Genomic DNA, 144,179 nt, shown 5'->3' on the forward strand with positions numbered 1-144,179 from the left:
ATGGAAATGCTAGTCTACGCTTGCAGAAAGGAAATGCTAATCTATGAAAGCAGGAAATGCTAATCTATGAAAGCAGGAAATGCTATGCTACTTTTGCAGAATGGAAATGAAGTAAACTACTTAGCAGAAGGTAAGAGTAAGAAAGTAGAAGAAAAGCAACAATTGCTAATACTCTGACGCTTCCCCGGCAACGGCGCCAAAAAGATGGTGAGCTCCAGTATTGTAGCAATAATGCTACAACTCCTGGGGCTTCCTGTCTCTTAATTTTATCAACCCGGTAGTTCGTACAAACTTGGAAGCGACGGTGCTGTATGCACAAGTACTAGCTCTTGTCGCAGCTGTCACTTGGTCAGCTGGCACAAGTCCGCTAGGGCTCAAGCCAACTTCTATAGGCTCTCAGAAGAAGCTTGTTAAATGATGGACGAAAGCTAGCTCAAAGAAGACTAATCTACTTGGCAAAAATGAACTGAAAGCAAATCAAAACATGGAAACCCTAGGAAACCCTAATTTAACTAGTCTAACCTCTATGATGCAAAGAATGTGAAGGAAAATTCTATCAATGATGCCATTACTTCTGATAAGTGAAAATGCATGAATCTAATCTACTTGCATCTTAAAAGACATGTTTTTATATTTTTTCTTTAAGTGGATGGAGTGATTGTGATTTTGTGCTTATTAGGGTTTGGTTGTGCAGATGTGATGCGGAAGGAAGGAAAGCTTGGGAAAGGTTGGGGAGGCTAGGAGAGGTCCCCAGAGATCCTTAGCATCAGTCCACAGAGGTTCCTCACGTTCAGAGGCTCAGCAACCGAGTGAGTGGCCTCCTACAGGATGTCTGCAGGGGATTCTACAGGAAACGCAGGGGTTTCTACAGGAAGTCTACAAATTGCTACAGGATGACCTACCGTGGGTGTTTGAAGTGATGGTGGAGTGATGGAATGGTAGGGGGAGATGTGCAAGGTAGGAATAAAGCTGGTGATGGCTCAAGAGTGGAGAAGTAGGATGGAGAACGAGTGTATGAAGTGGGTTGATGGATGGAAGGTTACAACAACGAAATGTCTAAAGAATGAAGTTACGTGAGGAGTGGAGGAGTTTGGGAGATAACAGAGCAGAGCAGAGGTCAAGGATGTGGTTGTATGCGTGATCAAGACGAAGAAGAAGGTAATAGAACGATGAAGAGCAGTGTAAATAAAACAAATGGCTTATGACTGTCACCAAGATGAAAATTCATTAACCTATGCTACCTGTGCTATGAACTCAATGAACAGCAATATAAAGTGTGTAGAGGAATGTGCATGAAGCGGTGATGAAGGTGTATGGTGCAAGAGTGAAGTGCATGGAAAGATCTATCATAAACGAGACTATGTTGCAGCATGTATAAAGTGAAGAACTGCGTATTTTTGTGGTTGGTATAGGCTGCACTCCAATCTCCAAACAGAGATGGCAGTGAGCCTTTACAACCTTTTTGCTGGAGCTCCAAGAGATTATATCTATCCTCCTATCAAACTTAAGCAACTGAAAGCAAATCACCATAAACTAGTCCTATCTATGCTCATGAAAACGACTAAATTACCAAACTGTGAATTCGAGTTGCATGTGAAAATAAACAAACTCAAAGTGCTGGAACGAAATGCAAACACATTACAACACTGAGGAGATCTATTGCTCTCAGGTTGGGCCCTAACCTGAGAGCTATAGCTCCTTGAGAAAACTCAGAACTAGATCAAAATCTGCCTTCTTTATTCATAATCTGATGTCATGCCAAATTGGCTTACAAAAAGGAACAAAGACTGAGCTCTAGCTCGTACTTTCCAATTACAAGAGTAATGCCAAGGTTCAAAAAGCTTCTCTGCAAGGCTACGGCCTCAATATTTATGCAAAAACGATCATCCAACAGATGTCCTTGATTTTAGGAGCTCGGCTGTCCAACTAAAGTTTAACTGCTGATCCTGTAGGACAGTCATAACTACTGTTCCTGTAGAACAGTTATAACTGCTGTTCCTGTAGAACAGCTGGCTGCTTCTAAGCTCGGTGGGGAGATGGATTGGAGCTCGGAGTTCTTGGTGGGAATCACGAGGAAGGTCCCCAAGACCGTGGACATCCTCTCCTAAAAACCAGCAGTGCCACCTCATTGTCTCCTTGTCTCCTTTTTCGTTGTCTTTTTCTCCCTTTTAATGCCAAAAACCTGAAAGCATCATGCATTAGTCACGTAGATAAAATGTCTACCCTTCTTCCTACAAACAACATGAATAAACTAAGAAATGCATGCACAAGCAGTAAAAAGTGAATGGTTTGAGCAAAGCAAGTAGGCCAAATGAGCCCAAATTATACCAAAAATTGGGGCTCATCACCATGTCAATTTCATACCCTTCTCAATGAACAACTAAGTGTCTGCATAAACTAGCAATTTAACTGACACCTGCTCAACTGCTTCCCCAGTACTACTCTCGATAGTTTCCTTTGATACATCTCTCTTAGAGGCCATGTTAATTTTAACTGCTAGAGAGTTGCTCAACAACTGTTGTACCTGGAGACAAAGAGGACACTCCTGTCATGAAAATGTCATCTTAAAATCAAAAGCACTTCAAGACAAGACCAAAGCAACAAACGACTAATACTGGGAGAGATTGTGCAATCCTAGTTCACAAAGGTGACTGATTACCTACTGGAACTACGCATTGCACAGTCCCAGAAGTCAGTGGAGGAGGCTTGCTTACTAGAAATGCGTAATGTGCAGTTCAGTCTAGGCATAGGGCAGGAGGGACTACGCAATGCGCAGCCTCAGTGGCCATGGTTGGGAGCATGGCCCCTGGAACTACACAGTGCCCAGTTGGGGCCAAGCCAAGGTAGCCTCTGTGCAATTCCAAAAGCCAAGGCTAAGGCCTTGAACTCTTAGAATGCGCAATGCATGCGAGGGAAAGCGAGATTCGAGCAAGGGAAGCCAATATCTGCCCAAGAGGAATGTGAAAATGAGAAAATCTGAAGGATGGTGAGACGTTGGGTGTAGATCTAACTAAGTGATGATGCATGCAAGTAAAATAAGTGTAGCAATCAATCAAACTAAAGGAAAATGAAGCATGTGGAGAGAGTCGCCACAACAGCGACCATTAGTGCAAAAACTGGGTAATGCATGCAACGCTCGGGAAAGGCAATGAAAAAATTAAAACAACACTTCTACAATCTAAAACAAGCTAAAACGCCAACTTTTGTTCAACAAAACAAGTGAAACAACACTCTCACAAGCTAAACAAACAAAAGTGACAGAAAAAGCGGCAAAAGACTAGAAAAGGAAGACTTACCTGGAAAAGTGATGATGATCATATCGAAGGTTCCTTGATCTCCTCGGGAATGCCAGAGCTCGAAGATCAAATGTGAAAATGAGCTCTAGCTATGTCGATTAAATAGATTTGGCCAATTTAGGGTTTATGATGCGAAGGCCAAAAATCAAGGAAAAAGTGACACTTGGCGGTAGTTTCCAAAATAACTCAAGTGTCTCCTCCGGGCTACTAAAAATAGATCCCTATTTTCTAGGGATGCTTTTTCACTTTTTTCTTTTTCGGGAAAAGATGCCATGCATTGCCTGGAGAGATTGTGCAATTCTATGAAGGAATGGGCAACTCACTAGGTCATGCACTGAGCAACTTCTAAGCAAGAAGCTTCTGTGCAATTTCTGGGTTGAGCGGCTTTGGGATTCCTCTCAGGCTCTACAATTTCCCATCTAAAGGTTGGTTTTCCACTGGCTCTATGAAATTTTGGAGTCGAAGGCTCACTATCACCTTGAACTGCGCAATTCCCGGGAGAAAGGTTGGTTTCCCTTAAGGACTGTGCAGTTCTCTAAGGCAAGCCTAGAACTGAGTGCAAACCAAGTCAAGAGATCGGCTTGTGGGTTAGACAGCAAATGCAGTAAGCAAACACAAGCCATGATACAAAATACGAGCCTCAATCAAAGCACAAGTACCTAGGTCAGTGTGGGATGAGCTGTTGTAATTTAGAAGGGAGGCTCCAAAACGAAACATGGGCAAAATTTTGGAGGGTGGTTGTAGCTGCTACAACATGACCATATTATTTATGTATTACATCTCAATGGCGATACCTTAATTGTTGTTGTCTATGTAGATGACTTACTTCTCATTGGTACTAATACAAATGTAGATCTTATATTGATGAAACGACTTGTTGATACATTTGAAATGACTAACCTTGGTATTTTGCATTTCTTTCTTGGTCTTCAAGTCTTATCTTTGTATGATTGTATCATCATCTCTTAATCTAAATATGTATTAGACATGTTTAAAGTATTCAACATCCTCAACTATAATCCATGTGATACACCCTTTCAATTTGTGGTTAATATGACTAAAGAATGTCCTTCTCCAATAGTTGATGTTGCCCTTTATAAACCTTCGGTTGGTAGCCTCATATTTTTGACTCACAGTCAACCTAGTATTTCCTTTGTTGTTAGTGTGATTCCTTGGTTTATGCAAGATCCGTGAGAAAGTCATTGGAAATTTGCAAAGAGATTTTTTTGTTATCTTAAGGTTTCCTCTCACTTTGGTATCAAATATTGTTGAAGCTTAGATTCCTTGGTTGGCTTCACTTACTCCAACTGGGAAAGAAATAATGATGGTAGAAAATCCACTTTTGGTTGTGTTTCATTTCAATGGTGGACCATTGATTTGGTCATGCAAGAAACAATGTGTAGTATTGCTCTCCACTATGAAAGAAAAATAGAGTGGAGTTTCCAATGCAGGGATGGAGGATGTTTTGGTTTTGTAGCTGTTGGGTGAGCTTGGATTTCTTGTTCATACCTCAACTACTCTCTATTGCGACAATCAGAGTGCAATCCAGGTCACTAATAACCATTTTGCAGACAGTAAGATGAAGCATGTTGAAATCCATGCCCATTATCTCCAACAATTAGTTCAAGATAAAATTGTCACTCTTAACTATTGCAACATTGATGATCATCTTGCTGATATTTTTACAAAGCCATTAGTTGAATCTAATTTTTTCAAGCTTCATGATTTTCTCACGCTTTAGGAAGCTACAATTATGGGAGGGATGTGTCCTACATATGTATTTTCATGTCCTGGACATCTAGAACATTGTGTTGATGTGGGGGTGTTGAAACCTAAGATTATGCTAGTTCGTCACATCCCTAGAGATTTTGGAGATGATTAATAAAAGGGCCGCCTAACACTATATATTCAGTCAAATGATCACCTTGTAGAATAGTTGACTAAGTGGTCGTTGGGTTGGTTGAGTAACTGACTAAAAGATAGTGGTTGACTAGCTAGACTTCCAACTTATTGGTTAAAATAATTGTCTGGATCGTTGGATTAACTTAAACAATCAATCAACTGACATGAAGATAGCCAACGAGATAGTGTTGATTAACTAAAAACAATTGTAACCACTGAGCCTTGTCATTGGACCAAATCCTCCATAATTCAAGGATATTAGTTAAATTTGGTACCTGTAAATAAAGGACCTTATGGATCAACATGTAAGAAATAGAGAGTTATATGACAATGAGAATCATACACTTTTTTATTATGCATTATGATGTTCTGATCATAATGTGTTGTGCCTTAATGATATAATGGTGTTGGCTAGACACCATTTGTCATCTTGGAGCCTTATTTTCTCTTATGTTTTATCTATGATTTTTTTTCTCCATTTTTTATTTCTAGTATTATATCATAGTCTAATAATTGTTTGTAGGCATATTAATATTTCTACCTTTGTGTTTTCTATACTGAAGGAAATTTACAAGAAGTCATGCAATCACAAGAAAGTATCCTTGACATTGTTCACTATTTATGATGGCATGGGGATTTATCCCCATATTCATTCTAAACATCTATTGTTATCATTTCCAATCCATGCAACTACAGCTCGCTTAGGGATATTTTCAAACACCTTGAACCCTTTCGCCATCCTACAAAATTTCCCATACCTAGCAACAAAACCATTTCACACAAAGACATCACATCCATTCCCAGTTTTCATAACCCAAGCATGAACAAACTTACCCTTTCAAAGATCCATTCAAATATTTCTTACCCTAAAAATATAAAGTATATGGAAATAGAATTGGTTCATTTATTTTGTCAAACAATTTATAGGTATACTTTGTGAGTTTAGATTTTACACTCTATCTATGGCCCATGCAGGCATAAGTGTTACAACCTAGGCTCTAATACCACTTTTAATCCCCCCCGACCACCCAGCTAGGGCAATGTCACCCACTCTAATGTCAATATCATAATAACACAACACAGACACACAAATACATATAGATTACCAGAATAACACTATAATTTGCATGAAATTCATAAATCATAAATAATAAATATGCCACAAAACAATTTTTGAACAACTATCTAATAAAATCCATCAACTGGTTGCAAACCTCAGATGTTCCACCCAACCATAAACTACACTACTCATAATCCCTTAACAATGGTTCACCCCGAAGTTAGGATTATGACTCCACAAGCACAATGACCTACCTAAAGTTAGTTATGGCACATAACCAATGTCGAACATGAACAGGGCCATGGTACTAAACCCCAACAACCTCCAACCAACAAACTCACATTTCGCATTAGCCCACACAACCCAAGGTAGTGCACCCACTATTTACACTTATAATCCATCAAGTTGTGCCATTACTCATCCATGGGTTTCCAACTTGGTTAGGTAGGGATGTCTCAAAACCCTGTGGCTTCCAGGAGTTCAACTTCCATTAGTGGGTCTCCGAGAAATCTACAAGCTCGTACCGAAACATCTGTCCCTACACTTCTCCCTCCAGGGCTTCAACATTTCCCAAAGCAGCCCAAGGAGAAGTGCACTCATACCCATACCCACCTAAGGTCCTTAGAGTATAGTAGCCAAGTACCCTCTAGTTCTCCCAGATATCAGCACCACAATCATCCACTGGTAGTCTCTTATGGAAAAGAAGGTTGAATAATAATTAAACTCCCTTTATCTTTTCTTTATAACTTGGCATAAATACTATTATATCAAAATATATTTCTAATATTCTAATATACTTTATTATCATCCCATAAAGTTTCTTTAGAAATTTTATATCAATAAAATTTATTTGGCCTAGGAATCATGCCTTGGTTTTGCCTCCTCACTTTTCCTTTTTATGGAGTCTGAGCTCCCCATACTCTTTCCATCCCCTAGTTTGCAATAGTGATGTATTGATTAACATTTATGTGCTCACATGTTACCCATGCTACGCTCATTGTCCTTTTAGCACATAGGCTCTCTAGCCTAAACCACATAGACACTTTAGCCTCTAAACATAATTGTAGATTGTCTCGCAAGCGCAACACACTTATATAGATAGGAATGTAGGCCTCCACACAACCTGGCTCACCAACTTATTGATCATGTGTCAAATATCTATCCCAAGTGCCACGTGTACATATATATTATAGTTCAGGGATTAAGTTGAGGGTATATAGTGACAAATGATTAAATTGATTAAAGGACATACAAAATAAGAGGGTAAGCTAAAGAAGGAATTGGTTGAAAATGAACCGAAACTTAAATCTCTAATTGATCAAGGGATTTCAACTACAATTAGTAATTGGAATCAAGAGGATAAATTGTTGGAAATCATTTTTTACTTTGAAGGCCAAGTATCACAATTAACCAATAAGATTCATAAAATCGAGATTGCCAACCAAGAACAAGTAGCTTGCCTTGAAGTAGAATGCAAAGAGAAAAATGTTAATATTAAAAGCTTGCAAGAAATTATTAAGAAGAAGGAGATCGGGTTAAAATATCTTGAAGATGTGATGGAAGATGATTAAGTAGGTAAGAAAAGTTCGATAGATACAAAGCAAAGGATTTTGAATAGAATCATTGAAAAAAAAGGAAGATTTTAAGGTCCATATGTGGTTAGTTTAGTAATGTGAAATTTTTATTATTGTTAATGCACAAATATAAATAAAGAAAATATTGTCAAATGTCATGGATAAAATTGAAGACATGGATCATATTGTTCAGTTGCTAAATTCTACATGAACAAGCTTAATCAAAGCTCTTGGAATTCAAAATATATCTAAACCTATCATAAATGCATTAACTATCAAAGAAAATAATGAACTAATTGATTTGATGTGAATAAAAATGGCATAGGTGAAAAAATAAGTAGATGAATTTAAAGGTCAGTTTTAGTATTTTTCAAATATTTGGTTTGCCTTATCCCTGAGTAAAAGATATTTGGTTAGTTCCTAAGTACTCCCTAAGAAACACTATGAAATCATGCCACAATGACATTAGATCAATTATGACAACTGATGAAGATTATACCTTTTGGAAAAAAAAAATTGATTCTCTTAAGTGATATTTTGCTATTTTAGTCTTAATAACCAAATTATCATATGATGTTGCACCAATTCTTTATCAATTGAAAACGGAGTTGGAAATATCATTTATTAATTTGCACAACAACAACTTGTTATGGGTTCAAAGTAGAGTCAACTTCAATGTTTTAAATGAAGAATGTTACAAACTACTACAATTACATTGGCAAACAACCCAAATGAAAGTACTCCAACATAGAGTAAACCAAGAGAGAAAGAAGCATAAGAAGATAACAAATCATCATCAAAGATAAGTGTTGGGAAAGAACAAAGGGGCATTTCCTACAAGGGAGATAAGTTTAATAAAAGAACCAAAGACAAATACACCTAAGACAACTAAAAATGCAATAGTCAACTCAAAGACTAAGATAAAAGTTTTAAAAATTATGGTGACACATGTATCTTGGCCTATATAGAAAAATTGTTATAGAGCGATTAGAACTAAACATTAGTTGAATGGTATAGAGCAGTTAGAATTGAACATTAGTCAAATATTATATAAATTCAATATGTTTGTAACAAAGAAGGTCGAAATTTTTCATAGAGTAAGTATACATTACTTTGATGAGAATCACTTGACAAGAATGTGTTATTTTAAACATATTTGATATGACTATATATCTATTTACTCTTTCTTATTCATCATCATTTTTTAATAGGGTCTTCATTTAATGAACTTGTGCATAGCACGTGCATTTATGGGATATTTAAAAATACCTCTAATTTCACTAAATATTGATAAATCTCTCAAAATAACTTCTTCCAAATACATATTTCCAATAAAAAAGACCCCTATTTTCATTAGATACCCTTTTTAATACCCCCAATACCTACAAACTCTCAATACTCTCAATTTCTCCTCCCCACCAATACTTACAATATATTGGCTTTATTTTTAATAATTTAAAAATCCCTTTATAAGTGAACTTGGTAAGATATCAATCAATAAAATGAAGCCCTAATACTTTTTTTTAAAAGTAATTTGTTCAGGTTTTCTTTTAGTTATTTTTGTTATGGTTCATATTTATTCTTTATATTAATGTGAATATGATATATGGTGATTAAATATATAGAGACATGATCTTTAGGTTTATTTAGTCACTTGCCTAAGAATTTATTACTATATGTTTATTCAATGTTGAGTGTAATATGCGTATGAATTGTTATTAAACTTTTGACATGAAGTTAAGCATTTAGTATTGTGCTTTGGGGTATTTAGTTGATTCTAGTTATTAACATATTCAATTTGTTATTATGTTGTAGCTATTCAATTTGTTATTATGTTGTAGCGTGTTTAATCTTATAGTAATATTTATTATATGGAAAAAATTTAAACTTAAATATAAGTAAATTAGTCTTAATAATATTTATTATAACGAAACTATTTTAAATTAAATATAAGTAAATTAGTCTTCATATACCACCAAGGTTGAGATTAATTCATCTTGTTTCATTTGTTAATTTTATTTGTACTTAAATATGATAATGTTACTTAGTAGTGGATGGTTGTAATAATGCTATATCAGATAAATTTATTTTATGAAAAATCATTTCCCATATATTCAATCTTGAAAGTTATCCCTCATATTACTAAATTATTTTAATTAATTTAAAGTAAGGAATTTTTTGCCAAAACTTCATTTGTTATTCACATGTATTCACATGTTTCATATTATAAATGGCACAATTATGATTACAATAAAATAACGACCAATTATTTTTAAGAATAAACAAATTGAAAGGATGAATGAGTACACGTGTCCTTCTTAACATAGACTTAAGTTGAATTTGGATTAATATTAATGATGGTGTTTGTTGATGATTGTGTTGGTTGGAGATCACCGGCATGAAAAAATACATTAATTTTTATTTTTCATTTATAAAAATTAAAAAACTTTAGGTTGAATTTGGATTAATGTGGAAGGAACTTGATTTTAGTGGTATGGTATACATTTCAATATGTATAAAGTTACCATTCACTAAGTTCACTGTACTCATTTACGTTTGAAATAAAAAAATTGAAAAAAAATTATTTAACTGTATTTAATAACCATAATTTTTAAATTAATCTTTATTTAATTAAAAAAATCAATTTTTTCTTAAATAATTATCATAAATTTATTTTAAGCCATATATCTTAAATAGAAAAGCATTATTCATAATTTATTAATCTCATAACCAAAAATCTTTTTCCATTTATGTGTATTGGAAATCATCCTCATGGAGATTATCTTAATTATTTGAAAATGATTTTTAAATATATAAATATAAAACATTTATTAAATCATATTTACAAATTATTTTAAAATTATAACCGAATTTTTAAATTAAAATTTAATAATAAGTTTTAAAATTAATTGATTTTATATATATATATATATATATATATATAGAGGATTTACACTTAATTTCATAAACAACTTATTTGGAAAGAGACCAGGGAGCTTGGTCTCCTTGGGGATGAGGCAGATTTATGGGACAACTTCATATAACAGTTGCAGCTGGTTGGTTTAGTGATGAGGTCTCATAGGGATGTTTTTATATGGGGTGGCCTCCTGAGGGAGGGATATGTGGTTGTTTCTAATATATATCGTCCCATCACTAATAAGTTCGATCCTTGTCCTAGGTGTTGTTGGTTTACTTCTATTTGGCATCGGGACTTCCCTCTTAAAATCATCACTTTTATGTTGGCTTATCTAGCATAATCATATCTTGACGTGGAACAATTTAATTAAATGTGGTTATATTGGTCCAGGCTAGTGCCCATTTTGCAAAAGATCATTTGAAAGTGTTTTTCATATGTTCTTAAGGTGCCCCTTTTCATTGGCGGTTTGGGAGTGTGTTCTGGCATATTTTCAACTCCCAACTTTTCAACCTTTTTCATCACTTATAACTTGTTTTAATTGGTGGGCTGGTGGGAATGAAAAATTTAAGTTAGTCTCGTTCTTCATTTTTTGGGAACTTTTGAGGGCCAAAAATGCTCTGATTTTTAAGATGTCACAAGTTTTTGCATGGATGGAGATAGATCAGGGTTTCACTTACACACTTAGATCTCCCCAGACGTATCAATGATACTTTTCAGTTATCATTTCCAGCTAGTTTATTTGATGGGGCCACCCAATCTGGCATATATGGATGCAGAGCAGAGATAACAATCAATCCACAGTCTCAATATTTACTCTACTGGTATGGTGGTTTGGGCTTAAACATCGAGGCTAAACTCTTGGTGCTTTGGGGTTTGTTATATTTTGCAATCAGATTCACATTCAGAAAATTGCTATATATGGGGACTCAAATTCCATTATCCAAATTGCTTATGGGAAAGCTACTCTCTCAAGCCCCAATTTATCCAACTGGATTGACGAGAGTATGATGCTCAAAGAATATTTTGCAAATATCTCTTTTTCTCATGTCTGCAAACATTGGAACAATGTTGCAGACTCTTTGTTGAAGAAAGGCTTGAGGGTTTCCCCTGGCTCCATTCACTACATGAGGAGGGGGGTATGCGAGCCTGGAGAAAGAGGAAATTATCGTTTGTTGAGGTTTCAATTGCATTCTTTGATTTCTCTAAACCATTTAATTTAAAGTCCTTCATTTTAATAATACATTTCGTGAATATAGATGTTGGTCTGGATATATTTTTTTACAAATTTTTATACCTATTATCTTAATTGAAGAAATACATCAAAGTACGCATAGACTATATATGTACGCATAATTAAACATTTTTACTATCTCTCAATTTTTTTAAACTTTGAAGACATAGGTACTAAATTCTAATCTTTAATAAAAATCTAACATTTTATCCTCTTGAAAAAATAATAATATTATACATACTCACTTCATGTTTTCCGACCATAAAAGAGAATGTGCATACTTTTTTAAACCCAAAAAGGAAATCTAGAGATGTCTCCATAATTTGGTAGATGAGGTCACTTTATGTTTTGTTTTCCCCAATGAAAAGACACATGAGCGTAGGAAACATATAATATACTTAATATATTTTTTAACAAAAAGCCAATAGGGAAAAAGATACCTGTCCCAATGAGTGCATGCATGAAGACTCACGTTTCAAGTTATCCCACCATTAAAAAATCAATATATCATAAATCAATTTACGTTGCTAGAAACATGTAACCCATCCGTGATTGATGAGTCATCAATTAATATATGTTGACCATGACTTGAACATACTTGTGGACCAAGAAAACACCCCACTTAATCGGCATGCGTGCCCGTCAATTTCAACCACGTGAGCTTGAGCTTGATAAACTTGACGAACAAGAAATCAACATCGTGTTGACAAAGAAATCAAAATATAAAAAAAAAAAAAAATTATTATATTGATACTGAATAAATATTAAAAAAATATGTTTTTTTTTTTAATATTTTATATATATATATTTAGAAATATAAAAATACACATTTAAACTATTGAAAAATATTTTTAAATTTTATAAAATATTATAAGAAATATCAAAATCTTAAATTTGAATTTTTATGGTGACAAGGGAAAATATCACCCTTTAAAACTTTTTAAATAAAATTTTCATATGAATGTCACTAAATCACATTAGCATTGGTGAATTTGAGATATTTACTAATAAAAACAAAACAAAACAAAACAAAAATTATAGATAGAATATTTACTTAAAATGTTTAAAATATAACAAAATTAAAATATAAATGATTTAAATCTTAGATCTTAGACTTTTGTCATCTATATCGATAATATGTTTGTCTTATTGATTAACCACAGAACCAAATAATGTGGTTCATCGTCAGTACAAATGGTGAAAAGTTAGAGTTAACAAAAGTTTAAATAGCAAAGAAGCATCTATGTCTTGAATTAGCCGTTAGGAACTAGTCCTTATAAACTAGTTGTTAGGCATCCATGTCTTGAATTAGCCGTTATAAACTAGCTGTTAGGAAAAGGTTGTTAAGAATTAGTTAAGAAACCAATAATATTTAAAAAGATTGTTAAGAATTAGTCAAGGAAAAATAATATTAAGCTATATATTAATTATTTAAATATAATCTCAATTTTCTTATATATCAAATTAGTGTTTATAATAATATAATATATTCTAAAACTAAAATAAAGGGATAGAAAATTATACATTACTAATTTATTTTAATATCGATGAAAAGAGAAGGGGATATTATTAGATGTAAGTAAAAAAGAGAAGGACTTATTACTAGATATTAAAGTGACAAATAGATCAAAGAGAACAAAAGGAAAGTGAGAAGAATTTTATTAAAAAGCTATATTAAAACAAGGAAGTTATAGTATAATAATTCAATTTTTTTTAGTAATAATAATAATAATAATTAAAAGAAAAAAGGAACTATCAAGAGGAGAGGGCACAAATCCAGCTCTTACTTAATTTCCAACCATCATCTCGATTGAGGTTGATAGAATGCTTATGAATCTCAATGGCTTCTCTTAACTTCCTATGATGGAAATGATCAACCTTAGCGATGACCTGTGAATTCTCAATGCAAACATGGTGCTTCGAATTTGCAACATGTTTAGCTAAGGTAGAGGAATGAGAGCGATTATGCCTAATGCTTGCAGCATGCTCTTAGATTCTTTGGTTTATGGAGCAACCCGTCTCACCTATCTAAGGAATCCCACATGAGCATGGAATAGAGTAAACCCCCTTCATTTCTTTAGGGTTAATTAGGTCTTTGATAGATCTAAGAGAATTTCTAATACTATTAAGGGGTTTAAAAGAACCAGAAATTTTATTCCTTTTAAGAATATGAGCAATCTTATCATAGGTCCCTTGGATGAAGGGAAGTGACATATTGGAAATATGATCATCACAAGATGGCTTAACACGAGCTTCTTTACAGGCTCTTTGGAATGCTCTGAGGCCTTGATGTCTGTTGTAGCCATTATTTTCAAAAACTTTTAGAAGATGAGATTTTTCTTCTTCTAAGTGATTCTCATCAAAAACCCTAAGAGCGCGAGTGTCAAGAGTGTTAAGAACCCCTACCTCGTGGGTTGGAAAATGATGACCGTTTCGTTCCGAAGAGCCTGTAAAGAAGCTCGTGTTAAGCCATCTCGTGATGATCATATTTCCAATGTGTCGTTTCCCTTCATCCAAGGGATCTCTATTAAGATTGCTCATATTCATAAAAGGAATAAAATTTCTGCTTCTTTTAAACCCCTTAATACCATTAGAAATTATCTTAGATCTGTCAAAGACCCAATTAACCCTAAAGAAATGAAGGGGGTTTACTCTATTCCGTGTTCATGTGGGATTCCTTACATAGGTGAGACAGATCGCTCCATAAACCAAAGAATCCAAGAGCATGCGGCAGACATTAGGCACAATCACTCTCGTTCCTCTGCCTTAGCTGAACATGCTGCAAATTCAAAGCACCATGTTTGCATTGAGAATTCTCAAGTCATCGCTAGGGTTGATCATTTCCATCATAGGAAGCTAAGAGAAGTCATTGGGATTGAGAAGCATTCTATCAACCTCAATCGAGATGATGGTTGGAAATTAAGCAGGAGTTGGATTCCTACCCTCTCCTTTTGATAGTTCCTTTTTTTCTTTTAATTATTATTATTATAAATCTTTTTTTGTTTTTGTTTTGAATTATTATACTATAACTTCCTCTTTTTAATATAACTTTTTAATAAAATTCTTCTCACTTTCCTTTTGTTCTGTTTGATCTATTTGTCACTTTAATATCTAGTAATAAACCCTTCTCTTTTTTACTTACATCTAATAATATCCCCTTCTCTTTTTAACTTTAACACTGATATTAAAATAAATTAGTAGTATATAATTTTCTATCCCTTTATTTTAGTTTTAGAATATATTATATTATTATAAACACTAATTTGATACATAAGAAATTGAGATTATATTTAAATAATTAATATATAATTTAATATTATTTTCCTTAACCAATTCATAACAACATTTTTAAATATTATTTTTTCTCTAATTAATTCTTAACAACCTTTTTAAATATTTTTTTTTCTTTAACTAATTCTTAACAACCTTTTCCTAACAACTAGTTCCTAATAGCTAATTCAAGACACGAATGCTTCTCTGCTATTTAAACTTTTGTTAAGTCTGATTTTTTTCACCATTTGTCTTGAGGATAAACCACATTAACTAATTCTAAATCCCAATTCTATACCATGTAATTTAAATCTTATAATATATATATATATATATATATATAATTTAAAAAAATTCGAAAACATATTTACAAATAATAATAATAATAATTTTATATTTACAAATAATAATAATAATAATTTTATATAGATATTATATTTATAATATTTTAAATCATATTTCTTTTCAATTTTCCTATTATAATAATCTATAAATAAAAAAAAAAAAAAAAAAAAAAAAAATAACACAAACATGACTCTCTGACTGCCCCTCACTCATGTCTACATCAACCTCATGAATAAAGATCTATAAAACAATCTACCAATGTCTTATCTGAATTACAAAAATTTAGATATTAAATAATATTCCAAGGCAACATCACAACCATATTTTATGTTTACATTTAATTTATTTATACATTTTTATTTCATTTATTTATATATTTTAAATTTTAAATAATTTTAAGGATTTTATATATATAATTAGTTTTATAATATAATAAAAAATTAGATTATTATGAAATTAGACATAGGTCAATTTTCAAAATATTATAAAATGAAAAAATTTATCACTAATTTGTTTTCCATCTTATATTCATATTTGATCTATTTTTCAAAAAAAATATCACACTACCAATTTTCCTGACTTTATAAACCAACAAAACAATAATGATCTGGCATTTCTTTTCTTACTTATTTTTAAACATAAAAAAAAATTGTTAAAAAATTCTGATTAATAGTACCTTCTAAAATTTAATGCATTACCTGATTACATTTTATAAATCTTATTTAACCTAAATAATAATTATTATTATTACTTAACATTCATCCAACTAAACTGTAAATTAAATTATTTTTCATTTTATTTCACATATTCAGAAATTATTTCCCATTGTTGGTGTCCCACTTAGTTGGTGGGAACATGCGCTCCAAATCATCTAACTAATCTATTCTTTAAAAGAACTCAAATTACTCGGGAAAATCCAATCTGAAACCTAAATCTCCGCGCTGGCGAAGCTCGAGTAAACTTTATTATAGTCAATTATATAAATTAAACAAGTATATTCCTGTTACGGAGAAAGTGCAGAACACTTTCTGAGAGAAGCCTTTAGAAATTAATTGGTCATTATAATTTTTTACAATTCGCATATTCTGGATCTTGTGCACTGCCGGTGGAGCAATCCAATAGAAATTCAATAACAATAGTTTTCCGTTTTTAATCTCTGTCGTTTCTCCTAGATCTATTTTTAGTCTTATGGGCACGGCGAATCCCATCACAGTTTTGTGTCTTGTTCGGCACACATGACCCCCCTGTTTTTTTTTACTGGTACTTTAGTTCTTCAAATCCGCCTACGGATCGTGTTTCGGCCATTAATCTCTGAGAGCCTGCCAGTTTTATCAAACATCATCGTTGCTTTACAGAGGCCAGGCCTCGGTACTCGAGGATAACTTTTTATAAAAGTTCTTGTCTCCAGGTGTGTTTACAAGGTTAAATTCATATTCGAAGCTCTCTTTATATATCAGGCTCTGCAACATAATCTGATGAACAGTTAGGAGGATCAAACAACAAGGGTTAAGGATCAAACAACCAGGGATAATCATCAGGAACAAAGCTAAAGTTGAGCTAAGTAGGAAATAATTTTCCATTGTTTCCTGCAGCCTCATACAGTAAATTTTGATACTGACAATTGATCCTAGTTTCTTATACGGCCTAAGTTTAGATTCCTAGGTTGATAATACATATTTCATTGAAAGAGGCATGGAGAGACCTGGTTCAACTCCAGTTCATGGCAATGAGAGAGATTTGTTGAAGGAACCGCTTTTAAGTCAAAATGGTGAGGAAACTCAGCTGCTTTCCATGTTTGGGGACGAACAGAGGTCTGGGACTTGTGAACTGGAGCCTTTGGGTGATGTGAAGTGCAGTGTAAGGGCTGTATGGGAGGAAGTCAAAAAGCTGTACTGGATAGCAGGACCTATGATTGGAGTTAATCTGTTGCAGTATTTCTTGCAGGTGATATCTGTTATGTTGGTGGGGCATTTGGGAGAGCTTCCGCTGTCCAGTGCTGCTATTGCTACTTCTTTTGCAGGCGTTACCGGGTTTAGTCTGTTGGTATGCTTACAAAACTTCCTTCCGTTGTTTGCTATCATGTGGTGTTTTACAGTATCATTTATGAGTTTTTTTTTAATAGAACAAAAGGGGCAGGGGTAAAACAAACAATTGCGTAGTTTTATTGTTTTTGCTATTTATTGATTGTGTGCTTATCAAGATATATGTGACCTTGTAGATGTGTTTATTATATATATATATATATTTTGAGTGTAAATTTATTAGGTTATTAGGATCGTTGTGGTCATGTAGAATTTTTGATATTTATTGATTGGGCGCTTATCAAGATATATGTGACCTTGTAGATGTGTTTATTAGGTTTATTGGTAATATATATATATATATATATTTTGAGTGTAAATTTATTAGGTTATTAGGATCGTTGTGGTCATGTAGAATTGTTCAAATTTATCAAAATTATTGTGATCATGTAGAATTGTGCAAATTCACCAAAATTGTTGTTGTAAGGCCCTCGAGTCATTATCGCACGTTGGCGAGTTGGGTGTTTCGGGTGGGCGCGTTTAATCGACGAGTTGGGCACAAGTCGTCATGGGCGCGCGGTGAACGAGACGAGTCGGTCGCACAAAACTGATGAGTTGGGGGGTGCACCCGACCGACGAGCAGGCCAACCAAGCGAGCCAAGGGCACTCCTATGAGTTGAGGTGAAAAATTGACTAAGTATGGATGGGCGATGTTGGTGAGTTTATATGGGCGGGCGACCATATGGGTGGGCACCCTACACTTGGGCCGACACATGAAAAAATGGCTAAGTATCAAATGGAGGGGTCGGCTTGGTTACAAGCAAGCCCCCACCCATGGGCGAGCTAGCATATAAAGGCATGGTAAATTGGTGTTGGAAGGAGGCAAGTCATTTCCATACATCCAAGCAAGGGCATCCTTAGTCAAGGGGCGAACATCCCAAGCGAGGTGCAAGGAATGCACCCGCAGGTCGGGCGGAACAGTGCAATAGTGTGAACGAGTTAGGCAACCGCACCGCAAGTCGGCGGGTAGGCGGACGAGTCGCACGCAAGCGGGCGGGTGGAAGGCAAGCAGGTGGACGAACCGCAGATAGCTTGGCAGGCAGGCGGGGTGGTCGGCACAACAAAGCTATGTAGCGGGTGCACAGTGCAACGGCGAGTCGAGTAGGGCGGTTCAGGTGGGTGGTGCGCCCGCGGCGAACGTGCACGAGCCAAGTAGGCAACTCGGGTGGGCAGTGCGCCCACGACATTGTTGAACGGTGTTCGGTGAACAGAACGGGCAACGACGAGTTTTGACATACGATGGTGTGTGTTGGGTCGGGCAAGCGTGCATGGTGCAGCGGCCGAGTCAGGTCGACTAGCTGAGCTATACGACAACTGTCCATTGTAAAAATTCATAAACTTGGTTGAGTGTTGACTCTCGAGAATTTTTATAAAAACAACAAATATAAATATTTATATGCATACTTGTGTAATCTTGTCTCTTGCATGGTTTAAGTATATTAATGTTATTTCGCACATTAATAAAGTAAAATGGTGAATTATGTGAATGTTAGGCGTAGTCCAAAAAATAACTTAGAAAAGAAAATGTTTAAGTGTTTAGCCGGTGCCGCACGTAGCTTAACTCGCGAAAAAAGAGTTGAGGGCGTGACAGATGGTATCAAAGGAATTTGCAGAGACTAGGTATGTATGCAGTCTGAAGTTTTGGAGAGGAAATCTTGGATTCACAGTTTGGGGTTCCTAGACTTGGTGGTTCATGGCAAGACCATCCAAGCGTTGGTGGACACAAGTGTCACACATAACTTCATGACTACACGGTTAGCAAAAGAAGTTGCGCTGCATATTATACTGTCAGATGTGGAGGTCAAGGCAGTGAACTCAAGGGCTAAAGTGGCTGGATTGGCACACGAAGTGCCAGTTCGAATTGAAGACTGGTAGGGTCAGTTGGACTTCACGGTGATGGAGATGAACGACTTTGACATGATATTGGGGCAAGATTTCTTGAAGGGCAATAGGGTGGTTATTGTTCCCTTTTGCGATGAGATTATGTTGATTGGAGGCTCACGAACTTGGACTTTGCCTACTCATAAGCAAAGGAAGGAAGTCAAGGTGCAGCATGTTTCTGCACTAAGTTTGGAGAAAGCTATGCGGGAGTCAGATGTAGAGACATATGCGACAGTCATCAGAGAAGTTGATAGTGATGATGGAGTGGGGACGCCTGTTCCAGTTGAAATTTTCGAGGTGCTGGTCAAATATTCATATTTGATACCCGATGAGCTACCAAAGAAGCTTCCACTAAGGCGTGCGGTGGACCATAGCATTGAGCTAGAGCCAGGGAAGCAACCTCTGGCAAAAGCTCCTTATCAGTTGTCAGGACCGGAGTTGGAGGAATTGAAACGATAGTTGAAGGAGTTGACTGATGCAGGTTTCATAAGACCTTTAAGGTCCCCATATGGAGCTCCAGTATTATTCTAGCGGAAGAAAGACACAAATGAGCTACGGATGTGTTGTGATTATCGTGCTCTCAAAAAACAAACAATAAAAAACAGGCATCATTTTCCATCAACTGCAGATTGCTTTGATAAGCTTGCGAAAGCTCGAGTGTTTTCCAAGCTGGATTTGAGGCATGGGTACTATGAGGTGCGGATAGCAAAAGGAGATGAGAGGAAGACTGCGATTGTGACAAGGTATGGAAGTTTTGAATTCCTTGTTATGCCATTTGGGTTGTGCAATGCTCCTACCACATTTTGCACTTTGATGAATGATGTACTACGTCCATACTTGGATTCGTTCGTAGTAGTATACTTGGACGACATCGTGGTGTACAATGATAACATGGAGGATCATAAGAAACACTTGGCTTTGGTGTTTGAGGCACTAAAGAAGAGTTAGTTGTACTTGAAGAAGTCGAAGTGTATGTTTGCCGAGACCGAGATTCCGTTCCTTGGGCACATTGTGGGCTAAGGGCACATACGGATGGAGGCGAACAAGTGAAGGCGATAGAGGATTAGGCGGAACCGAAGAATGTCCATGATATGAGGGTGTTTTTGGGAATGACCAACTACCAGCGAAAGTTTGTAGAGGGGTACTCCAAAGTGACTTCGTCACTGACAGACCTTTTGAAGAAGGATAAGCAATGGAGTTGGACGGAGAAATGTCGTATGGCATTTGAAGACTTGAAGAAGAGGATGATTTCAACACCGATATTGAAGTTGGTTGACTTCAAGAGACCGTTTGAGGTACACACAGATGCTTCGGATTTTGCGATAGGAGGGGTTCTTATGTTGGATGGGCATCCGGTGGCATATGAGAGTCAGAAATTGCAGGATAGCGAACGAAGGTATCCGGTTCATGAGAAGGAGATGACTGCAATCATCCACTATTTGTCGGTATGGAGGCATTACTTGATTGGGAAGCCTTTTGTTGTCAAGAGTGACAACGTTGCAGCGAGTTATTTTGCATCACAACCAAAGCTGTTAGTGAAGCAAGCTCGTTGGCAAGACTTCTTGGCAGAGTTCGACATGACTATTGAGTATAGGCCGGGTAGACTCAATGCAGTAGTAGATGCCCTTAGCAGGAAGAGACAATTAGCAGCATCAGAGGAGGAAGAAGACTGCGCAGCACGAAGTAGGAGTCGAGTACAGATGACTGAGGAGATGCAAAATAAGCTTAAGGAGAGTATTGAGATCGATACTCAGGCATAGAGTATTGTGAAGCAGATAAAGGAGGGGAAGACACGGAAGTTTTTTCTCCGAGATGGACTCTTATTCTTTGGGAACCGACTCTATGTTCTGAAGACATCTGGACTTAGGAGACACCTTTTGAAGGAGTGCCACGATTCTCCATGGGCTGGCCACCTAGGGCAACGTCGTTCTTTGGCATTATTGGAGAGAGGATTCTTTTGGGAGAAGATGAGGGAGGATGTAGAGGAGTATGTGCACACATGTATTATTTGTCAGTAGGACAAATCGGACACCCAGAGGCAGGGAGGATTGTTACAGCCTTTACCGATTCCAGAGAGACCTTGGATGAGTGTCTCAATGGACTTCATTACTCAGTTACTGCAGGTGCAAGGGTATAATGAGATTATGGTCGTGGTTGATCGTTTTTCCAAGTATGTCATCTTCATTCCAACGAAGATACCTTGTGGAGCCGAGAAGACTACAGAATTGTTCTTCAAGAACATAGTGAAGTATTGGGGAATGCCATTGAGCATTGTGTTAGACAGAGATCCGCGATTTACAAGTAGATTTTGGACCACATTGTTCGAGCTAGTTGGGACAGAATTGTTGATGAGTTCGAGTTACCATCCGCAGACAGATGGGCAAACTAAACGAATCAATGCATCACTGGAGGACTACTTGAGACATTATGTGATGGTTGATCAGAAGAATTGGCCTAAACTCTTGAATGTAGCTCAGTTCAGCTACAACATGTAGAAGGGTTCCGCAATAGGGTATAGTCCATTTGAGCTGGTGAATGGACATTTACTAGTGGCTCCTCTTACCGTATTGACGAAAGGTTTCATGAGGAGTCCTCATGCGAAGAGATTCATGACAACATGGGAGGAGACCTTGGAGTTGGCACAGTTGCGCTTGCACGAGGCTGCAAGGAGGATGAAGAAATGGGCAGATAAGGATAGGCGAGATGCACACTTTAGTGTGGGAGATATGGTTTTTCTCAAGATTACCAGAGATCAGTTTTAGCCACCGAAGGGGACTGCGAGATCTTTGACAAGGAAGTATGAGGGGCCATTTCGGGTGAAGAAGCGAGTGGCAGAAGTTGAATATGAGTTGGAGCTTCCAAACCACATGCATTCGAAACATCTTGTTTTTCATATCAGTCAGTTGAAGAAGTGTCGACTTGATGCAGACCATCCAGATATGATGAAGCCACCGAGAGGACCGGCCATGATTATTGACAAACTGAACCTAGTTTTGGAGAAGATCCTAGATCTTTGAATGACGGGTCTTGGGAGTAACATGCGACGAGAATTCCTCACAGATGGAAGGGTGCACCGAAGGAGGATAACTGGGAGACGGAGGACTCACTATGGAGGTGGAAGAAGAATATTGCGAAGTACGATAGGAAGCTACAGAGAATAGCCAGATTACCGAGGACGACAATGACTTTAGGTAGGGAAGGATGTAAGGCCCTCGGGTCATCATCGCACGTTGGCGAGTCGGGCGCGCCGAGCATGCGTGTTTAACCGACGAGTTGGGCACGAGCCGTCGTGGGCGCGCGGTGAACGAGACGAGTTGGTCGTACAAAACGATGAGTTGGGCACGAGTCGTCGTGGGTGCGCGGTCAACAAGACGAGTCAGTCGCACAAAACCAACGAGTTGGAGGGTGTGCCTGATCGACGAGCTGGGCCAACTAAGCAAGCTAAGGGCACTCCTATGAGTTGAGTTGAAAAACCGACTAAGTATGGATGAGCATTGTTGTTGAGTTTATATTGGCGGACGACCATATAGGTGGGCGCCCTACACTTGGGCTGACGCATGAAAATGGCTAAGTGTCAAATGGAGGGGTCGGCTTGGTTACAAGCAAGCCCCCACCCATGGGCAAGCTAGCATATAAAGGCATGGCAGATTGGTGTTGGAAGGAGGCAAGTCATTCTCCATACATCCAAGCGAGGGAGTCCTTAGTCAAGGGGCAGACATCCCAAGCAAGGTGCAGGGAATGCGCCCGCAGGTCGGGCGGAATAGTGCAGTAGCATGAATGAGTCGGGCAATTGCACCACAAGTTGGCGGGTAGGTGGATGAGTCACAGGCAAGAAGGCAAGTGAACGAGCCGCAGGCGGAAGGCAAGTGGGCGGACGAACCACGGGTAGCTTGGCAGGCGGGCGAACGAGCTAAGGCAGGCAGGTGAGGTGGTCGGCGCGACAAAGCTATGTAGCGGGTGGACAGTGCAGCGGCGAGCCGAGTAGGGCGACTCGGGTGGGCGGTGCATCCACGGCGAATGTGCATGATCAAGGTAGGCGACCCGGGTGGGCAGTGCGCTCGCGACACTGCTGAACAGTGTTTGGTGAACAGAATGGGCACCGACGAGTTTTGACATAGGGTGGTGTGTGTTGGGTTGGGCAAGCATGCACAGTGCAGCGGCCGAGTCGGGTCAACCGACCAAGCTGCGCAATAGCTATCCATTGTAAAAATTCATAAACTCGGTTGAGTGTTGACTCCCGAGAATTTTTATAAAAACAAGTACAAATATTTATATGCATACTTGTGTAATCTTATCTCTTTGCATGGTTTAAGTGTATTAATGTCCGAACATTAATAAAGTAAAATGGTGAATTATGTGAATGTTAGACGTAGTCTGGAAAATAACTTAGAAAAGAAAATGTTTAAGTGTTTAGCCGGTGCCGCGCGTAGCTTAACTCACGAAAAAAAATTGAGGGCATGCCAATTGTGATCTTTAGAATTGTGCAAATTACATAGCTCATCATATAGAATTGTGCAAATAACATAGTTCAAACTTATGATTCCAATAAATCCCTATTAAATTTAGGGCAAAATTTATTGGAAAATATGCTTGGAAAAGAGATAAAACATCTAATAATTAAATTCCCTTAATAAAAAATAAAATTTATAATAGATAATTAATTTGCTATTATTTTAATTTTTAATAAAATGTAAAATTTTAAGATAATATTTGATGTTATATATGAAATTAAGTTCAAAGGTTATGCAATTGCTTAGTTTCATTGTTTTTTTTTTTTAATTTTCTTATTGTGCACTTACTAAGATATGTGTGACCTTGTACATGTGACCTTGTACTAATATATGATGTATTTATTTTAACTTATTGGTAAACCACTTTTTTCTTTTTTTTTTTGTACATTGGCCAAGATTGTTGTGATCTTGTAGTATTGTGCAAATTATATAACTCAAACTTAAGATTTCAACAAATCCCTACTAAAGTCAGGGCAAAATTACTAGAAAATATGCTTGGAAAAGGGCTAAAACATCTAATAATTAATCTCCCTTAATAAAAAAATAAAATTCATAACAGATAATTAATTTGTTATTATTTGAATTTTTAATAAAATGTTAAATTTTAAGATAATATTTGATGTTATATATGAAATGAAATTCAAATGTTATTAAAGATATATATTATTATGTTAAAGGTAGCTTTACCCATGATTAAAACAAAGATTTTCTTTCTTGTCTAATTAAGACCAAACCATCTTTTTATTTTTGAATAAAACCTAAAGCTATTTTTAATTGGCTAAAGCCTTATATGCCCACATCAAATCACTAATAAACTATGTTGCATGGGTTTGCAAACCCATGGGTGGGGTTCTCGAACCTGTCACAGGTTCTCATCCCCAAGTACCGGATTCGGATACGGGTTCTTCTAAGAAGAATCTATAAGAACCAGGTTCCCCATTAAAAAAAAATAGGTTATGTTGTCTTGTTGGGTACAGAGAACGCTGATGATGGTTACTTGGAACCCCAAAATCGAGTTCTTTAGGGTTCTTTGAGGTTCATTTTAGTTTTTATTTTTAAAAGTTTAATTAATTTAATGGGCTTCCCCTAATATTCTAGGTAGCTAGTTCTTCTTCTGGCGAGAGAAATTGGAGTACTTATGCCTTTATCCATTCAGTAAAGAGAAATAGGTTAGGCTCAAAGAAGACAAAGAACATAGTCTACATTCATAACACACTTCCTCTCATATCTTGAAAAGACCATGGGTACAAGGAGGGTCCTTTCAAGAGATGGGACCAATACATAGATAATGTTATGTGTGTGGACGAGGAGATACAACCAGATGACCTTATTGAGCTACCTCCAGTTGCTATGGATGAGCAGGAGCCTCAAGATGAGAGTGATTCCTACCTAGAGAGCATGTTAATTGAAGTGATTCCTACATGGAGAGCTTGCTAATTGAAGAGCCTAGTGATGCAAATTTTGAATGTAGTATGACAATGGACATATATCATGATTCTTATTAATATGTAAACTCCAATTTACACTTGATATCGAACTAGAAATTTTGAAATTTTATTGTGAATGTTGAATGTTCAATGATATGCATGTTTCAATATATAAAATTTAAATCATAAATATTTTAGTTCTCTTGTTTAAAGTTGAAAAATATACAAGTTCATATATATTATAATTTATAAAATATGAACCCCATAGCTAATAAAACATTTTAAATAACACTATTTTTTATATAAAAAATAATAAGAAAAAATACATTCATAAACAATAACCAATAATAACAATTTTTATTACCAATAAAATATAATAAAATTTACCACTCTTTTATATCTACATATGTTTTAAAAATTAATATTTTAAATAACTTTATTTTTTAAATAACAATGATGAAAAAAAAATATCACAAGGAGGTAAGGACAATCGGCGAACATGGCTCCCAGCGCTAGGGTTTACAATACAGGTTTTCTTGCAGGGGCTGGATCTCCCCAGAATCGACAGGAAACGAAAGAGCCACACAGCTTTCATGTCTATGCGCAGATCTCGTCACAGCAAGGCAAAGCCTGGAAGGTACCCGCTGCGGAATGTGCACAAGACCCCAAGACGGATCGCCTGGACAAGGCAGCCGCACTCGGCCCACCGAACCAGCTGAATAAGAACCAATGGAGCCCCCCAATGGACATCATTCATCCTAACTCTGCCGAATGCGAACAACGACAGAAAGCTGAGGATAATTATCAAATTTTGTTTCAGCGGAGCTGCAGGACAAATGGGCAACAACAGGGGCAATGGACAGTTTGGGCAGATCCGGCCCTTTTCACAACAGATCGGGCTAAATCCGACAAGGTTCACAGAGACCCGGAAGCGGAAAAAAAAGAAAGAGGCCAGCATGCAGCAAATCTACATTCTCCCACAATAGAACGGGCCAAAGAGGGCAGATCTGGAATGGATCTATTTCTTCTGTCCAGATCCAAGCAGAGGACATGTGGGAACTCGCCAGATCTAAAAACCAAACATACAAAATCGGACCTGGTTAACGCAGATACAGCGGATCTGAAGGTAATCTCATCAGATCTATGGTTTCAAATATTTATAAAGCCCCCCTCTTGGAAATCAACCCCAATTTGGGTCCAAACCACAGACAAGGTCTCAAAACTGAAGGAAATCATTGCCGGTCACATTGGCCTTCCGGAAGGATTCCAACATCTGCTCTCTGAAGGCAGAACGTTACAAGATCACTGGACAATAGGCCACTACAACATTAAGACAGGATCTAACATAATAGTCAACATGAGACTACGAGGAGGAGCAGCAGCCAGCGGATCACAGCTCCCTAGTTCTTTTTGTGATGCAGTCAATAGGCCCAGATCAAAGAATACAGGCTCCTTCAAGGACGCGATAAATGGTAAAGGTGAAAACTATCAACACAAACCAGCACCAGCACCAGAGCTACCAGGTCCCTATATTGTGGAACAAACAATCGAATCTCCAACGATCCAAGTAACTGCATCGGAGGTAAATCAAATACACATTGATCTAGCCACTCATGCTGTTATATGTAGATTTAATGGTTTCTGGCCAAAATCAGACGCCCTGCATCACTGGATCCTTACAACATGGTCACCTGACTGTGAAATCCATCTATGCTCCAAAGGTTTCTTTATAGTTCGCTTTAAAACAGAACAAGAACGTGACAACATTATCAATCAGGGACCATGGTTCTGGGGAAAGGCTGGCCTCTTCACCATCCCCTGGTTTCCTGAATTTGACGCAAATACTATGAAAGTAACAACAGTGCCTGTTTGGGTGAGATTGCATAATCTACCGATACATTTCTGGCACCACACAGTTTTACTAGCCATTGGAAATTCCTTGGGGAAATACCTTAAAACAGATGGAGAACGAATTAACCAAGGAATCTTCACCTATGCTAGAATATGTGTAGAAGTGGATCTGAGCCTGGGGCTACCGGATCATATCACATTGAACTATAATAATACGCAGAGGATACAACCGCTTGATTATGAAAATACAGCATTTAGGTGCCTTAGATGTATGCAAACAGGACATCTTCAAAATACCTGCCCTCTGGGTAAGAGGGACCCCAAAGTGAACAAGAAACAGCAAAAAAAACCGAATGGATGGCAGCACACCGATTGGAGGGAAAAAGAGGATATGCAGACGCAAGAACACACAATGAACCAAGAGGAACCTGATGCAAATATGGAACAGAACGGCACACAGGAAGAAAAATCAACAGACCCACAAATGGAGGACCATATTCAGCAGCAGGAAACTCCACAGCTGGAATTCAGTGGCAATAAAAGAGCACATGGGTCTGAAGGATCAGAATCCGACAAAGAACCTCCAGTGAACATACAAGAGCACCCGCAGGCCATCATTGTCCCCTCTCCTGACCCACAGGGTTGGCGTAGGGTGGAAAAGAAGAAGGGCAGAAAAGTATAGGCTTGATGTTTTTGTAAATTTTTTATTTTTTATAGTTTTTTGTCCAACCATGGACAGCTATCTGCATATGCGCTAAGCATCTACAAAATGTAATTTAATTCAACATGAATATAAATTACGACTTTTTCTACGGGAAAAAAAAAACAATGATGAAAAAACACTCATTCATAAATAATAATAATAACAATTTTCATTACTAATAAAATTTAGCACTCTTTTATATCTATGTGTTCCTTACAAATTATTCATATCAGATACTTTCAAGTAAAAAACTGGATTGACAGTAAGCTATTTAAGTGACTTATTGTAATAAATTCTATCTTTGTTACATTCTTTCCAGTGACTTTCTTTCACACATATATTTAAGAAACACAACTAAAATGTGGATGAACTATGAAAAAAAAGATGCTCATCTTCCAAACAGGATCCTTAAGAGTATGAGAGTATGAACTCATTGATGATCGAGAGAGAGGGAAGTAATGAAATTCTGTTCCTAATTTTTTTAATATTAATTTGGTCACTTTTGATATTGTATAATGAAGAAAGAGTATATTAGTTTTATGTGATAACTAAGTTTTAATGCTTTTTTAAATAAAGCATTTTTGGAAAAAACTTGATAGTAGTAGAGTCTAAGTTTATAGTATCTTTTCCTCCGTTTAGAAAAGAGGAAAGATGAGGATTTTTTTGGAAGTTTTTTAATTCATTTTTTTTTTTAAAACTGGATTATTATATATATATTTTTTATATTAGTATTATTTTAAATATTCAATTCTAGATGAGATTTATTGTTCATAGGATAAAAGATTCGCTACATAATAATTTGATTAAATAGACATTAAATACTCACTTATTTTCTTTTTATAAGCAAAAAAATCAATAACCAGTAACGAGATGGAAATAACCTCTAAATAAAACCACAAGCACCTCAAGATATCACTCACAGACTAAATCTAGGGAATCTGAACCTACTCCATAACCCAACATTGCAAAGTTCACTGTCAGTAAGAGCCAACTAATCACCCATTAACAATTCGTTAACCAATATTATAAAAAAATAAAATCGTTTAAATAATAAATGATAAAATATGTATACTTTATACGACTAAATAATCAAACCATTGCAGTGAGAAAAAAAACAAAAATCCAATAAATTCATTTAAAATTAAATTACTTTTATTCTATTATTAGATCGAATGTTTGCTGCCCGTGCTCTGCATTTGCTATCATGCTATGAACGATTTCAGATTAATCTGTCGATGGTAACATGAACCCGACGAGTGTGTTCTTTAAAAAATCCAAATTACCTTGGAAACCGTCGATCTTAAACCCAGAACCCCTCTCGTCTCATTGGCATCAATTCTAGTCCAGCGTCCAGAAATCTTCTTTATATAATCCACAAAAATATAATGCTGTTCGTAGAACAACCGTAGAAAAACTGTCAATCATAACTCCACCCAAGCGCAGATTTTCTCTGAATCCGTGTCATGCATGCACGAGCCGGTGGAGCAATAGACGACAAACACTTTGCCCTTTTTAATCTCTCTTGTTTGATTTTAGATCGGCACAGACTTCGCTTCTTCAAATCTGGCTGTGGATCGTGTTTTGTTGGTATTTTCAGCTTTTGTATTGTTTGGACCACTAATCTCTCAGCACGTGCCAGTTTTATTGGGTTTCGTTGCTTCGAAGTCGCCAGACTTCTGTACATGTGGACAAGTTTTTGTTGCAGGTACTTGTCTCCAGCTGTGTTGATGGGGTTGGAATGCATCTGCAAAACCTATCTTTCTTTGTGATCTCTTAGTAGGATCAATCAACCAGGAACACAACTATTGCTATGAGATAAGCAGGAAGGAAACAATTTTCCATTGTTGCCTGCACGCAAGAAACTTTTGGCCCTGAGACATTGAATCCAGTTTCTTATATTTCAAGTTTAGATTACAAAGTTGGTAGAACATATTTCATTGAAAGAGGCATGGAGAGACCTGGCTCACCTCTGGTTCATGGCAATGAGAGAGATTTGTTGAAAGAACCGCTTATAGGAAGAAATGGTGAGGAAACTCAGCTGCTTTTCACGTTCGGAGACGAACACAAGCCTGGAATTTATGACTTAGAGCCTTCTGATGATGTAAAGTGCACTCCAAGTGTTGTATGGGAGGAAGTCAAGAAACTGTACTGGATAGCAGGGCCTATGATTGGAGTGAACCTGTTGCAATATTGCCTGCAGGTGATATCTGTTATGTTGGTGGGGCATTGGGAGAGCTTGCACTTTCTAGTGCTTCTATTGCTACTTCTTTTGCAGGTGTTACCGGGTTTAGTCTGTTGGTATGATGACAAAACTTTGCTATCATTCTGTGTTTTACAGTCTAAACTGATTTATGAGGTTTATCTTGATTAAAACCACATAACAAGGGAGGATTATAAAACAAACAATTGGCTAGATTTATTGTTTTTGCTCTTCCCTGATTGTAAACCCACCAACATACCGATGACCTTGCACTGTCAAAGATATCAATGACCTTGCACCCACACAGGATGTATTTATTTGGGCCATCCTATTTCTCTTTTGAAATTTATGTGAAGTCTACCCAATATGGATCAAATGCTGCAGATTCTGCATATTATTTCTGAAAGTCTCTAAAGACCTATTTGGGGAGCTGTATTTGCCTAATTAGCAGGTTAAATTTTCATTTCAATTAGGTGTTCTTGGCAGAGATTGATATTCCACTAAAATTAAATTGCTTCTTCTATGTAATAAGTTTTGCAAATGAGCATGTGGTGTGATGGAAAGCAAGATGACTTTTTCCTAGCTCATCGGATAAAAGTGTGCATAATCCATCTCAATTCACTTGCCAGTTTAAAGTGGCCCTTGATGAAGGTTTAATGTTATAGTTGCTTCAAATATGAGCTAATCAGGCTCATTTTGTTTGTAGAATGATATGTAGGTGAATGCACTTCAGTTTAGTTAGAAGTGAGAAATGGATCTTTTAGGCCTTGAAAGTCCTGAACAGTAGACTGATCAACTTTCCTTTCATTACTCATGCTTCTCTGAACAGATGGGAATGGGATGTGCATTAGAGACACTTTGTGGACAAGCCTATGGAGCAAAGCAATATCATTTACTCGGGATTCAGATGCAGAGAGCAATTTTTGCTCTTTTTTGTGTGAGCATACCACTTGCAGTGATATGGGCATATATGGGACACATTCTTGCAGCCCTTGGGCAAGACCCTTTAATATCTTTTGAAGCAGGGAAATTTGCAAGATGGATGATTCCCAGTTTGTTTGCTTACGCAGTTCTTCAGCCCCTTGTTAAATTTCTTCAATCACAGGGGATCGTCTTTCCAATGATGTTAAGCTCTGCAATAACTCTCTTTTTGCATGTCCCCATCTGCTGGGTAGTGGTGTTCAAAGTTGGATTAGGTAATAAAGGGGCTGCATTGGCAAACAGCATTTCCAATTGGCTGAATGTAGCACTTCTGTCACTTTATGTTATATTTTCCCCTGCATGTCAGAAGACACGGACATCCTTCTCAAGGCAAGCTTTATCTGATATCAATAGCTTTCTCAAGCTTGCTATTCCGTCTGCAGTGATGGTCTGGTATACAAGTTCTTTCCCTTTGGCTCTAGAGAATAGCTGAATTTGAAAAATTTATGTTTTGCTTCAATCTCGTTTTCTATTTTTGCCTATTCTACTACTCTTTGCCAGCTTCAAGGTGTTCAAACTTAAAAAAAAAAATTCCGGTAGGAATCAATTTAAGTACGAAACTACACATGACATTCTTAATCATGCTATTATGTTCTGTTCTATGCTAATACTTCTATGTTTGTCAACAGCTTGGAGTACTGGTCTTTTGAAATGCTTATTCTCCTCTCTGGTTTGTTGCCTAAACCACAGCTTGAGATGTCAGTTCTCTCCATCTGGTAAGTATCTCATAGCTGACAAATTTATTATACATAAAGCTTCATAATGACATTTGCTTTTCCACTGCTAATAAACATTTTATTTTGTTCTGAGCTCATTTTTTCTTATTTGCAGCCTCAACACTGCTTCACTTGCATATATGATTCCCTTTGGTCTGGGTGCTGCTGTGAGGTTGGTACAACTGATTCAAAAATCTCACTAAGAGCAAATTTTCTAAGGATATTCAGTTGCCAGCCTTAAATTTTGTTCATAATTTCAATTCTAGCTTTTAACATTGCAGTACACGAGTTTCCAATGAACTAGGAGCTGGACACTCACGTGCTGCACAGTTCTCAGTGCATGTTGCGCTTTATATGTCAGCCATGGAGGCCCTCGTGATAGGAACTACTTTATTCTCTATTCGAGATGTCTGGGGCTATGCTTATAGCAACGAAGGAGAGGTAGTTGACTATGTTTCAAGCATGATGCCGCTACTTGCATGCTCAACCATTTTGGATGGCATCCAAGGTGTTCTATCAGGTTGAAAACCTTTCCCATAGAGTTCATCAGATCTGGAACAGTCTTGAATCAGTCTCACCCACACAAACCTACCTCAGAGGTCATGTTTTCTAAAATTTCAACACCTTTGCAGGTATTGCTAGAGGATGTGGATGGAAAAAGTTAGGTGCCTATGCAAATCTTGGGGCATACTATGTGGTTGGAATTCCAATGGCAGTAACTTTGGCCTTTCTACTCCATCTTGGTGGCAGGGTCAGTCATCCTTCTCTGCTTGATTCAATTTCTCCTTCCAATGTTAATAAGTGGAGTACAGATGCAAACGTTACTCAAATTTAAACTCTTTATTGATAGATGAGTAAAATCATACTTTCTAATATCTAGGAATGAGAGAATAAATGAAACACTAATTTTACACTGAGAGTCTCGCGGTTTTGATCAAATTTCCATTTTCCATAGCTTATAGATATAATATATTATCTACTTGATGGGATTTCAACTCTCCCCATGCTGCTGAAAATAGTTGGTCCACCTCTGAAATGGATGCCTTATATCACCTAATATTAAGAGCTACTATGGTTGGATGCTCTGTTGTTTTTTTTTCCAATTTTCTGGTGTGGATATATATGTAAATTGTTTGAAACTAGAAAGAAATTGAAAAAGTGTAACATGAAATGGCTATACATCATCTTGTGATCTTCTAGTAACAGTCAAGAAGATTAAAATCTGACTCCAGTAATACGTTTTCCAGAGCTATAACCTTTAACAGTACTAAAATAAGGCCAGAACTACGAGCTCCTAATACATAAATCCATCATCATCAGGGATCGTAAAACAGATGATAGATAGCTATTTGAAGCTATAGTAGCAGACTCAGCCAAGTGATCAACGTTCTAAGGCCCATGGAATTGACTTTAGAAAGTTCATATCGCTGTCATACAACAAAAGCCATTCCATCTAAGAGTCTTAAGTTGAAATATAAAAAGTCTGAGGGAGAAATTCCAAGTTTAAACATTCTGTTTTGTTTCCTTGATCACAAATATGAATTACATTTCCAACCTTCATGTTCTGTGGTAAATATATCCTCCAACGTGTTTTAACTTCTTTGCCACTTCCCACTGACAAGGAGGTAAGGGTTGATACAGTGGCACAGCTTAATCCATCTACAGGTGCTGTGCATCCCAACAGCCCATGACGATTTTCCATTGAACCATTGGCTTTTCCTCGTCCATGCTGGAAGAGCTGGCAGAATGTCCCGAGGTAGAGATAGCAGCGGCCAGCCATGATCAATGGTATACTCACTTGGGAGCAGTGTTGGAATTTGATTTCAGCTTTCCCTGCAGGACCATATTTATTCACGTTTTGAGTTTTTATACTCACCTGTCCAAGAAAGTTTTGTTACTTGTCTAAATTTGTATCACTCAACAATGAAGTTTTAAAAATGCATCTTTTAATAATAAAATTTTGTTAAAAAATTTACCAGTTTCAGTGAGATTATGTTAAAATTTAACTTTTCAATTCCTATTTATTTATTTTATTGAATTAATTCTCAAGAGTTTCATATTGAAACTCAGCATTGATCGATTCTCAAAACATTATGGGGTGAAAGAGTTTGTCATCAATGTGATTCTAAGAGGGTTGAAAATCAAAAAACACTTTCTCTTAGATTGTTATGCTCACACTGGATCTAATTTTCAAATTATTTGTCACACTACCAATCTTCTTGACTTTTTAAGTCAAGTAAAAGTAATGCTTTTCTCACTTCTTTTTTAGCATAGAAATAAAATGTTAAAGAATTCCAATTAATCTCTTACCTTCTTAATGTACAATAGACCATATAGGTCTTAGTTAATCATCATCATCATAAATTAATTCATCTTTTATTAACATACAAATTTGTTAAAAAAACAACTTTATAAAAAAACTGCTCTACAAAACATTGTTTCAAAGAATATAAAGAAATAACATAAGGAATAAAGATTATCATTATTTTTATATTACAAATGTTAATTTTTACACTGTTCTGTGTTGTTTCAATTACTTTAGCCCCGTTCAATTATTCAATTAGCAATCTTTCAATAACAATTAATGTTTTTTGTTGAAAATTAGTGAGAAAAGTGATTCCTCAATTTGTGCCTTAATTCAAGGAGTCAAAGTCAAGTTTCTTTTTGTGCATGGTTGAGTTCCTAAAATTTAGGAGTTTCACTAAAAATTAGGCGTGCATGAGGGTCTTAACTGATGTGTTGGAATTGAAAGTCGAGTTCTTGATTTTCTAGTGTGAGTTAAATTGGGAACTGAAAGCTGAAGTGGAATTAGCCTCCTAAATTTTAGAAGGATCCAGTAACTAGTTCTATTGACTTTTGTTAACTAGAAAAGCTTCAGTTCAATTCCTTAATTAGAAAACCCACTAATTTTAACCATTTGAATTGCCTTTAAAAGGAGGAACGAAGGCACAAGTTTGATCATTGTTTTGGTGAGCACGAGTTGGTGAGACCAAACAACAGGAAGCACAAGCTTGTGCGTGGAGCTTGTGAGAGAAGGTGAACAAGCCTAGGAAAGGCTTGTTGGAATTGGAGAACGACGAATTCCTTGGGTAAGGAAGCAGAGATCAGAAATATTGCATAGGTTTCAAGCTTAGATTAAGCAAGAAAGACAATTGTGTCTTTCAGATTGGAACAATTGTATTGTAAGAGATCTAATGCTCAATTTTCTTCAATAAATTCTCAATAATCAAGCAGAAGTTTTTCTCAGTTGGGTTCCTTGTAAAAATTGTGTTTAATTGTGTGATTGTGCTTTTATTTCTATTCCTAATTCCGTTGCAAATTGAGTAGATAAATTTCATGTTTATGTGAGAAGAAAATTTATTTCAGATTGCTCATATTAGCAGATCAGAATTTAGTGGATTTTCGACATGGTATCTAAGCATGGATCAAAATAAAGATAGCACATCCGTGTGCAACAATTCATAAGGAAAGCATCTGAATTAGGCTGCAGACCAGGAGCAGCTCAAGCTAAGGGGAGGAGGACCTGTTTTAGTGCTTCTTGTGATTGTCTTGAGGGCTTAGTAGATCAGCAGCAAGGCTGAATTGGAAAGGACTATTTCTGGGTTGTTTTTTGTGTTGAACAAGTGTGGTATTGACCTCAAATTCAGGCTGCATTATCTGTGGTTGTTTTGAGAGAAGGCGAGCCCTATACCTCAGGATTAGAGAAGGCCGTAAGGTCTAAAACAATGTTAGAAGGAGCCTAGTAACCAGCGAAGGCAGGGAACTTGGAGAGGAAAGAAGGTTGCAGTTGTAGCAGGGACTTTTGGAGCAGTAATAAGCAGCCCTAACCAGGCCGTGGGCCCTATAGCAGTATGCCCCAGTCTAGGAGTGAGAAAAGGTATGTTGTTGATGTTTTCATGTTGATTTGTGGCTAGAGGATAGAGTCCATGTTGGACAAAGATTTGTTTGCATCTTAAGAGCAGTGAGGAGGGCTGCTAATAGGTGTCAAAGGGAGGCCTAAGTGCAGATCAGAGTAGAACGTTTGGTCTGCTAGGAGAGGCAGTTTTAAAGGCCCTAAGTACAGTTCTTGTGAAGGACTACAAGACTGTTAGTGGGCAAGTTTTTAGAGAGCTCTCAAGGGAAGCGGTATGGCTTACCAAGGGTTGAGAGTAGATCATTGTCTAGAGGGAGCATCGAACTTCATAGCTTGGAAAGGGAGGATCACAATAGTGTTGGAAGATAATGGGGTGGGAGAGTACATCAAGCAGGCGATAGCACCACCTCAAGACCCCCAACAATTGGCCCAACATAATAAGAATGATATCAAGGCAAAGAGGATCATTCTAGAAGGGGTCAAAGATCATATAGTGCCTCACATCCATGAGAAGAAGACAATGTATGAGATGTACGATACAATCCTGAAGTTGTATCAGAGTACCAGTGATACCAGGAAGCTTGCTCTTAAGGAGAAGTTGAGGAGTATCCAAATGAGCAAGGATGAGCCCATCGTCCCATATTTGACAAGGTTCACTCAGGTACGAGATGAACTAGGTGGGGTGGGCATGGTTGTATCTGATCATGATCTTGTGAGTTTTGCCTTACTTGGACTTCACAAGTCGTGGAAAGGGTTCCAGGATGTTGTTAGTGGGAGAGAGAACTTTCCAAATTGGGAAAGGTTTTGGATTGATTGCATACAAGAAGAGATCTGAAGAGGAACCATAGAAGGGAGATTAATTATGACAGAGGACGAGGAGAACTGTGCCCTGGCAGGCAAGGGTAGCAAGGCTAAGGGCAAGAAGGACCAAGGGGAGGCTGGGTCCAATGAGAAGGGAAAGAAGAAGGATCTAAGTAAGATCAAGTGCTTTCACTGCCATGAGTTTGGACACTATGCTTCTAAGTGTCTTGGTAAGAAGAAGGGGGCAAGAAGGATCATGTTGTTGCATCAACGGAGGTAGATGACTTTTCAACGTAGTTCGAGAAGGATTTCTCATTGATAGCTTGCATGGCAAGCTCAACAGATAGCAGTATGTGGTATATTGATTCAGGAGCTTCCTTCCACATGTTCGAGAATCGGAAGAGTTTTAGCCACTTGAAGGAGAAGGACATGCAAGTTCAGATTGAGCTAGGAGATGATGGTCAGTATGTAGCTAGAGAAGTTGGTGTTGTCCTCTTTAAGAGGGAGTCAAGTAATTCCCTTCATCTCAGAGATTTTCTTTATGTTCCAGGATTGAGGCAGAATCTTGTTTTGGTAGCCACCCTTGAGGACAAGGGATATGATATCATCTTCAGCAGAGGTAAGGCTTACCTCTAGCACTTAGCTTCTAGATGTAAGAAGCAGATAGGTGTGAGGGTGAAGAATCTCTACAAGTTGCAAGTAGAGACAGGTGTAACCTTGAGCAGCAGGGTAGGTAGTGCACAAAGTAGAGAAGTGATGGTTGAGTGAGAGTAGGATAGAGCTCTCAAGATGGAGCCTCAACCAGTATCTTAGTTTCAGGTTAAGCTAGTTGGCAGTTGGGTTGACCAGCAGGATGATGATGAGGAACAAAGCTCGCAGAGTATGGTGGGAAAGAACAGGTCTTCAAAGCAAGTTCTACAGAAGAAAGAAGGGAATCCTTCTAGTTCCCAGGGAGCACTTGCAATTGCGGATAACTTGGTAGAGTTGAAGACATGTCCAACTGGACAAGGTTCTTTAAGGAACACCTTCCTCGCTAAGAGGGAGTGTTGAAAATTAGCAAGAAAAGTGATTCCTCGATTTGTGCCTTAATTCAAGGAGTCAAAGTCGAGTTCCTTTTTGTGCATGATTGAGTTCCTAAAATTTAGGAGTTTCACTAAAAATTGGGTGTGCATGAGGTAGTTAATTGATGTGTTGAAATTGAAAGTCGAGTTCTTGATTTTCTAGTGTGAATTAAATTGGGAACTGAAAGCTTAAGTGGAGTTAGCCTCCTAAATTTTAGGAGGATCTAGTTAACTAGTTCTATTGACTTTTCTTAAACAGAAAAGCTCCAGTTCAATTCCTTAATTAGAAAACTCACTAATTTTAACCATTTGAATTGCCTTTAAAAAGAGGAACGAAGACACAAGTTTGATCATTGTTTTGGTGAGCACGAGTTGGTGAGACCAAACAATAGGAAGCACAAGGTTATGCGTCGAGGTTGTGAGAGAAGGTGAACAAGCCTAGGAAAGGCTTGTTGGAATTGGAGAAGGACAAATTCCGTGGGTAAGTAAGCAGAGATTAGAATTCTTACATAGGTGTCAAACTTAGATTAATTAGGAAAGACAAGTTTGTCTTTCAAATTGAAACATTTGTATTGTAAGAGATATAATGCTCAATTTTCTTCAATAAATTCTCAATAATCAAGCAAAGGGTTTTCTTAGTTGGGTTCCCTGTAAAAATTGTGTTGTTCAATTGTGTGTTTGTGCTTTTATTTCTATTCCTAATTTTGCTGCAAATTGAGTAGAGAAATTTTGTGTTTATGTGAGAAGAAATTTTATTTCAGATTGCTCATATTAGCAGTTCAGAATTTAGTGGATTTTCTACACTTTTCATCAATCAATAGTAACTGAAGATAGAACAATAATGCAATGACAATAGGAGACAATCAACACATCAACAAGAGACACCAGATTTGGTCAACAACCAGGGAAAAAAACCCACTATAGGGAAACCCTTTGAAATTCTTCTATTAGATTGTCATAAAATGTTCAGCAGAGAGTACTATGAGCCTATACAAAAATAACTAATAATATCAACCGAACAATATAAAAAATATAATCCCAAAAACAATACTAATCAGATTTAGCTTTCCCAATTTGTGGTCAACTACGGTCAACTGTCAAATTGAAACTCTAGATCCCAACCACATGGAGGAAGAGTTATGCGTGCGGTTGAGCTGCTCCAAACACATGCATGAGCTTGTGTGCTTGCGGCTATAAATGAAAAATGCTTGTGTCAACCTTGCGGCTGGAAACAAAAACCCTAATCACACGTGTGAGCTTCGGACCCTGCAATCTTGGACCTATACAAACCAAATTCCACAAACTCACTTTAGATCTGTGTGAACCAATCCAAAGAAGAGAGAAGAAGATACTCGACGGTGGTCTCCAAATGAGGGTCACTTGACTTGTATTTATAGGCTTCCAAGGGTGACCAATTTGCTTTAGGGCCGACCTGATCAAATGTGACATTGTGGGCTTCAATTCAAAAATACACTTTCCCTTGTCCAAATTGAGTGCTTCAAAAGTAAAAATTATTCCTCTCGAAATGAGGAGTCTAGTCCAATAGTTGGAATTTATCATTGAGCTGCAAAAAATTAACACTCCCTCTCAGCTAGGGAGAAACTCCAACTACATCATGTAATAAAAAATTAACACTCCCTCTCAGCTAGGGAGAAACTCCAAGTACATCATGTAATCATCACAAGTATCCTGTCATCATATCATATCCCATCCATGCTCGACTCTATCAGTTGAAACATTCTTGAACCTAGAGAAGAAGAATCATAGGGGACTTTCAACTACCACCCTTTATCCATCAGGGAGCCACTTCTACCACCTGGAATCATTGCCAGCGAGAAGCCAATATTGCTCCTTGGGAATGTCTTCCAATGAGGAGTCAATGCTATGAATTGGGAAAACTATACCAGCAGGGAGCCATTGCTACAACTTGGGAAACTTTGCCAGTGGGGAACCAATGCTATGCCCCAGAAAACTATGCCAGCAGGGAGCCAATGCTACGACCCGAGAAACTCTGCCAGCAAGGAGCCAATGCGACGACCTGAGAAAATCTCCCAGCGGGGAGCCAATGCTACGACCCAGGAAACTCTCCCAACAGGGAGCCAATGCTACGACGCAAGAATCTCTGCCTATGGGGAGCCAATGCTACTACTTGGGGAACTACAGATAAGAGGAGGGATGCCACTTACCTTATGAGGTAAGGATCACACCTATCCTATTATATGTTGGTCTTCCCAACATGACCCTAGAGAGTCAGTGTAGAACCCTTGCATCTTGCTTGAGCAGGATACAACTCACCATAAATAGTAAGGATCATGCCTTACTCAAGCAGTCAACACCCATTGGCCAGATGGGTGGGAAAGACAAATGCCAACTGGGGTATACTCTGCATAGACCAAGATAGGGGAGCTACATCTTCCACCCTATGGGTAACAGATAAGGGCGATACCCTATTATCTAGAGATCCCTCAACCCATGAGCTCTATGCTCAATTCCTTACTGTAGGAGCTCAGACAGAGGGGAAGAGCTAGCTTAGTGTCCTCGATCAGCCCAGACCCTTACTCCGCAAGGTCACATCCATCAATCTGTGTTGCTCTTTGTAGATTAGAAACATATCAACGTGTTCATATCCAATACTAGCTTAACCAGCTCACTGAATACAACGAGTTTTAAAACTTCGACTCGGACTCGAAACCGACCGAGGGTCAACTCCAACTCCGACTCTGACTTGGTATCGACTCGAACTAGTTGATTCCAATGACTCGGTCTTTGTAAAAAGTACATTAAATATTTAATTTTAATGAAAAATCATATTTTTAAAGATTTTCATTCATGTTTCCAAACTCAAAGCATTAGAATAATAGAGAGAAGACAACACTTGATCAAAGCATGCTCATGAATATATCTATTATATCAAAATGGCATCAAGTGCACTGTCCAATACATGTAATATATAGAGATCAGAACAAAAACACATAACCAATGCTGCTCCAAAAACCAACTCCTCAATGTTGCTCCAAAGATCGCCCAAGAACCTCCTCAATGCTACTCCAAAAACCAACTCCAACTGCTCACAAACTCCTCACAAATGCTCACATAAATGCAATGAGATAGTTGTGAGGAAATATGAGGGGGTTGGGTCACCTTTATAGGCGTGGGAGAAGGGTAGAGGGGCTAGGAAATAGTTTAAACCAAAAAAAGATTGATTTCAAGTCTGCTCAGCCTGCCTTTTTTCCTGCCTCCGAGACTGACCGGTTTAAGTCGGGTTCAATTGGTCTAGCTGGTCCATTATCGAACTGGCCGAATCGGTGACCAACTCGGCCAATTTGGTAATGTACTGGCCACCGAACCGATTAATTGACCTAGTTGGTTCGGGCAGGGGTATGGCTCAGTCAACCAAGCCAATTCCGAGTCATACCAACCTAGTTTTAAAACTATAAGAGTTCAATCACACTGCCTCATACATTACCAAGAGAAACAATCCTTTGTTTTCCTGTTCATGCAAGACATCAATTCAAATATTATGTTAGAATAAATACATGTCACAAAAAGATACCTTATTCATCCTCCCTCTCATGGAGGCAACAACCATAAGCCTAAGCTTGTCTCATACAACAACATTGTCTCAACACAAGGAGATATCTTAGTCCCAGCAATATACGAGATTTTTGCCCAATCAAATCCCACCTTTTATTGTCGCAATAAATCATTGTCACAAGTTACAACTAGAACATGCTCAAACAACTCTCCAAAGAGCTTCCTCAACCAAACTTCCCCATAGTTAGCCATGCTAGCAATAATGTACTCAACCTTGGTTGTGCTTAAGGCTACATAATTCTATTCCCTGCTCACCCATGATATCATTGTAGATCCCAAGCTAAAACAACACCCATATGTGCTCTTTCCGTTTCCAACCCAATCATCAGTGTATCCATGCAAACTCATATCTTTGGAAGATCTTTCATCTCAAACTCAGTGGCCAGCGCCCTCTTATGCTCAATCATCAGAGGCTCACTACCTGTCAAGTATAGATCGTCAGCATATAAAACCAAAATCAAAGGCATACCTTGAACCATTTTTGAAGTAGAGGTTTGAATCAACACATCTTCCAGGCTTCACCAGGGAATTGTCAATGTGGACATGCCAAGCTCGGGAAGCTTGCTTCAAGCCATATAATTCTTTCTGCTAACATAATAACATTCTCTGCAACAAGTCAAACATTATGTAGCTCATTGTTCCTTAACTTCCCTGCTCATAGAACTCTCTATCATCTGCTTTTATGTCTGTAGGTCTGTCATACTCCTGGTACGCTCCTGGTCTCATGCATAAGATTTTAGTTTTTGTATCCTATATAGCCTCAACTGTGCCCATAGGCCTTCTTATGTGCGACTGGGAAGCTTATAACCGCACCCTTAAGCCTTTCTCCTAGCAGTTGAGGCTTGGAATAGGAGAAACCTTCTCCGCACAAATCAAAATTTGCCAAAACTTCTTCAAAAAATCATATGATTATTCATGTCCAAAATCCTTCCTTCAACAGTCAAGTGTCTTCTTTTCAAATAATACTATGCTAAAATCTCATAAAGAGTTTCTCCCTTTGAATGAGAAGCCTCTTCAATCATCATCATTCACGACATCAACTTGTCTATCATAATATTGTCATGCTACAAAATAATTATTAGATCACAAACTATATCAGGTTCTCAGACATATATCATAACATTCATCAAGGGTTAGAGTCATATAAATGTTTCTTCATACTTCAAGGATCATAATAACAACATCAAGTTAGGGCATCCAATTTTACCACTTGTCAGATTTACTAAGCTTAGCAAAACCTTACCAAGATCAACAAGAGTATCAATCTTATTGTCACACCTTCATCATGCTTATCATAAGCATTAACAATAGTATCAAGTTTCCATATATCGAAATCAATGTATCTAGCTCCAACTCTTCTCTACCTGCACTAGCTCTCTTTTCATGCACAGTAGATGATCCTCAAGAAGGATCTGCTTCTCACATCTCATCTTGAGGTTAGAAGTACACATATACTCAAATATTTTGTAAGGCCCTAATTTCGGAAAAACAAAATTGATACTTAGAATCCAGATAGTGAAATTTTTAAAGCATAATTTATCAATTTAATAACACAACTACCTACTTGGCTTCTGCTTTTGAAGTCGATCTCGAGCTATCGTAGCTCCAAATTTACTCCAGTTACCAAAGTGACCAAAACCTCCTTGCCAAACTGGGCACAATCTCGGTACCCAACTCCAAAATACTTCAAAATTGAAGCACTCTGGCCCCCGTGCCCAAAAGCTTCAAGAAAAATTACTCAAATTTTCGATTCTGATTGAATTCTCCTCCAACCGCACTTCACCCCTCTAGTAGCGCATTATTTTTTCCTCCCTGGTATTCATCCTTTGCCTTTCTATATGGAATTTCCCCACCTGCCTCCAAATAGTGTTGCACGAAATGCCCCCCTCCGCCCTTCCCTTGTCGATCAAAAGTTGGATTCGTGGCCCGTACAAATCCATGGGTGATCCAGCCTCGGAACCGCGATTTGGAAATCCAGAACCATGAATCAGGCTGGAAAAAACGATTCCTGGTCTATGGGAACTCCGGCCCGATCTGCGGTTTCATACGTCCAAGTCGCGGTTCCGGGGCCGGATCACTTATGGATCCGCCGTGGATCGGGGCCGACTCCAGGCGGATCCCGAGCAGTTCCGAGGGCCGCCAACCGGTTTTGCAGGTTAGACCCACTAAATTCAATTTTTTTTTTGCTTAATTGTGGTTGGGGGTGGTTTTAGCTTGGGTAAGGGAAAAGAATGAAGAGAATAAAACTCCTTTTCTCCTCTCACTTCCTCACTCTTGTATCTTTGGAGAGCTTGGAGAAAGAAGAGGAGGAGAGGAGAAGAGAGACTTGAGGAAAGCTTGGGAGAGTGGAGGAGGAGGAGCTTGGAGGAGTAAAGAAGGGCTTTCATCTACAAGAGCTAAAGAGGTAAGTGCAAACCCCAAACTCCCTCATTTTTTTGTCATTGTTTTTTGTATTTTTTCTCCACCCTCTCCTACTCTTTCCCATTCTTTCTTCTTGCTCATTTAATCGCAGGTTGTCCAACACCTATATTCATATTCCAAGATGGTGTTATTTCGGCTTCTATGTATCATTCCACTTTTGGTTTTCATGATGGCAAGGGACAGTAGGAATAGAAGGGACGGAGAACAAAAGGATAGTGGTCCCCATATGAGTGACCCAATGTATGATGAGGAGGAAGGGTTTGAAGAGGAAGGGGATGAACTTGAAGAGAACATTGAAACACTAGAGGGAAAGTTGCATTGACACCCTTGTGGAACTATGTGACCAAACTTGAAGGGGGAAAAGGTGGTGGAAACTACAATTTTTTGTGCCCTCATGGTTGTCATGGAGGAAAACCATATAGTGGTTCATATACTCGTGTGAGGAGGCATCTTTGTGGGGTGGTGGACAGTGATGACAAAAAGGGTGCCGCGGGGATACAAATTTGCCCAAACGTTTCAACTGAACAAAGAAGAACATACATCCAAATAGAGGAGGTTGCACAACAAAAAAACAAGAAACAAATTAGTCTGAATCAAGTGCAACCTCTAGATTTGGTAGCTCATCTCCTCATGTTACTTCTGCATCCTCTAGAAGTAGAAGAACAATAGGGGATTTCCTGAATGTTGCTGGGAGGGATGATGTGGATGGAAAGATAGTCCAATTTCCTTGTGCTTGCAGTGTACCATTCAATGTGCTTCGTTCTTCCTATTGGCATGATATGGTTAAGGCCATCAATGAAGCCCCAAAATGATACAAGAGCCCCAACTATAAGAAATATAAAACAAAGTTATTAGAAAGAAGAAAAAGCAAATGTTCAAAGAACTTTGACACGTTTTACAAATGAGTGGGTGGATTGTGGGGTATCCATTCTATCAGATGGGTGGACAAATATTAGAAACCAACATTTGATAAATGTTCTTGGTGTTTCTACTAGTGGTGTAGTATTTATTACATGTCATGACTCCTCCTCCGTCAATGCAACTTCCCAAAACATTGTAGATCTCATATTGCAATCAATCAAAGATGTTGGTCCTAATAATGTGGTTCAAGTGATTATTGATAATGCAGCAAATTGTAAGGCAACATGAAAAATTATTGAGTGTACTCATCCACACAACTTTTGGTCTGGGTGATTGGTGCACACATTAAACCTTTTGATGCATGATATTTTGAAGCATAAAGAATGTGGATGGATTAATGAGCTTTACAAGAGAGGGAAACAACTCATTAAATTTATCACAACGCGTACAAGGATAAACTACTTTTATGGCACTCACTCCAAGTTGCAGTTGCTTAAACTTGCAAAAACAAGATTTGCAAGTTACTACCTCACCTTTAAGCAGCTAGTGAAGGTGAGACAAGCTTTAACTAATATGGTGACGTCTGAATCATGGGAGGAAATTAACACTGATAGAGATGGTGCTAATGTAGCCAAGGACACTATTTTTGACATGTTCTTTTGGTCACAGATTAAATATGTTTTGCAATTCACAAAACTAATTTATTACATGATCAAGTTTGCAGATTCAAACCGGCCAATAATTGGGGACATGTGTGAGCAAATGGATAGCATGTTGGGGCAAATTAAAGACATTGTTGAGCCTAGAGATATCACCTTGTACAATTATATTTGTGCAGGGGTGGAAAAACAATGGGATATGCTAAATGTTCCATTGCATGCCTTAACATATGTTATGACACCTAAATACTATCATCCTTCATGGCTTTCAACACCAACACCTGGGGGGAGCAGGAGAAAACCACACCTAGATCCAAAGATTCTATCTACTTACACGAGAGCATTGGATAAATTAGTCCCTAATGAGGAGGAAGTTGCCATGGTACAGAAACAGTTGAGCAACTATACGCTTAGCATTGGTCTATTTGGGAGCATGCATGCAATTAGAGATTGAGAGAATTTTTCTTCTCTTGAGTGGTGGAACATGCATGGAGGCGCTACTACACTTCTACAGACTTTGGCACTGTGGGTGCTATCAAGGTGGTAAACACTTCTTCTGCAGAGAGGTGTTGGAGCTCTTATTCTTTCATCCACAATGTTAAAAGTGTTGGCATTATGACACAGGTGTTGTCCTTGAAGGCAACTCACTCAGATGACAGATCACAGTACAGCAGGTTAACAACACAGAGTTATAGATCAGACTTCACAGAATGAAGAAAGAAATGTATACGCAGGTTCACCATTGGCCAAGCCACGTATACACGCGGGTTCACTGTATACAAGTCGCATATACGTACACATGCACTTTCACAGAAGGAAAGGCACATATACCTTGAAAAACTAAATTTTTGGTCCAAAGTATTTGGTCCATGGTATTTTGATCCATGGTATTGGTCCAAGGTATCTGGTCCGAGGTATTGACCCTAGGTATTTGGTCCGAGGTATTGGTCCTAAATTGTTTTGGTCTGTGGTATTGAGAAAGGCCTAGACTATAAAAGGAGGAGAAGATCATTAGGCCAAGTGTGCAAGTATCGAATATCTGATGAAGTGTGAGATCTAGTATGCAGGTTATTGGGTTATGGTGCACAGCTAGATCTGAACCAAGGATGAACCTTAGCTAATCAGATCTAATGATGAATCGGGATCTTAAGGTGTAAAATGTACTATCTTTTGTGTTGACTCTCATGTATATTCTAGATCTGAACACTGATGCATATATTATTCTGTAAATGATATGATCTAGGTATAACTAAAATCTGGAATAGCTGCAGAACTCTAAATTTATATTTGCAGATGTATACGTTGGTTAGCTTTGAGTAAAGCGCGTGTACACGCAGGTTCGACACATGGAAGTAGCGTATACCTTATAGAATATGTTTTAGTTGCCTCTGTTTTGCTGTTGCAATGTTCTAGGTTCTGGCTTGGGTTCTGGTTATTGTATTCTGGTTACAGCATTTTGAAAGATCAGATTGAAGGGTTGTCAAAGTGATTGATTGATTCGGTTGTGGTTGGTTCAAAGGAGATTGGTTGATGGATGATGGATCCAGTCTGACAATTTATGAAACGTGGTCCCTGGAAGAAAAGAGAAGGTTGTAGCCTTCTGTAGGTCGGCACCTACGTACTAGTAAATATATCAGCTAAGTACAAGAGCTAGGGGGTTGTAGCTCCCTTCCAGTAGAAGCTAGAGAACGAGAGAAGGTTGTAGCCTTCTGCAAGTAGAAGCCTGCGTACTGGTATAAGACTACACCAGTACAAAATTGTAAATTGAAGTTTCTTATTATTAAAAGAAGACAGAGGCGACAATAGCAGGTGGTTTTCACCCACATTGGGTTTCCACCTTATATCTTGATGTTCTTGTGTGTTGCTTATGTGTGATGCTTTATTTTGCTTTTACTGCACTGTTTAATGAATTCCTGATATACTGGTTAAAGTTCAAGGCATGATAATTTGGGTAAATCAAAATATCTCTGCATATACGCTGGTTGCATTAAGTATAGTTTCGTATACACGCTAGTTCACTAAGCTGAAGTAACGTATACAAATCAATTTTGAAAATTAAATTATTGATCTAATAATACTGATTCACCCCCCCTCTAAGTATTATTTCCAACAAAAAGGAACAGGTTAAGTTTACACTGGGTAGAGAGCTTGGTTTATGTTCTCTACAACTTGTGATTGTTGTCCCATTACTGTGATGAGGCAAAGACTAATAAAAACCTTAAGGTTTGGGACAGAAATCTAGAGGAGCCCAAATTTGGAGGATGGAGTGTTGCGATTAGAGCAATTAGAGGATGCTCTTATCTAAGATGATGATGATTGAGTTGAAATGCCACCCCCATCTGGTCCCTTGCTTTCTAGGTTCCATGCTTCAACACCAACAACATGGGCTTCATCTTCATCAGTTCCACAGTTACTGCCACAACTTCCAAAGCCACCATCTTTTTCATTGCCACCACATGGAGGCTCACGTCTTGTTCGTGGTGGAAGGAAGATAGATTAGTAGATATATTCACAATTTACTACTTTTGTCATAGATTAGACTTCTAGACCCCTGTTGTGAATTTGAATTTTTTTGTCTTACTCCTTCTAGTTTAGTTTGTACGCCTATTTTGTAAACATTATTATTTGAATTTTGGACATGACTCATGTTGACAATTGCTCACTTGCTAGATAAGTTACTTGAACATTTGATGATTTTATCTTCTAAATGTTTTATGTTTTATGATATGCTTAAAAATTTGATGTATGTTTGTAATTGCTAGAATCTAGATGGTTGATGCTCGAATAATTAATCATTGATGTACAATGGAATAATGGATGCTATATCTATCTTGATTTATGTAAAAATATGCATGTTTTCATGTCTTCTACAACTAATTTGGTGTTTGGGATGTTTTTAGTATAAATTCATATATATATATATATATATATATAGTAGACGCTTCCTAGATTTTTGGGAAATGACACTTCTGCATCCCCGCTTTGTGCGACGTTGAGTAGAATCTCTGGAAGGAAAGTTCTAACTTGGTAATCAAGTTCGATCCTTGGGCACTCTAATGCATCAAGGAAGATTCGAGTGGAGATGGACCATGAGGATGTTGATGGTTGGACAAGAAAGTCATCATGATGAGGTAAGTCTAAGTTTAATTATTGTTGGTTATCTGGTTAACATATTATTTTGCTACTTGGAAGGATATTACAAGAATATATGAAGAATGTAGAGGCAAGCTCAACATAGGATACCTGGCAATTAGAAAGTCAAGATATATTCTTGAGATTGAAAGGTGGCAGTGCGAGAAGATTACCTGAAGGTCAACAAGGGAGATCACTTTCATGCAGAAGCTATGATCAACTTAATGTTTTGGAAAGGATCAATATAATGCCTTCATGATAAGATGAAAGAAATGAGCAAGAGAAATGACCTGGACCATATCACAAGATTGAAGAGTGAAGATGGCTCCATGATACCTCGAAAAGAAGCAAGCTTGAGATGTGAAGAAGAGAGGGAGCCATATAGATATGAAGAACAAGTAGCTAATACTCTCATGAAGACAAGCTATAAGGCTTGTGGTGTTGACTTCCCAATTTGAAAGGAAGTCAGGAATCTCCTTTGGTTTTGAGAGGGAGCAAAGGAAGTCTCCTTAAAAAGGAACAAGGATCTGTTCTCTAATCAAAAAGAGAATAGGGATATCCTCTATGGTTGAGAGGGAGTGATGTTAGACATCACATATGCATTCTCGTCTTCATGTGTCAGGCACTTGACCAAGACTAACAACTTTAAGTCTAAGTGAAGGCCTTGGAGAGAGAATGGTGGAGGATTGGATAAGCATCTGTGGTTTCCTTTAGGATATAGCATCTAAGAAAAGAAAGGGGCCAACACTCTTTGAGGATACGACAGGTGTCCAAGATAAAAGTGATCAAAGAGGTGAAGATTCAGGTTTGGAAATCCAAGATAAGAATAGTCCTAAAAGGACATACCTTGTGAACATCCGGATGGGGTATGTGCCTTGTAGAGGTAGTGCGGTATCACACATAAAGCCTCCCAGCATAATGCTCTTGAATGAAGTAGAGCTTGTCTAGTTAGGCCTTAGAGACAGTGTTGGTCATAATGATGATGCTTACAGTTGTCTTATCAATCTGACTCTTCTTATGAAAACTCTTCAATTTGAGAATGTTGTACTGGTTGTACAATTATGAATACCTCCCTAGTTAAGAGGGAGTGCTGGAAATGTAATTAGTTTCGGTCTTCATAATTATTGTTGTACTCATTTCAATATGTATCCTATGTAATAAACAAAAGAAGAAAAGAAAAATTTATTATTATTAAAACATGGGCTTCATGCCCATTATTGATGGTCTTCTAGGTAAAAGCATGTTCTTCATGCTTCTAGGGTTTGTTAGGTCTTAGGATTTATTGTCACGAGTCAAAGAAACCAACATCGTGCTTATAAGACCCTTCCGGGCAAAATGTAATTGGAAAAGAATTATTTTTGAGTCTAGAAAGTCCTGAAAACTCCAAACAAGTCGACCCTGACAACTTCAAGTCAATCTAAAGGAAGGAATTCAACCCCTTGGAAAGGCTATATAAAGGAGCAGTTCGACCTCATCTTGCACTTACTTACTAAGAAGTTTGATCTATAGCTTGGAAGCAAGAAGAAAAAAAGAGCAAAGTTTTAGAAGAAGAAAAAGACTTCTTTTTGGGCTATCTCTCTCTCACGTGCGAAAATCTCGAGTTTCTACAACTTTAGAGGAGGCCAAAATTGCAGATCCAAATTGTAGTAGGACGAAAGGCAGTATCTTGTCGTTGGAAGGAGGAATATTCTATCTTGACCTCGTTGACCTTGGGAGGAGCTATCTTGCTCAAGGAAGGTCTCAAGAAGAAAGCTGGATTAGGGTTTTTGTAGCAACTACAGGGCTGAAGTTGCAGGTCGAAGTAGCAGTATTGAAGCTGACAAGTCAAAGTTGTATTTTGAAGCTGGTTGGTGATATATAAAGGAAGGACTTGTTGAAAGGGCTAACTTGGTACTTGGAGGATGACTTGGTCTAGGGTTTGGGTCTTTGTTGTCTCATTTGAAGCAGATTCTATAAGAAGAGAAGAGTTTTCCGGGTTTTCCCCTTGAAGGGGTTTCTCCCTGGCTAAGAGCCTAATTTCTGTGTCCTCCGTTGTTACTATTTCTTTTCTTGATATTCGTTTAATGAAAAGATCTAAATAAAGAACATAAGAAGACTAACTAAGTTCACAAGCAAATATTAAGGTTAAAGGAAAATTAGAATTAATAGCTACCACATTGCATTTTCCAACATGGTATCAGAGCTAAGGTGAACAAGAATGCAGCTGGAAGCCTGGAAGAATCATCTTGTGGACACAAAGAAAGGTTTGCTTGTCAAGGGGAAGGAAAGAGGAAGAAGGGCCACTTCATCAAACCTTCGTTGAGAAAAGAATCTAGCTCTCATCAAAGGAAGGCCCAAAGAGGAAGACTGCAAGAAGGTTGTTGATCTCACTTAGAAGGAGATATATTTAAAGGTATCTTTGGAAGAAGAATCAAAGGAACTTGGTATCATTCATCACTCTTGGAAGCTGTTGTTGGAGGAATCCAACGAAACATCTTTCAAGGACATTATTGAAGTCTCTTCAAAGATATTAGAAAGTTAAAGACATCATCAAGGGTGAGAAGAATCTTGTTTATCAAGTAAGTATCATATTATTACTCTATGTTTGAATCTGCAGGTCATATGATTTCTTTCGGCAAGGAAAGCAATAAGCTCGTTGGAGCATCAAATTTCCTTGCTTGGAAGAAAAGGATTGACCTAACACTTACAAAACATGAAGTAATGGAATATGTTACTGGTGAAATCAATAAACCTAGCAAAGACATGTCTCAAGAAATAGTGAAGTACAAGAAAGGAGAAGTAAGGGCACAAAGGATCATAATCAAATCCATTAAGGATCCTCTTGTTCTATTTGTTGCAAATTTGAAAACTTCCAAGGCTATGTATGACAAGCTAGTGAATTTGCACTCTGTAAGTACATTAGCAATAAAGATGTCTTTGCGGAATAAGCTATATAAAATGAAGAAGTCAAAGGATCAGGACATGGAATCATTTGTGATGAAGACCTGTCAATTAAGAGATCACTTGCAAGGGCTTGGGGAGACAATTGTTTTTTCGGAAATGACCATTTGTGTATTAAATGCATTACCACCAGAATGGAGCGGCTTTGCAACAAGCATCTACTCTAAGAAAGATACAACTCCTTGGGATGAGTAGTGGGCTCAATGCATTTTAGAAGAATCTAGGATCAAGGTAAAGGATGACATTGGATCAGATAAACAGTCTCAAGCCTTTCTAACTAGAGTCAAGAAGTTGAAGGGGGGAAAGTTCGAGAAGTCCAAGAAGAAAGATATGTACAAGGTTCAATGTTTTAAGTGCAATGAATATGGACACTTTAAGAGGGACTATCCAAGCAAACGGAACAACAAAAGAAAGAAAAGGAGCGAGGCTCACGTAGCTGAGGAGATGGGAGAACCTGAGAAGAAGATGAAGAAAGAAGATGGGAAATATCTTTACTATTAAAGAAGGCACTTTGGTTATCAAGTTCTCTAGGAAGATTAATCTTTCCTTTAGATAGTATGCATTGTTGTTTATATAAGAGTCTTGATTTTGCATAACATCATAGAGAAAAGCATGTGATAGTAACATGTGTAGAATCTACTTGGTTAAGTTGTTTTGTACAAATCATCTAGTCTTTAAAATAGACAATAGACCATTTTGCATATTGTTCATCCAGGCATTATTTAACAATATGTTAGAGTTAGTCATATTTCTAAGGTGGATCATCATGATCCTATAAGATCCATCATTTTGGAGGTTCTAGGAGTAGCATTATGACAAGGATAGTATACATTCCATGTAATGTGGAAACAATATTGTTAAAGGGATGAAGGAATGCAATGGGTCAGGTTGCGGGCTCATTATGAGATACATAGTTAGATGATGGAATAAGAAGCATAGGAATGCATGTTGAAAGTAACTCTTGGTTAAGATTCATGTGTGTAGAATCTTGTAACATGCTTAGTACGATTATATGATGTTTAAAGTTTAAACTAACGAAGCTGACTTGCTTAAGGACAAATAAAGGATTAAGACTTTCTCTAGAATATGTAAAATAATGATTAACATCCAGTGTAATCTCCAAAAGGAAAGTTCTAACTTGGTAATCAAGTTCGATCCTTGGGCACTCTGATGCATGAAGGAAGACTCGAGTGGAGATGGACCATGAGGATGTTGATGCTTGGACGAGAAGGTGATCATGATGAGGTAAGTCTAAGTTTAATTATCGTTGGTTATCTAGTTAACATATTATTTTGCTACCTAGTAGGATATCACAGGAATATATGAAGAATGTTAAGGGAAGCTCAACATAGGATAACTAGCAATTAGAAAGTCAAGATATATTCTTGAGATTGAAAGCTAGCAGTACGAGAAGATAACCTGAAGGTCAACAAGGGAGATCACTTTCATGCAGAAGCTATGATCAACTTGATGTTTTGGAAAGGCTCAATATAATGCCTTCATAATAAGATGAAAGTGATGAGCAAGAGAAATGACCTGGATCATGTCATAAGATTGAAAAGTAAAGATGGCTCCATGATACCTTAGAAAGGAAGCAAGATTGATATGCGAGGAAAAGAGGGTGCCATGTAGCTATGAAGAACAAGTAGTTGATACTCTCATGAAGACAAGCTATAAGGCTTGTGGTGTTGACTTCCCAGTTTGAAAGGAAGTCAGGAATCTCCTTTGGTTTTGAGAGGGAGTAAAGGAAGTCTCCTTAAAAAGGATCAAGGATCTGTTCTCTAATAAAAAAGAGAGTCGGGATATCTTCTATGGTTGAGAGGGAGTGATATTAGACATCACATATGCATTCTCGTCTACATGTGTCAAGCACTTGATCGAGACTAACAACCGTAAGTCTAAGTGAAGGCCTTGGAGAAAGAATGGTGGAGGATTGGATAAGCATCTGTGGTTTCCTTGAGGATATAGCATCCAAGAAAGGAAAGGGATCGACACTCTTTGAGGATAGGATAGGTGTCCAAGATAAGAGCAGTCCAAGATAAGAATAGTCCTAAAAGGGCATACCTTGTGAACATTCAAATGGGGTATGTGCCTTGTAGAGGTAGTGCGATATCACACATAAATCCTCCCAACATAATGCTCTTGAATGATGTAGAGCTTGTCTAGTTAGGCCTCAGAGGCAGTGTTGGTCATAATGATGATGCTTACAGTTATCTTATCAATTCGACTCTTCTTATTAGAACTCTTCAGTTTGAGAATGGTGTTGTACTGGTTGTATAATTATGAATACATCCCTAGTTAAGAGGGAGTGTTGGAAATGTAACTAGTTTCAATCTTCATAATTGTTGTTGTACTCATTTTGATATGTATCCTATGTAATAAACAAAAGAAGAAAAGAAAAAGTTATTATTATTAAAGCATAGGTTTCATGCTCATTATTAATGTCTTCTAGATAAAAACATGTTTTTCATGCTTCTAGGGTTTGTTAGGTCTTAGGATTTATTGTCATGAGTCAAAGAAGTCAACATCATGTTTATAAGACCCTTCCGGGCAAAATTAATTGGAAAAAGAATTATTTTTGAGTCTAGAAAGTCTTGGAAACTCCAAAAGTACAAGTTGGCCCTGACAGCTTCAAGTCGGCCTAACCAGGGAAAATTTTAAGAACCCCCCCTAAATTTATAAATATAATAAATGGGCGAATCTCCATGGTATATAGGAAAAATGGAAGGCGATTTTATCAATAATATAATATGTATATATAATTTTTTGGCGAATCTCTCACCAGGCATGGCGAATATTTTACTCAATTATAAAATCTTGTAAGATCTTGGCGAGTCTTCCACTAAATAATAAAACTTTGTAAAGTCCTAGTGAATCTTAGCATAGGCTGCATGCTGGTTTAATTCCCCCATTTAAATAGGCTACATTCCAGGTGAATACCATGGGTCAATACCATGTGCCATTTTGGTGAATACCATGGGTCAATACCATGTGCCATTTTTATTTTTATTAATTCTAATATTAGGGTTAATAATGGTTTTTTGCATGGTATTAATAACAATCTAGTCCATGGTATTTGTCCCATAGTATTTTGGCCATAAGTTTCACCTAAATATAACCCATTTTTTGAGTGTTCGTAAATATAAGGTGACTTATGGAGTAAATATAAAAAAATGTTTTATTTGTTTACCATACCTCTCGTTTATTTATATTTTTATTAACCATACCTCTTTTACAAATATGGTATTTGGCCGAGAGGATTCACTTAAACAAAACCTCTTTCTTGAGCCTTCATAAATAGAACGAGGGTTATGGACTAAATATAAAAAGAGGTTTTATTTATTTACGATATGTCTAGTTTATTTATATTTTTATTTATTTACCATACCTTTTGAGTATTTATATTTTTATTTATTTACCATACCTTTTGAGTAAGTATAAAAAGACGTTTTATTTATTTACCATACCTCCACTTTACTTATATTTTTATTTGTTTACACTCTTACATGTATATAAGGTGACTTATGGAGTAAATATAAAAAATGTTTTATTTATTTACCATACCTCTCATTTATTTATATTTTTATTAATTTACCATACCTCTTTTATAAATATGGTATTTGGCCCATAGGATTCACTTAAATAAAACCTATTCTTGAAAATGGGCGAATGGATTCACTTAAATAAAACCTATTCTTGAAAATGGGCGAATGGAAGGTTGTAAGTCCTAATTTCAAGGGCTAAATTTACCTTTTTTACCCTCTCCCTTAAAATAAGGTGGGCTATTTGAGGTGATTTGTAAAAATGTACTATGATACAAAATATTCGCCCACTAAAAATTTAAAACCCCATAATTTCGCCAAAGGGCGAACATTCGCCCCTAAAATTATCCTTGGGCCTAACGGAGGGAATTCAACCCCTTGGAAAGGCTATATAAAGGAGCAATTCGACCTCATTTGGCTCTCACTCACCAAGAAGTTCGATCTCAAGGAAAAAGTTCTATCTGTAGATAGGAAGCAAGAAGTCAATAAGAGCAAAGGTTTAGGAGAAGAAGACTTGTTTTTGGACTATCTCTCTCTCTCACGTACGAAAAATATAGGGTTTTTGTAGCTACAGAGGAGGCCAAAATTGCAGATTCGAGTTATAGTAGGATGAAGTGCAGTACCTTGTTGTTGGAAGGAGGAATACTCTATCTTGACCTCGTTGACCCTAGGAGGAGTTGTATTGCTCAAGGAAGGTCGCAAGAAGAAAGCTGGGTTAGGGTTTCTCTAGCAACTACAAGGCCAAAGTTGTAGGTCGAAGTAGCAATATTGAAGCTGGTAGGTCAAAGTTGCAATTTGAAGTTGGTTAGTGCTAGATCAAGGAAGGATTTATTGAAAGGGCTAACTTGGTACTTGGAGGAGGACTTGGTCTAGGGTTTTTGTCTTTGTTGTCTCATTTGAAGCAGATTCTATAAGAAGAGAAGAATTTTCCGAGTTTTCCCCTTGGAGGGGTTTTGCCTTGGCTAAGAGCCTAATTTTTTTGTCCTTTGTTGTTACGTTTTTGTTCTTGATATCTATTTGATGAAAAGATCTAAATAAAGAAGATAAGAAGACTAACTAAGTTCACAAGCAAATGCCAAGGTTAAAAGAAAATTGGAATGAATAGCTGCCACACTGCATATCTTTCATTTTAATTTTCCTACTTTAAGAATTTAACATTACCATTAATTACATAGCATTAGTAGGCCCTAGGGTTGAATATTACACTACCTCACTCATAAATTATTTGTTTGAGTTTTTTTTTTGTGTTTGGAGGATCCTTGGTTACATTGTACAAAATTAGCTAGTTCGATGAAAAAAGGTCGGTTTGGTACTAATTCCAAGCCACTGGCTAGACTGATTTTGGGGTCAAAATGGCCAGACCAATTGGTTACGGTCCTGTTTTGATAACATTGAGCTAAAATTGTCAATTTTTCTGTTTTTGCACTTTCTATAGACTTAGAATTTTTGGCCTAAAACGCTATCTTTCCAGCAAAGCAAGAATGGAAGGACTTCACTAAGACAAAGTTATATCTTTGTTGAGAACATCAAACATTATCTACAAAAAAAATTCCACATTTGTGATCTTGGGTATCTTTTTCTTCAACATATATATATATATATATATATATATATATATATATATATATACCTCTTCTTCAATTTCAGATATTTTCTCCAATTTTTGTAATTTTGCCCCAAATTTTACAAAGCACAAAACTTTGGTAAGTTTACTAATTTTTTTAGCAATGCTTCCATACTGCATTAAACTCTGTCACACGCCACTCTGGAAAAATTGGATCCTATGAATTCTCAATTACAACCTTTACACAGTTTTTCCACATGAATATTTTGTCAAACAATTAGCTAACAAACAATGTTTCTACCCAATTTTTATAAAGTGGAATTTGAAATTTAGGAATTTACTTTAGTTACATGCCCATAACTTCCCCATAATCGTTAATAGCATTCCAATTTGATAATTGGAGTACTCAATTTGACAATTCCAAGCTTCATATATTATTTTCCCCAATTATTCTCCATGAGGAATTTTGTCAAACACTTAGACATGTAGACAGTTTCTTTATATACATGTTGACTTTTAATACAACCCTAGTGTTATAACTAATAGCCAATGTTCCATGGGGACGCGTCCCCCCGCCCGGGAATCGCGATTCCTCGCTCCTTTATGCTTCGGGGACGTGGGGGTGTTTCCTGACGCTCCCAAAAAAAGGATATGCGAGGAAACTCCGAAGGGGGTCGTTTCCTCCCAAAAAAAGAAACGTTTCCTTCGTTTCCCAAAAAATCAAAGTCAAATAATTTTAATAAAGTCAAATTCCAATTTTTTTATTATAAAATATTATAAAGTTGGTGGAACATTGGCACACTTTCCATCTTTTGTAATATTTGAATGAGTAATGGATGGAAATATTGAATCTCTCCTTCGCACCACAGAAGTATTAAAATGAGTAACAAATGGCTTCTCATATCGCTGCTTTCCTGACTAAACATGCTTGTGATCATCCTTACCTTTACAATTGTCATTTCTTTTACAAGAATATTCAAAATTTTTGTTAGAGATTTCAAAGTAAGGAGAATGTGGTGGTGTAGCATTGTAGACATATGTATTAATACTTGATTCCATAGTTGGAGTTTTTCTGGATACAGGAATATATGGACTTTTGAAAACATATGAACTAAGTTCACTCCTAGGAGCCTCAACTGGTGTATACTTTGGAGAAAACATCAACATAGCTTCATCTTTTGGAAGCGAGTCAAATTCTCCACTTGAAGGACCCAAAGACTGTCTACCTGCTTGTGATGATTTGGAATCTTTTTGTGCCTCTTTGTTGCTAGTAACATCTTCCTTGACTGATATTGACTGCTCACTAAAATCGCCCAAAGATGAAAAATCCACATCAGGAAAAAGCATTTTATGTGATCCATCAAGCCCTCTGGCATCTGGACTACTCAGCCCATCTTCGCATTCACCAAGAGGAAATAAAAAAGCCCGAGACTCAGCAGAACCTGGAGGCTTTATAAGAAACATAGCTAATTGTCAGCCTTACAAGACTCGGCAAAAACTGGATGCTCCTGGCAATCAATTTAGCTTTGAAATTAGAGTAAATAATTTCAATAAATAGTTTAATAAAATAATTTCAGTATGAACTAGTTCATACAATGAAATCATATACTTGGAGTAAGTTTTATCCTTGTTACCACTAAAGCAAAATTGAATGGAAAGATACAAACTCTCCCTGACATTGATAATTATCTAAACTTTCAAGACAAACATGGCTTATTTCCTTCTTATATCTCAGACAATACCACAATAGTATTTTTATTTTACTATTTTTGTCAGGTCCCTTGTGTTAAATACCCCGATGTCCCCCCACGTTTCTAAAAATTGGTGGGGAGTTTTTGCATAGGCTGCTCCTACATATCCCCGCTCCCCCATCCCCACGCACCAGAAACTTGGTGGAACATTGCTAATAGCTTTGTACCACTTGTAAGGTACCCAATACCCTTTGTTCTCTGTTGAGGATACATGGTACTTCCTGATATCATCAATTTTTCACCAACTTCTTGCTTTAATACCACTTTGTAACATACCTGCTTCCCTATTTAAGTTGTGATCAATATTATTACATATAACCTATCGACAATAATAAATCTTCAGCAAAAAATACATTGCCCATAAACAATTAGTCCATGGCTCATTAGAACATTTAGCCATCTCAGGACATAAAACATATTTATGCGCATACATTAAATAATAACAGTCAATACATGAACAATTACAACAATATTCATATGCACTAACAACAATATTCATATATAGTTCTTTCACATATATATAATTACATTCTCTTGACGGTGATGGCCCCTTTAGAGAACCTATTATGTACATTTGAGCCTAATGTCAATTTCCAAACTTGTGTCTTCAAAAAAAGCACACAAATTCTCATATACAACAACATTAAACATCAACACATTGGTGATAAGTTTTATAATACTTATCTGTCATCGGTTGTATTTGGTGAAAATAGCTCCATGGGAGAATCTTTCAACCCAACCATAGGCACCAGCTAGTGTTGGTTCCATCCCTGTGCTAGAGAATGAAACAAGGGGGAAACTTATTGACTATGGTTATGGTTTTCATTGCTCATCCCTATAGCTAGCTATTATATAGCCAAGGAACTACCTTTTAGCCATTATTTCTACAACAATTCCACTCTCCAACCTTTGTTCCCTTCTCAAACCATATAATACAAGGAATGTGATCCCCTTCATTTCTAAGCAATTTCTCAGGCTATCCCACTTCCTTTTGTTGTTCTTGTTGTTGCACAAACTAGTAGGCCTTGTGAATAGGCAAAAGCTAGAGGGCACAACAACACCTGGGACAAAGGCCTACTATAACCACAGCCTAAGTCCCTTGCTCTTCTCGTATTTTCACCGACGAGAGGAGTCTCAGTAATACTCACTTGTGAGAAATGTTTCTTTGATAGGTTTGAAGTGAGGAATTGTGGCTCATTTAATGGAAAGATTCAACAACAACACAAGCTTTGGGAGAAGCTAGTAAGACTTTCCACAAAAAACCCCTTAGAAAGACGAATACACAAGACCTATGGTTGTGATTTAAGACAAGATAAAGGTACACCCAAGGTCAAGGTAGGTGAGAGAAAAGGAAATGAATGATCTACTTCACCAAGTACTAAGGAATTTGCCTTCAAAGAATCCCTAAGTTGAAGGATTAGCTTCTAGGGTTCCCTCTTGGTGTGACAACTAGGGCATCAAAATATATGGAGAATCTACTGTGGGAATTCCACCAAAATTTGAGGACCTCTAGAGGAGACACAAAGGAAAATTTCTATCCAAGAGGAATTCAAAAAATCATCCTCTAAAAGATTTTGCACCAAGCCCTAGGGGAGCCCCCTTATTCTTAAAGGGACGAATTTAGAGAAGAGAAAAGAAGGAAATTTTATGGATTAAATCCAAGTTTGACCACCAAGGGACTTGATTAGTGCCTAGACCATTGGGAGTATGGTGTCATGGGTGCTTATAATTGGCTAAATTGACCTTCAAGGAGGCTAAAAGAGGAAGCCCTTACTACCCTTTTCAACAATTACCCTATCTAGCATTAGTTAATGAAGTTTCATGGATTAAATGCAATCATTATCCACTAGGAACATTCTTTCCACATCATCAATGAGTAACACATGCAAAACTTCTCAAAAATAAAATTTTGAAAGATATTCAATAAAATAAAGTGTGAATTTTTATCATGAGAACAAATTCCATGCATTAGAAATTATTTGCAAGATAATTTCACCATAAAGAAATACTTACAAGACAATGTAGAGTATATATCTATGTTGCATGAGTTTCTGGAACGTGGAAACGTTGGGAACTTGAGCATGGGTGTCGGGAACGGCTAGAGGTTTCCCCAAAATTTATAGGAAACAGATAATCGAGAGCGGTAATATTATATAATAATATATATATATATATATATTTTAATTACATAATTTATATAATAATCAAAATTAATATTGAATCAAAATATTTAAATATATAATCTCTCTTATATATAAATATATTCTTTGGGTGTCTCTCTCCTTGAGTCTCTCCCTTTTATATATATAAAATATTAAAATGTTAAGTTCATTATGACACATGACGAGTCTTTGAAACAATCTGGCTTAAAAATACAAAGGAACAATTTTACATATGTTTTCTAGTTATTCTTAAGAGAAAAAGTAAAGCAACTCTAATGTTTAAGCATTGACTGCCACATACAATATGCACACACAATCTTCTGCCATATATATACATAAACAACAAAAGAAATACTCATCAGCATGACATCCCAGATATCGCCCTTACATCGAGGTGTCACACACTTCCTTAACCCATCAAGAGATTGCTCCAATTTCTCAATTAAGGATATCAGTGTTAAGGATGTCTTTGGCCTTTCTTCCTGTCAAGGTTTCAACTTAGGCTCATGTTTTGTGAGCAGTTCAACATATTTCTCTACAGGCTTTGTATTCCCCAACCCCGAGGAATGCGGGAACTCCAAAAAAAACAGTCTTCAAAACTCCCGGAACTTTCCCAAGCTCCCATTATAGCTCCCGCTGAAAAGGGAACGTTCCTATATAGTTCCAAAGCTCCCTAGAGCACGGGAACCATTGGAACGGGTTTCCCAACTCTTGGGAGCGGTTCCCGTGTAACAAAGGTATATATCCATCAACAATACATTAAAGGCTCCAAAAAGATAGCGGTAAGATCCAAACATCAAAGTTCATCCCAAAAACATCCAAAAATCTCCTCAAACTGCAAGTTTGAATTCTCTAATGAGGCTGGGAATCCCAATTGTGATGGATTGAGTTGAGACTAGGTCTCATATATTTATACAAGAGCTATCATGTCAAATTTCTAATGAATAAGCCCCTAAAATGTCAAAATAAAGTGACAAACCCTTGGTTACAAGCCAACGAAGATAGCTTAACCATTAATCATTATTTTATCTCTCTTTTAGCCCATGTAGGGATGACATCATCCATGCGAAGTGCTCTCCAAGGCTAGTGTTGAGGCCTCTTGTGTTGGAACTTTGGTAGAGGGCCTCTAAAATCATGTAAAAAAAAGGTGCTATCCTCCTTATGCTGCAAAACATCTCCAGGACCCCTATTTTGGGCTTGGGGCTCCAAATGGGTCTCATGGGTATCCAACGGGCTCAAAATCATGTCCATGCTCCATCAATGAGGGCTCAAAGGATGACACATGCCATCCCATGTCTCCGTAGAGAAGACACAACCTCCTCTAGGCCTTGGATCAGCTGCCAAGTGTCGGGTGCAATGTGTAGCTAGCTAGGGCATCCTGATCCAAGCGTGTCATCATCTCGAATAACTGGGGCAACAAACAAGCAAATAATAATGCTGAAGAAGTCCCTGACATGGCAATCAATGCTTTGCATGAATGGAGGCCCATGGCTCTCAACACTCACCCTGCAAATGTCATCAGGATCCTCTAGAGGGCTCGAATCCCATATAGGGAGGTCAAGTCCAAGATGAGAACCCACCAACAATCATGTATAAGATCCAATGCATCTCCTCACCTTCAAATACAATAATAATATAATTCATTAGTGCAATTGAGTGAATAATCTTGTTAATCAAGGGCATAAGTGAGACTTCATAGTGGGTGTCCTTTCCAAATTTAGGGCTTTGAACAAGCAATAGTGTTACCTTTTGGGGTAGAAGTGGCTAATGAAGAGCCCTATTAGGTGGTTTCAACCTTTAAGGGAATGATAGGTCCAAAGTACATCCTTCAAGTGGCAGGTGTCATGTGAAATAATTATGGAGCGAAATGGGACAAAGAGAAGGCTCCAAGCCACATGCCATGGTACAAAGGTAACAATGATGAGGAAAGCCCACACCTCAGGTATATGAATGTAGGAGGGAGCAATTGTGGTACATGAGTGACCTCGACCTTTTTTTTCCACCCTTCTTCATACATCTTTTTCCTTTTATTGATTTTTCTTTTATTTTACTGCTTAAGTCTCTAGGTGATGAGAGCATGTTGTGTATGGTATAGCAGTGATTACCCCCTTAAAGTGTGGTAGTTCATCGCCCCCTAAGGGTTGGGACGTGCATGGGTTCCTCAATGATGCAAGGGGCACTCATAGGGGCCCTAGGTGTTGAGACATCTAAGGCATTGGGATTAGGAGATTTCTCTTTGATGATAATTGCTTGTGAATGCTCTTTACTTCTTTTAGATTATGATCTTTAGTTCACTTAGATTATTATAGTGTTCTTCTTCATCAAACAACTACCATAGCGTAAACAATAAAGAGACAAGAGAGACAAAATGTAGGCAATCATCCAAGGCCAAAACCTCTCCAACTTGAGAGGAAAACCCAAAATGAATTCTTCTTCTTATAGAGACTTCAATTGACGAATACCAAGACCAAGACCCTTGACCTATTAACCTCTCAAAGACCAAGTCACAGGGATTCCTCCTCTTCCTTGAGTCAACGATGGTCAAACTACTAGTTTCTCCCTCTTTCTCGGCTATATTTCAGATTTTGATTTCTTGAATCAGACCTGCAACTTTTCGGCCTCCTCAGAAACCGTAGTTGCAACATGTGTGAGAGATATGTGGTGAAGTGATCCCTTGATCTCCTTTACTTGGACAGTATGACTTTCTTCTTTAACTTGGCTTGATGAAAGACTTATTCTTCTTCCTTGATTCGGTCCTTTAGGACAACTGTAAGAACTCGGCTTCATAAAGTAGCAGACAATACTTCTCTTCTTCACTCGTGTGGGAGGAATCAACCAAAACAGGCCCAAAAAAATATATATATATATATATATACTTCGGTTCCTTGACTTCCTTCTCCTCGCTTGATGTGAGGCTCCTTCTTCTAGGTTTCTCACACCTTCACTTCTATTTTAGATCTTGATCGAATGCGTGTCCAAATGGAGGTCGAGCTGCCCTATATATAGTGGTTTGTCCATCAAAATAGGTTGACTTCAACTTGTGCCTAGGTCGACATGCTCTTCTGGAATCATCTTATTCCCTTTTGTAGGCCCACTTCAAGAAGACCTTGTGACATGGCCTTGGAGGGTTAATGACTCAAACAATTTCTCTTTTTACAATGTACAATAATCCCAAATGGGTCTTCAACCTTTGACATTGACTCATTAGAGTTTATGACATGATGAACAACCCTAAAGGCTCACAATGGAAGCCTTAACTATAAAATAAAATTCCTTGAGCATGAAACCCATGACTCAAGCATTACAAATAATTTTATTTTCTTCTTTATATCAATTACATTTACACTTTTCAACACTCCCTCATGTCATTATGAAGACCGAACCTAGTTACACTTTTCAACACTCCCTCTTAACTAGGGAGGTATTCATAATCCACACAATGTACTTGGACATTCTCAATTTGAATAATTCTCATAAGAAGAGTCGAATTGGTAACCCATCTATATATCATCATATCAACCAACATGGTCACATAGCAAGGTCTTGACTAACAACTCTATCTCTCCACAAGACTAGAACATAATGTTGGCGATACCAATGATTTATAGACACCCTCATCATTGTCTCTCTCAGAACATACCCCTCCCGGGTTCTCTCAAAGTATGTTCCACCAAGACTATTCTTATCTTGGATTCCCAGTTCTCAAAGAATATCGGTCCTCTACGACTACTCTTATCTTGGATTCCCTAACTCATCCTCAAAGAGTATCAGATGCCAGATGTTTACCCAATCCTCCATTCTGTCTTCCCAAGCGAAGACAATAATGATGTGTCTATCTCTCCCTCTAAACTTAGGGAGGATATACTCATTCCACTGAAGGAATGTACCCAAGCTCCCTCTTAACTAGGGACTTGATCAAGCTCCCTCTTGACCAGGGACTTGCTTTCAGCAGCTCTTCAAGTGGAGATCATGGGACAACCAACTTCTTGTAGAACTCCTTCCTTTGATGTCATGAATTTCTTCTTTCTTATAAAGTCTACATATTTCGGGACTTTTTTGTAGGGCATAGACCATCCATCACTTTCATCCATGAGTCAATCATGTCATCATTCCTTTCATTGGAAAGTGATCCATTAGTCCATATATGGTCTTCCTTCATGCCATCTTTCCTTAAGGACATGGGCATTAGTTGTGGAAGACATGCACAACTCTTCCCTTGGCAGCCTTGCATAAGCCCATCCAAATATTATTCAAAAATAAGAAATGAACATTAAATCAAAATTATCTTTGTGATGATCTTTCATCATGACATCTTCTAGTTTGCATCAACATCCTGCATACATATTGACACATCTCCAAAAGATATACACTGTCAAGGGTCTCTTTCTTTTTCAGACTATATAAGAGTCTTCGTATCTTTCATGGAGATATCCTAGTCAAATCTTTTCGTCCTTGGATGTTGATTGCCTTCTTCATAGTTGCATATTCCACGATCTCTTCCCTTCTTTCTTCACACATTTTTCTTCCCAGGAACTTTCAATTAGAGTTCCTCCAATTATTGTCAACCACCTCATATTTCATATGAGGACATATTATGTTGATTTCATCTAGTTAATGTGTGACCCATGCTTTCCTGCATCTCTTCAAAGGAGGAGATCCTTTCTTTTGATCATGCTCTCAAGATAGAGCATTTGTCTATGTTACCTACAACCATATGACATGACTCTAGGTTATCAAATACAAGCATACATACCTAATTTTTCCTTTAGGTCATCTAGACTTCCTTCAACAACTTCCTTGATTGAAAGAGTTTCAAATCCTTGATCTCCTTCACTTCTTTTGTCATCATACAGTCATCCCATGAATTCCACAGGTTGGAATTATTGATGAAACACTTGCTTCCTTTTAATTTGTGAACCTTCCGACGAAGATTCCAATAGAGAATCTTAAGTATCATCATCGAGCAAATGCCTCCTTTTGACTGATGTATGATGATCTTTGTACTAGATAGCTTTTTCCTTTTCCCATAAGTACCACTTATGCTTCTAATGAGGTCACCAAGAGCTATAACTATCCATATGTGACTACCATAAACTTTTATTTCAGCCATCTTTCATGTTTCTCTATGATCACAAGCTCTTGCCTTCAACGCTTCTATCATTCCATGATGCATCCTATCATGTTCCTTAGTGACTCATAATTGCCATATCTTAAAACACGAGCTTGAAAAGAACTAGGTGAAGAAGATTATCTCAATCATAGTAGAGATCCCTTACTTCCTCTTTCTTGGATTTCTTCTTTTCAACGTCTTCCACTTCTTCAGTAATATGAGCTTCTTCTCTTCCTCTTTTGTTATTGTCCTTCTTGAGCCTAGGACAATCTCTCTTGTAATGCCCATATTCTTGACTTCCATAGCATTGAATCTTAGCTATGTTCTTCTTTTTCTGAGGACCAAATTTCCCAAATTTTTCTTCTTTTGATTTTGTTCATTTGATCCTACATCAGTTTTGGCCTTCAGCCTGGTTTCTTCAATCTTGCATAATGACCATAGATCTTGGAATGGAGTAGCTTTTTTCTTCCCATAAATGCTTGAAGTAAAGTTACCCCATTCCTCTCGTAGTGCATTTAGTACTACAGTGGTCATCTCTTTGTCAGACATTATTTCACCCAAATCTTGAAGTTGATCCCTTATTTTAGATATCCTCATGAAGTATGAGGCTATCCCTTCTTCTTTTGATATCTTTAGCTTGTAGAGTTCTTGCCTTAGAGAAATAACTTCTCCTGTAGTGCTTATAGAAAACAACACTACCAATTTGTCATATATTTCTTTTGAAGTGTCGAGTTTAGATACATATGGAATGAGGGGATCCTTGATGGATTCTATGAGAATCCTTTGATCCCTTACTTCCCCTTTCATAAACTTTGCAAGTGCTTGAGCATCTTATTTCGATGGTTTGGTGATTGAGCCTTTGACATGTTCGGTCACCTCATTTTCAATGCGATTCAGATCTGTCCTCTTTTTCCATGCAAGATAGTTTGAAGCCCCAACCAATTTGTTGCTTTCCTTGCAAAAATACATTTTGACAGATTCAGATGTAGACATAAATATACTTACTTGTGAAGATGCATCTTCCATTTGCTGCCTCCTTCAATTTGATGATGATATAGATAATAGGTAACTTCTCCTTGATGAAGATAGTTCTCTTCAAGAATGATCCTTGACTACACAAAGAGGGAGATCACTTTAGATCCTTTGATGGTGATGTCCTTGTTGATGATGATCAATGATGACTTCTTGATGATGTCTTGACCCTTCTTGGATAATCTTCTTTAATGGTAAGGACCTTGCTTCAACGAGAGGGAGATTGCCTTAGAACCTTTTGAAGATGATGACAACGTCCTTGATCTTGCTTCTCTTAGATGAATAGTCTTCAAGATACTTTGATTTGTAGGTCTCTTCAACTTGAGTAGGGTCTTTGTGGTCTTTTAGTATCCAAAGACTTTTTCTGGTGTAGACTTCTGCTTCGATCTACGGTTTTGACACTTCTTTGTAGATCTTGACTTTGCTTTGATGTCCTTCGAGATTTGATCCTTGAGTGCTTGTGTGTCTCTTGATGAGATGCCCTTTCCTTGATTTTGTCACCTTAGCTCTGATACCATGTTGAGAAATCTAGGGCATTAGGATAAGTAGATTTCTCTTCGATGAGAACTGCATGTAAATGCTTTTTACTTCTTTTAGATTAGGATCTTTAGTTCACTTAGATTATTATAGTGTTCTTCTTCATCAAACAGCTACCATAGCATAAACAATAAAGAGACAAGAGACACAGAATGTAGGCGATCAGCCAAGGCCAAAACCTCTCCAACTTGAGGGGAAAACCCAAAACGAATTCTTCTTCTTTTAGAGACTTCAACTGACGAATACCAAGACCAAGACCCTTGACCTATTAACCTCTCCAAGATCAAGTCACAAGGCTTCCTCCTCTTCCTTGAGTCAATGGTGGTCAAACTGTTGGCTTCTCCCTCTTTCTCGGCTATACTTCAGATTTCGATTTCTTGAATCAGACCTGCAACTTTTTGGCCTCCTCAGAAACCCTAGTTGTAGATTGTGTGAGAGATATATGGTGAAGTGATCCCTTGATCTCCTTCGCTTGGACAATATGACTTTCTTTTTTAACTCGGCTCGATGAAAGACTTATTCTTCTTCCTTGATTCGGTCCTTTAGGACAACTATAATAACTCAGCTTCCTAGAGCAGCAGAAAAAACTTATCTTCTTCGCACGTGTGGGAGGAATCAACCAAAACAAGCCCAAAAACAAATCAATATACTTCAGTTCCTTGACTTCCTTCTCCTCTCTTGATGTGAGGCTCCTTCTTCTAGGTTTCTTTCACCTTCACTTCTATTTCAGATCTTGATCGAATGTGTGTCCAAATGGAGACCGAGCTGCCCTATATATAGTGATCTGTCAATAAAAATAGGCTGACTTAAATTTTTGCCTAGGCCGACATGCTCTTCTGGAATCATATTATTCCCTTTTGCAGGCTGACTTCAAGGAGAGCTTCTAACATGGTCTTGGAGGGTTAATGACAAACAATTTCTCTTTTTACAATGTACAATATGCCCAAATGGGTCTTCAACCTTTGACATTGACTCATTAGACTTTATGACATGATGAACAACCCTAAAGGCTCACAATGGGAGCCTTAACTATAAAATAAAATTCCTTGAGCATGAAACCCATGATTCAAGCATTAAAAATAACTTTATTTTTGTTCTTTATATCAATTACATAAAATTATGATTATACATGTCATTATGAAGACCAAACCTAGTTACACTTTTCAACACTAGGAACTAGGGTGATGGCCATAATGATAATGGGTAGAGCTCATGTTGGGCTTTTACCCATGTGCTAATTTATTATCCTGTCATCTTTTACATTTTGCGGTACATTTCCTTTTGTATGTGGCCATGTTATTCTTTTATTCTCTTTTTATCTTGCATCAACCTTTGAGGCATCGTTCCAAGCCTAACCCATGATGTGGACAAGGGGAAGGGGATGCTAACACCTTGTCCCAATGGACAAATATGGACCTAGATAGGAAAATGTGAAAAGGGCTTGTAATGAGTGTGGGGGAGTGGAATATAAGGTATTGGGAAGCGGGACCACGCAACCAAAATCAAGGTTTCCCATGTAATGCCCTTCCTAAAGCTAATAACCAATAAAGGAGATCCCATGGGACTAGGATTCGAGATTAACCCCCCTAATTAAGGTAAGGGAACAAAAGTATAGTCAAGGCCCTTCCTCCTTCCAAGTCACCTAGTAATCCATACCCAAGTGTGCCCTAGAAAAACAAGCATAAGCACCCAATCACATAATGAAAAATCATACCTTCGGGATTGGATGGCCCACCTTCAAACAAACAACCAAGACAAATGAGCGAGGAGACATGATGGTTGGCTCAGGTGGCAAAGATAAAGTAGCACATCAAAGCCATCAGGTGGCTGTCAGGGTCTGCTACTGCAGGCTGAAAGAAGATCCATAGGAAAGGAAATCTCTCTAAAGGGGTGCCCCACTTTTGGTGGGCTATAGTTCCAATGCAAGTTGACCTAGAAATCTCATTTACTAGAAACAAGGAAAACTCAACTATAAATCAATTTCTCTTAATCCCATAAATAAATCATGGATTCCACATATTTAGAGAATAATTCGAACCATGGCATTATTTGCCCAAAGAATTGGATGATTCCCTTTCCAAGGTGGCATGCGCTCTAAACTTGCATGGAGACTATGTGCCCCACTTATAAAACTTACGAAATAACATAAGGCAAATAATATAAAGGGATATGAAGGCTTGGAACAATGACACATGGAAACAACTATTAGGTATTATTTTATTGACTCTCTTACTCCCCCTCATGTCGGTTCATTGCCCCCATCATGCTCCTATTATCACCTTCCAAGTGCACCTGTTTATTATTTTATTAATTATATTGTTAATTCAAATTAAAATATAATGAAATAATACTTTACTTGCCCACATACCATCAACTTATACATTATGGTCATATGAACATAGGGCTTATTACATAGTGACTGATTTTATGTTCAATGTTTTGGTTAGGCATCCACGCTGATGAATGATTGCCATGGCGAAATTTTGGCCTCTATAGAAGTTCCCATCCATGTTTGACCCCTGGAAAGTTCCATTCCAACAGAATGGGGGCTTCCTTCCATGCTTCTTATTTGTCTTAAAAATTATGAATGCCTAATTTACAAAATCCTATGTGTGAACCAATGATATCACTGATACAAGAAAAGCAGAGACAAGCTAAGAGACAAACACAAGAATATTGTAATATCCCCATCTTTTGTTTCCCTTATGATGCGGTTAGGATGGACTTCCAGGGTTGGTGATAGCCAGGTCACAGGAAGGATATTACGTCATCAATGCGCTAGGAGGGTTTTGGAGGAGTTTTATGGGGTATGATGGGGTTCGCTTGTCATATTTCATCATCAAGGTCAGTTTTGCATAGTTCATTCTTGGTTTCATTGCATTCTGATGATTCCTATAAAACAAGGTTATTATCAAGCATATTTTAATTAAATACACTAAAGGTGTTATTTGGAGCAGATTATTTGGAAAAACACCTTAGTGTTATAACTCGTTGGAACCGGGATGAAGAGATCTACAAGATGGAATGATGAAAAGTGACTTTCATTGGCTAGAGAGATCGTAGAGGAAGATTGATCATTCTCCGAGATTAAAAGTGACTTAAATAAAATAAAATAAAAGAGTCACTTAGATAAAATAAGAGGGAGGAGCTTCTAGAATGAAAATAAAATTGCTTCTATAAGGTTGGAGAGAGATCCATTAGATGTTTGAAAGAGGAGAAAGCAAGTCATTTGGGATCATCTTGGATTTGGAATATTTTCTCTTAGAAGAGTGTCTGAGAACTTGGTTTTCAGGTTCAACGAACCCTTAGATGAAAACCCTTGCGTTTCTTGGTGTGTTGGACAAAACCCCAACTCACTATTATGGAGATGAAATCTCCTAAGCTTCATTGACATCCGTTGGTGTGTAGATCTGCGGGTTAGAAGTGGGGATCACCCAAATCTCCAATTTGGGCTTCATTTCTATTGATTTAATGCGAGACTGTGAGTAGCATTGTTGTAGTTATTTGGAGGCCATCACTTCAGCAATTTTAAGCCTTTCAATTATCTTGTCAGGGTTTAATAGGTTCCGATCTAAATTTGGCATGTAATATCATATTCCAACTAATAAAGTAAGGTTGATAAATATTCTCTGTGTTTTTCTTGCTAAGCTTTTGCAAAAGTGCCATTGTGTCATTTAAAGTTATGACAAATTATCTGTGTAAAGATTTTAAAGAATTGTTGCATTTTAGCAGTATTTGCAACAACAAATTATGTTGTAATATTCTCTGGGTATTTTTGGCTAACTAAATAAAAATAAATATTATAGTGGTATCAGAGCAGAAATTTGGAGTGTATTTTCTGGGAATATTAGATAAATTAATTAAAGGGATATTACAGTGGTATTACAACAGGTCAAAATACTCAATTGAATCTTCGAGGGCCAAAATACTCAGCGCAAAAGGGGGCGAATTTATCATGAAAACTATAGACCAATTTGTGCCAACCAATTGGAGGGTAGGTTACTAGAGCGCATTGGGGCCGAGTTTCCTAATCTCCGAGGCCGAGTTTGCAAGAGGGATGTATTGAGGGTCATGGATCGAGAAATTTTCATGAAGTTGAGCCAATTTGGAAAGAAGTTGCGTCCAGCTCTAGTGCAATGGTAGCCAGGGCAAATCGATTGATAAAGAACTATGTGAATTGGAGGGCCAACGAAGACCGAAATTCACCTAGATGGATTGGCCATTTCCGAAGTAAAAAGGTAGAAATGAAGTTGATAGCTGCTGGACTAAATTCATAAATTTTCCAAGGGTCGAGTTCCTTAATTTTCGAAGGCACAAACATTCCTTCTAAAAGGTTGATTGACTTGATGCATTTATGAGCCTACAGTGAACAAATTGGCTAGAATAAGGAAGGTCGAATTAAGAATCGAGTTGCTCTTTTGAGACTCCAGCGAAATAATTTATGGATCGCATTACCAGTAGCAAGGTCCAAATTCATGGTTGTTACTAAGGCTGAGTTCATCATAGTTGTTGGTCTAAATACCTAACGCAGTTCGAGAGCCAACAATCTGAGGGTTTATCCACCAGGTGCCATCTTAAAAATTTTATTGCTGAAGCTGTAACATTTCTTTCTAGTAGCAGTGTTATTGTTGGTGAATTCTATTGTCAAAATTTTGACTCTTGAGTAATTATATGGTATTTTTGAAATAAAATATTTTGCCTTAAATTCCTGAAATTTTGATTGAATTAATAATTAGGGTTATTATAGTGGCTTTCCTACAAAGTGTTTGTCAAAGCACTTGAAAGAGGAACTTCAAAATTTTTCAAATTATTGGCTCATGGATGATCCACCAAAGACCCAGAGTAACATGGATGATCCACCAAAGACCCAGAGTAACTTGGCCAAAGGCCAATAGAGGATGGACGAGTCATTAAGACAACTTGCAGCTATTGGTGCCAACCCTCATCTCAAAAGAAATTTTATGAAAAGAATTTGGTGGGGGGGTTCAAATCTAGAAAGGATGAGGAGCCAAAGCAAAAGCAGTCTCAGGAACTTCCAAGAAAGAGCAAAATTCAAATGAGAAAAGATCAAATTTGTTTCATATGTTAGGTAGCTTGGACACCAGATCACATGTGTGGAGTTAAAAAGGACAAATAAATAGATGAGGCTGCAAAAACTAAAGGAGAGCAAGAAATGGCAAAGAATTCAGATCAACAGATTAACGAAATGGTTGAAGGGTCCATGGTTGGCAAGGAGACGCATGAGGAGCACTTTGAATTGCGTGATCATGGGGAGAAGCATGATTCAGATTTTCATCACGAGGATCACGAGTTTCCTCTTTTGGAGAGCACATTGTAGTCTCAAGGTGGAGTCGTGATCGAGGGAGTTTAGCATCCATATTTGGGGCCAGGCATTGATGAGGTACAAGTAGATGCACAAGCATCCAACAGGGCTACAGGACTTTCAGGTGATAGCCACTAGGAGAAGATTGAGTATTTAAGGACAAATCCTATGGCAATGAATAATAAGACTCAAACAATTTGAGGCACCATTTTGCAACAGATCAGTGAAATTAAGGTCCTTCGAGTTAGGTGTGCCAAGATAGCTGTCAAGCTTTATAGTGTTGGGGAGCAACTAAAATCCCTAGCGAGGCAATAAGAGAAGTATACTTGGGAGTTTCAGAGCAACCCTCTTCAGGAGTACATAGACAAGGCTTGCAATCCCATTAGGCCACGTATGCATAGTGGAAAGTAGGTTTCGTATAGGAAACATTGTTTGGAGCCCTCCCGATGGTTTTTATAGGTTGGCCAAGACCGAGCAACGGGCCTACAATTTTGGAGCATACTAGTTGGAATTAGAATGGCGTAGTGGAAGCATGGTGGGATTGTTACTTATGTGAGTACTTATGCACAAGATCTGTTCTAGGGGATGGATTGGCAAGAGATTATTAGTTAGTATCCTACTAAGTGGATAATTTATGGAGCAACATCTGTAGCCAGTGACAAAGTACAATTGGAGCCATGGGACATGGGCGCTGATGGATGACCAAGGTGGCATTGGGATCCAAGTGGATCTATTACTGGTTGAATGAGTTAGAGGTTTGTTTGGGATCCATGTATCGAGGAATTTGTACATGATTGGGTGGAACGGAGGCATGATGTGGCACAATGGTTTATATGGGATCTTGGTATCGGTGTATAGATGCCTTTACGGTTGAGAGATGTGGAGTGCTTGAGGGAAAGAAAACTCAAGGCGGGAGGATTTGTAATATCCCCGTTTTTGCTTTCCCTAATGATGCAGTTAGGATGGACTTCCTGGGTTGGTGACAGCTAGGTAACAGGAGCAAGATTATGTCATCAGTGGCCCTGAAGGGTTTTGGAGGAGTTTTATGGGGTTCGATGGGGTTTGCTTGCTATATTTCATCATTAGGGTCAGTTTTGCACAGTTTGTTCTTGGTTCCATTGCATTCTGACGATTCTTGTAAAACAGGGTTATTATCAAGCATATTTTAATTAAATATGCTAAAGGTGTTATTTGGAGCGGATTATTTGGAGAAACACCTTAGTGTAATAGCTCGTTGGAACCAGGATGAAGAGATCTACAAATGGGATTGATGAAAAGTGACTTTCAGTGTCCAGAGAGATCGTAGAGGAAGATTAATCATTCTTCGAGATTAAAAGTGACTTAACTAAAATAAAATAAAATAGTCACTTAGATAAAATAAAAGGGAGGAGCTTATAGAATGAAAATAAAATAATAAAATAAAAGTGTTTCTAGAAGGTTGGAGAGAGAACCATCAAATCTTTAAAAGAAGGGAAAGCAAGTCATCTGGGATCATCTTGAATTTGGAATATTTTCTCTTAGGAGAGTTTTCGAGAATTTGGTTTTCAGGTTCGTAGAGCCCTGGGACAAAAACCTTTGGGTTTCTTGGTATGTTGGAAGAAACCCCAACTCAATATTGTGGAGATTTCATTCAGAAATCTCATAGAGCTTCATGGACATCGGTTGGTGAGCAGAACTGGAGCAGATTTGTGGGTTAGAAGTGGGGATCACCTAGATCTCCAATTTGGGCTTCATTTCCAGTGATTTAATGGGAGGTCGTGAGCAGTGTTGCCACAGTTATTTGGAGGCCATTACTTAAGCTATTTTTGGCCATTCAATTATCTTGCCAGGGTTTAACAGGTTCTAATCCAGATTTGGCATGTAATATCATATTCCAGCTAATAAAATAATGCTGATAAATATTGTCTGTGTTTCTCTTGCTAAGATTTTGCAAAAGTGCCATGGTGTCATTTAAATTTACAGCAAATTATCTGTGTAAATTTTCTGAAGAATTGTTGCATTTTACCAGTATTTCCGGCAACAAATTATGTTGTAATATTTTCTGGGTATTTTTGTCTAGATAAATAAAAAGGAATATTACAGTGGTATACGCACAAAAATTGTGGAGTGTATCTTCTGGGAATATTAGATAAAGGAATAAAGGAATATTACAAATATGCAGCCAAAAACTGGTTCTTTACATAGTTAGTAGCTATAAATAGAAAGGATGAGGATGAGTGCTGGTTAGATGAGGCCAAGCACATGCAAACTGTCCCAGAAGTGCGCGTGCAAAGACATCTCATTTAGTCTATCTTACATGTAATTAGTAAACTGTACATGCAAACTAGATACAAGGAGATAACTATAACGCTGGAGATATTTACAATGCGGAGATCACTATTACGAGTGTTTCTCATCAACCATGCAAGCTAAATGGGGCTTTTGCATTATTTACATGTGTGTTTTTCATGATCATGTAAATATCTACTGTTTCCAGGGGGGCTCAATAGGAGGACACTTTATAATTTGTTTAGCAGCCAGGATTTTATGTTAGGTAGCAATATCCGTCAGCCTAGCCCACCTTCCTTTTTGGAGAAGACAATATTTCCATGAGACCACAGGAAGCTCTCTGTTACCTCCAAGCTTAGACAATAAGTATTGCCTTAATAGATCATTCGGTTTCCTGAAATCTGTTAACACGAGAAACCAACAGAACCTGTAATACACAGGATAGTTTCAAGAATCCCAATCCCATTAACCACTATTAACCACTTCCTTTTTGGAGAAGGCAATATTTCCATGAGACCACAGGAAGCTCTCTGTTACCTCCAAGCTTAGACAATAAGTATTGCCTTAATAGATCATTCGGTTTCCTGAAATATGTTAACACGAGAAACCAACAGAACCTGTAATACACATGATAGTTTCAAGAATCCCATTAACCACTATTAACCACTATAAGATTCCCTGCTAATGTAAAGGCTTTGAAATATCACTTCTGAAGCTTACTGTGCAGCCTCTGAAGACATTAAATACCACATATGTGAAGGGAAACACCATCACAAAAAGGAATGCTTGAGTATCTATCAATTGATCCCAGTTTAATTGTCTTCCATGGTTTGACCAACCAATCTCATCTCCCATATTTCAAAAAATTGTTTTATGCAAACTTACTACTGCACCTGAAGCTTTACACAAGCTATCCAGGCAATTCATGGTTCGTTCAACTGATTTTGAAGTGAGTTTGATCGAAAGAAGGGAGTTACCTGGAAAGTGATTGTTAGTTATCCCACCACATCGTGAGTGAACCCTGAATGAGTCTACAATATTTTGAAATCATTCTCTAATTCACCTTGCAGACATAAATCCTTTTCCTTGTTATGAGGTATGCCATGAGTCTCTCAAACCTAAATATGATAACGCTGATCTGTTATTTGAATGTTCGTTTGTGATAGGATATCAAAATCTGAAAACTATAATTAGATGTTTTCTAGCAATTCAATAACTGTAAGCATAAACTTGACATTATTTCTCAATATTTGTTCATATTCCCTATATAGATGCAAACTATCCCAACATCACATTATTTGTCATCACCATTTTTCAACTGCTCCATGTATTCAATCCATGCCAACACCAAATTAGTTCTCATCATCTGATCTTATTGTAACATAGATGGATATTGTTCTCTAGCACATGTTTGAACCTTCTGCATTTGAAACGTTCACATTTAAAATAGTTTCTACAGCAAGATGTTACATAGCGTTTCTAAACTCTATAAATACAACTATGAAATGGCCTCTGAAAAACGGATTCTTTTAAGAGTGTCAAGTCTTCCCAATGATAGTTGAGAAAGCACATCTCTCAGTAGGGCGCAGTTAGAATGCAGATTTATTCAAATACAACAAATTTCTTATTCTCTGTGAATACTATATCTTATGCCTAATTGTGTTGCATATTTCAGGGACTTTGGATTGGAATTCTTTGTGGGCTTTGTGCACAAGCAATTCTACTGTTCATAATAACGTTGTGTACGGATTGGGGAAAGCAGGTAAATTGCTTCAAGTCTTTCCCCTCCAAAAACTGAAGGAATATGAATGAAACACAGACAATATATATGGTAGAAGCATACATGAACCGCTGGGATCCAATTTAGATTTCAGGAATGATAAGAAACACGATTGATACATAACATTAAAATCAATTTATTTTTGTCTACTTTGAATTACACTGATCTGGGCATGAGACTCAATAATTGATATTCAATTGTCTTGTGGCTAGGCAAAAGAGGCAAAAGAAAGAGTATATGCATCATTATTGCCCACTGTTACTCGTAATATAATAAAGGTATGTAAATTTTACGCAGCATTTATGAGCATTTGAAAAGCATTTTCCTTCCTATGTTAAAGGACTATCTAATCGAGTTCTATTTTGGCTAATGATGGGCACACTACATCACTTGGATTAAGAATGGAAATATAGTCTGAGATGATCATAATGAGAAAAACTAGTCATTTAAAACAATATGAGAATAAAACTTTTTACTGCAATTCTGAAGGTGGATTGAATGTTATATTAATTTAGCATCCTGGTTTCTGTCGAGGTCGACTTGTCCAATACGAGATTTTCAGAAATATGTTTTCTCTTGTCATTTTTTCCTTAAAATGTTTCTGTAATAAGAGAGAGCAGAAAAATTGGAGACTATAATAAAAAGGATTAACGAATCTTATAGTTGGGTGCATCAAAATATGTAATATCTAACATCTCGTGCCGTGACAACCGTGTTTAATCAAGCAGGACGAGCAATAAGGTTTTCAGCCTGGATGGTTGGAGTCAATTTTCAATCTCTCATAACAGAAGGGGAAATTTTTGGGTGCTTTCACATATGCTAAAATGTGCCTTGCCTGTTTCACCTCTGCAAAAGAAAAGGCTTCTGTGAATGTTTTATTCAACCAGATATCACGGTGGATGAAAGCAAAACCCCGTTGTTAAATGGAGACAAATTTAGGAGATTGGCATCCTTGCAAATAGAGTAGAAAATCCTTTTGTGGGTGAATAAGGAGAATAATTCTTTGATTCACTCCTCACACCCTCCTATATTTATATGCCCTTGTTACTCACAGTCCTTACAAAGAATGATATATATTTTTTCTATGGCAACAGAAACATTTTGAAGTATAATATAATGCTGTGGGGTTCCTGAAATGGAAACCTTTTGAAGCACAATGTAAGTTTCTCCAATAAATATATAAATGTTTCCTGGACCACTAAGCGATCTTAACAATTGCAATGGCAAATTTAATAACAGTGAAATTCATAATTAAAAGCTATAAATGCACAAACACAAGCACAATAGTCAATCCATGGAAAGTGAAATATTCTTATGACAAAGACGACTGTTCAAGACACAGCTTGCATAAAGGCTTGAATGCTTCAGAACTTACATCAGAAGCTTCAATCTACTGGAGAGAATTCAGAACGATCAAGGTACCTAAACCAAAGGACAACAAAATGTTATGCTTGATATTATTTTGTTGTAACCAAACTGCATACGACGAGTGCTTTTTTTTTGTGTGTAGAAATCCATTTGAACTCTAGGCCTCTGAAATCTTCTCCCCAGACATTATCTTTTGAGTGAGACTAACAGGTGCCAGACTACTGAAAACCAAAATACATGTGTCTCATTCTTTATATATAGATACTTTATATATAGATACATAAGCACATATAATCATTAAATATTAAGCGTAAGCCTTAGATGCAAGAGATTACCTTTTATGTACACAAAATATCTGAAATTATGGTTCAAATTCAATGTTTTTTTTTATCTATCACTCCGATGGCCATATTTTTGAAATTTCTAAAACTAAACCCAATATTGACAATTTTCACCTCTGTTGAGTGATTCTGCAGCTAATGGTTTTTTTTGTTGAAGCTACACTAGTTAAGATGTGGTAGTACACTGTTCTTTACATTCCTACGATGACTGCCTAGAAGCCTCAAATGACTGGTTAAAGAAGATTGAAACCAATTTCTCGGGAAAAAGGTTCACCAAAGAGGAGAAAATTACCTTTGCTGCCGTCAAGTTGGCCGCTACAACTTTGCATTGGTGGGAGTAGTACAGGAAGCACCGGAACTAGTGCAGGACTGTGATCACCAAAATGAGTAACTGCCCAAGACAAGTCACTACAGGCTACCAGGTCAAGGAAGGCGACAACATCCAAACCAAAAAGAAAAAATAGGCTACAAACACATTCATGAAGAATGCCACATGAAAGGTAGTTTAGCACAGATACAATTCATATCCATGGCAACTTATTAAGTAAGGGGAAGTAAATAGTTGAATCTAAACCCAAAGTGTCATGTTCAACATGGCTTAAAGTGCACATTGCTCCAATTGATTGAACATATTGATTTTTATACTATTATATACGGGTCAATCCATGGCCATTGCATATTTCATTGGGGACGGTGATAAATTGAAAGAATGTGATCGTGGTTGGCACCATGAAAAACATCTAATAACTCCACCATATTCTCAACTGTATAATATTTTAACTCCACCATGTTCTCACCTCTATAATATTTTTTTAACTCCACCATTCTCAACACTATAATATTTTTTAGGGTACAATTTAACAAGCCGCATAATTAGCGTTCCCTGCTACTTAGTTTAATTATTGAATTTTGAAAGATATTTTTTTTCCAAAGAAAAAACGAACTTTTTTTATAAGGAGTAAAAAAAGTTACATGCAGATGAGTTAACATTCTGAAAAGTCTGCCTAATAAAAGGTCAGCCTCCTCTAGAGAGGATCCTCAGCACACCTACCTTGTGCTGCCCAAAATTATAAACACAAGCCCTCGGCCTAGACAGCCGAAACCAAAAGATGAAAACATAGTCCAGATGACCCAGATCCAGCTGGGCCTCCTTTCAAAAGGAAAACAACCCAGCTGATCCATACCCAAGTATCATAACCACAACAGCTTCAAACAAAACCGGAGCATCAATGTATCTGAAGGTAGTAAAATAAACAGGAGTTTTTTAGACTAGTGCTACTAGATTTCATGGAAAAACAACAGAAAGAACTCTAGAGCAACTAGGAAAAAGAAAAACTATGCATATGGAGGGAGATCCGACACACGGATCTGTTCCTGGATCTGCTCAGTTATTCTCCACGAGCCCAGATCTTGTTGTAGACCTGCCTTAGAAAGCCCATCTGCGACCTCATTGAATTCCCTGTATATATGTTCAATGGAGAAGACATTAAACTGCTGTTTTAAAGATTGTATTTCTTCTAAGAGGGGCAACAACATATAATTCTGACATCTGAATTTCCCAATGACCTAGTTTATAACATTCAAAGAGTCTCCATAAATCTGAATGGTGAGGATGTTTTTTTGGATGAGCCAACAGAGCAGAAGTTTTAAGGCAGAGAGTTCGGCAAAGTTATTTGATCCCGTTCCAGTTCCAACCGCAGCCTTTAGAGTGTGAGCGTTATTAATGTGAATGCATATCCCAGCACCCGTAATGTTATTTTGTGCAGCACCGTCGAAAAAAGCCCACGGGATCCCTTCCCGAATATTTGGTGCTGTTCTCTGATTTCGATTGTAATGCTCCTCATTCAAGGGAATGCTATCAAAAATGGCGATGCTTTGAATGGCCACTGCAGCCACGGGAGACAACTTTTCTCTAAAAATGCTACGATTTCTTGCAAGCCAAACACCCCAGCAGATGATGGGGGGCAAATTCCTCAAGTTCCTCTCCTGAAAATGATTCCACCAGTATTCCCAGGTTGCATTTAAATCGACCCCTTCCCATCTTAGTTTTACATTCAGGAGCCTTTCTGCCTCTATCCAAATCTGTTTTGTGAACGGACATAGCAAGAAAAGATGGTCAATGGATTCTTCATCCGTGAAACACAGAGGGCATCTGCCTGGTCCCTGTTTAAACCGAGCTTGCAGAACATCCCAGGAAGGGATTTTATGGTTTAAAGCACACCAGAAAAAAATCCTAGATTTTTTTGGGCATTTTAGCTTAAACAAAGGTTTTGACCACCAAACAGGAGGAGTCCATCCTTTATTCTTCACCAAGAAGATATAGCCAGCCTTTGGGGAGTAGAGTCCTGATTCAGCATGTGCCCAGACCAGAGAATCTGGCCTATCCATAATTCTGACATTTGATCTTCTCAACTCCTGAATATAACGCTGCCAATCATCTCGCCAAAAGACATTTAGACCAATATCCTCTCCAGTCTTCCAGGCCTGGCCCCAAATAGAAGTTTGCTCCATACTAGCTATCTGATTTAAACTTTTTATACCCATGCCCTCCAGATGAGTAATCAGTTCCGGGGAAAGGGCAAAATCTTCACTGCAACCTACCCAAGGGTCTCTGCCAATCCTCAGACTTTCTCCATTCCCAACTCTCCATGTCAAACCTTGTTCAATTACCTTAAAAGCCTCCGAAGTGGCTTTCCAAATGACTGAGCAATTCCTCCCTTTCTTATTAGGCCTTCTTATCCAATCTTCAATCGGGATGGGATCAATGTATTTCCTTTTTACCACCTTCGTCCAAAGATTCTCCATTGTTATGATTCTCCATCCTGATTTAGCAGCTAGAGCCTGGCTGAAATCTACAAGATTTTTTAGCCCCCAACCTCCCCAATCTTTTGGCCTTGCGATTTTGTCCCATGCCACCCATGGGAGAACAGACTCTTCCTTGGACCCCGACCAAAGAAATCTACTGCAAAGCTGCTTTATTTTGTGGAGGATTCCTTTGGGTATCCATGTCAAGGCTGCCCAGAAAACTGGTATAGCCTGCAGTACTGAATTCACCAAAGTGAGTCTTCCAGCCCTCGACAGCCATTTGAAACTCCAATGGGCAATTTTTTGTTCAATCTTTGCTACTAACCAATTCCAGTCCTGCTTCCTGTAGGAGGTTGGCTTGAGCCAAAAACCAAGGTATTCAAAGGGCTGCTCCATATTACATGTTCCAAAGGGCAGCTGAGTCTCAATTGCTGTCTCCTCTTGCCTACTGAAACCCTCAAAAATCAGCTGAGACTTCCTGTCATTTATTTTAAGTCCTGTTGCTTTTAGAAACAGATCAAGTATAGACTTTAGCTCTAATATTTCAGATATATTCCCATTTGTAAACAACAGGATGTCATCAACGAAAAGCAGATGGGTGATGAAAAGGTTAACAACAACTTCCAAACCTTTGATCAAACCTGAGCTTTTAGCCTTTGAGATAAGCCTACTTAGACCTTCTGCCGCAAGGAGAAAGAGCAGAGGGGAAAGCGGGCACCCTTGGCGAAGTCCTCTTTGGCTCTTGAAGAAATGGGAAGCAGCTCCATTTATCATAACAGCAAAATTTACATTTGTGATGCATCCCATGATCCATCTAATGAAACCTGCTTGAAAACCAAGGTGCATCAAAAGCATCTTGAGATATGTCCAATTTACCCTGTCATAAGCTTTGGCTAGATCAATTTTAAGCACTGCCCCCTTCTTATTTGCCTGCCTGAGACTGTGTAATGTTTCTTGTGCTACTCCAATAGCCTCATGGATCTGCCTCCCGTTTAGGAAGCCAAATTGTTCCTTTGAGATATAGCAGGATAGGATAGGTTTCAGGCGTACCGCAATAATCTTTGCTATAATCTTGTAGATGGTATTGCATAGAGAGATAGGCCTGAAATCTTCAAAGGAGCCAGGATCCTCTTTTTTCGGAATGAGGGCAATGAAAGTTGCATTGAACGGCCCATATATTTCTCCTTTAGTTCTAGACTCCTCCACCACCTCAGAAAGTTCTGCCCCAATGGATTCAAAAAAATGAGTGAAAAGTTCTATGGACCAGCCATCAGGTCCAGGACTTTTGTCTTTTGCCATTGACTTTATAACACTCTCAACCTCCTCTTTTGTCACCTCTCTAAAGAGGTCTTCTGCCTCCTCCTCCTCCACAAAGCGAGGAAAGGCCTGAGCAGTTCTGATGATTTCTGGTAGATTAATAACCCCCGGATCAGCAAAGAGGGACTGAAAGTGATCTTTCCCCATAGCGGACAGATCTTCGAACGAAGATGCCTCCCTACCTTCCGAGTCCCTCAGCTTCCAAATAGTGTTTGCATTCCTTCTCCCTTTTGCATAGTTGTGGAAAAATTTTGTATTTTCATCCCCTGCTTTTAGCCAGATAGCTCTGCTTTTCAACCTCCACTCTTCTTCTTTATCCAATAAAATCTTCGCCCTCTTCTTTTCCAACTCCAAAATTTTCTCTTTAGATTCCAAAGATGCATAGGCGTCCGCCTCTGGTTCTTCCAGAACCCTCAGGGCTTCATCAATGCTTACTAAATCTTCAGATTGTTTCCTCCTCCTTTCAGAGGCCCAGACAATGGTTGCTTTCTTCAACCTTTTTAAATTTTCCATGAACCTCCCAGCTTTGCTCCCCTCAAAGTCAGGTCTCGGGTGCCTCCAAGTTTCATGGAAAAGCTTTATGTAAGATTCCTCCTGGAGCCAGAGAGCATTGAATTTGAAAGGCGAGGCCGGCTTATGAGGGGGCTTTGAAAACTCAAGGAGAATGGGGAAGTGATCTGAATTTCCACCTTCCCCTACCCACTGCCTGAATAACGGAACCAGAGATGCCAATCTCTCGCTGATGAGAAACCTATCCAACCTTTTAGCAATTCTATGCTCCCCAGTCCTCCTGTTCCTCCAAGTAGGTTTAGCTTTTATGATGTTTACATCAATCAGCTGATGAGACAAAAGAGCATTTGTAAAGAAATCCGTCAAAGGATCCTCCCTTGCAAGAGGTCCCCAGGCTTCCGAAGTTCCCATGGAAAAATTAAGGTCTCCTCCAATGATGAGATTCTTGTCCTGTACCAAACTTTTGGAGAGAAACTCATTCCAGAACGTTGCCCTTCCTTGACATGGTCCATAGACATTTACAATTGTCAGAGGGAAATCAAACTCTGATGATACAACCTCCATTCCCAGGACATTTTGGAGTCCCCATGAGGATAGCACTTTCAACTTTCCTTTTTTGAAACCCATAGCAATACCTCCCGAGTGACCAGAGGCGTCTGCAGCCAAGAAAACCCATCCCGGGAGAAGGGAGCAGAGAGCTGCTTCAACTTCCATACTCTTTCCTAAAGTCTCCTGGAGGAAAACAATATCAGGGTTGCAGCGAGAAATAAGGTCTTTAAGAGCTAGTTTTTTAGGTTTACTAGCTAAACCCCTACAGTTCCAAGAGAGGCATATCATTTGATAACCGTCTCAGGGGGTTTTGCTGCTCTAAGCGCCCCAGGGATTGTCATCTGTTTCCCATCAGCAACATCAAAAATTGTTTTTTCCTGAGTAATGAGTAATCTCGATTTTCTACCTCTGCTCTTTTTTGTGTGGCATTTTGGAGTGTCTAACCCTAATCCTCCTACCGGTTCCATGACCTCATTCGGGACAATCGGTTTTTTGCTAGAGGATCTCAGGTTATAGGGCCGTGATACAGAGCTAGGTTCACCACCAGTCTTCAAAGGGGGAAAGTCCTCACCACCCAGATTTATGGAGACTGACTCAATAGAAAGGTTATCAATTTTTTTCATCACATCGTTACATGTGTTCACAACAGAAAGCCCCCCAATACAAGAATCAGATATAATAGGAGAATGCTTTAAAGCTGTGGACGGCATACCCGATTGATTGCAGATGGTTTCGACGTTCGGCTCCATGGTGGTGTCCTCCATCGGCTGATTGTTTGCAAGATCCATCGGCTCTCCTTCCACCTTGGAAAAGACTGCCTCTGTCTGATGAGAGTGGTCCTCCCCGTGAGTCCCCGCGCGCACAGGCTCCTCTACCTGAGTCTCATCCTGCCCTATAGGCTCTTCCCAGCCCTCTGTCTCCTTTTGAAACCTCCTCCTTCGTCTTCCCAGCGGGCAATCGCGTGCCAAATGACCATATTCGTGGCAACAGTGACAGCGAAACGGGAGATGTTCGTAATCGAGTTTTTGCTCAATTCTGTAATCCTTATAACGAAGAGGAATAGATTTTGCTAGGCCCTCCTTTGGGTTGAGTTTAACCAGAATCCGTGCCACCCTTTTCTCGAAAGTTTGTAGGTAGGATCTATCTGCATCCAGATAAGTCCCCAACACATTCCCAATCGACCTGAAGACCGAGTCCGCCCAGAGATATGGGGGGAGATTTGGTATTCTTACCCAAACCGGAAATTCGTCCATCCTTTCTGTTTCAGCATCAAACAGAGGCGTCCATCTCTTGAAAAAAACCGGCCTATTCCCATATGCCCAATTCTGACCTTCGACCCACTCCATAGCCTCCTTACAGTCGAATTTGACCATAAACCAACCCTTGACCAGCGCATTTGATTTGAATGTGGCCGCCATCAAACCCGCCCACTGATTCTCCGCCCAACGCCTAAAGGCTACACCTGAAACAGGCTGTCCTCTAATTCTGCCCACCAGCGTGACCCCATCCACATCTAAAACATCCTCAACCTGCATATCCATCCCCAGAACCACCTCTTCAAACTCCCTTGTCTTTAAAGGTTTTGATTTCTTGCGTTTCCCCCCTAATCTTCTAACATCAGATGTCTCGAACTTGTCTCCAGGCTCCTGAGTTTGTTCTTCATACCTCCTTCGGTCTCCATTATCCGCTCCTTCTGCATGCTCGATCCTATTACTTGTCTGGGTCTCGACAAGCCCTTCAATCGGACTGCCACTATTCCCTTCCCCGGCAAGAACATGAGGCAAACCGGGACTTTCACCCAAAATATGCCTTGACTTCTCTGGCCGCTTCCCCTACTTTCGGCCCCAAAAAACCCTGATCCAAATTTTTAGGGAACAGGTCCCTATTGACCGCACACTACTGTGAACTCTTCCCAGTTTCGATTCCAGAGGATTTTATACCCCCAACAGGTCTCCAGACACCGACATTTTGAACCGAGTTTATAATATCTTCTAAACCCCCAGATGGGGAGAAAATTTTTGAAGGGGATGGTAACTTACCAGACTGCGGATGTGTGCCCTCATCTTCCCAGGATGGCTTCTCGACAAAGGTGGAGCCTTTTACAGCTTCTTTCCTAGGAGTTCCCAACAACCCCGACAGGTCCCAACTTGCTTCCGACAGAACTTTGACATAACTTGTGGCTCTGGTTGCATCCCCCACGCCCGTAGCAACTCCTGACCCTACTTTCTTCTTGCCAAGCGACTCTCCCAGAGCCTGTGCAGCAAACTCCCTTCCCCAAACGGTTATCAGGTCTTCCGGAGAGGGTTCCAGCTCCAACGCTTCGCTCGAGTTTACCATTGTTTTGGTTTTGACCGGGAAAGCCTTCCAACCGCAACCCGAGACAGTCGCTTGGTAAACCGCTTACAGCTTATGCTCTTAGGGTTGCAGCTGGCCAGAACAGTGAAAACTTCCACGAAAATTACTGCAAGGTTAAAAGTATTGAAACCGCCCCCGTGACCAGGTAAAGCAAAATCAACAAACCGCTGTTTGAAAAGGGGTTTTTCCTTCCTAGCTGTCGCCATCGGCTTCCCACCACGCTGAGTACTGTACTTTCGCCAGCGCTGCCTTCGCCGTACCTGCGTGTCGCCTGCGGAAACCTGCTCTACCTAGGCCTAGGGCCTAGGGCTTCAGGAACGAAACCCTCCTCTGCCATAGTTCGTTTAATCATTATGGAGTCATTGAATTTTGAAAGATATGAACCAAGTATTTATGACATATATTTGGATGGTTTGAGCTCCAATTTAAAATATATTTTTCCGTAGTTGATTGTGTGTAAAAATAATGAAGACTTTTTTTTATCCATATTATTTAATACTTAAGGAAATCATTGGAGCCAACGCATATTATTTCATGTTCTTCATCATTAATAGAAATTTATATACGTTTTGCATGTTCTCCCATATGCAACTTTATTATTCATTTGCAAATATAATTAAAAATTTGTATTTGATAAATTTTTTTGTTAAAAAAAACACATGGAACCAATAGAATCTTTGTTATAAGATTAATAGAACCAATGAAATCTTTGTTATAAGATTAATTGCAAGACTTCTCTCTTTTATTAAAGGCAGGTGTTTGAAAATTTTCAAAAAACTAAATAAAGTAAATTGATTACATTCCGTAAGGAGTACAAAAATTATATGGAATGCTTTAGAAATATAAAGGTTAAAGGAATTTACCAAACAACCAACCAAATAAGAGGGGTCATTTATTGACGGACAATAACGAATCAGAGATTCGTATTGAAAGGAAGTTTTTGAGTTGTATAATGTTCCATAGCAAATTACTAGATATAGCTTGAGGGGTGACCACTACCCCAAATTATTAAGCTTCTTCATTAAGGTTATTTTATACTTTCTTGTAGGTTGTTGCGTTGTTTGACACAACATGCATTAAAGTCTGACTATAATCTATCATTAATTCACTAAAAAAGAATAATATTTCCAATATTAAGTTTTGTATATGATTTAAAAAGAATTGGATTTAAATTGGGCTTTACTCTGTCTTGAAAAGTCAATCAGGTATATGGATTTTTAAACAAATAGTAATTTTAATTGGCAGCATCTAATGTGAGGGTATGGCGTGGGATTGGAGGCAAAAGTGAATGCTAGTGTCATTACCAAATTATTTATGCTAGAAACAAATGTAGTGATTATAAAATCCTTAAAATAAGGACCATAAACCAAAGTCTGTTAAAGGAAAAAAATGAATACTAGTATTCATCTAAAGACAAATACCTCAGGCGAAATATGTGAACCGAATAAAATTAAACGCATCGGAGTTTTATGACCGTATACCATATTGCAGGATGTGACAATTTTGATCATTGTGCCCCTCATCGGCTAGATTAATTGAAATCAAAATTTCTCATTCATAGATTCCAATGGGATTGTACTTCAATTGTCAGGGTTGTGGCTTCTCGAGCCGCCCACTAGGGTTCCAACCTCCAATCACTCCAGTGGCATGTGCTTAAGCGAAGCACCTAAAAGACCAGTTCTCCTGCACAGGCAGGCTTTTATTTGGTTCCCACCTAGTGGGGCGGCTTTCCCACACAAGTGGGGCTGAAGCTTGCAATTCTTCCTATTAGCCCAGTTGGCATGTGGTCCAAAATGGATCCAAAACACTCTCGAAGTCTCTGAAACCTTCTTAAAGATCATTCAAAAGATCAAAACAACCGCATGAGAAGAGCCCTTAGAATGGCGGAAAAACACTATCGGGAGGCAAAAACCCAAGGAAACAGTGAAAAACTGAGTATCGGAGGTATGAACAGTGAAATGCACAGTAGCTGTCAGATCTGGCTGATCAACGGTCCAGATCTGATCGGTGGATCGCAATCGGCGGATATCGGCACGGACCATATAAAACTTGCGATGGCAACCGGCGGAGTCAACTAGGACCGTCGATCAAGCGCGCAGATCGACGGCCCACGTTGCATCGCAGGATCACTATCAGAAAATACAAAGAGCGCTTACATCGGCCTGGGGCATGAGCGATATGCGATTGCGATTAATTGCATCGCGATATCACAATCGACGAACACAATGGAGCGGGCATATACATATATATGTATACGCACGATGCAATTAATGGGACCCGATGGATATATAACCATTATTATATAAGATTTGAGATCCGTCGAAAGGCATTTTCCTATGTATTTTGCATATTTTCGTTATTTAACGAAATACAATGAAACAACGCCGATGCGATCAAACCCAGACCCGAAGGGGTTTGGGAATGAAAATACATAATATTTGAAGTCCGTCATGAGCCATTTTTAATGTATTTCCAATGTTTTAATGTATTTCTAAAAAACAAAGGGACAGGCCATTCACGACATGCGACAGCGATTGAGGACAAACCCGATAGCTTTGTTTTGGCTCTGTTAGTACCTTATCATTCAACAGGTGAACTGAAATAACGGAACATATGGCCAAAAGGGGAAAAACAACAGTGCGGTGCATCCAAACCAACAGGAATGGTCATGGAACATCGCTAGCACGAGCGAACCACTGGACAACGAGGCAAAATTACCAGAAATTGGTTACTGTGTTTGTTAAAAAGACAACAGGGATAGATTAAGACCTTTCGAGCCTCAGAGAGTTTGAGAGCATTGTAAAAGGCCTATAAATGGCTGAAAGCTAGAAGAAACAGGGGTTCAAATTTTGGAGATTGTGGATACTCTGTTCTTTCCAACATCTCATCTTCACTCCAGTAATACAAGCTTCTTTTGTTATTACATGTTCAATTCCCATTTTCTCCTCTGTTCTAAGCTTGCACTTGAATAGGTTATTCATGTTTTCTTCTGTGTCTAATGCCAAATAATTGTCATCTTATCTCTATGTTGATAAATTAGATTTGCAAGCTTCATTTACTTTCTGTAGCTAGCCATTCATATGTGTTTATGTATGTATCTGCTGGTACAGTCAGGATTCTCCATCTATCCATTGAATCTATAAACTATTGAGCATTAGTGGTTTAAAGCCTTGTCAAGCTGAGGGTGTTCATGCATGTCTTGAGTGAAAATAGAGTTGAAACAATCATCTGACTTGATCCAAACCATCATCTGTTCCAATAGTTCCAAGAACGATATTGAAGATTTATATGTTACCAGGCATCTTCGAGCTACAACCTAAGAGAGTTTTCTGGAGTGCTAACATAATTGGCGCCGCTGCCGGAGAGAAGAGACTGAAGCTCAGCTTCCTTGGGGGACAACACAGATCCAACTTTGATGATAGACAAAGCTTGGACACTATTTGGGTTGTAATCATCTATCTGGCTCTACTAGAGGACGAACCTCTTGGCAACTCCACTGGATAATTCTGGCTCAGTTTGTGAGGCATACTCGGAGAAATCCTTAGAAGCCACAAGCTGACGCAGTACCTAACCCTAAAAAAATCATCAAAGAAAGAAAGGCGTTGCAGAAAGGAGCATCAGGTTTAGGTAGTTCTAAACAATATTCTGTATCTCTTCAAGAAAATCATGTAATAGAACAAATACATGTTGAGAGTATAGCATCTAATACTAGCAGTGAAGAAAAAATCTTAGAGACTCATAGAGCTCCTTATTCTTTAAGTTCTCCTTTTGTTACAATCCTAAAGGAAACCTCTCCTCCTATCCATCATTCTCCTTTAGTCCTATCAGTCACTCCTTAACCCTTTATCATTCAAACTTCCAGTACCTTTATAGCCACCATAGCTATGGCAACACCTACCAAAATGGAAAGAATCATAGCTGCTAGGTATGGACCCCTAGTGCTACCCACTCCTTTGAATGCCATGCCTACTAGAGAATATCAGAAGTATATGCCTAAGTTCACTGGGACTGAAGGTGTTACAGCTGAAGAACATCTTGAATCATTCTATAGCTAGACATTAGTGAAGATGATGTGTGGATGAGAGTCTTTGTCCAAAGCCTAGGTGGAGAGGCTAGAAAATGGTTCAGAGAACTGACCCCAAGGTCTATAACAGATATTGAGGCTTTAGATGATGTATTCCTAAAGCATTGGGAGGATAAGAAGGATCTGCTCTACTACCACACCGAGTTTGGCAACTTAAAGAGAGAAAATGGTGAGTCATTGTCTAATTTTAATAAGAGGTTTAACCGTATGTACAACAAGATACCAGCTGAAGTAAAACCCACTACCACCTCTGCTAAACTCACCTATGCCAGTGCCTTTGATTCTGACTTCTGTCTATTATTGAGGGAGAGACGATGTGCTACCTCGGCTTATATGCAGGATGTAGCCTTGGAAGTAGAATCAAACATCATGGCTGCAGAGAAGCTCAAGGAGAATGTTGATAGAAGGAGACATAGGGGCGAATCCTCATCATCCTTAGATCCCAAGATAGATAAAATGACCAAGATGATAGAGTCATTAGCCTCTGAAATCTCCAAATTAAAGGTTGAGCAACACTCTGGGAAAGGAAGAGTTCCTAACACCTTTGCTCCTAGAAATCCAAATCCATATAGAAGAACTAATGAGCAGTTGCAGATTCTGCAAAGAAGAAAAGATGCCAATGAAGACCAAAGGGTGAAGACCCCTTTCCAAAACGTAGTCATGGAAGAAGAGCAATTTGAAGAAGATGATGAGATCCATTGTATGGAAGACAAAGGCAGTGCCTCCTTTTTGACCTTAGCTGCCTATGAAAAGTCATTATTCAATGACCAGATTAGCCAAGAGTGGGACAATGAATTTGTTCTGCAAACTGATGATTGACATAGATATGATCTAAGGTCGAAGATGAATAATGCCAAGGAAACTCATGTTCAGAGAGCTACTTTCCCTACAATAAAGCAAGCTAAAAAGCAGAAACGACTGGTAGTTGATCCCATCATCCTCAAAGCTCCAGCTCACGAGGTAAGAGGCCTTGACAAGTCTCCTTCTCCTTTCAGTTTTAAATCAAAAATTTAGAAGCTAAGCATACCTATACCTCTGATTGAACTAGTGAAGAATGAGTCCTTCAAGAGATCTATCCTCGAGGCCCTTGAGCCTAAAGCCATCCAAGCCTCCACTGACTATGTAAATCTGCAAGACGACAAACCAATTGTTGTTCTTAGCCCAATGATTGAAAATTGTGATGACGACTCCCCCTCATTCTATGTCTCTTTGACTATTCATGACAAAATCCTCCACAACTGCCTTCTGGACACAGGAGCCAGCCATAATCTAATGCCCAAGGCTGTCATGGATGAGTTGGGTCTTGACATTACCAAGCCTTATCATGACCTATTTTCTTTTGACTCTAGAAAAGTGAAATGTTTGGGATTAATCAAAGACCTAGCCATCACCTTGTCTCAGCTGCCCATGAAGAGCATGATGATGGATATTGTGGTAGCAGATGTACCCCCTAAGTTTGGCATGTTGCTCTCCAGAGGTTGGATCAAGAGATTAGGTGGAACATTGCAAAATGATCTGTCCTATGCTACTGTCCCAGTTTTTGGAGGTGAGAGTAGGAGATTATACAGAGAATCTCAGTTGGCTTATATCATCAGTGATGAAAGGAATCCCACTAATCATCCCATCTATGTTGTCGACACTGACTTTGGAGCCTGCATTCTTCAGATTGAAGAATCCCAGTTGGCCTCCATGCAACTTAGGAAACTAGTTTGCTAGATCATAGAAAAAGAAGGCCCACAAATTTGGGACATGTTTATTGATGGAGCTTGCTCTAAGGAAGTTGCAGGGGCAGGTGTAGTCCTTGTGTCCCCCACACAAGAATGCATTCATTTATCTTTCAAATTAACTTTCCAGGTCACAAATAACATAGCAGAGTACGAAGCCTTGATATTGGGCTTAAACGCTGCGAAAGAAATCGACATCAAAGGTGTGAAGGTGTTTGGAGATGTAGACCTTATCATTCAGTAGGTGAACAAAACCTTCCAGGCAAAGCATCCAAGGTTGAAAGCATACAAAGATGAGGTATGGAAGCTCAAGGGTTCTTTTAATAGTTTAAGCGTTTCTTACATCCCTAGAATGAAGAACCAGCTTGTTGATTCCCTCATTGTGTCTGCTAGCACGTTTATTCCTCCTTTGCCTCCTAAATCGACTTATGAAGTTCAGGTGAAATATAGACCATCTCTGTCTGAAAATGTCAAATACTGGAAAGTTTTTGAAGATGATGATGAAATTAATAGGTTTTTACAGGTCATTGATGAATTTTCTGAAATGCACATTGATCAAGAAAACGAAACCATTGAAGAATGCAACCAGCCCAAGCTAAAGGACGAGATTGGTCAAGATAGCATTGTTCAGCTGCCTAGTAACCATATACCCAAAGGATTGGTGCCCCTAGAAAAGTTGTTTGACCATAATGGTTTACCTTATAAGCTTGCCAAAAAATAAAATGAGTCTGTTGTTCATAAACGTAATGTAGGGAGTCCAGCCCATCCAAAGTACATAAATCTCTCCACTCACTTGTCTTCTACCCAAAGTTCTAAGTATTTCACCCTGATCAAACAATTTGTTGATATTTTTTCTTGGGAGTACATTGATCTTAAGACCTATGACACCAACATCATCCAGCATAAGATTCCACTGGAGAACACCATCCCTTTTAAGCAGAAATTAAGACCTATCAGCCCTCTCCTATTGCTTTTGATTGAAAAGGAAATCAAGAAGCTGTTGGATGCCAAGATCATAGTTCCCCTAAGGTATTCAAAGTAGATAGCTAACCTTATGGTAGTAAGAAAGAAGAATGGAGAAATCAGGCTTTGTGTTGACTTTAGGAATCTGAACAAATGCTCTAAAAAAGACAACTACCCCCTGCCTAAGATGGAACACTTGCTGCAAAAAGTTTCAGGGGCTAGAGTTATGTCTTTCTTAGATGGATTTTCAGGTTACAATCATATTTTTGTACATCCAAAAGATCAGGAAAACACCGCCTTCGCTACTCCTTGGGGCACTTTCATGTACTCCAAGATGCCTTTTGGTCTGATGAATGATGGGGCTACTTTTCAGAGGGCCATGGACATAGCCTTTGTGGGAAAGAAGGACATGTTTTTCCTTATTTACCTTGATGACGTAACAGTGTTTTCCAGCAGTCATGAGGACCATTTACAACATTTGAAGAAGGTGTTTCTAAAGTGCAGACGGTTTAGAATTTCTGTAAACCCAAAGAAGTCACAGTTTTCTCTAGAAGAAGGCAAACTTCTGGGACATATTGTTTCTGCTGAAGGTGTGAAGATCAATCTAGCAAGAGTTCAAGCAATTCAGACATTGTCCAGCCCAAGGTAAAAAAGGGACAGTTTTCAGGTTGGTGACTGGGTTCTCAAATGGGATGCATTGAAGGAAAAGAAGGGCAACCATGGTAAATTTGATGCCTTATGGACGGGACCGTTTGTCATTGCTCAAGTTCAGATGAACAATACTTTCATTCTGCACAATTTGGAGGGGGAAGGTGTTTTTGATGGCCCAATCAATGGGCGGTTTTTGAAACTTTACTTCATATGAGGCTTTAAGGCCTTAATATTTTAATAGGTTTTTTCAGTTTTTCTGTGCAAATAAACTCCATGCCCAATGGAACACTAGGAGATAAGTTTGTTTTGATTGTTATTGGAAAGGCAGTAGTCTACAGTTCTTGAAACCTCATAGGGAGGCTTTCATCCCTAGAAGGAGCTAGTGTTAGCCCTGTTGGCATGTGGTCCAAAATGGATCCAAAACACTCTCAAAGTCTCCGAAACCTTCTTAAATATCATTCAAAAGATCAAAACAACCGCATGAGAAGAGCCCTTAAAATGGCAGAAAAGCACTATCGGGAGGCAAAAACCCAAGGAAACAAAGAAAAACTGAGTATCGGAGGTCTGAACAGTGAAATGCACAACAGCCGTCAGATCTGGCTGATCAATGGTCCAGATCTGATCAACGGATATCAACGCGGACCATATAAAACTCGCGATGGCGACCGGCGGAGTCAACTAGGACCGTCGATCAAGCGCGCAGATCGAAAACCCACGTTGCATCGCAAGATCACTATTGGAAAATACAAAAAGCACTTACATCGGCCCGGGGTATGAGCGATATGGGATTGCGATTAATTGCATCGCGATATCACAATCGATGAACACAATGGAGCAGGCATATACTTATATATGTATACACGCGATGCGATTAACGGGACCCGATGGATATATAACCATTATTGTATAAGATTTGAGATCCGCCAAAAGGCATTTTCCTATGTATTTTGCATATTTACATTATTTAACAAAATACAACGAAACAACGCCGATGCATTCAAACCCGGACCCGAAGGGGTTTGGGAATGAAAATACATAATATTTGAAGTCCGTCATGAGCCATTTTTAATGTATTTCCAATGTTTTAATGTATTTCTAAAAAACAAAGGGACAAGCCATTCACGACATGCGACAACGATTGAGGACGGACCCGATAGCTCTATTTTGGCTCTGGTAGTACCTTATCATTCAACAGATGAACTGAAATAACGAAATATATGGCCGAAAGGGGAAAAACAACAACACAGTGCAGCCAAACCAACATGAATGGTCATGGAACGTCACTGGCACGAGCAAGCCACTGGACAACGAGGCAAAATTACCAGAAATTGGTTACTGTGTTTGTTAAAAAGACAGAGGGGATAGATTAAGACCTTTCAAGCCTCAGAGGGTTCGAGAGCATTGTAAAAGGCCTATAAATGGCTAAAAGCTAGAAGAAACAGGGGTTCAACTTTTGGAGACTATGGATACTCTGTTCCTTCTAGCGTCTCATCTTCATTCCAGTAATACAAGCTTCTTTTGTTGTTACATGTTCAATTCCCATTTTCTCCTCTGTTCTAAGCTTGCACTTGAATAGGTTATTCATGTTTTCTTCTGTGTCTAATGCCAGATAACTGTCATCTTATCTTTGCGTTGATAAATTAGATTTGCAAGCTTCATTTACTTTCTGTAGCTTGCTATTCATATGTGTTTATGTATGTTTCTGCTGGTACAGTTAGGATTCTCCATCTATCCATTGAATCTATAAACTATTGAGCATTAGTGGTCTAAAGCCTTGTCAAGCTGAGGGTGTTCATGCATGTCTTGAGTGAAAACAGAGTTGAAACAGTCATCTGACTTGATCCGAACCATCATCCATTCCAATAGTTCCAAGAACGATATTGAAGATTTATGCGTTACTAGGCATATTCGAGCTACAGCCTAGGAGAGTTTCCTAGAGTGCTAACACTTCCAATCTAGCCTTGCATAAGAATTCTTTTAAATAAAAAACTAATGTCATCTAACACACTGAAAACAAGCCCATAATTGTCCTTAGCTTTACGTCTAAACCCACTGTAGGTCGGAATCCTCAGAGAGCTATAATATGCTAAATGTGAGACCTCAATATACGGTTGTGGCAACTGTAGCTTTTCCTCGTTTTCATTGTTTGGTTGTTGCTGTTGTTGCTTTTTCTTCTTCCGTGAGAGTGTGAAATCAGTGGCCATACAGACACCTGTCCCCAACAACAACCATGCGACATAGCTATGTCTTGTAACACAGATGTCAAATTACACAGCAGAGTTCCTCGATCCCGTGTGCAAACTAACATTGATCTCCGAAGGGCACGCTCTAGTATCCCGCCATTTGTTACACAACTCAGTCTTGAACATCCCCTGGTTGTAAATGTCGTATTCCACGTCATGTGCCCTATTGACATCCTGGCCAATTAGCGACTGGAAACAATAATGTCATCACAATTATGTTTATATTAGTTTCACATGCCGAATGAGAAAAAAATCAAAACATAATTCCAATTATTATTATGACAACTGATCTTACAACAACATTGACGCGTACAATGCCAGCCGTTGCAGTAAGCCTTAGAAATGATTTTCGGTACAAGGGAGCCGAATATTAAACATGAACATAGAATAATGCGAGGGACATTGTAAATTAGGCAGACGAGCAGGACAACTAGATATTGATATGAAATCTACAAGGACAATTTGCCAGTACGATCCAGATATTTGATATGAAATCTGTGAGTACAATCAGATCCTGTGTGAACTGCGACAAAGTACAATGATGGAAAAATAAGAGTCAGGCTAATTAACTAATCAAAATTTAAAATAATTAAATTTAAAATAAATAAATAAAATCTTTAAGGTTTACATTAGAAAACCTATTTTAATTTTTGGTCAACTTAGGTTTATTTTAAAAGTCAACGCATTTTGAATGTAATAAGGTGACTTTTTGTTTTTTAGGTGAAATCAAGTGACATGGTTTTTGATGAGAATGTGATGTTTCGTTGCTTAAATTGCATTTTTGAATGCAAAAATGAATTTAGTGTTCTGGAAAATCCTAGGGACACTTAAATTATGTAGATTCAATGACTTAAAACTATGGTTTTCCCAATTTCTGACTAGATTGAGGCAAAATCAACTAGAAAATCTACTCAGAAAAGCGTGAAAAAATCTCCTCATTAGATAACTATATTCTCTAGTTGAGTCTGGGAAAGGAAATTTGTGCTACTTAGTAAAGTAGATTTCAATACAAGATTTTGCGACAAAGTCATTTGAGACATGCTACTAGTGGAAGCGTGTGACATATTCTTAGGAAAATTGAAATACATACATGTGGGAAGGCCATGGTATCCGTGTATCACATGGATATATTCTATAGCTGTATAAAGTCATTTGTAAGGTCAACATTTAGTTGATAGTGTGAAATCAATCATTTATTCTTATAGACTATTTTGATTATCAAACTATAGGATAAGTATAAAATAATGGTATATTGAAGTTTCTTTTATTATGCAACACAAGAGTAAATAAATCTACTCATAAAAAAGTATATCTGTAAGAACAGTAACAATATACCTTTGTTTTGCTAAGTCCAACGCAACATCAACCTTACTCTAGTCACACATTTTCCAATGGTTTAGTCTACCTTAGATCATTACTAGTGGATGATAAATTGAACAAGGACCCTACCAATATACATCTATCTATCCAAGTCCAACACAACACTGATCTTATTCTAGTGACACATTTATCGATGGTTCTACCATGGATTGGTTGTCATGGAAAATGACAAAATCAAGACATAGATACAAGGGATCTTAAATAAAAGACTCATCAAGTCAAGTACATTACCATGTAGTGGTTTATTCGTTCATGTGATGAAGAAAGATGGTTTATGGTGCATGTGCAATGATCATAGATAAATAAATATGATAATAATAGGGAATTGGTATCAATTGTCATCCATGGATGACCTTCACAACTTAAAGATCATTACACATTTCCCAAGTTGTATTTAAAGTTTACATACCTCCATATTCCTACATAACCTTCAAATGTTTATATAATTTTCTTGAAAGCAAAAAGAGTATATATGTGTGGATGATAATGCCTTTCAAACTCACTAGTGTGGCAACAACATTCATGAGGTTGATGGATGCCCTCAAAATCTTTACATATCATTTTGTAATGGTATATCTAAATGATGTTCTAATATTTAGTAAGAGTTTTTGAAAATAACCACTTCATATTAAGCAAATCACCTAAAGTTTGTGTTCTTAAATCTTATATGGAAATCTAGCAAAATTCTTATTAACATACATCAAGTGAGATATCTTGGCTAACACAAGAGTTCATTTCGACCCAAAGAAGATCTAGGTCATAAAAAACTTACATGTCCTTGCAAGCATCAAAAACATTTGTAACTTAATCTTGACAAACTTCTATAAAGGGCATTTTATGGGATTATCCCCATCACATGACCCTTGAATCAAATCATGTTAGGTATGAACATAGCCTTGAGATTTTGGTGAATTACAGAGATGACTATGCTTAATGTTAATTCTCACTCTACCTAATTTATAATAGCCTTTTGAGATCAAAATAATTGCATCAAAATATGTCTTGGGAATTGATCTAGCTTAATCTGACCATCAAATCACATAAGACTATGAGACATCCAACACATATTATGTTAGTATTGGGTACATGATTGCAAACTACACACCATTGCTTAAGTAATGTGTCAATGAAAGCACTTTATCTTGGGGAAGGATATCATTGTTCATAATTACCATAATCCTTCACAAATTGTTCATGAGGTGCACGATATAAAGCACTAGATTAAAGTGGATAACTAATTTGCAATGTTTTCACTTGTCGAACAAGCATAAACACAACAACAACAAGTTACTTGTTACTAAGGCATTTTTTTCAAGGAATACATTTGCTAATTAGTGAGTTTCACTTAAACAAATCACTTATCTTTTACATAAAATATGCTCATATCAAGAACATTTGTCAAAATTTATCAGTTTTAATAGTAAAATATATTATTTTCATTGAATATTTACCTATATATCTACATATATGATTTTTTCAATACAAAAAAATTGTCTAGAATATGATATTAAGGTACAATATTTGAGCCCTTAAAAAAATACCTTGCTCATTACATGATTCTTAAGCTACTAGTGTAGGCTTCATTGATAATACTATGTTTGTATGTTCATGATATAGAAATTTGTCAAATTTCTACAATGAAAACACTCACTTTGCATCAATTTTGAAATGCTAATGAGGTAGTCATTATGTCATAGATTATTACCTATGCAACAACTTGATATATCATCTTGGACAACTCTATATTCTCAAAGGTGAACCACACGAAAAACTAACTTGGGATACACACTTTCAAGATCAACATATTATTTTGGTGTCTAAAAGACCTTAGCAATACTACAATTTTTTTTTCCCAAACCCTAATGCATGACATAGCACATAACATTTATTGATGAGTTTCTTATGCCATCACTAAACCTCCTAATAAGAAACATGGATTGTGCATGTCCTTAATGATTTCTAACAAGCCTTGGGGGTTAGTCTCCATGGACTTCTTAATATGACTTCATGTTATTAAGTGGCAATAGGAAAACATTTTTGTATTAGTAGATTGGTTTTCCAATATTTTTATCTTAGTGCCATGTCATGAGACAAATGTCACTAAAATTGCTTGTTTCTTGTTTATATTTTTATGGGTTAAATTTGGATGTGTTACAATCCATTATCTTTGATCAAGAATGTAAGTTCCTTTGCATATTTTCGAGATATCTTTGGAGTATGATGGTTTTCATATTCCATATGTTCATTACATTCCATCATTAGAGAGATAGACATGCAAAAATAGTTACTTGTATGATTGTATAAAATTATCATCATCAATGCACATTGCTCACTTTTGTGTGTTTCGTAAAACTACAATAATGCCTAACATGGTCTACTAGTTGCAACTTATTCTTATATGGGGTTCTAGTCAACAATGCCTATTAATGTAGCCCATCTTGTGCCTATCATCAAAAGACCTCTTAGAGTAGTTTCCAAAATAACACAAGAAGAAATTGACAAGGTAATCAAATTCATTGAAAAAATTCAATGTATTCAAATAAGAATGTATACAATAAAGTGATCTTGTCATTCCGAAGGAATGTATACAATAAGGTGATCTTGTCATTCCAAAGTACCCTATTGTTAACAACATTTGTTGTGCTAGTAACATTTAAACCCTAAAAGCTAAGTTCCTTCCAACAACAAATCTAAGATCACACCAAAAACTAAACAAAAATAGGAAAGTTTAGCCGAGTTGAAAATTCCCACTAGAGTAATATCCACAAGTAAAATAAAATCTATCATAAACTTATATGGTCAGCATAAGTATAACTCTATGAGTGGTCCAATATATGATATTAACTTGATTTACATGAAAAATAAATAAAAGATATTTGATATGCATTATTTTTGGAAGATTTTGATATGCATCATAATTCCTATTATAAAGACAATTATATCATAAATGGAAATAAGAAATTCTTTCAAAATACATAAAAACTTATGGCTGTCTTTGGCTTATATTTCCTAAAGTTGTTTTTTTAAAACTACAAATTCTAGAAATTTTATAATTTTTATTGAGAATTTGGTATATGTTGGAAAAATAAAAAACGCAGAAATATTTTCTTATCTTGATAATTACTTGAGATTTATTTGTAATCTTATTAACTTATTTTATGTGTTATTTTATCTTCTTATCATCAAACAACTACCAAAACATAAATGCATGAAGATCAAAACAACAAGGAGATAGGATGTAGGCTCTCAGCTAAGTCAAAACCCCTCTTTTAGGGGAAAACCCAAAAATTATCTTCTCTTCCTTTAGAACCAAATCAAATGAGACAACCAAAACCCTTTGAAAAAGACCTCCTCCAACCACCAAGTCAGCCTCCCAAGAAAATAGTTTTGCACCTTCGATTTGTTACCTCAATTTTGCACCTTTAGTCTGTTCTACACCTTCAACTCAGTTCTATACCTTCGCATGTTCTGAACCCAATTCTATACCTTCGGCTTGTTCTGCACCCGATTCTATACCTTCGTCCTATTCCACACCTAGTTTTGTACCTTCAACCTATTCTGCACCCGATTCTATACCTTCAGTAGAAACCTCAAATGTGATGCTCAAATTTTCTTGGTTGAATCCTCAAATAGGTCGAATGCACTACTTATATTAGTCTTTTTATGTGGTCAAATTCCCTTTATGAGGCCGACTTGAATAAAGGGCAGGCAGAGTTGGTGGAAGAGTGATATATCGCCAATTTAGATAAAATAAATTTTCTTTCTTTGACATAATAAGCCCAAGAAGGGTCTAGTACATAACGAACAAGGACAATGACTTATGACACTAATTCTAGAAGCACTCAATGGGTGCTTTGACCTAGAAACAAAATAAAATGAGCATGAAACCCATGCTTTATAAAAATAATTTTTTATTTTTCTTACTCTTACAAATACATATGAATTACATCATGTCATGAGATAGACAACAATTATGAAGACCAATACTAGTTACATTTTTAACACTCCCTCTTAACAAGGGAGGTATTCATAATTGTTCAACTGGTACAAGGTTGACCTCAATTTGAAATGTTCCAAGAAGAGTACAACAACATACACAATGCTAGACACCAAACTTCCAAGGTATCACATCAAAGATCCAAGTGTCAAGATACCATTTCAGGAATCCAGGTGTCATCTCCAAGACACTAATTCAAGGATCTAAGACACTAACATGGACTAAGGTTTCATCGAGGCAACATGCCACTATAGGTACCATCATGATACAACCCTTGTATCAATCCAACAAGATGTAGATACCATTTAGGCCCTCATGCCAAGACACCAACCCTCAGGGATCAAGGTATCATCAAGGTCAAACACTAAAACAATGCTCCATAAGACCAAGATACCCTCCCACACCGGGATCTAGACATCATCATTGCCAAAACATAACATGAGATATCAATACCAACCAGGCCAAGATGTCCTCCCAAGTACCATCATACGGGCAATTTATGGTACTCATCTCTCCCTCTCAACCAAATCAGAGATATCCACCAATCCAAGTATGCTTCATCAAATATTCAAATTTCTTAGGGATAGATCAATGCATCAACTACTTGTTCATTTATTTGAACATATGGCTCACGACCCCAATCACTTCCAATATATTGGTTCTTATTATCAATATGCTAGCACAATCTTTGAGGTCCTCAATTGTTCTGATGTTGCTTAGGTTATCTCAATATCCAAACAAATATCGACGTAAGCTTCCTTCTCCAACTTCTCCCACAAACCAAACTTAGCTTCAACACTTCTTAGAATAACCAAATCTTATTCACAACACATCAAGGCCAACCATCAACAATGCCTTAGCTATTATCTGATTCTTTTCCTTTATCAATACTTTCCAAGATCATGTTCTTTCTCTTAACTATGGTGGATTTACACTTTTGTTCATCAAGCTCCCTCTCAACCTAAGGAGATCAACAACTTTATTCTTCCAATTCCATGGGATCGCAATATAACCAGGCCAATATGTCCTCTGAAGTACCATCATACAAGAAGTTTATGGTACTCATCTCTCCCTCTCAACCAAATTAGAGATATCCACCAATCCAAGTATGGTTAATCAAATATTCAAATTTCTCAGGGATAGATCAACACATTAGCTACTTGTTCATTTATTTGAACAGATGGTAGCCTCACGACCCCAATCACTTATAATATATTGGTTCTTATTATCAATATGCTAGCACAATATTCAGGGTCCTTAATTGTTCTAATGTTGCTTAGGTTATCTCAATATCTAAACAAATCACGACGGAAGCTTCCTTCTCCAACTTCTCCCGCAACACCAAAATTAGCTTCAACACTTCTCAGAATAAATGAATTTTATTCACAACACATCAAGACCAACCATGAGCTATTGTCTGATTCTTTTCCTTTATCGATATTTTCCAAGATCATGCTCTTTCTCTTAACTATTGTGGATTTACACTTTTGTTCATCAAGCTCCTCCTCAACTTAAGGAGATCAACAACTTTATTCTTCCAACTACACAAGCTCTTTATTTTGCATCATCATATCATCAGAGAACTTCGACCTTCCAAAAATTCATTTCTTCATGTGACAACAAGGACATCATTCAATCATTGATGTAAACTTTAAATTAATCAAGGTTCTTGCAACTTCCTCTTTCCATCATGCTCATCATCATCATAAGGTCATCATCAAGTATGAGGTAGGCATACCTCTTTGCAATTATGTGCCTGCAAATCTCAACAACAAGTACAATTGGGCACATAAATATATACGTACAAGGGCATGCAATTAACTTTATCAATAACATGTTACTACAGCGAGAGCATCTAGGGTTACTTCAAAAAAGAAAATAAACTTTAGATATTCAAAACCTAAACATTGTTATGGTCTCAATTGTATGTAAGCATTTATACCTAGGGTTACACTTTTATGCCCTAGATTCTTACAACAACCTTTGATAGGGTTTTGTCACAAACCTTAGATATTATTATCAAAACTTAGATATCCAATAATTAAATCATGTTAGGGTTTCAACCATACCTAGGGTTTTCATGTTCATGCCTCAGGATCTTTTATCAACCTTTATAAGGGTTTGGTCATAAACCCTATATATTATCACCAAACCCTAAATGTTAGGGTTTTATCGTATTCCCTAGATACCATCAACAAACCCTAAAATAAAAAATCTAGGGTTTCATCCAATAACAAAATATAGTTATTACAAGGGTCAATTTAATCCAAACACCCTTACAAAAGAATATTTATGATTCTATACCAAAACCTTAGAAATGATCGTACCTTCTTATATAATGGAGATATGCTACAAATTTTGTAACCTCATACATATCTTGAGTTGCTTCTATTTACAAACCTTGAAGGGATTTCTTTGCAACAAAGTTTCTCAAGTCTTCCTTTTGGAGGCTCCCTCTGAATCTAACCACAATCCTTTCTTCTTTAGAATATACCTACAATCCTTCTTCCAAAGAAAACACAAGGAAAGGATTATAATCAAGCATAAAAATAAAGCTAAATATGTATAGAGGGAATCAACAAAATAATGAAAGAAATAACGAATACTTATCTTTTGTGAGAAGGTAGAATCTCCCTCTTAATCTTGCATCAATCTGGTTTTGTGATCCTAGGATCCCAGAGTTAAACATAAGAGAAATTTTACAAGACCTAAAAATAATAACATATACTATAAGAAAAGGATATATAAGGGATAATAACCCTAAAGAATTAATAGAATAAGTCTTTGACTTCAGAGTGCTCGGTTTGGTCTTCTTTCATGGAGGTTCATCAACTGCAACTATAGCTTGATCTCTTTTTCTCTTCTTATTCTTCGTATTTTCAGGACATAGGTTCTTATATTCACCCCACCTTGTGACAATTATAACATCTTCATGATCCATGTCCATATGAGTCTACTTTTATCAGAGTACCCAAGGATCTAACTTGATTTCCAAGTGTTTATTCATAATACTCCTTACAATATCATCATATCTTACTTATTAAGTACCTACAACATTTACTGACAAGTACCACCAAGAAAAATATGCAAGTATGAAAGCATGAAGACAATTTCATTAATCTATGGAATCTTAGAGAGGAAAATTCATATGGTTTCCAGATCCAAACCTTAAGTTTCATGATGCTACCTTTCAAAACATAAACTCTAGGCTTCGAATCTCAAATCCAATTCTAGCCTCACTGGGCATTGTTATTTCTACTACAAACCCTAGAGATCAAAGGTTAGGGTTTCTATGAGGGAAAATAATAGAATAGGGCTAGGGTTTTTGAATAGGGATCTATAATTTAATAACCATATAGGGTTTATAAAAAATCTTCAACAAATATAAGAATACAAACCCTAGATTTAAAAACATATAGCAAAACCCTAATGCATATTTATATATAGACCTTTAAACAAAAACTTCACAAATGAACATGTTATGTTATACGTACCTTATAGTAGCCTTACTTACCCTTTCTTGAAAGTGACTGCTTCCCAAGTTATACTTCCTTCAGTGTTGTCTTCAAGATATTCTTCACAAGATCTTTGATTTTATCTTTGTTATTCAGATTCCTTGAAATGATGACAAATGATTTCTAAAGAGTGCTTCTCAACACCTACACTTTCTTCATCCTTCTAGCCCAGGTTTATGGTCTAATCACAATGCTTATGACTTATAAAGATGCCCAAAAACATGTTCTTGAATTCGATATTACTTCTATAAGGTTCAATCTTCTTCAAGTTAGCTAGTAGTATACTAGGACTTGTATATGATTTTCAAAGACTTCCTTCCTCCTAGTAGATGAAAATCCTTCAATAGATATTTAAAAGTCAAATGATGAGACTCTTCTTTTCCTTATGATCTATGAATATTCTTCTTGAATCCTTATGAGATCAATTGACCTTCAAGCTGCATTTTTCCTCTTTTTACTTCACCTTAGCTCTGATACCACGTTGGAAAAATCAGAAAGGTAGAAAGATTTTATTATCTTAATAATTACTTGTGATTTATTTGTAATCTTATTAACTTCTTGTATGCCCTATTTTATCTTTTTTATCATCAAGAAACTACCAAAACATAAATGCATGAAATAAAAGCAACAAGGAGACGAGATGTAGGCTCTCAACCAGGGCAAAACTGAAAAATTATCTTCTCTTCCTTTAGAACCAAATGAAATGAGACAACCAAGACCCTTTGACAAAGACCTCCTCCAACCACCAAGTCAACCTCCCAATAAAACAATTCTGCACGTTTCAACCTATTTTGTACCTTCGATTTGATACCTCAGTTCTGCACCTTCGGCCTGTTCTGCACCTTCGACTTAGTTCTGTACCTTTGGCTCAGTTCTATACCTTTGGCCTATTATGCACCCAATTTTTTACCTTTGGTTTGTTCCGTGCTCGGTTCTACACCTTTGGCCTATTCCGCACCCAGTTTTGTACCTCCGACCTGTTTCGTACCCGGTTTTGTACCTTCAATAAAAACTTCAGATGTGATGCTCAAATTTTCTTGGTTAAATCCTCAAATAGGACAAATGCACTACTTATAAATAATATTTTTTTGTGGTCGAATTCCTTTTATGAGACCTGTTGTCACACAAAGTGTCTAAGCACCGCAACAATGCTCAGAGTAAGGGTTGTCACTCTAATCATTACTCACTCCGTTTAGACTCTCTCCTAGACAAGTCAAGGGGGGTAGTCCCTAAGGTGAATTCATGAGGGTAGCCTGTGGAACACGGGCTCTAGGATATTTTAAGGATGAAAAACTTGATGAATTTAGAATAAGTCTCGCTCAGTTGAGATAGATAGACACAATCACAAGATAAAAATGACTATAGACCAGGGCCTTTAATTTGAATTAACCAAAGACTAAATAAATGACAAGTCACCCAGAGGAATTTACAATGTGACAAAGTGACGATCATGAACAATTAAATGTAAAAATGCTCAAAACTTTAACTTGTAGGATAATATAGCAAAATTATCTTTCTCTAATAGTGAATATGGTTTAAAACATTTATCGCACCTTGACCATAGAAAAATCATGAAAATTTTATTTAATCACCAAATAACACCAATGAACTTTAAATTAAAATTTTAATTATTCCTTTGGCAATTAGTTGAATGAAGGAATCAAAATCTTTTAATGCGACGGAAAATGAATCAAAGGGTTAAAAATTAAAATTTTAATGGGCCATAGGCCACATTAAAATATTAAATGGGCATGAACAAATCCATTTTTAGTTTATTTTATTCTCAATCACAAAGTCACAAATTTTTTTCCTTTTTTAGAGTTTTAGATTTAAAAAATAAATAAAATTTAGAAATTTTTATGATTTTTTAAATGTTTTAAATTTTTATTTATTTTTAAACTTTTATGTTTTTAAATAAAAATAAAAAAATCAAAATAAAAAGATAAAAAATAAAATAAAACAAAAAATAAAAATCAAATCAATATAAACAAATCGTCAAAGAGAAATATAATGAAATGATTTAATGAGAAGCCTAAAACCTAAAGTAATAGAAATGAAAAAAATCCTAACTCATAACAAACAAAAGGAAACGAAATCAAAATTAAAATAAATAAATCTAACTAACGCTTTTAAAGAAATGAAATCAGAATAAAAGAGCTAACCTAATGTATATACATACAAATGAAAAAAATCAAATGTTTATTTGCTGTGTGTGCAGGTGGAGCTCGACGATGAAAAGGAGTGCCGCTGACGAAGGAGGAGAGGAGACTGCGGGTTGCAGATGCTACACACCAATGGAGATGAACAAGGGGGAGAAGCTTGTTTGTAGGTTGGCGCTGCAGATAGGGTGACAGGAGAAGAGACTGCGAGAAGAGAGCCACGGGAAGAGGATGATGGGATCCTGATTCGGATTTAAACAGGAATGCAACAAATTACAGAAATAACAATAAATACAAATATGCAGCAGAAATAATACTTCATTTCATTACTGTAAAATATTGAAATATGCTTACAAACAGAAATGGAAATAAACCACCGAGGGCGATGGTAGCTTATCTCTGAGAAGAGATGTGGCGGCTACATGTCTCTGAACTATGTTACAATGAGGCTCAAAGGCCTATTTATTGTTGAGAAATAATGGAAAACCCTATTTTATTTGCTGTGTGTGCAGGTGAAGCTTGACGATGAAAAGGAGTGCAACTGATGGAGGAGGAGAGGATACTGCGGGTTGCAGATGCTACACGCCAATGGAGATGAACAAGGGGCAGAAGCTTGTTTGCAGGTTGGCGATGTAGATAGGGTGACGGGAGAAGAGACTGCGAGAAGAGAGCCTTGGGAAGAGGATGACGGGATCCTGATCCAGATTTGAACAGGAATGCAACAAATTACAAAAATAACAATAAATACAAATATGCAGCGGAAATAATACTTCATTTCATTACTGTAAAATATTGAAATATGCTTACAAACAGAAATGGAAATAAACCAGCGAGGGCGATGGTAGCTTATCTCTGATAAGAGATGTGGCGGCTACATGCCTCTGAACTATGTTACAATGAGGCTCAAAGGCATATTTATTGTTGAGAAATAATGGAAAACCCTATTTTATTTGTTGTGTGTGCAGGTGAAGCTCGACGATGAAAAGGAGTGCAGCTGACGGAGGAGGAGAGGAGACTGCGGGTTGCAGATGCTACACGCCAATGGAGATGAACAAGGGGGAGAAGCTTGTTTGCAGGTTGGTGCTACAGATAGGGTGACAGGAGAAGAGACTGCGAGAAGAGAGCCACGGGAAGAGGATGACAGGATCCTGATCCGGATTTAAACAGGAATGCAAAAAATTACAGAAACAACAATAAATACAAATATGCAGCGGAAATAATACTTCATTTCATTACTGTAAAATACTGAAATATGCTTACAAATAGAAATGAAAATAAACCAGCGAGGGCGATGGTAGCTTATCTCTGAGAAGAGATGTGGTTACATGCCTCTGAACTATGTTACAATGAGGCTCAAAGGCCTATTTATTGTTGAGAAATAATGGAAAACCCTAAACATCCAAAAACCTAACCCTAGAAGATGAAATGCCAAACTGTGGGCCCCGTTTGGGTAAATTGGTACATCAACCTCCCGGGGTCGTAACTTTGTCATATGATCTCCGTTTGACGCGCACAATAGCTTGTTAGAAAGATTTATCCGAGGACTATAACTTTGGGAAGAGAAACATCAGTCCATGGTCCTATGTTACTCCCATATTTCCCAAAAAACGTCGTTTAGGGCCTCAAAATGGCTCCGAAAGTTCAGGACCCGAAAAACTACTAAAAATAGTAAATTGTGCTACAAATAAGGAAACTAAAAAACTAAAAGAGATAGTTGTGGGGGTCCAAGTGGGATAGGTGGGTGGTCACCAACATCCACCTGGATTATTCCTCCCCCCTTAGGAAGCAATGGTCCCCATTGCGTTGAGTTCCTCCATCTGTTGAACTTGGTCCCTGCTGAGCTGTTCAACAATCTCTGATGTGTCCAATAATGGTGGGAAGCATGGTCAAGGGTAGTACACATTGAACACTTGGCACAGGCGAAGGAATGAGGGAATGTTGTGCTCCAAAGCATTGTTTCCCGCAACCTTGGTAATGGTGCAAGGACCATGTTAGAGTGGTTTGAGCTTCTGATGGGTTCTGGTAAGGCATTCTTTCTACCGATGCAACCAGACTTTGTTGCCCACCTGAAACTTGTGTGGTACCCCTGTGGGTGAGGAGAAGTTATTCCTATGTTCTTTCATGACCGTATCCCTCTGTTGCTGCTGCTGCGTATAGGAACCCTTCGCGGGGGTCATGGATGTGGCAACGATCTTCCCCTTACTTTGGGAGCGAACCAGACAAAAAATGAATTTCCTAGTCTGGGAGATGAGCTTGTTGCCTTTCTTAGCAGTGATCAAAGAGGAGGTGGTAGGTGGGGCTACCTCCGGTATCCTGTATAATGAATTACCCAAAGTGATAATAACAACGCGAGGCCTTGACTCATACACAACATGTCACTTCCATAAGTATGGTTGGCCTAATAGTACATCACAAACATCAAGAGGTGCAACATCACACAATACCTCATCTGTAAAGGGCTTGATGCTGTAGGGAAGGCGACACTGTTAGTGGACTTGGAGACCTCATCCTTAGTGAAGCCACCCGATACTGTATGGCTGCGAGTGTGGTGTAGTCGGTAGGCCCAACCGCTTCACTACCTCTGCTAAAATGAGGTTCTTTTGGCTCCCACTATCAACAATGAATTGCAGTGGTGAACCCTTCACCCACATCTGTGAGTGGAAAAGACGTTCCCCCTCCTCTGGATCTTCGGGCTCATTCTTCTGGATCTTAGCAGTGGCAACAATGGCGCTGGGCTCCACATCTGCTTCCCTTTGCCATTCCCCTTGTTGGGTCTTGAATTAGGGTCAGAACATGCATTTGATTCTGAAGCCTTCAACTCGGTCACTAGTGACTGCTTGGTCCGACATTCACTTGTGTTGTGAGTGGGGCTCTTATGGAACTCGCACCACTTTCCTGTGTCCTTTGACTTCGTGGTGTTGTTCTTTTCTTGCAGCTTTGACCAGTTGTCTTGGGTTGCCTCGTCTTGGATTTGTTCTTGGTTCTACGATTTGGAGAAGCCTTTCCCTTGCTTCGGATTCGTAGATCCCAAGTCTTTCTTCTTCTGTTTAAACTTTTGCTCGATTTTGACAGCATATCAGTACGTCGTGCCAAGCGAGGAGATGTTTAGGAACTCCATCTCTTCCTAGACATACCTATGGTATGCAGCCGTGGTATTTGACTACCAAATGTAGCTCTGAATCATTGATACCCAACTTTGTGTGAAGGGTATGAAAAATATTGGTAAATTATGGCACGTCTTGGTCCCTTCCCTGCCGCATTGTGGTCCACTTTATGAATTTGTCATCATAGCTTTTGACAGGGTAATACTACTCCTTAATGGCATCTCAGAATGAATTCCAAGTGGGTGCGGCTGAAAATAGTGAGCCCGTACTTTCATCCTTCTGCTCGCAGTAGGTTTCCCACCAGTCCTTGACGTGGGGGGCTGCTTTGAGAAGAGCGAAAATAATCTTTTCCCAGCTGGAAAAATCATGAGCAAAAAAATACTCATCTAGCATATTTAACCATTTATCTATGACATTTGCATTTATTTGACCCTCAAAGATGGGGATTTCAAAATTAACTTGTACCTTAAAGGGTGTGGCGTTTCTAGAGTAGCTATTGGAAGCCAATGCGTCGCCTCTGGGTAGCCGCTGAAGGATCTGGGGAAAGTTGTCCATCATCGCATTCCTTTGTCGTTCGAGGGCCTCTTCGAGCAAGATTTTGATAGGATCTCCTACCCCCTCATCTTTTTTTTCATCCGCCATGGGAGGCCATCGGGATTTGCGAGGCTAGTCTTGGAAAGGTTGGACTAGTTCAAGCCCTAACTCCTTATATCCCGACCTCATTGGGGACATGTAAAGAAAGATAGAGAAAGAGCAGACCGCTCTGATACCACTAATCCAGATTTAAATAGGAATGCAACAAATTACATAAATAACCATAAATATAAATATGTAGCAGAAATAATACTTCATTGCATTACTATAAAATACTGAAATATGCTTACAAACAGAAATGAAAATAAACTAGCTAGGGCGTGGTAGCTTATCTCTGAGAAGAGATGTGGCATCTACATGCCTTTGAACTGTGTTACAATGAGGCTCGAAGGCCTATTTATTGTTGAGAAACAATGGAAAACCCTATACATCCAAAAACCTAACCCTAGAAGATGAAACGCCAAACTATCGGCCTTGTTTGGGTAAATTGGTACATCAACTTCTCGGGATCGTAACTTTGGCATATGATCTCCGTTTGACGCGCATAATAGCTCGTTAGAAAGATCTATCCGAGGACTATAACTTTGGGAGGAGAAAAATCAGTCCACAGACCCATATTGCTCCCATATTTCCAAAAAAAATGTCTTTTAGGGCCTCAAAATGACTCTGGAAGTTCAGGACACGAAAAATTGCAAAAAATAGTAAATTGTGCTACAAATAAGGAAACTGAAAAACTGAAAGAGACAGTTGTGGGGGTCCTGTTAGCTCTTCTACATACTTTGGGATTTGAGGGTCAAATACATGTCTGGCCATGTTGGTTATGCCTACCAAGGACCCGTATCAATCGTCCTTCTCTTACCCCTTCATTCCACTCACATTCTCATAACCCCCGCCATCTCCGTTTTTCCCTTCATACCCGCCATAAACCCCTGTTTCTTTAAGCCCCAAGCGCTAAGCTTAAAATCCCATGGCACCATATCCACATGACCCCGCGCCTCCATAACCCTTCACCGCCTTTTAATCCTAGTCGTTGGTCCCCGACACCATGATCCAACGACCCTCCCGTCACATCAATCAAATCAACTTGTGCGATTAAATCCCCATTGTCCGATCATCCCTACCGCGATCGGACGACGTCCACTCTTCCCGTGCCCACAAACTGACCGCGTGATAACGCGCGATCAAAAGCAGTTTCATCCCGCCCCATCTGCCACGCGTCGCACGATGATTGTGATCGCGAGCCCTCGTACGTTTACCGCTTTTCCCCAATGGTGGTGCGGGGAATATCACTTACCGCCCATCCCCGTCGGTTAACCCCCGCGTATCTCCTCTGCCCGATGGCCGTCGGATCTGTCCACCCGAGATCTGACGGCTCACGATTGTCCGCTCCCACTTCCGCCCGATACCTTCCCCACCGAGCGATCTCCGCCACCCATCCGTTTGATCCAACGGCCGATGTCCCTCCTCCGCCCTGCTCGTAGATCCGCCATGCAGTCCACTCACCTCAACCATTCCATACTCCCGAAAGGACGAAGGTGGCCAGTATTCGGTACTCTGCGCAGTTACTCCTCAACAACTGCATTCAAGAGGCAATATGGCCGAGAAGGGAAGGTACAAAGTCAAGCAGGTAAATGCATTCAATGGTTATGGGATTGCATCCCATATAACAATCCACCTGCCCGAGAAGTACAACAGAGCATCCAAGAAAATCAATTTTGTTCACTACAGCAAGCAATTGCACTCAGAAGTTCTGCCAGGCAGTTAAAGCAGTTGGTGGTCCATTATGACCCCTCCACGCATAGAATAGTAGAACATTTTTGTAATCAAACTCTATATATACCCAAAAAACAGATGTAATCAGGGTTGATGGTTGTTGTTTTGATGTAAGGTTCAACTTCTGGAGACTGTAACTGCTTTGATACTTGCAGTGTCTTGTCTTCATTTTTAGCTAATACAAGCTTCTTTTGCTGTTAATTGCTCACTTTCCATCTCTTTTCTGTTCTAGGTTGTGCTTGATATGCATTTTTCCTGAACTCTTGATGTTTAGCATTAGAGGGGCTGTCATCCCACCTCTGTGTTTGAATCTTGCATGTGTCAGTGAATGTGTTAATTAGGTTTCTTTTCACTTAGTAACAAAGAGTTGTCATCCTGTCTGTGCACTAGGAAATTAGATTTGCAGACCTTTTACTGGTTGCAGTTGGCCATCACAGGGTCCTGTGCATCTGCTAGTATGGTCAGTATTCTCCATATTCACCCAATCCTTAAACTGTGAGTAATTGGTAGTCTAAGGCCTTGTAGTCTAGGGGTGTTCATGCATGTCTGGAGTCAAGCAAAGTAGGAGTGGTTATCTGGCTTGAATATGCATCATTCCCTCCATTCATCCATTTCCAACATTAAGTTGAGTTTGTGATGTCTCGAGCATCTCCGAGCTACAACCTAGGAGAGTTTCTTGGGTTGATAACAGGTCCAAGTGGGATAGGTGGGTGGCCACCAACTTCCACCTGGATCAGATCTGCAGGTAGGAAAGTCACAGGAGAAATATGACAGTAATGGGCTTCTCGAAATGGACGAAGGAGATGGAGTTCAAAGGGGCTTGCAGTGAGGGTTTAGGAGAGGGAGCTATGAACAACAGAGGAAGGCTGCAAACATGCAACACATAGATGGAAATGCGGATGCGAGGGTTTGCAATTGGAATGGAGATGAAGGGATGAGTTGCGGTTTGAAGAGTTGTAATAATGCAGTGGAAAAATGTGGAAGAAAGAGTATGGCAACAAATGGAAAATTGCAGGAGGAGGATGCAAAATCAAGCAGCAGAGAGAAGAAAAGGGTTTCCTAAAAAAAATCAAAATTTTGCAGCAAACCCAAGATGTAGACAGTAAAAACAAATTCGAAATTTTCTATATAGAAAACCCCAGACAACAAAGAAACTGTAGCCCAAAACTTAAGATAAACCCAAAAAAAATGAATATCACACCAATGTATTTTTATGCTTCAAATTTATCGATGAAACCCTCGTTAAATCATTTCCAAATTTAAAAAAATTTAAAACCCTTGGAATGCAAAAGACTGGATAATATTCCTGCAAAATGATGTTGAGGAACCCCAAAGAACCAGATCTTACCCTCCAGGGCCTACATCTGGAATCTATACATATTTCTTCATCAGATCTATAGTTGCAAGACAACAAGAAACACTGAAACGATATATACAATGATAAAACTAAAACCCAAAAAAACCCAAGTTAGAAAACCAAAAATTATTTACAGATCTAAGTACAAGAATGGTAGATATATCAGATCTGAGGAGTATGAGTCCAACTCCACTCCTAGATTTGATAATCTAAGGCCCTCAACAACTAGATCTATCAATTTCGCATGTAAAAAGTTAATTTTTTTTAAATTTTGAAGGAGGTGCTTAGCTCAAAACCCTTCATGCATCACCACTAAAAATCTTATGATAAGCCCGAGATCAAATTAAGTTGGGCTCTTTAGAAAACACGGATCGGGAATTGGCTGGTCCAACTGAAAACTTCCGCGAACGCCTGATGATCTAAAAATCAAGATTTTCCTGCAAAACTCAATCCAGCCATCAAAATAGAGCGAGGAAACAATATAAAACTCAGACAAATAGAGATACCTACTATTACGTTCATATTTTAGATTATTATTCAAACCCCAACGACTGAGCAAGATACCTATACTCAAATCACTCTTCAAAAGCTATCTTGAATGGCTAAAAAAAATTTAAGCATGAAAACGACACATCTTACAATATTTCCATGAAGAGTAACACCAAAAAAAATTAACTCCAAAGTCTTTCTTTATTATCCAAAAAAAATTACAAGAGCTTTTCGCTTAGCACATGACTCAAAGGTCGGATGGATCAATTGACAAATGACCTCCTATTCAAAGATAAATCTTCCAATGGCTAGTTCGAGTGATCCTCGTCAAAGCAATCTCGACCATTGATGAGAATTAAAATTTCTTTTAATTTGATCCGTTGAAATATTATATTCTTGAGGAAATTTGAATTTTTCAATTAAATGCATTTTAATTAACTAAAAAAAAAAAATTGAGTTAAGTTCCTCAAAGTTTTGACTTTGACTTAACCCTACGGATCAAAGGCTCAAAATTTATCAAAATAATTAATTTACCTTAGTCCCTGGACCTCTTAAAATTTAATTTCAAGGACCGACGAATTTTGCCTTCGGAGAATTTAAATTTACCTAGGACCTGGAATTAATTAAATTTATGGCTTAGGATTTTAATTAATTTTTTGCCGGAAACTTTAATTAATTAACCTGTGAGGGCATAATTTTTCCAACCCTCAAGACACTTTACATCATGATTTTTATATTTTTTATATCTCAAGGGGGAAAACCCATTTGTAAAAGACCCTCACAGACTATCCATTTTTGCGACACAAAGATAATCCAGTAGACCAATCAATTTATAATAAAATAACATAACCAAATATTTAGGGTTATTCCCAAATTACTTTTACATAGACTCGATCTAAAATACTAGGACTTGCCTAAGATCCCAGTGAAAAAATCCATTTCAGCTTTGGGGCAAGACTGAAGGAAAACTCTGCCGACCATCCGAGAATCGATCGGTGAGACAAAAAACCTCCCGGAATGTAGACCATCACCAAAAAAGTAGGTTTACCTAGGCAATTACATACACGACATGGGTCTTCTAAGATTATTTACATCATACACATGCATAAAGGGTTTACATAACATCTTGCAAGTGAAATTGATGGTGATAGTTGTACGGCACGAACACATTGATCAGGTGCTACCCCTTTTGCAAAAAAAGGGGGTGTACTGCTATGGGTTTTTGACATGTAGTGGTCAACATCTGGCTCTACTTGGGGACATGTTACTGCACCAGAGGAATGTGAGAATCCAGAATCTACATCCACGCAACACACAATATAACATAAGTAGCTTCCATCCAAAAAATCACCATATAACGTTAAGCACAGGAAAGATATAAGCTATTCATTTATTAACTATCCTAATAACATGAAAAACACGAATCTAACTACAAAATGAAATACTAAAATAATAGGGTATAAGGTTAGAAATACAATACAAAGATGCCCCATGGCATCATATGTGTTCAATATATTGCATACTGAGCATTTGCCTGCTTTCAAGAAAATTTGTTGGTTGTTTCACATATGTGCCATGTCCAATCTTGCATACAGTAGGAATTTTTCCTATCCAAAAATCAGGCTGCTCGCGGCCATCAGATGCATCGAACCACTTTCTCATTTTCTTTCTCTTGCGTCTTTTCTTTATGGCATACTGTATCACTGATGATGTTGAACATTCTGCTTCAAAACTCTCAGATGAAGTATGTAAGATATGCATGACATGTCTTTCTTCATTATGTATCTGCTCTGTCAAGAATGATGGATCAGTCTCGCAGGTGTCATGAGTTATAACTTGATCTTCTATGACTGGTGGATTAACCATATGAGCATCAACCTGATTCTTATCAGTTTCCATTTTATCTAGGTCACCTTCAATTAGCCACTTTCCAATGGAACAAATGACATCCTCATAATAAGATGGAGCTTGCTGCAGTAGATAGGGAGGCTTATGATCTATTGATGTTTCCTTGTTTCTTTCATCCTCTGACTGATGCTGAAATTTCTGTACCTGTATTGTTATGGCATCCATCTGGTTAGAGTATTCGACCTTCATAACACTGACTTCCTTGGCATGGGTTTCCTCCATGGTCAATAACTTATTCTAAAGACATATTTGACCAACTTTCCATATCTTTTATTACTTTGTCATTATCTACATTTATGGCCATCAAGCAATTTTGCATAGAGCTCATTTCTCTGTCATGATTAGCTTTCATGGTTTCCATTTCCTTAGCATGTTTTTCTCTCATGACAAGTAAATAGTTTTGCATGGAAGTCCTTTCTTTCTCATGATGACTCTGCATGTCGGTCCTCATAGCCTCCATATTCTGAGCACACTTTTCTACTACGGTGGCTACGTGATTGGAGTGTTTAATTTTCATGATTTCCATCTCCTTATCACATTTTTTCAGCTGGGCATACAAAGTTCTCATATCCTTGGCGTAATCAGCTATAAATTTTTCTTGATTAAGCTCCATATTTTTTACCGGCTGTTTTTTACTGAACTTCATGTCTTTAACCAACTACTTTAGTTCTTCTATAAGATGCTTATCATTTTCCATTTCATTGTCAACACTAGTTTGACAACTTGTTCCTGTTTTTCCACTATCATGGATTCGCCTTGCAATAGTACAAGTGGATTCATCATTTTGATATGGAGAATTGTCTTGAAATATTGTATTGACAGTTGGATCCTTTACAAGATTATTTTCATCCTGTTGCATAGTATAAGGGGCACAAGGCGAGCCACCTTGATCTCCATATTTATCTTTAAAAGCATTGATGGTGTCTTGTAAAGAAGCGAAAGAATCTTCAGGACAATTATGAAACTAATTCAAAGCATCACCCTCTAAAGAAAAGACAAATAGACACATCTTGACATCTTCATGTTTATATTGGGAAGAACGAAAAAATCAGATTATTGTATGAGTAACCCTGGAATGATGCTTTCTAGCAGCGGCTAAATCACCACTTGCGAAAAAAGGTAATTTATGAATGGCCTCTTCTGGCATATCATGGAGAAAGTTAGTAAAATGACACAGGGTAAACAAGTCATCCATGATGACATGCTTAAAGGGATAAGGAGGGACCAAATGGATGCTAAATAGAGATCCTTACTCAAGAAAATCAAGAGATGCACAAGAAGCGGGCTTCTAGTAGAAATTCTTGTAAGAAATGAAAGAAGTGGAGTCGCCACTTGAACATGAATCTAGCTCTAGGATCCAAAACGCAAAAAAAATTGGATATAAGGGAGGGATTCTTGTCTGAGAAATAATTGATGAATAAGTGGAGCCGCTACCCAAACAAGAAACGAACCGAAATGTCCAGGTGTTAAAAGTGCAGATGAAATGATTAATGAGATGACGAAAGATAAAGCAATGAAAATATCAAATGACGCAAGGGAATGCTGCGTTGATGGGATAAGAAATGATGAAATATTATATGATTAGAAAAATCTGTGAGGACCAAGGACAAAAAAACTCTATCACCGGCAACGATTCCAAAAAATGTTGTTGTTGCTGGCTAAAATCAATGATAGAAATATGAAAGATGAATGTCGTAGAGCCAAGGCCCAATAAATTGGTCCCTGGAAATGACGCCAAAAAATGTTGTGCCACTTGACGGGTTAATGAATGGCGGAAATTATGAGATGATTAAAATGATGTCGAGGAAACTAAGGACAAAAAAACTCTATCCCCAACAACGATGCCAAAAAATGTTGTCGCATAATGTGTCTAGGCACTGTGACAACGCTCAAAGTAAGGGTTGTCACTCTAATCCTTACTCCGTTTAGACTCTCTCCTAGACAAGTCAAAGGGGGTAGTCCCTAAGGTGAATGAATGAGGGTAGCCTGTGGAACACAAACTCTAGGAGATTTTAAGGATGAACAACTTGATGAATTTAGAATAAGTCTCGGTCAGTTGAGATAGATAGACACAATCACAAGATAAAAATGACTACAGACCAGTGCCTTTAATCTGAATTAACCAAAGACTAAATAAATGACAAGTCATCCAGATTAATTTACAATGTGGCAAAGTGGCGATCATGAACAATTAAATGTAAAAATGCTCAAAACTTTAACATGCAGGATAATCAAGAAAAAATATCTTTCTCCACTAGTGAATATGATTTAAAACATTTATCGCACCTTAAACATAGAAAAATCATGAAAATTGTATTTAATCACGAAATAACACCAAGGAACTTTAAATTAGAGTTTTAATTATTCCTTAGGCAATTAGTTGACTGAAGAAAGCAAAATCTTTTAATGCGACGGAAAATGAATTAAAGTGTTAATAATTAAAATTTTAATGGACGATAGGCCACATTAACGATTAAATGTGAAAGCGTAAATCCCTTTTTAGTTTATTTTATTCTCAATCCCCAAAATATATATATATATATATATATATATATATATATATATATATATATATTTATTTATTATTATTATTTTTTAATTTAGAAAAAAAATTTAGAAATTTTTATGATTTTTATTTTTTTTTAAATGTTTTTGAATTTTTTTTTAATAAAATAAAAATAAAACAAAAAATAAAAATCAAACCAATATAAACAAATCGATAAAGAGAAATATAATGAAATGATTTAATGAGAAACCTAAAACCTAAAGTAATAGAAATAAAAAAAAGCCTAACTCATAACAAACAAAAGGAAATGAAATCAAAATTTAAAAAAATAAATCTAACTAACGCTTTTAAAGAAATGAAATCAGAATAAAAGAAATAACCTAATGTATATACATACAAATGAAAAAAATTGAATGTTTATTTGTTGTGTGTGCAGGCGGAGCTCGACGACAGCAAGGAGTGCAGCTGACGAAGGAGGAGAGGAGACTGTAGGTTGGAGATGCTACACACGAATGGAGATGAACGAGGGTGGGAAGCTTGTTTGCAGGTTGGAGATGCAAAGAGGGTGATGGGAGAAGAGACTGCAAGAAGAGATCCACGAGAAGAGGATGACAGGATCCGTAGGTAGGAAAGTCGTAGGAGAAATATGACAACGATGGGCTTCTCGAAATGGAAGGAGGAGATGGAGTTCGAAGGGGCTTGCAATGAGGGTTTAGGAGAGGGAGTTGCGAACAACAAAGAAAGGCTGCTGACAGACAACACATAGATGGAAATGCGGATGCGAGGGTCTCCATCTAGAATGGAGATGAAGGGATGAGTTGCGGGTTGAAGAGCTGTAACAATGTAGTAGAAAAATGTAGAAGAAAGAGTATGGCAACAAATGGAAAATCGCAGGAGGAGGATTCAAAATCGAACAACAAAGAGAAGAAAAGGGTTTCCTAAAAAAAATTCAAAATTGCAACAAACCTCAATATGTAGACAGCAAAAACAAATTCGAAATTTTCTGGTTATAAAACCCCAGGCAGCAAAGGAACTGTAGCCCAAAACTTGAGATAAACCCAGAAAAACAAATTTCACACCAATGTATTTTTATGCTTCAAATTTATCAATGAAAACCCTTGTTAAATTGTTTCCAGATTTAAAAAAAAATTAAAACCCTTGGACTGCAAAATACTGGATAATATTCCTACAAAATGATGTTGATGAACCCCAGAGATCTAGATCTTACCCTCCAGGGCCTAGATCTGGACTCTATACAGATTTCTTCCTTAGATCCGTAGCTGCAAGAAAACAAGAAACACCCAAACGATATATACAATGATAAAACTAAAACCTAGAAAAAGCCAAGTCAGAAAACCAAAAATAATTTACAGATCTATGTACAAGAATGGTACATATATTGGATCTGAGGAGTATGAGTCAAACTCCGCTTCTAGATATGATAATCTAAGGCTCTCAACAACCAGATCTATCAATTTCACACGTAAAAAGTTAAATTTTTTAAATTTTGAAGGAGGTGCTTCGCTCAAAACCCTTCATGCATCACCACTAAAAATCTTATGATAAGCCCAAGATCAAATTAAGTTGGGCTATTCAGAAAAGACAGATTGGGAGTTGGTTGGTCCAACTGAAAACTTCCCCAAAGGCCCGATGATCTAAAAATAAACAGTTTTCCTAAAAAACTCAATCCAAACATCAAAATTTAGCAAGAAAACAATATTAAAACTCAGACAAATAGATATACCTGCTATTACGTTCATAATTTAGATTATTATTCAAACCCCAATGACTGAGCAATATACCTATACTCAAATCACTCTTCAAAAGCTATCATTAATGGCTAAAAAAAATTTACGCATGAAAACGACACATCTTATAGTATTTCCATGAAGGATAACACCGCCGAAAATGAACCCCAAAGCATTTCTTTATTATCCAAAAAAAATTTACAAGAGCTTTTCGCTTAGCACATGACTCAAAGGTCAAATGGATCAATTAACAAATGACCTCCTATTTAAAGATAAGTCTTCCATCGGCTAGTTCGAGTGATCCTCATCAAATCAATCTCGTCCGTTGATGAGGGTTAAAATTTCTTTTAACATCATCTGTCAAAATATTAAATTTTTGAGGAAATTTGATTTTTTCAATTAAATGCATTTTAATTAACTCAAAATAAAAAATTTGAGTTAATTTCCTCAAATTTCTACTTTGACCTAACCTTAGGGATCAAAGGCTTAAAATTTATCAAAATAATTAATTTACATTAGTCTCTGGACCTCTTAAAATTTAATTTTTAAGGACCGATGAATTTTGTCTTCGAAGAATTTAAATTTACCTAGGACCTAGATTAATTAAATTTTTGGCTTAGGATTTTAATTATTTTTTTGCCAAAAAATTTAATTAATTAACCTATGAGGGGATAAATTATTTTTCCAACCCTCAAGACACTTTATGTCATGATTTTCATATTTTTTACATCTCAAGGGGGAAAACCCATTTGTAAAAAACCTCACAGACTACTGATTTCTGCGACACAAATATAATCTAGCAGACCATGCAATTTGTAATAAAATAACCTAACCAAATAGTTAGGATTATTCCAAATTACTTTTACATAGACTTGATCTAAAATACTAGGACTCGCCTAAGATCCTAGTGAAAAAATCCATTTTGGCTTTGGGGTAAGACGGAAGGAAACCTCATGGAATGTAGATCGTCACTAGGAAAGTAGGTTTACCTAGGCAATTACATATACGACACGGGACTATTGAGGTTATTTACATTAAACACATGCAAAAAGGGTTTACATAACATCTTGGAAGTAAAATTGATGATGATAGTTGTACAACACGAACACATCGATCAGACGCTACCCCTTTTGTGAAAAAAGGGGTGTACTCTTATGGGTTGTTGACACGTAATGGTCAACATCTGGCTCTACATGGGGACACATTGCTACACCGGAGGAATGTGAGAATCCAGAATCTGCATCCACGCAACACACAATATAACATAAGTAGCGTCCATACAAAAAATCATCATATAACGTTAAGAAAAGGAAAGATATAATCTCTTCATTTATTAACTATCCTAATAACATGAAAAACACAGATCTAACTACAAAATGAAATATTGAAATAACAGGGTATAAGGTTAGAAATACAATACAAACATGTCCCATGGCATCAAATGTGTTCAATATAGTGCATACTGAGCATTTGCCTGCTTTCAAGAAAATCTGTTGGTTGTTTCTCAGATGTGCCATGTCCAATCCTGCATACAATAGGAATTTTTCCTATCCAAAAATCAAGTTGCTCGCTACCATCAGATGCATCAAACTGCTTTCTCATTCTCTTTCTCTTGCATATTTTATTTATGGCAGGCTGTATCACTGATGATGTGGAACATTCTGCTTCAAAACTTTCAGATGAAGTATGTAATATATGCATGACATGTCTTTCTTCATTTTGTATCCTCTCTATCAAGAATGATGGATCAGTCTCACGAGTGTCATGAGTTATAACTTGATCTTTTATGACTGGTGGATTAACCATGTGAGCATCAACCCGATTCTTATCAACTTACATTTTATCTGGGTCACCTTCAATTAGCCACTTTCCAATGGAACAAATGACCTCCTCATAATAAGATGGAGCTTGCTGCAACAGATAGGGAGGCTTATGATCTGTTGACGTTTCCTTGTTTCTTTCATCCTCTGACTGATGCTGAAATTTCTGTACTTGTATTGTTATGGCATCCATCTGGTTAGAGTGTTCAACCTTCATAGCACTGACTTCCTTGGCATGGTTTTCCTCCATGGTCAATAATTTATTCTGAAGACATATCTGACCAACTTCCATATCTTTTATTACTTTGTCATTATCTGCTTTTATGGCCATCAAGAAATTTTGCATAGAGCTCATTTCTCTGTCATGATTAGTTTTCATGGTTTCCATTTCCTTAGCATGTTTTTCTCTCAGGACAAGTAAATATTTTTCCATGGAAGTCCTTTCTTTCTCATGATGACTCTACATGTCGGTCCTCATAGCCTCCATATTCTTAGCACACTTTTCTACTACAATGGCTACGTGATCGGAGTGTTTAATTTTCATGATTTCCATCTCCTTATCACGTTTTTCCAGCTAGGCGTACAAAGTTCTCATATCCTTGGCGTAATCAGCTATAAATTTTTCTTGATTAAGCTCCATATTTTTTACCAACTGCGTTTGACTGAACTGCATGTCTTTAACCAACTGCTTTAGTTCTTCTATAAGATGCTTATCATTTTCCCTTTCATTGTCAACACTGATTTGACAACTTGTTCCTGTTTTTCCACTATCATGGATTCGCCTTGCAACAATACAAGTGGATTCATCATTCTGATATGGAGAATTGTCTTGAAATATTTTATTGATAGTTGGATCCTTTACAAGATTATTTTCATCCTGTTGCATAGTATTAGGGGCACAAGGCGAGCCACCTTGATCTTCATATCTATCTTTAAAAGCATTGATGATGTCTTGTAAAGAAGCGAAAGAATCTCCAGGACAATTATGAAACTAATTCAAAGCATCATCCTCTAAAGAAAAGGAAAATAGACGCATCTTGACATCTTCATGTTTATATTGGGAAGAATGACAATATCTGATTATTGTATGAGTAACCCTGGATAGATGCTTTCCAACAACAGTTGAATCACCACTTGCGAACACAGGTAATTTATTCTTCTGGCATATCATGGAGAAAGTTAGTAAAATGACGTGGGGTAAACAAGTCATCCATGATGACTTGATTAAAGGGATAAGGAGGGACCAAATGGATGTAGGAGAGAGACCGTTGCTCCAGAAAATAAAGAGATGCACAGGAAGCAGGCTTCTAGTAGAAATTCTTGTAAGAAATGAAAGAAGTGGAGTCACCACTTGAACATGAATCTAGCTCTAGGATCCAAAATGCAAAAACAATTGGATATAAGGGAGGGCTTCTTGTCTGAGAAATAATGGATGAATAAGTGGAGTCGCCACCCAAACAAGAAACAAATCGAAATATGGAGGTGCTAAAAGTGCAGATAAAACGATTAATGATATGACAAAAGTTAAAGTGATGAAAAGATCAAATGATGCCAGGGAATGCTGTGTTGATGGGATAAGAAATGATGAAAGATTAGATGATTAAAAAATTTCCTGAGGACCAAGGACAGAAAAACTCTATCCCCAGTAATGGTGCCAAAAAATGTTGGCGTTAACGGCTAAAATTAATGATAGAAAGATGAATGATGAATGTCGTTGAGCTAAGGCCCAATAAATTGGTCCTTGGAAACGGTGCCAAAAAATGTTATGTCGTTTGACGGGTTAATGAATGGCGGAAATGATGAGATGATTAAAACGATGTTGAGGAAATCAAGGATACAAAAACTCTATGCCTGGCGTCGTTTGACGGGTTAATGAATGGCGGAAATGATGAGATGATTAAAACGATGTTGAGGAAATCAAGCACAGAAAAACTCTATGCCTGGCAACGACGCCAAAAAATGTTGTCGCATAAAGTGTCTAGGCACGACGACAACCCTCAAAGTAAGGGTTGTCGCTCTAATCCTTACTCACTCCGTTTAGACTCTCTCCTAGACAAGTCAAGGGGGGTAGTCCCTAAGGTGAATGAATGAGGGTAGCCTGTGGAACATGGGCTCTAGGAGATTTTAAGGATGAACAACTTGATGATTTAGAACAAGTCTCGCTTAGTTGAAATAGATAGACACAATCACAAGATAAAAATGACTACTGACCAGTGCCTTTAATTTGAATCAACCAAAGACTAAATAAATGACAAGTCACCCAGAGCAATTTACAATGTGGCAAAGCGACGATCATGAACAATTAAATGTAAAAATGCTCAAAACTTTAACATGCAGGATAATCTAGAAAAATTATCTTTCTCCAACGGTGAATATGATTTAAAGCATTTATCGCACCTTGACCATAGAAAAATCATGAAAATTGTATTTAATCACCAAATAACACGAAGGAACTTTAAATTAGAATTTTAATTATTCCTTAGGAAATTAGTTGAATGTAGAAATCGAAATCTTTTAATGCGACTGAAAATGAATCAAAGGGTTAAAAATAAAATTTTAATGGGTCATAGGCCACATTAAAATATTAAATGTGAAAACACAAATCCCTTTTTAGTTTATTTTTTTCTCAATCCGAAAGTCAAAAAAAAAAAAATCTTTTTAGATTTTTTGACTTTTTATTTATTTTTTAAATATTAGAAATTTTTATGATTTTTAAAATTTTTGTAAATGTTTTTTTTTAAATAAAATAAAAATTAAAAATCAAATCAATATAAACAAATCTAGAAGAGAAATATAATGAAATGATTTAATGAGAAATCTAAAACCTAAAGTAATAGAAATAAAAAAAAAGCCTAACTCATAACAAACAAAAGGAAACGAAATCAAAATTAAAAAAAATAAATCTAACTAATGCTTTTAAAGAAATGGAATCAGAATAAAAGAACTAACCTAATGTATATACATACAAATGAAAAAAATCGAATGCTTATTTACTGTGTGTGCAGATGGAGCTTGACGACGGAATGGAGTGCCACTGACAGAGGAGGAGAGGAGATTGCGGGTTGGAGATGCTACACGCTAATGGAGATGAACGAGAGTGAGAAGCTTGTTTGCAGGTTGGAGTTGCGGACAGGGCAAAGGGAGAAGAGATTGCAAGAAGAGAGCCACGGGAAGAGGATGGCACGATCCTTAGGAGAAATATGACAGCGATGGGCTTCTCGTGATGGACAAAGGAGATGGGGTTTGAAGGGGCTTGCAATGAAGGTTTAGGAGAGGGAGCCGCAAACAACAAAGAAAGGTTACAGACAGGCAACACATAGATGGAAATGCGGATGCGAGGGTTTGCAACTGGAATGGAGATGAAGGGATGAGCTGCGAGTTGAAGAGTTGTAACAATGCAACATAAAAATGCAGAAGAAAGAGTATGGCAACAAATGGAAAATCACAGGAGGAGAATGCAAAATCGAACAACAGAGAGAAGAAAATGGTTTCTTAAAAAAAAATCGAAATTTTGCAACAAACCCCAAGATGTAGAAAGTAAAAACAAATTTGAAATTTTCTGTTTAGAAAACCCTAGGTAGTAAAGAAACTATAGCCCAAAACTTAAGATAAGCCCAAAAAAACAAATTTCACACCAATGTATTTTTATGCTTCAGATTTATCAATGAAAACCCTCATTAAATCATTTCCAGTTTTAAAAATAAATAAAACCCTTGGACTGCAAAAGACTAGATAATATTCCTACAAAATGATGTTGATGAACCCCAGAGATCTAGATCTTATCCTCCAGGGCCTAGATTTAGACTCTATACAAATTTCTTTCTCAGATCTGTAGCTGCAAGACAACAAGAAACACCCAAACAATTATACAATGATAAAACTAAACCCAGAAAACCCAAGTCAGAAAACCAAAAATAATTTACAGATCTATGTACAAGAATGGTAGATCTATCAGATCTGAGGAGTATGAGTCCAACTCCACTCCCAAATCTAGTAATATAAGGCTCTCAACAGCCAGATCTATCAATTTCGCATGTAAAAAAATAAATTTTTAAATTTTGAAAGAGGTGCTTAGCTCAAAACCCTTCATGCATCACCACTAAAAATCTTATGATAAGCCCGAGATCAAATTAAGTTACGCTCTTCAAAAACATGGATCGGGAGTTGATTGGTCCAACTGAAAACTTCTTCGAACGCCTGATGATCTAAAAATAAAGATTTTCCTGCAAAACTCAATCCATCCATCAAAATATAACGAGAAAACAATAATAAAACTCAAACAAATAGAGATAACTACTATTACGTTCAGAATTTAGATTATTATTCAAATCCCAATGACTGAGCAAGATACCTGTACTCAAATCACTCTTCAAAAGCTATCATCAATGGCTAAACAAAATTTATGCATGAAAACAACACATCTTACAGTATTTCCATGAAGAGTAACACCAGCGAAAATTAACCCCATAATATTTCTTTATTGTCCAAAAAAAAGTACAAGAGCTTTTCTCTTAGCACATGACTCAAAGGTCAAACGGATCAACTGACAAATGACCTTCTATTTAAAGATAAATCTTCCAATGGCTAGCTTGAGTGATCATCATCAAAGAAATCTCGACTGTTGATGAGAATTAAAATTTCTTTTAATCTTATCCGTTGAAATATTAAATTCTTGAGGAAATTTGAATTTTTCAATTAAATGCATTTTAATTAACTCAAAAATAAAAATTTGAGTTAATTTCCTCAAAATTTTGATTTTGACTTAACCCTAGGGGTCAAAGGCTTAAAATTTATCAAAATAATTAATTAACCTTAATCCCTAGACCTCTTAAAATTTATTTTTTAAGGACCAACGAATTTTGCCTTCAGAGAATTTAAATTTACCTAGGACCTATAATTAATATAATTTCTCGCTTAGGATTTTAATTATTTTTTGGCAGAAAATTTAATTAATTAACCTATGAGGGGATAAATTATTTTTCCAACCCTCAAGACACAATACATCATGATTTTCATATTTTTTACATCTCTAAGGGGAAAACCCATTTGTAAAAGACCCTCACAGACTACCGATTTCTGCAACACATATAATCCAATAGACCATGCAATTTGTAATAAAATAACCTGACCAAATAGTTAGGATTATTCCCAAATTACTTTTACATAGACTCGATCTAAAATACTAGGACTTGCCTAAGATCCCAGTGACAAAATCCATTCCGGATTTGGGGTAAGACTGAAGGAAAACTCTGCTGACCACCTGAGAATGGATCGGTGAGACAAAAAACCTCTCGAAATGTAGATCGTCACCAGAAAAGTAGGTTTACCTAGACAATTACATACACGAGACGGGTCTGTTGAGATTATTTACATTATAGACATGCAAAAGGGTTTACATGACATCTTGGAAGTGAAAATGATGATGATAGTTGTACGACACGAACACATCGATCATGTGCTATCCCTTTTGCGAAAAAGGGTGGCTATTGCTATGGGTCATTGACACGTAGTGGCCAACATTTGGCTCTACTTGGGGACACTTTGCTGCACTAGAGGAATGTGAGAATCTAGAATCTGCATCCATGCAACACACAATGTAATATAAGCAGTGTCCATCCAAAACATCATCATATGACGTTAAGCATAGGAAAGATATAAGCTCTTCATTTATTAACTATCCTAATAACATGAAAAACACAAATCTAACTACAAAATGAAATACTGAAATAACAGTGTATACGGTTAGAAATACAATACAAAGATGCCCGATGGCATCAGATGTGTTCAATATAGTGCATATTGAGCATTTTCCTACTTTCATGCCAATCTGTTGGTTGTTTATCAGATGTGCCATGTCCAATCTTGCGTACAGTAGAACTTTTTCCTATCCGAAAATCAAGCTGCTCGCGGCCATCCGATGCATCAAACCGCTTTCTCATTCTCTTTCTCTTGCATCTTTTCTTTATGGCAGGGTGTATCACTAATGATGTGGAACATTCTACTTCAAAACTCTCAGATGAAGTATGTAATACATGCATGTCATGTCTTTCTTCATTTTGTATATGCTCTGTCAAGAATGATGGATCAGTCTCACAGGTGTCATGAGTTATAATTTGATCTTTTATGACTGGTGGAATAACCATGTGAGCATCAACCTGATTCTTATCAATTTCCATTTTATCCGGGTCACCTTCAATTAGCCACTTTCCAATGGAACAAATGACCTCCTCATAATAATATGGAGCTTGTTGCGGTAGATAGGGAGGCTTATGATTTGTTGATGTTTCCTTGTTTCTTTCATTCTCTGACCAATGCTGAAATTTTTGTACTTGTATTGTTATGGCATCCATCTGGTTAGAGTGTTCAACCTTCATAGCATTGACTTCTTTGGCATGGTTTTCCTCCATGGTCAATAACTTATTCTAAATACATATCTGACCAGCTTCCATATCTTTTATTACTTTGTCATTATCTACTTTTATGATCATCAAGAAATTTTTCATAGAGCTCATATCTCTGTCATGATTAGCTTTCATGGTTTCCATTTCCTTAGCATGTTTTTATCTCATGACAAGTAAATAGTTTTGTATGGAAGTCCTTTCTTTCTCATGATAACTTTGCATGTCGGTCCTCATAGCCTCCATATTCTGAGCACACTTTTCTACTACGATGGCTACGTGATCAAAGTGTTTAATTTTCATGATTTCCATATCCTTATCACATTTTTCTAGCTGTGTGTACAAAGTTCTCATATCCTTGGTGTAATCAACTATAATTTTTTCTTGATTAAGCTCCATATTTTTTACCAGCTGTGTTTGACTGAACTGCATGTCTTTAACCAACTGCTTTAGTTCTTCTATAAGATGCTTATCATTTTCCCTTTCATTGTCAACATTGATTTGACAACTTGTTCCTATTTTTCCACTATCATGAATTCGTCTTGCAATAGTACAAGTGGATTCATCATTCTGACATGGAGAATTGTTTGGAAATATTTTATTGACAGTTGTATCCTTTACAAAATTATTTTCATCCAGTTGCATAGTATTAGGGGCATAAGGCAAGCCACCTTGATCTCCATATCTATTTTTAAAAGTATTGATGATGCCTTGTAAAGAAGCGAAAAAATCTTCAGGACAATTATGAAACCAATTCAAAGCATCACCGTCTAAAGAAAAGGAAAATAAATGCATCTTGACATCTTCATGTTTATATTGGGAAGAATGACAATATCTAATTATTGTATGAGTAACCCTGTTTAGATGCTTTCTAGCAGCGGTTGAATCACCACCTGAGAACAAAGGTAATTTATGAATGGCCTCTTCTAGCATATCGTGGAGAAAGTTAGTAAAGTTACACGGGGTAAACAAGTCATCCATGGTGACATTCTTAAAGGGATAAGGAGGGACGAAATGGATGCTAGACAGAGACCCCTGTGCAAGAAAATCAAGAGATGCACAAGAAGCGGACTTCTAGTAGAAATTCTTGTAAGAAATGAAAGAAGTGGAGTCGCCACTTGAACATGAATCTAGCTCTAGGATCCAAAAGGCAAAAGAAACGAACTGAAATGTCCAGGTGTTAAAAGTGCAGATGAAATGATTAATGAGATGACGAAAGATAAAGTGATGAAAAGATCAAATGACGCCAGGGAATGCTGCGTTGATGGGATAAGAAATGATGAAATATTAGATGATTATAAAAATTCGTGAGGACCAAGGAAAAAAAAACTCTATCCCCGGCAATGATGCCAAAAAATGTTGTTGTTGCTGGCTAGAATCAATGATAGAAATATGAAAGATGAATGTCGTAGAGCCAAGGCCCAATAAATTGGTCCCTGTAAACGACGCAAAAAAATGTTGTGCCGCTTGACGGGTTAATGAATGGTGGAAATTATGAGATGATTAAAACGATGTCGAGGAAACCAAGGACAGAAAAACTCTATCCCCAACAATGACGCCAAAAAATGTTGTCACACAATGTGTCTAGGCACCGCGACAACGCTCAGAGTAAGGGTTGTCACTCCAATCCTTACTCCGTTTAGACTCTCTCCTAGACAAGTCAAGTGGGGTAGTCCTTAAGGTGAATGAATGAAGGTAGCCTTTGGAACACAAGCTCTAGGAGATTTTAAGGATGAACAACTTGATGAATTTAGAATAAGTCTCGATCAATTGAGATAAATAGACATAATCACAAGATAAAAATGACTACATACTAGTGCCTTTAATTTGAATTAACCAAAGATTAAATAAATGACAAGTCACCCAGAGCAATTTACAATGTGGCAAAGTGACGATTATGAACAATTAAATGTAAAAATGCTCAAAACTTTAACATGCAAGATAATCTAGCAAAATTATCTTTCTCCAAAAGTGAATATGATTTAAAACATTTATCACACCTTGACCATAGAAAAATCATGAAAGTTGTATTTATTCACCAAATAACACCAAGGAACTTTAAATTAGAATTTTAATTATTCCTTAGGCAATTAGTTGAATGAAGAAATCAAAATCTTTTATTGCGCCAGAAAATGAATCAAAGGGTTAAAAATTAAAATTTTAATGGGCCATAGGCCACATTAAAATATTAAATGTGAAAGCACAAATCCCCTTTTAATTTATTTTATTCTCAATCCCAAAGTCGCAAAAAATATACATTTTTTTTTAGATTTTTTAATTTTTTTAAATTTAGAAATTTTTATGATTTTTTTTAAATGTTTTAGATTTTTTTTTTTTAAATAAAAATATATAAAAATAAAAAATAAAAATAAAACAAAAATAAAAATCAAATCAATATAAACACATCGACAAAGAGAAATATAATGAAATGATTTAATGAGAAACCTAAAACCTAAAGTAATAATAGTATAAAAAAAGCCTAACTCGTAACAAACAAAAGGAAACGAAATCGAAATTAAAATAAATAAATCTAACTAATTCTTTTAAAGAAATGAAATCAAAATAAAATAACTAACCTAATGTATAAACATACAAATGAAAAAAATCGAATGTTTATTTGTTGTGTGTGCAGGTGGAGCTCAAAAACTGAAAGGAGTGCAGCTAACGTAGATTACGGGTTGGAGATGCTACACGCCAATGGAGATGAACGAGGGTGAGAAGCTTGTTTGCAAGTTGGAGCTGTGGACATGGCGAAGGGAGAAGAGTTGCGTGAAGAGAGCCACAGGAAGAGGATGATAGGATTTGCATGTAGGAAAGTCGCAAGAGAAATATGAGAGTGATGGGCTTCTCGAAATTGACGGAGGAGATGGAGTTCGAAGGGGTTTGCAGCGACAGTTTAGGAGAGGGAGCCACAAATAACAGAGAAAGGCTGCGGATAGGTAACACATAGATGGAAATGCAGATGTGAGGGTTTGCAAATGGAATGGAGATAAAGGGATGAGTTATAGGTTGAAGAGATGTGACAATGCAACAGAAAAACGCAAAAGAAAGAGTATGGAAGGAAATTGAAAATCACAGGAGGAGGATGTAAAATCGAGCAGCAAAGAGAAGAAAAGGGTTTCCTAAAAAAATTGAAATTTTGCAGCAAACCCCAAGATATAGACAGTTAAAATAAATTCAGATTTTTCTTTTTAGAAAACCCTAGGTAGCAAAGAAACTGTAGCCCAAAAAAACAAATTTCACACCAATGTATTTTTATGCTTCAAATTTATCAATGAAAACCCTCGTTAAATCATTTCCAGATTTAAAAAAATTTAAAACCCTTGGACTATAAAACACTAGATAATATTCCTGCCAAATGATGTTGATGAACCCCAGAGATCTAGATCTTACCGTCTAGGGCCTAGATCTGGACTCTATACAGATTTCTTCCTTAGATCTGTAGTTGCAAGACAAAAAGAAACACCCAAACGATATATACAATGATAAAACTAAAACCCATAAAAACCCAAGTCAGAAAACCAAAAATAATTTACAGATCTATGTACAAGAATGGTAGATCTATCAGATCTAAGGAGTATGAGTCCAACTCCGCTTCCGGATTTGATAATCTAAGGCTCGCAATAACCAGATCTATCAACTTTGCATGTAAAAAATTAAATCTTTTAAATTTTGAAAGAGGTGCTTAGCTCAAAACCCTTCATGCATCACCACTAAAAATATTATGATAAGCTCAGGATCAAATTAAGTTGGGCTCTTTAGAAAACACAAATCGGGAGTTGATTGGTCCAACTGAAAAATTCCCTCAACGCCCGATGATCTAAAAATCAAGATTTTCCTACCAAACTCAATCCAACCATCAAAATAGAGCGAGAAAACAATAATAAAACTCAGACAAATAGAGATACTTGCTATTACGTTCAGAATTTAGATTATTATTCAAATCCAAGTGACTAAGAAAGATCCCTATACTCAAATCACTCTTCAAAATCTATCATTAATGGCTAAAAAAAAGTATGCATGAAAACGGCACATCTTACAGTATTTCCATGAAGAGTAACACTGGCGACAATTAACCCCAAAGTCTTTCTTTATTATCCAATAAAAATTTACAAGAGCTTTTCGCTTAGCACACAAATCAAAGGTTGGATGGATCAACTGACAAATGACCTCCTATTTAAAGACAAATCTTCCAATGGCTAGTCGAGTGATCCTCAACAAAGCAATCTCGACCATTGATGAGGATTAAAATTTCTTTTAATCTCATTCGTCGAAATATTAAATTCTTGAGGAAATTTGAATTTTTCAATTAAATGAATTTTAATTAACTCAAAAATAAAATTTTTGAGTTAATTTCCTCAAAATTTTGACTTTGACTTAACCCTAGGGATCAAAGGCTTAAAATTTATCAATATAATTAATTTGCCTTAGTCCCTGGACCTCTTAAAATTTATTTTTTAATGACCAATGAATTTTGCCTCCAGAGAATTTAAATTTACCTAGGACCTAGAATTAATTAAATTGCTTGCTTAGGATTTTAATTAATTTTTGGCCACAAAATTTAATTAATTAACCTATGAGGGGATAAATTATTTTTCCAACCCTCAAGACACTTTACATCATGATTTTCATATTTTTTACATCTCAAGGGGGAAAACCAATTTGTAAAAGACCCTCACAGACTACCCATTTCTGCGACACAAATATAATCCAGCAAACCAAGCAATTTGTAATAAAATAGCCTAACCAAATAGTTAGGATTATTCCCAAATTACTTTTACATACACTCGATCTAAAATACTAGGACTCGCCTAAGATCCCAGTGACAAAATCCATTCCGGATTTGGGGTAAGACTGAAGGAAAACTCTGTCGACCATCCAAGAATGGATCAGTGAGACAAAAAACTTCCCGGAATGTAGATCATCACCAGAAAAGTAGTTTACCTATGCAATTACATACACGACACGGGTCTGCTAAGATTATTTACATTATACACGTGCAGAAAGGGTTTACATAACATCTTGGAAGTGAAACTAATGATGATAGTTGTATGACATGTACACATTGATTAGGCACTATCCTTTTGCGAAAAAGGGGGTGTACTGCTGTGGGTCATTGACACGTAGTGGTCAACAAGGCTGACTTGGTGGAGGAGTAATATAAGACCAATTTACAAAAAATAAACTTTCTTTCTTTGACATAATAAGCCTAAGAAGGGTCTAGTACATAATGACAAGGACAATGAATTATGACACAAATCCTAGAATAACTCAATGGGTTATTTGACCCTGAAACAAAATAAAATGAGCATGAAACCCATGCTTTATAAAAATAATTTTTCTTTTTCTTACTTTTACAAATGCATATGAATTACATCATGTCATGAGATAGACAACAATTATAAAGACTAATACTATTACTTTTTTAACACTATATAGATGTTGGTAGGGATTTATGGCCCAACAACAGTTAGAAGCACTCTCCAATGTGAGATCCCAACTAAACCTCGCACCATTTGGGCTGAGAGACCCATCTAAATTCTGGCCTGGTAACCATTCTTGGTTTGAGAATTGTTGTGAGATATGGATGAATGTCACAAAAAAGAGAAGTATGAATTCTAAGCTAAAAATAACTAATGCACTAAGATAAAAAGAGTAAGCTAGCTAATAGTTAGAGATAAATAAGAGATAGGAAGAAATGAGCCAATGAACACACAATTGCATAAGCAAGTAAATAGTTAGTCATAATCCAGGGCAACAACAGGTGTGTAACCCACTAGAACAAATGAAGAATAATCAAGATTTAGATATAACAAATACTTATTAATGAAACTATGGAGTTGAAGTAGCAAGCATGTGAGATATACCATCTAACTTACGAAATAGTCCATAACCTAACAATATGTATCCCACAAAGCACATACATATATGAAATGTTCATGAATAGTCAGAAAACAAGTACAAGATGAATGTAGCCTTACAATTCCAACAATTGCCTTTCAGGCATATGAATATTACAACAGTAAGTACAAAAGTGTCAAATCCTTAACTATGGTCTACAATGAAATCAATAAAAGGTGCAAAAGTCCTTTCAAACTGAGAATTTTACAATTTTGTAGGCATAGTTTAGTAATTACCATCTGTGATTGTTAAGCTTATGTGAAATTTTAAAAACTATTCCAGTTAACTGGTTATTATTCATCTATCTTCAATAGATTATTTGTCTTCTATAAATTATATATGGAAAATATTGAATCAAGCACTAACACAAATTCACCAAAATTAAATCTCAAGAGCTGAGAAAATATCACACAAAAAATAATAGAAACTGATATTTTTGGACAAATTGTCCCTGGAAAAACCATAGTGTGGGGAAAACTAGTTCTATAGATGAGGGTTTATATTATTAATTATTCAGCAAATCAAGGATTACATATTCTTCTTGCCTCTTTCTAGAAAATCTCCGACAATATTTTTCCTTCACTTCTACTGGAAAATGAATTGGAAATCCATAATTTCCTTCTACAAACCAACTCAGCCCTACTTCCTCCATTAATTCGCACGGGCCCTTGGAAATGCACAATGTCTCTCCCTAAATCTCACACTTCCTCTAGAAAATCAACTAAGCAAATTTCTCTGCCCCCAGCAACTCCAGAAACCCACTCACCCTGCCTGCAAGAAATCAATCTGGAAACTGGAAATAATATTGAGCCTTTGGCAACTCGCATTGGATAAACTGGCAATTCGCAATTCAGCCTCCTTCCTTCTCTCAAAATACTAGAATCTCTATGAATAATTTCTCTGGAACTTCTCTCCTCATTTTCTCCCACTAAAACCTCACTACTGGTGTCCTCCATGCTTTTGAAGAATCTAGGGCACACATAGTTAAGAGTGATTCTTCTTTAACATGATAACAATTTGTGAAATACTTAAAAATTTTATCTTATCTTGATATTCCATTCATTATTAATGTGTGTTTACTTCATCAAACTACTACCAAAAACAAAAGAGACAAGAACATGAATATTTGGCTTTTTGCCAAGTCCAAAACCTCTCCCTTTTGGAGAGGAAACCCTATGAAAAATTATTCTTATAGAGATTCTATTGACGAATACCAAGACCATGACCCTTGATACACTCTTCCACTCCAAGACCAAGACATCAATCCTCTTCTTCATTGTTATTGGGATCACCATCCTTGTTGCACCTCTGAGATCTCCATTACTGCTATCATCATTGAGAACATCACTACTACACCTTAAGATGATCTTTGCACCGTGACTATTTTCCTTATGTACCTTCATTGAGATCATGCTCTTTAAGAACAAGATCATGACTGATATTTATGCTATGTACTGCATCGAGATCCTTTTTAGACCACCATCAAGATCATGGTTGAAATTTGGATCATGACTATCCTAGAAGGTATGCCGAGACAGGTTGATCACAATGATCCTCTTCATCAAGATTGTGAAACAATGATGATTATGTTGAAATAGAGTATTATTGAGATCCTTCTTTCTTAGGACTGTGTCTGCACTCTCACCAAATTTTGTTGTAGTTATGCCTAGATTGTATTACTATGACCCTTTATCCTTATACAATGTCTAGACTGTGATCATGTTAGAAGTAGTAATCATCAAGTAGGTGACTGTGTATAGAATGATTGCCGAGACTATGATAGTCACAGTCGTGAATGCTATTGGGTTGTGTTATATTCTTTCCACGTAGTTAACAAGGGGTTTGAAGGGCACCCGTAACCCCACTTTATGGGGTCCGGGGCAGTGCCCCAGAAAATTTAGGTTTTGGACCCTATGTTAGGTTGGGCGGACCCACCTATGGTTTTGTGCATGATTTTCGCACATGTTTTTTGGACGCGATGGTTTTTGGTCCATGGTATTGGATGCGATGGTTTCGGTCCATGGTATTGGATGCGATGGTTTTCGGTCCATGGTATTGGATGCTTCGGCATGTATAAATATGTATTGTAACATTGAAAGGAACATAATGAAAAATCAAGCTGGTAGTCCCGGTTTTGGGATCCAGTGGGAAAATCTCTGTGTATATGTGTTTTATGTGTTATGTTCTTTCATTGTTTATTTTTCTGTGTTTTAGAATTCGTATGCAGGTAATTTCTGTACGGGGTTAAAACCTACAAATGCTTCTTCCCGTTATGCTGAGACCACCAAGAGGGCTTCACCAAGACTACGGCTCACTACGGTTATGTTTGAGACTATATCTAGCCGAGAACTCATACCAATACAACGTCCTCATCCAAGACTTGATTGTCCTTATTGCTAATGCAGTTTATCATGATTGTGGCACGAGACAATGAGATCATCCCTCCATTCATAGTCCTTTCATTCATTCAAAATCTGGTCTTGACTGTTCCTTTCATTAATAGATATGCCGAAGTCCTGTCTTCTCCTCTATTTATAGTTTTCCTGCACCTTAAACCCATGTGAGGTGCAGTCAAGCCCTCCTTCATATGCCTACCTACAGTGCAAATCTGTTCCTCTATTCAAATGCGAAATTTCAGAGAGAGAAACCTGAAATTTGTTCCTTACAATTGTGAATACCTCAATGGGGTATTTATAGTAGTTTGTGCATACATAATAAGTCGAAATGAACTAATGAACTGTCATGACTAATCCACTGAGCCAATGTCACTTTCATTTATATATTTAATTCAATATTGAAGCCGACATGAAGAATTCATTATTGCTTTCACTTGCAGACTTCTGGAGGATTATGCTTGGTCTTTGGAGGGGTTGTTATACATCTTGTAGCCTAGAATACATTACACATAGGCTCATACAGGGCTTCTTAATAACATGACATGACTCTTTGACATACAAATAAAAATCCTAAAGAGATCTAGAAGAAGTCTTTGGCCTAATGACACTTTTTGCTCATGAAACCCATGTAGCAAGATATACAAAAATAATTTATTCTCTTTATTATATTATTTACAAATATCATGTCATTATGAATACTGAACCTAGTTACACTTTCTTCAACACTCCCTCTTAACTAGGGAGGTATTCATAATAGTACCTGGTCATTCTCAATTTGAATAATTTCTCATAAGAAGAATCAAATTTGTAATCCATATGTTATAACATCATTTCAACCAACATTGTTTCATATAACAAGGCCTTGACTAACAACTCTTTCTCTCACTTATATTAGAGCACACAATGTTGGTGAGGCCAATGACTAATAGACACACATCATCATTGTCTCTCTTAGGGTCATACCCACCCGGGTGTTCTCCGAGTATGCCCTACTAGGACTATTCTCATCTTGGGTTCCCAACCCTCAAGAATATCGGTCCTCTTGCCCACTCTTGTCTTGGATTCCCTACCACATCCTCAAAGAGTGTTAGATGCCAGATGATTACATAATCCTCCATTCTTTCTTCCAGACTGAAGACAAGAATGTCGTGTCTAACTCTCCCTCTTAACTTGGGACGAGTTCCAAGTTTCTCTTCACTCAGAAACTTGCTCGAGTTCCTTTACTCATAGGAACCTCCTAGAGCTCCTTCTTATCCAAGGAATCTATCATCAGTGATTTATAGGGTCTTCTAGTTGACTAATGATCCAAAAATTCCATGTCATCAACTTCTTCATATGTAGGGTTCAACCATCTATCAATTTCCTCAGTCAAGTCATTCCTTCTTTCCTGGAAAGTATCCTCCTTGAATTTACATCTAGGGCTTCCTTCATAAGGCCATCTATCTTTACCTTTCCTTTAATGGTGATTTCTCTATATCACGAGGTACATAGTTGTGACATCCTTCACAACTCTTCTTATGATGGCCCTGCACACATACCCAAACTTTTCCAAGAGGTTAGACACCAAAAACAAAGCACATATTACCTTTTAGTGATGGCCGTTTTCTAGTGACATCTTCATGTAGGTATCAAGAATCTTGAGTACATGTTGACACATCTCCCAACGTTATCTGTTGTCAAGGATATTCATCTTTTCATACTACCATCAGAGTCTTCACATCATTCCGGGAGATTTCCTAGTAAATTTTTCCCGATCTTCTCGATGTTGATTTCCTTCATCATGGTTGTATAATTCACAATCTCTTCCATCTGCATGTATTTTATTCCCAGGAGCTCTTAGAGTTCTTCAATTGTAGTCAACTACCTCATACTTCATATGAGGACATATTATGTTGATTTCATCTAGTTTGACTTATGTCTTTATGCATCCTTTCATAGGAGGAGATCATTTTGATCATGCTTGATCCATTTTACATGCAACCATATATCATGACATTACAATACCAAACGTAAATACAAATACAATCATAAGTACCTCATTTTTCCTTCAGGTATCTTTTAGCAGCTCCCTTGATAGAAAAGATTTGCAATCCCTTGATTTGCTTCATTTCTCATGTTACTGAACCATCTTCTCATGAGTTCCAAAAGTTAGAATTCCCGACGAAGCACTAGCTTCCTTTCCAGACTTAGGGGATCCTCTGCTGATATTACTATTAGACATTCTTGAGGATCTAGTATATCCCCATTTGGAAAATGTTTCCCTTGTCCTGAATGACTTCTTCCTTTCCTTTGACATCCAATGAGATTCCCAAGAGCCATATCCTTCATTTTCGATTGTCATGGATCTTGTCCTTCATGATTCCCTTGGTGATATTATGAGCTCTTGTTTGCAAGATGCCACGATGCATCTTATTATCATGATCATCTCTGCAAGGACATCTGATAGGAACCATTTGAGAGGGATGCCATTTCACTCATCCTGGAGATCTATTACTCCCTCTTCCCTTTATATTCCTCTATCCTTAAGATGATATGAACCCTTTTCCATAATCTTTTCATAGTGTTGTTCTGTCTTGTCATCCTTTCCTTTGCACATAGTTGAGTCCTTCCAACTCACCTTCCTCTATATGGCATAGAGACCACATACTGTTGATTGAGGTGACCTATTTGTCACCTTTTTATTAATGGTGATTATCTATCCATTATTTTCTGAAGATATCTCAATTGAGATATCATGAAGATATTTATTCATTATTTGGCACCTTTTGCAATGCATTCCAAAGAGTATATCCTCTATCATTTCATGTATCCTTCTTATGTCTCCTTTCTTACTTTATAGAACCTTAAGAGTTCTCATGAATTCAAAGAAGACCTTGATGTACTGAATTCTCTAAGGATTATGACAATCCTTCTCATTCCATGCAAGAACCTTTGACAACCCATCCAATATATAGGTTTACTTGCAATCATGAAGTCATAAAACCAAATTTGATTATAAAATGAAAAGGTACTTACTTGATTGTGAAGATGAAGTTTTCACCTTGACCATGTTGGAGCAGATGTTTTGATGCTTCAATTGACTGAGATCCTTGATAGGAAGATTGCCTTCTAACAAATTGTTGATCGATATCAAATTGAAGTTGCTTGACATGATGCATAGTACAACTTATGATTTGAATATTGCACTCCTATATATGCCTTTGAAGCAAGTTCCAACCCGAGTTTTGATATCTTAAGTATTCAAACTGAGATACTGAGATGTTGTAGATGAACTTGTTAAAAATTTTGTCGCATACCCTGAGATATGAAGACTGTTGACATCCAAAAACCTTGTTGTTGAAGACTGATATATGATGTGGGGTTTGATCATGACTAGGGTTTTATTTTCCGTCCTTAAGATTGCTAGAAGCTTGATTCTTGTTTGTCTCTTTTCTGCCCTTTCTTTGACTGTTGAACCTATTCCTCTGGTACCATGTTGAAGAATCTAGGGCACACATAGTTAAGAGTGATTCTTCTTTAACATGATAAAAATTTGTGAAATACCTAAAAATTTTATCTTAGCTTGATATTCCATTCATTATTAGTGTGTGTGTTTACTTCATCAAACTTCTACCAAAAACAAAAGAGACAAGAACACAAATATTTGGCTTTCTGCTAGGGCCAAAACCTCTCCCTCTTGGAGAGGAAAATCCATGCAAAATTCTTCTTATAGATATTCTATTGACGAATACCAAGACCATGACCCTTGACACACTCTGCCACTCCAAGACCAAGGCATCAATCATCTTCTTCATTGTTGCTGAGATCATCATCCTTGTTGCACCTATGAGATCTCCATTACTTCTATCATCATTGTTGCAGCTTAAGATGATCTTTGCACCATGAATGTTTTCCTTACGTACCTTCATTGAGATCATGCTCTTCAAGAACAAGATCTTGACTGATATGTATGCTATGTACTGCACCGAGATCCTTTTTAGACCACCAACAAGATCATGGTTACAATTTGGATCATGACTGTCGTAGAAGGCATGTCGAGATAGGTTGATCATAGTTATCCTCTTCATCAAGAATGTGAGATGGTAATGATTACACCGAAACAGAGTATTATTGAAATCCTTCTTTCTTAGGACTTGTTGTGGCCAGCAACAACCCCCCTTCCTATTTAGTTTTCTCACTAATACTAAATAAGTGGGTACCCTTATCCATAAAATTAAAAAAAAATAAATTAGGACTTGTATTCCATTTTTGAATAAATCTTACTATCATAAACTTAGGAGAATACCCGAAAAATCTAAAAAGACTTAAGTTTTATGATAAGTTCGAACAAAACCATTCTCTCAATAAAAATCGTCACATCGCATCGCAAAAAGGTAATAGATGCTTTCCTACAAACCAAATCCTAAGATTGCGAAATCACGATGCGAGATCACATACTAAAGAAATTCATCGCATCGCAGTTTTCATGTGCTTCAAGTATTACTTAAAGTGAAATACCTCAAACTGCCAATATGTGATGGCGCATCTAGCAAATCGCATTTCGCGAAAAACATATGGTAATGGATGATTGCCACACGTAACGGATCAACAATATTGCGAAGCAAATCACAAAATCGCCTTATCGCAGATCTGCAGGGCTCATCGTTCGAAAAAGCCTTTCCATAAACTGATGCCCAGTTATGCGCGTTAATCTTAATTTAATGAGTTAGTTGGCAATCATTAATGAAATATGGTTTTGATCTAATCGAAGAGCCATTTCATGTAAGGTGATATATTTTATATGATTTCAGCATTTAAAGCTTTCCCATCATATTTTTCTTATCATTACTCTTTCCTCATTTACAAATTGCAGGAGCAAAAAGCAGAGAGGTATACATAGTAGTGTTCAGAATATTATGGGAAAGAAGGGAAAGGCTCTGAGTTCTGAAGACAAAGAAATGACGCCCTTATACACGAACACCACCTGTAACAAAGATGTCGGTGTTACTACATGGGAAGGCATGCATAGTTTACTCGAGGAAGAAAATCATAGAATAATGGGGGTTACAGTTACTGCAGATTCACGCGGATCATCTGAGGCATCAATTACAGAACTAGCATGCTTGTTCTTGCACCAAATAGCGGTGAGCCCCAAGATTCTTCCATACACGGACATGGTCAAATGGGTATTGGATATTGATGAGATAACATACTGATATTTTAAAGACTTAGAGCTAAGAACTCATGGAGTCATTCTTTCCACAAAATTTAAGGTTTATATCCTCTAACAAAAAACGCGCAAGAGGCGAAAAATAGCACCATGGAAGCCAGATCAAGAAACGGAGGCAGTTTCTGATGCGCGATTAGTGCCAGTAAACCTCTTGAAATGGAAAGCCTCTAATCACTCAGTCACCTGTAAGCCCGGAAAATTGTAGGAAAAAAGTACTAAAGGCGAAAGGCAAAACCCGAACTCTAAAAACCAGTGGTATTTATCAGAGATATCTTCAAGTGGTATGTAAATTTCTACCAAATGTGCAGCATCTACAAACAAGCTGGAGAAAAAAGGCTCAAGAAAGGGCAGAATCCATCAAAAGATTAACCAAGTTAAATTGGGATTCTTACTGGCAGTACTTGGTTAAACCACACAGTGAGTGCATGACTGTCAAATGTCTCATTAACTCTGCTGAGAAGATGGCACCAACACTTGTCGATTCCGTTTTCGCAGGACAGCTAAAGTCGGAGGTCGGCCAGCCAACTCTCCTCAAGCCAATGTTGGATGCTTGTGACTACAAAGATCAGATACATAGATAGCTAATTGCCAGTTTTACTTTTAGATTCAGTTTTAGTTTTAGTTTTGCTTTATTTTTGCCTGAAATGAGGACGGTCATTTAAACCGCCTCCTATATTTTTGTAATAAACTATTTTTAGATTTAGCTAGTAGTATTTAAACCCTTCTCATGCATTTAGAGAAGGGTCCTGAAATTTATCAAAAACTTGTCCTTAGAACATGCACTTCTGCACCCTCCGAGGAGGTTTTGATGAATGAATGGAACAAGATTTATTGATATCTGTGTTTAATATCTGCTACTGAAATTGCACTTTTGTACTCTTAGTAGATGTTGAATTAAGAAGAGATAAATCATTATTGCTGGAGCTCATGAGTAGAACTCATTATAAATGGTACTTTTATCTCTTAACAAATTCTTCTTATGTGTTAAGGTGATATTCATTTTCAGTTATTTATGTATGAATGCTTGAATGCTTGAGTTATCATTTGGCACTTCTGTACGATGATAGCCATTTATTTATGCTTAATATATGAGTGACTTATTATGCGATATGTTTTTCATGACTGTTCAGCTAACTTTTTATACGAAACAATTTATCTTTATTGAATTCTTTTCTTATAGCAATTGAATGATCTTTATTACCAATTGTTGTAGAAACTATTTTAGATCGCATAATTGAAAGATTAAATCCCGGGTTAGTTTTAGAATTAGATATTTCTGTTCATTAGAATACAATTGCATGTTGTTAAATTAGACTTAGAATAAAAACATTTTACTTAGAAGTTATTAGGAAGGAAATATCAATTCTCAACACACACACACATGAATTGGGAAACTGGTCCCATATGCCCAGTCAGACCCACTATACCAAACGGAAAAGGAGCTGCTAACCAAGGTCCGGACCGGGTGGGTATCCCCCTTGTTGTAGACCTGATTTTTGGGGCTTCAACATATTTGGTGCTAGAAGGAGGGCCCCGAACTGTGAATGGCAAGTAAATCTAAATCTAAATACCATTCTGAGAGTAAATCACCCTCACCATCTCCCCCGACTTCTCCATCGCATTTAGAATCTTTAAATCTTGAGCGAGAAGTCGATAAAACAATAACCACTGCCACAAACCCGAATATTTCAGAGAAATCTACTATTGAACCTCCTGAAGTTGAATCTTTGATCCATAAACTTCAGCGATTTTCTATATCACCCCAAAAATATGAAAAATCTCAAGGTAGTGTGACTTCGCAATATAACCCTTCTCATCCCCTTACCAGATTGCAGAGTGAAAATTTTGGTATCGAACCAACTGAATTACCTCTACCTACAAGGAAAAGAGCAAGGAAATCACCTAAAGGGTCTGATAGCGAGACTCTTTCGTCATCATCATCCATCTCAACCTCTCCACCGCGAAGTCAACCATCCACTCCTCCACTTCAAATTATCGTCCACCAGACCACTGGAACTTCAACATCTCCTTCTCAATCATCTGGAACTGTAATATCCTCATCTTCCCAACCGCAAGGATCATCTTCTGCGCTTTCCTATGTTAGTAGTTCAATAATGGCCCAAACTCCATGGAATAACCTAGGGGCAGTCTTAATGCCTGTGCCCTTGAGTCAATTACCAGCCCATCCTGAAAAATGGCTGCCTAAGTTTAATCCTGAAGTAGACATGATAGCAGAAGAACACATAAACAAATTTATGTTATCTATAAATCTCAATGGAGTTACTAATGAAGATTCTGTCATTCGGCTCTTTCCTTACACTTTGCAAGGAGCAGCCGGATCATGGTATTTCTCATTACCACCTGGATCTATCACTAGTTGGAATATTTTCCAAGAACAATTCTTGACTAAGTTCGGTGATGATAGGTCTACTGTGACACTGATCAATGACCTGTCTAACCTTAGGGTTGAATCAAGGGAACCTGTCAAAGATTTTAACTCGCGTTTCAATAAAATTTTGAACAAAATTCCTACCGCCTCTAAGCCTAGCGAAGAAGTTCGAAGTGAATGGTACATATCTGCTCTACCATCAAACATAGCAATCTTCGTTGATAGAGCTAACAAAACAACTTTAGCTGACAATATGAAGGAAGCAATAGCAGTAGAGAAACGTATCATA

General features: G+C 37.4%; 1 protein-coding gene and 1 long non-coding RNA gene across 2 annotated transcripts; one reads left to right on the plus strand and one right to left on the minus strand.

Moving 5' to 3' along the window:
* The first annotated feature begins 16,638 nt into the window (after positions 1-16,638).
* On the plus strand, positions 16,639-77,220 carry LOC149179312 (protein DETOXIFICATION 16-like). Its single transcript, XM_089420588.1, has 9 exons — positions 16,639-17,638; positions 31,079-31,623; positions 31,860-31,946; positions 32,062-32,118; positions 32,228-32,466; positions 32,579-32,697; positions 76,233-76,319; positions 76,550-76,615; positions 77,066-77,220. The coding sequence occupies exons 1-9, from the start codon at positions 17,288-17,290 to the stop codon at positions 77,075-77,077; spliced, it is 1,563 nt and encodes a 520-aa protein (XP_089276714.1). The 5' UTR covers positions 16,639-17,287; the 3' UTR covers positions 77,078-77,220.
* LOC149179313 (uncharacterized) lies at positions 33,065-78,698 on the minus strand. The gene is made up of 3 exons (XR_016258258.1): positions 78,339-78,698; positions 77,713-77,759; positions 33,065-33,822 (listed from the first exon to the last, which is right to left on the minus strand). It is a non-coding gene; the product is annotated as an uncharacterized LOC149179313 (long non-coding RNA).
* Between the last annotated feature and the right edge of the window lie 65,481 nt (positions 78,699-144,179).

This window comes from Pinus tabuliformis, chromosome 4_1 (assembly GCF_031772625.1).
Source record: "Pinus tabuliformis cultivar Carrire ecotype Pingquan chromosome 4_1, CPIR1, whole genome shotgun sequence".
Taxonomy (NCBI): Eukaryota; Viridiplantae; Streptophyta; class Pinopsida; order Pinales; family Pinaceae; genus Pinus; species Pinus tabuliformis.

Excerpts from the sequence above, each read along its gene's own strand:
- LOC149179312 (XM_089420588.1), top strand. The coding sequence starts at position 17,288 with ATGGAGAGACCTGGTTCAACTCCAGTTCATGGCAATGAGAGAGATTTG. Across the intron at positions 32,119-32,227 it reads GGTCTGGGTGCTGCTGTGAG|TACACGAGTTTCCAATGAAC; the intron begins GTTGGTACAACT and ends TTAACATTGCAG. Across the intron at positions 32,698-76,232 it reads TACTCCATCTTGGTGGCAGG|GGACTTTGGATTGGAATTCT; the intron begins GTCAGTCATCCT and ends TGCATATTTCAG.